The 144179-nt window shown below is 39.1% G+C and overlaps 1 protein-coding gene across 1 annotated transcript; it reads left to right on the top strand.

Annotated features, from left to right (window-relative positions):
* Positions 1-27065: 27065 nt before the first annotated feature.
* CDH2 (cadherin 2) lies at positions 27066-143527 on the top strand. The gene is made up of 16 exons (XM_064706018.1): positions 27066-27661; positions 39623-39734; positions 105162-105388; positions 107216-107362; positions 108447-108602; positions 109964-110108; positions 111164-111336; positions 116232-116369; positions 116731-116916; positions 118826-119082; positions 120427-120569; positions 121752-121985; positions 122304-122537; positions 123769-123908; positions 134804-134968; positions 142028-143527. Exons 1-16 carry the CDS (start codon positions 27587-27589, stop codon positions 142232-142234), a joined length of 2739 nt encoding a protein of 912 aa, XP_064562088.1. The 5' UTR covers positions 27066-27586; the 3' UTR covers positions 142235-143527.
* Positions 143528-144179: the final 652 nt, after the last annotated feature.

Below are 144179 nucleotides of genomic sequence, written 5' to 3'. Positions count from 1 at the left end.
TCCCTGCCCAGGGCAGGGAGGGTGGAACTGGGTGATCTTTCTGGTTGGTTCCAACACAAACCAATCTATGGTTCTATGGAAAAAATTGTTCTGCTTCAACAAGAGGAAATGAAATGAAAAGACCAATGTTTTAGCCTGCACCAATTGCTCCCTGACACAGATAAGACTCACCCAAATAAGCTGCTGATTTCTCCCACACTTTCAAAGGCAAAATGTCTTAATGAAAATGCCAGTGAAGACCAAGCCTGTATCATTTCCCATCCAATTCATCACCATCACAGAATGGTGCCTAATGGATACAGAAGGGGTAAGCGGGTAGAACTCTGTATTTTAAGATGCATTTTGAATATCACTTGTCATTATAAAAGTTGAAACATTTGTAGTAAACATTTCTTCATATTTATCTGGAGATCTAGATGAAAGAGAAGGAAACATAATCAGGACACAGGACATCTCAATGTTCACAGAATCAAGGAATCCAGCTATGGCAATCTGACCCAGGGATGTGAAAGCATGAGGTTAGAAGAGAAATTAGACCAGTATTTCTGTGATGCACTATAAAACGTCTAACATTAACAATTTCAATACACTTCTTGAAATGAAAAAGTTTAGATTCAGAATTCAGACAAAAACACTTTCCTCACTGTGAATAACAGTGATATCAGTGTAAAGATGCCATATGTTCTTACACCAGAAATGCCTCAGAGACTATCATAATTTTCAAAAATTCTTCCTAATAGACCATTAGAGCAACAACAGCTTACCTCAGCTAAGTACAAACTTGTCTGCTTCTTTTTACAAGGGAAACAATATGTTTCTCAGAAAACATTATGCTGTTAGTATAGCTTCCCTGAAGACATTCTGAGGGTCACCATGAAGGATATTATATTGATACAACTGTCTTTGTAAATGTTTTTGAATCTCTAAGTGTCCCAGGCAAATTCAATATTTGATTAAGAGAGAGATACTCAGTTATTTGCAACGTTTACTACTGCCTGAGTAAAACAAAATGCCACAACAATATTGCTGCAAGTACTGGAGGACTGCAGAAATACCTTCCAAGGACACAAGAAAGATCAGCGGTCCTCAGAGAAGCTACAGACATAGTTCTCATTTTACCATCTATTTTTCAAAAATTTCTCACACTTTTACTGCTGAAATTAGAAAAAAAGAGGCTGTTTCTTGTAAACAGAAACAGTTTTTCTGATTTAAAAGGATATCTTTCACTTTGGTTTGGACATTCTCATTAACACATTTTGCATTGCTATTTTTTATTTATGTTTTAAAATAAAATGTTTAAGGCAAAACAAAATAAACATTTACCAAATATTAAAATATTTTAACAGTCATCAAATAAAATAACAAGTCAATTTCAGCAGAACTTTCTTTTAGCCATTGTCAAAAAAGCATTTTCCAGCAAAATTTGACAAGCATTCTCAACTTGTCTCCATTGCTGCTTTCTGAGCTAGCGTCACTGTGAACACCAATTCACACATTATCAGATATTATGAAACCAGAGATGCCCAAAATATCAAGAGAGATTTGGTCAGTCTCCCTTACTCTTCAGCTGGCAGCAGAGGGAATCCAGCCACGACGCATTTGGGATAACAATAGATTTTCTGCTGTGCCAAAGCCCTGGAGATCTTGCTGACCGCTGCTGTCGCTCCTGCTGCTGAGCGGGCGCCAGTGGGAGGCCAGGGGTGAAGGACACAGCTTGTCCCTCATCCATCGCAGCAATGAGCCTCCCTCCCCGTGGCCACCCTTTGTCCCATCTCTGCCCATCCCAGGGACAGGAGAGGACGTTGGCCTGGCCCCATTTTCCCCTCTGGTAGCATAACTCTGTTTTTGCTATGCAGCTGAGAAGCTGCGAGCTGGCGCTGAGCCAGGTGTGCTGTATTGCTATGCTTTGGAGGTTTTCACAAGGATGAAAGAAAGCATTTAGGGAGGTTCCAGAAACGATGCTGATGGCTGCCATGCTAATGCTTGTAATGAATTCTAAATTGGTAATGGGACCACTTATGGATAACTAAAGGCTTATTCACTCCTCTGGATATCTGATTTTTTTTTTCCTTTACTACTCTTTGCTGGATTTAGTGCCACTATTCACTTGGCACTTTCTCTTCTCCATTTATTTCCAGTTCTTTTACTTTTCTACTGTAATTTCTCATGCTGTGCTATTCCTCTAAAATTATAATCTGTCAGGCTCTGCACTTATTCTAGTGGCCTTACTGCAGCAAATCTATGCCCTACTAATCTCTAGGTACTATTGCTAGTTCTCTTTTCCCATATGGGACTCACTCAAGTTACATGATTTTGAAAAAATGCAATATAGATAATAACATTTCTAGGACAACAAAATTTCATTTTTTCCCACTGAAAAAAAAAAAAAAAGCAAACTTCATTCATACCACCTAGGGATGGGTGATATAATGACAAGAGGTAAAATAATAGGTTGTACAATAACAAAGGATTGCATTAATGGGCAGCAATCATAACTGACACAGACCTGTAGTTTCTGGCTGATGCAGTTTTAAATGATGTTAGTGTTGATTGTGGTGTGTCTTTTTGCCTTAGGAGATATGTGTTAAGTATAAAGGTTTGCAGTTAAAATTCTGTGAGGCGCAAGACTCCTCTGGAACATCTATCATGTCAGCAGAACTGCTAAAGTGTAACTCTGGTCAAAAAAAAATGACACTATAAAAATTACATCTATCATGTACCCTATTTATTTTCCCTTGGTGATTTCCAGATTATATCTGCTCAGTTTAAAAATAAAAGAGACTTTTTAAAACTTCCTTTTTATCCAGCCGTCTATGTTGCCTGTTCAGCTTCTGCCTAAAAAAACTGAAACCATGTTCCTTCTATCCCATACGTCATTTTCCATCCACTCACAAAAAAAGTTCTCCAGCTAAAATACACGTTATGTTTACACAGATATGAAATGAATCAGAACAAACCATATATCACTCACCTTTCAGATTAAAGCAAAACCTGGGGGTTTTTTTCCAACCAGTAAGCCACAAACATGTATAGATGACACGGAGTGATCAAACTTGTCATTTTCACAACAGCAAACTGTAGACTGTTTCACACTAAATATATACCTAACTCATGCTACACATTTATGCCTCTCCCTATATATACAGACACATGGGTATGTGTTATGTATGTATGCATGTAATATACACCTGTGTATTTCTACACATACATACTTGGATATGCTTTCAAGCATTTTCCTAATCATAGGCTGTATGATGCTATTCTATATCTCTAAAATACTTGTGCTGATACCTCCCTAAAATGTCCTTCTACAGGAAAATTTGGGAAAAGGACAGTACCAGCCTTTACCAGCACCAAATGACTGCAGCCCTGCACTACTTCATGTGTGTTGAAAAGGATTAGGATTATTTGTATAATTTCCTACCCCTTTCCTATGTCTCCTATTTACTGACTTATATTTCATTAACTCTCTGTTTTGATGTGCTGAATTGTGTCAAACAGTGCATCTTTTCTACTTACAAGAGATAATACAGTTACCTAGTCCTTCTTATCTCTCTATAGAATATGAATAATCATGTTATAAAAGGTGTTATACCACCAAATGGATTTGGCTAGTTAGCAGGTATTTTTTCCCATGGCAAAGGAATATTATTTGAAAAACAGAATAAAATAAACAAAAGACTACTATAAAGAATGCTGCATTTCAAATACCTGGATTATGAAGAAAACAAGAAATGCAGGGTAAAAGATGGTATTTCAAGAAAAAAAGTAACTCTACTTCGTCTTCAGCATTAATGGCTAGAATGGCAATCAAATTATCTCATTTCATGAATGAAGTATAGCCAAATGCAGGCAAATATAACCAAAGCAAGGCAAAGGTCCTGCAGGTAAACAGAATATAAGTTGTGGAGAGTGCTTCGCCATGCTTAAGTTCATTTTGGCCAAAAATAGGTGTGAGCAGTTGGTCAACCTGACTCAGTTTTGGAGGAGTACTTTGCTTGTACCAGATTTCTCCAAACTTTATTTGTGAAATGTCTTTTCTATCAATACTATTTAATGATGAAAATGTGGTGGTGGTTCATCCCTCCATCACAACCTAGAGGAAAATGACCCCATCATCCATTGTCTTGTCTCATCACAACATTATTGCAGGAAGTTATCTGGCTAGGAAATTATCAATCCAAAGAAAATAATAATAGTAATAGTAATAGTAATAGTAATAGTAATAGTAATAGTAATAGTAATAGTAATAGTAATAGTAATAAATCTTAAGCACATGTTCTCAATAATGTAACCTACCATATGCACATTCAATCTATTTTTCACTCCTTGTGCTGGGTTACAGTCTTTGTTTTCCAGACAAGATTTGGGGTGGAGCCAAGGCAACTAAAAAACACCTAAAGCTCTCAAATAATGACTAATGGTGGTAGTATTATTCTTCAGACACAAGGGCAGTTTTATGACAGAGGTAAAGCTTGTCTGTGCAGGAGACACAACTCTTTAGGGGTGCCTGCAGGACTATCAATTAAGCTACCACATGAAATAATGGCCTTTACAAATCTTGCCACTTTCTTCTACAATTGCATGTGATCAATGTTAATCATTTCATTTAATGTAGTGCTGGAAGGTGAAGGGGAGAACAGGAGCTGAGATAGAATTTAAACCTCAATTTGTCTATATCAGTGGTTGGCTTACAATATGGTCTTAATGTATTTGTGTCAGTTAATAAATTTCTATAAAAATTTACAATAAAATTGAGTTAACGTTGACGGCATATATCTGAAATCTATACTAGGACATATTCTTACACTGTTAAAAATTAAAGCTGTATAGGAAATACTTTAATCATCATGAAAAAGGTCAAGATTTTATAATCTCTTCCCACACCAAATCAAGAAAAAAATTAAGATCTCAAGAATATTCAGTACAATCCAGCTCAATTTAAACAATTAATCCAACAGTGCAATAAATTTCAACAATGAACTTATTTAAAAGGTTTAAGTGAAACATTCAATTGAAAAATTATTGACTCATGAAATTATTGATTCTATTGTTTTATAGACAGAGCTTTGTTTTGCAATTTTTAAACTGTCAATTTCTTGCCAAAACAGAATCTTCCATAGGAAGTGGTTCTGCTCAAAAATCATGCTCAACAAAGACCTCTATGTTTTTCTGCCCAAAATTATCATACACAATATAGTCAAAATAGAGCTTAGAAGTTAGACATGTACAAAAATAAAAAATGCTAAACATTAGTTCTAAAACCCAAACATCAGCTATAGACAACAGAGGAACCAAATCAACTAATTACTGGTCTACATTGTCCAGTGAAATCACGAAATAACCTGAAGTCATGACTGATGCATTCATCTGGCTCTTCACCTTCAGTGGAATATTTATTAAAAGAAATTACTCCCCAGAATACATGCCTTTTTCTTCCTCTATCTGGTGAAACAGGAGCCCATGTGGCTGAAGTGTCCATGCTAGATTTCCTCACCACTCTGTACCCTTTCGGCATATCCCCAGTACTTGCTCTCTTCTGCCATAAATACTCACTCATAGCTCTTCGCAGCACTCCCTGTTTAAATGAACACTTGCACTGCCACTCTTCCATATCCTGCATTTTTTACCTCTGCTATTGTTTGAAATATCAATAAAAACACAGAGCTGAAACTTCCTTTCATTAAAAGCAGGTGCCTTTTCCTAGGGAAAAAAAGAATTATTCCCTTTCAAAATGGCTGCTGCTTCCCACTGCCTCCAGCAATACTAAGACATGTATAAAGACAGAGGCTTCCTACCCTGAAAGACGAAAGGGTTTTTGGAATGATGTTCATAAAAAGGAATTAGATGTAGAAATGTGTATCTGCTCAGATAAGTGCAGTCATAGATTTATCCTGGCTATACTCCAAGCTAGAGAGTTGTGCGTGTGCTTTGGCTTGGCAGCTAGAGAGGCAAATTAGAAGAGTGTTAATACACTCTGCTTTTCAGCTTTCTGCTCCAGGTACAGCTCTAGACCAGGCTGACTCATATTTGGGAAACTCAGGAAGAAAGATGAGAGAATAGTAGGAATACCTGGTACAATTGACCCTCAGCTATGAACAAAAAGATGTCAAGAAACAAATTTTAGAATTAAAAAAGTCCCTGATCTGGTTGGAAATTGATGGCAAACCTCACTGAAATGCACTTATTCATAAGCAGCAGCATATTAGCATTCATAAGTAGTATCACGTTAATATTCATAAACAGTATCATGTCATCTTAAAGTAATTAAAGGAATTTAAGTGGTGAAATTCTTAGAGTTTTAACATGATAGCTGTTAGACAACTTAATGATAGCAAGAACTGTGGCCCAGCTTTGATTGTCAAGTTGTGAGACAGTGAAGATCTCACTGCACGTGCAAGTGGACCATTGGTGGGACGCGACTTCAGAGGCGACAAGCAGCACCTCAGAGTGACCAGTCCTCTTAGTAACCTCCAAGTATACCCCACAGAGACCCATCTAACATCTGCCTTACCTGGGTGGCCCCTAGCTTGATCATCCTCTCCTCTTCCAGTCCTTAATATGAGACATAGAGATATGTGAGACCTCAGATCACTATTCCTCACCTATTCCTTGCACATCTTCTTTTCCTCTGCTACATTAGTTTCCATGGACATAGAGAATAATCAGCAACTCTTTGCATATTTAAAGTTTGTAATCATCTCCTTCCCCTGTCTCTTTTCCTTACGGAAAATATCTCATGATGCAGTCTTGCCCGGAACTTCAGGTGTTTCAAAATCTGGATTACATTCATTCTTCTGCTTTTACACCCAGAACTGAACTCAGTCCACTATCTAATACCCTATTTTCATTAAAAATACAGCAATTTTCCTGCACACCAAGTATGTAAAGCAAGATTTCAGTTCTTCCCCCCCACCTTTTTTTTTCTTCCTTTGCATAATACATGTAGATTTCATGGTGTTTAAAAAGAAAAGGACTAATTATGTGCAATGGAACTCCAAATACAAATTTCCCTGATTTAAAACTCAGACTTGCATTCTCTAGGAGGGATGTCCTCCTATGTTGTTGCTAGTTGGGATGCTAAACCTACCTCCTACTTTTAAGATTAAGAGGCAGCCAAAGGTACACCCACTACCTGGATGGAACAGTATGATGAGCAGCTGTAAGCATTGCTCAGTTTAATCCTCTTGACCTAAGGCTGTCACTATATCACTGCAGTTACACCTAGCTAAATAAAGCACATTGCAGATTCGTTTATTTTTCCCAGACCAGAACTGGGTGCAAGTTGGTTTACCAAGCATTGAAAGTAAAGACTAAGAGGTAATTAAGAGGAAATGTGGGGATATGCCTAACCTTTTATCTTTTTCCTGCTTTTCTGTGTTCTGTGAATGAATGCATGAATGCATGAATGCATGAATGAATGAATGAATGAATGCCTGCAGTTGAGTAATTTTTACCAAGTGTGCTGATCATAGGCTCTTTGACAGGAAAGATTTTGCTTTTACTGTGTATAAGTAGATCCATAATGCCAACACTGTTGAGAATACAGAGTTATGGGACTCCAAGGCTTCATCTTCTGTGATGGGTGAGGGAAAACAAGCCTGTCACTTAATGGATATCCTAACAGGATCTAAAGCACAGTTTGTCATGCAACCATACCAACACACTCGGATTTGCTGTGCCAGACACTTAAAAGAAACCTGATTTAGTTTGTACATAGTCCATAAATACCAGATTTCGCAGGAAATTCACAAACACTTTTCTGAGAGCTACTTGCCAGTGTGGTTTTGAATAATACAAACAACTCAGGTTAAGCACATCAGATGCAAAAGCCTTCTTGGTAGAGGGATAACGGTGTGATTTGAGAGCAGTCTCAGTGCTGTTTCAGAGCTGTATGCATTATGCAGCATCACTGGGTGGGCCACAGAAGCAGATCAGCTGCTAGAGGCACCATGCTCCCCTCTCTGGCTAACACACACAACTGAGATTGTTCAATCCAAGAAACTGAGCCCTTCCATCCTCTCAGCAACCTTCCCTAGAGATTGTACATCTTATATTTCCCACTGACAACAGATTACGTAACTCCTCAAGTCCCCTTCCTTCATGAAATATTAGAACTTTTCAGGGCATGACAACCTATAAATGCATCATTAGAAAGAAAAATAAGATAGAAAGAAAAAGTATTATGCACACCTACCTGATCTCCAAACCCTAACAGTTTTGGTTTTACAGTTTTCTTTTCCCAGAAAAACACAAAATTCAGTTTTTACAGTTGCTTCTGTGGGTGGAAGGATGCAAAAACATGAGTAAAACTGGCTTTCTAACAAATGTTCTTGAGATTGGGTGTACTTTAATCTCTTTTAGGAGTTAGAAATTCTCTTAAATTTTACTTTGTTGTTGAGCAATTCAAGTTTTCTTCAGTACAAGATGAAATGATATTAAAGTCTAAAAGCAAAAGCAATGTACAGAAAAAATAGACTTTAGAGCTGAGTCTCCCTGCCTCAGCCATCTTGAATGTTGTTTGACTTTTTAATGTATTAAATCTTAAATGGCTGTTATTACTAGTAGCATTATGAACATGACAACTTGTCTGTACTGCAGTTTCATTAGTAGAAAATGTGAAGATGGTTTTGGCAATGGTCGAGCAGCATATGACTGGACAGCCAGTACAGAGAAGTCTATGAGATATTGGCAGCAGCCAGAACAGCAAAATGGCCACTGAAGCATCCAGTGATAAAAAATGTCTAAGCAAATAGATCTTCCAGGAATCAATGATCACTAAGTTCAGGCATTAAAAAATCAACAATTCAAGAAAAATGTCTGGATTTCATATTTTTCAAAGGAAATCTTATTGCTGCTCTGTATAGAAATTAATTTCTGCATTGAAAAACATGACTTGTGAAACTTGAAGAGAGAGGACTTCTGATCACATTATGGACCATGTGACAATATAGTGGAAGTAGAAAGGAGAATAATTTTGCTGTTCATCCTGCCTCAAGTTTAGAAGGAAAGAGTATCTACTTTTGATCCAATTGTTTGCTGTTTACAACTAATATTTTTTGTAAAGTTGTACTGCATAGCAGAAAACTAGAAGAGATGTGAGACTGTGTGCTTGTGCAGAGGCAATATCAGCTCATTTTTTAAAGACAAATCCTGTGACTGAATTACCTTCACAACTTTAAAAAGTAACACAAACTGGCAGGAGTTTCTAGACTCTACATCTCTCTCCTTCAGACCATGCTTTCCACGCCATAGCTCCAGCTCAAGCATTTACATTTGCTGCATGCATGCCGACAAAATCCCTGACAAGTCTGGTGATGAGATGGGAAGAATGATTCAAAGGGAGATTTCAGTGTTTTGAAGGTGCTAGTATTTACTGTTAGCTCCTCAATTAGAAGAAGACATATTTCAGTCAAATTGTGAAAATCAATTTAATTGTTTTGTCATTATAAAATTTGTTTCTCCTCTATGATAGAAACCTGTCCATTATTTCAATCCTGTGAACAAAGGGAAACAGGAATTTTAAAATCTTTTACACTTGCATTAAATAGCAGGTATGTGGAGTGAAGATGGAAGAGATACTGAAGATCTAACAGGCTCACATGTAACTTAAAGAGCTGAGATTAAAGTGGTCTATTTAACATAAATTTTACAACAAAGTAATACAAAATTGTAGCAAAGGTTTTCAAGATTCTTTATGAGTGTTCTTCTGTATTTATTCACTTAGCCACCAAAAGATTTTTATACAGATTTATATGTAAGTTATTTTTTTAAATAAAAAATTTTATGGCAGTTCCAAGTTGTCTGGTTTTATTTAAACCTCATCAGAGTGTTCCAAAAATAACTGTAATGTAAGTACTTATCAGAACTCCAACAACATAAGTCAACATTTATTTCAAGTATTATGTAATGGTGGACTGCTGGAAAGACCTGTCTTAAATCTTATTATTACTCTAACTTTTCTAAAATTTGGGATTTATGAAATTTGAGAATACACAGGACATCATCTACTCGATTTACAGAGTCTCCTTTTCTTGGTTGTCTTAACAGGTTCATTCAACCATAACATCTCCTGTAGTATCAGTCTTAACTGGTCAAATCTTATCAGGCCAGAGATACTCTTGAAAATAGAATCAATACAGTCCCTGCTCACCATCCTTCTTGAAGATGAAGAATAACTTCCTACCTTCACTCCCCCTGTGCAGTATAAAGATTCTTCTTTATTTACACAGTGCTCAGAACAAAAAGGCTCTAAACTCAGCAAGAGCCTGGTAAGCGTGCCAGTAATAAAAGAATGTCAAAAGGCATTTTGGAAAGTTCATTATTAAGCTGCGCTTATGTTCCACCTTCCAGGGAAATTTTGTATAGCCTTTAATAACTTTTGGATATAAAGAAGAGCGGGTGGAGGGGAAATCAGACCACAATTTTATTTGTTGTTTTATCTAACACTGAGTTATTTTGGTTTAAGTATCTTGAGATTTCACTGCATTACGAATACAGTATAGGAAATAGAGAAAGATGGAGAAAAAACTGCAGAGAAGAAAACGATGAGAGAGAGTGAACACAGAATATTTACTGAACATGAGATTTTTTTTCTATTAAATTGTGACCATCTTTCAGACTTGAATCAGACCAAAGAACTAATTTTGCTGCAAACACATAGATACACAGACAGCATAAAGTGAGGCGATGGCTTCTTTCCTTGAAGTATGCTCAGACTAAATAAAGTTCAGTTTGGTAACACTAGAACAGTACAAGAAAGCTTATACTTTTCCCTTGAAGAATTAAGCGGTTCAAAAAAACACTCCAGGAGGCCTAAAAAGACCCCCATGTCTACATACTAAAATAAAAATCTCCATTAATGTTTTCATTTCTATTTCTTAATCTAAGAGGCAAGGTTGGAGGAAAGGCTGGAGGCTACAACATTATGTCTCATTCAGGTTTACAGCATCTACAACAAGAAGATACCATCTTTGGAAATGCACAAAAAAAGAGATAGGTTTTTCCCTGGTTTCTTTTTTTTAACCTGTTAATTAAAATGTGTCCCAGTTTGAGACAAATATGGGAGGAAACTGATTTTTTTTTCTCTCAGAATGAGATTGCAGATTTGCATCACTGCAAATTATTGTTTGAATGTGAATAAGTCCTCTTGAAAAAACCCCAACATTTTAGCTAAGCAGCTTGTTCAGTTTTGGTCCACACCTTGCTTGTAACACTACTTAACCTTGGTTTTAATGCAAAGCTAGAATATATTGCCTACTTTTATCAAAAGCCAAAAATAACACAGCACTCTGTATTTTTCTGTGCAAATATTGTTAAAGCTGGGGGATGAAGGGAAATAAAACTGACCTGAGCAGAATGAAAAATTGTGCTGCAATTAAAAAGACTCTGCTGTGGCAGAGAGAGAAAATAAGAAAAGGAAAAAATACAGCCGCATGTAAGAAATAAACAGCAATTAGTGAATGAGACTATTGCTGCTTAAAATTGGTATTTAAAACTTGGAAGAAGATCAAGCAACTTTCTTGTAGCATTCCTACATTAACATGTACAATGAAACTTCATATCAGCAAATTGCAGCATAAAGACGTTAACGTGTTATGCTACCATAAAATAGCCTGAAAAAGTCTTAGAGGGGAAAAGAAAGGAATCTGGGGGAGAAAGGTTTCTACAGTTACACAAAATTATTTATTTTGTCTCATGTGTATTTGGCAATGAAGATTTAAAACTTAACAATTAAAAGGACTGCTAGTATTGCAGCTAATGTTCTAAGCAGAGGTATTTATATTACTTAGGTTTCTTCTTAATAATGTTAGAACTCTGTTATTACACAGAAAGAGACAGACAAATCCTGTAGAATAACAATATGTTTGCTTAAAGAGTGTATTTTTGGTAAAACAAGAATGCTCCTCTAAGTGTACTTTATTGACTTTTAAAATGTTCAAAGTGCTCTCTGTTTTGGAGGTAGAAGTTATATTAATATTAATCTAAAATCTTCCTAATATTTCTTTTGCTTAAAACAACAAAAGTTGGAAGAGTTCAGTTACTGTAATGCATAATAATACACCTGTCTTCAAAACATCTTTCAAAAATGTTATTCTTTGAGCTGGCAAAGCCCCCAGTCTCTCTGGAAATTGTTTCAAACCCCATCCTATGTGAAGGCCTGCTTTAGCTGACATTTATGTGATTTCCTTCATGGACATTGCAGGGAGGTCACAGATCAAAATCCAAGTGTTTGTTTTTCATTCCTAATAGCAGAAAGATTTTAAACATGAAGCAATCACTCTCTTCTTCAAGAAAGGTAAATTATCTCTTCCCTTAGCACAGTCAGATCCTGGAGACTTGCCACTTCAATTCTCTGAGATTTTATAACCCACACTACAATATTCAAATAAAATTTTATTGTATTGTGAAAAGGGGAGGGAAGAAGAAAAACTGTGTTAGCACTGATTGAAGTTGAAACTTCAATCTGTGAAGGTCAGGGAATTCAAAATAGCTTCTTATATTATCTTAATCCAGCTTCAGTGTGTGAACATGTAAAAGTTTATTTTAAGACATCGGTGTGCTCATGGAACAAAATACCATTTTAAATAGTCGGAAAATAAACTAATTTCAAGGTGATCAGGATTTCACTTTAAAAAAAAAGTGTAAAATGTGATTGATTTTTCCTTATAGATCATTATGGTAAAGCTGTGGGTTCCTTGCCCATGTTGCTTGGCAGGCAAAGTTGGTGGTGCCCAAAATAACTGACTCAGGAAATATTAAACTTGTTATCAAAGGTATTAACAGTATGAGTTCCAGTAAAGCCTGGAAGCCAAGATTGTGAAATCCAGACAACTTATTTAAAATGCACCCTTTTCAACTGTCAGCCATCAATTTAAAAGGCAGCTAAACTGTCTATTAAGTCATCAAAGCAAATCAAATGCCTACTGTCTTAGCATTTCCAGTGTTTTCCCTAAAATTAAACTTTTGTACGTTCTTTAAAGACAACAGTAATCATGTCATTGCTTTTGGACATAATGTCCAAAGCTGAGCATGTTTTAAAAATTAATCCTATTATTCTGTCAGACATCTCTCTCCTTTCATCAGTTGAAATAATAGCCTCCCGTAGAGAGTCAAATCTTTTTTTTTTTATCATTTCAGTGCTAGCTACAATTAACTTTGTTATTTTAAAGAACTTACCCTCTTACTGAAGAGACCTAAAGAAAAAAAGTCTTCAGTTAAAAGGACACCTACTGTCAGCATTGTTAGTCTTTTATGAAAATTGCCTCATGTTGTGCCTTTTCAATTTAATTTTTTTTTTTGTGAATACAGTATGTAATTCATACACACACATGTGAGTGACTGGATTGCTGAATAATAAATATTAGACTTTATTTTCTGCTGTAAACAAATTGATTGCCTATAGCAACATGTCGCTTCTAGACTGATTAAGAAAAAAATAACTACAGGAGTCTTTAACACAGAAACTTCAACACCAGCCAGCTGTCCAAGTCTAATCACCTTGGCTGCATTTGTTTAATAATGTAGGAGAGAGTTCCTCATGCTCCATTTGCTCAGAATGTAAGAGATACTTTCAATGGAGTTGAATGAAAATTAGGCTGAATTTAAGGAATTAGGATAAATCCTGGCCATAGAGGATTAAGGCAAGTGACGGAGCATCTAAAGGGCAACTAAAGTGCAGTACAGCAGAGGGCATGCTGTTCATTCCCTGCAGCTGGGGCCAGAGAAATGGCAGATCCTCAGGTTGTGACCAGTTTAAGAAAGAAATTTAACAGAAGTCCAGGACCCACTCCTAGCAGTAAATGTTATTTGAGCTTCACCAAGGAGAAGCAGAGTTCAAATATGAACCATTCGAACATAAGCTCTAAATATCCACCTCTCCTTTTTTTTTTTTTTTTTTTTTTTTTTTTTTTTTTTTTTTTGTGTGGTGACCTGTGGATTTTATTAGTCAGTTCATCCTAAGAGCAGACTTCTTCAGTGAGTCAAAGAAACTGCTATCTCGGTGCCTAATTTCCAGGGCATTTAAAATTTCTGATTTTTTTTCTCTATACAATGCCTGATTTAGCACGCAAGGAAACTTAAAGCTTTTATAATAGAGTATTACCAATTGAAAAAATTTGGTCATAAAGGTAACAATGTAATGGAGGTGCAGATTCTCTTATCCAAGCCTGAGACTTTCCCAGCTTCATGGTTATTAATTTTTATGGTGATTACAGAAGTAGTTTTGTTATTTCCATGTTTGAACTGTTGGCAAGACACTTAAAAAGACATTGCTTAATGCCTTTAGTATAACACAAATAATTTTTTTTTTTTTGCTTTTTGTGAATTTATTTTAAGATTTATTTGCTCTATAAGGACTAATATCTTCATCTCTTTTCCATGCACTTCTCCACCAATAAAGGGTAACAGAACTGATTGTTACATGGTTAGAGATCTATAAAACTATTATGGTTGTGTAGATAGATGACTGTATTGGCTGGCCAGAGTTCTATTTCTGATTCTTCTATCCAACACAAACAGAGAGTAAATGGGTTTGGTTTCTTTTTTTTTTAAGTGAGCTCTTTTTTGGGGAGGGGAGGGGAGGGGGGAAAGAAATGTTTGGTTTTGGTCTTTTTTTGTTTTATTTTGGATTTAGATGAATCATTACCTGGGTGGAGTGCCTCGGTTATAATATTATTATTTCATTTCTGTTTGGTTTGAAACAAACAAAATCCTTCATTTCCTTCATTGATATCATATTCAATATTTTGAATTAGCTGTTTTCTTCAAGCCCAGCATGACATCAAGAAAATGAATGCTGTCCTTCAGTTGACACTGGCAATATTTAAATTTTTTGCTAGGATTGTGCAAAGCATTCTTAAATTGTATTGGCACCATACTTCATCATGACTTCATATAGCTAGGATAATGTACATTATTTTGCACTAAACACTGACATAATTCTAGTCAATGGGATTTTGCCTTGTAACAGTACTTAATTGGTGTAAAACCACACTGACTCCAACTGCTTAAATGGTCTCACTAAGTGGCATTGAGGTTAATTTTAATCTTGATTCTGTACTTCTGTGGTTTATGGGGCTGTGCCCAGTTTTTAGAAAAGAATGAGCCAGGAGAGAGCCACAGCAGTCAATAAAATAAACTTTCTCAGTACTACAATAACACTTCCTAGTACAGGTCTTAGCAAACTATAGTGGATAAAAATCATCTGAAGAAATGCTTCACATACACCTTTCTGAGGCTGCACCTGCAATTGACCATACACAGGATGGTCAATTAAAAACCATAAATCAGTTTCAGCACAGAAATTTAGCAATATCCAACCCAAGTGGGTCTGGGTCACTTTAGGCACCAACTTAGAGTAGTCTCACTGTAATGAGACTATTTAATGTTAACATTTTTTTCAAATGTGCCCTGTAGCCTGAGGAAATGCACAATGGTACGATGTTCCACCACATACCTCTATCCTGCATGTTTGGGTTCTCAGTGCAGGATAGTCCCTGAAGAAAAGAATTTCAAACTTTGATTCAAACTTAGACTCTCCCTGTTTTTTAGATACCCATTAGTTTTGCCATTTCTGCTTTTGAATTGCTTTCAGGACACTTGACAAAATCTTGAATAATGCTATGAATATAAATCTTATTTATACAAATAAGCTGTGCCTTTGCAACAAGAATTTTATAGCACGTGGATACCACTGTGAAGTATTGTGTACCTTCAGATGTCATGGTCATCTGGCTCATGGAAGAGGAGCAACAGGCTCCCTATGAATTGCATTGTATAGTTGCATTCCCAATACCATTATGACTTGTAGAGGGATGTACATGACTAACCTTTACAAGGTTTCAAGCCTTCATCTTTCAAAATCTTCATATACAGGACAAGTATTTTTTCATGTTGCCACAGGGCCTCATCAGTTATTAAGGAAGGTCCCCTAAATTAATGTGGAAACATCAACATAGCCAGGAACTGGGGGTCATCTTCAACAGTGTTCAAAGGAAAATCTATTCTTTGGATAATGTAGATATTAATGTTGCTGAGAATTCACACCTCACTAGGGAATATCTGATTTATTTTCAGTTCCCCAGCATATGGTGCTTTCTCTGTGTTCCACAGACAGCAAAAAATAATAGTTTGGCTTAATTTTGCTCAGTTTAAAATTGGAAAATGTTTTTGGCCCACTTATGGTTAAATGCTGTATTTTTCCCAAGGATATGTGGAAAGAACTGTTTTATTCAGAAGGAAGGAAAGGAGGATTAAATGATTGCTGTGGGAAGGTCCTATAGCCAATGTCTGAAAAGGTTCTCCCACTAGTGACAGCAGTAAAGCTTGGGGACATCCTGCCCAACCTTTGCTGAAGAATTCCATTGGGATAATTTTCCATTAGTTTTATTTATTTTGACCTTTCCTGACTCTTTTTATCCAGTTTGATCCTTTGGTCCTAGCGTAGGAATCTATTTGCTTGTCAGTTTTCTCTTTATGGCTTTCTTAGAGCAAATATAATAATCTCCCAAACAGATCTTTTCTTCTTTCTTTTCCTGTGGAGATGTTTACCTCCCAATGGAGAAAAGGTACCCCCCCTTTATGGAAGCAGCAGCATGAAAGAAACATCCCAGGAACTTGGAGACCCCTCTCCATAATATCAGTGCCAACAACATAAAGCAATCCTTTTCCCACTTTCCCCTCAGTTTTTGGGGAGCCATTCCCGGCTATTCTTCTACCTTAGCCTTTCATTTGACATCCCTTGAGAGGCTGAACTATGTTGGAAATCATTTTCTTCTTCCTAAACCTTCTGTGACAGCAGCCAGTTGTTCAACCAGGGATGTGTTAGGCTGGGGGCTAGGCAAAAAAAAACCCAGAAAAAACAGCCCTTAATCTGAGGGTTGCTACTACCCTTAAATCTTGTTTTACTTTTAGGATGTTATCCAGAGATAAGACTTTCCTGACAGATAGAAGGATCTTACTCAAAACAGACAATGGATAAACTGGAAAGATGAACAAGGGTGCTCGGTATCATGATCTTTTCCTCACCTTACTCTCAACCATAGATACACTTTAGATGCTAGGAAGAGTAAAGGTAAATGCCAAATATCTGAACAAGCACAGGAGATTTTTTTCTTCATTGGAGTCTTTGCCTTTAGTTTTCAGTTCTTTTATATTATACCTGCAAATTATTAGCAAATACACTGTAAAATTAATAGCATTTTGCAATATCTGTATGAGGCCAAGCAATTTTCAATGTCCTATATGTCTGAATTTTCTCTGTAATGTGATTTTGGCTGTTTATGTTATGGAGCAGACCACCTTGAGTGCCACCATGAAGCACACACAGGACAAGCAGGAGATCAGGCCCCACCTGAGTTCATGAAAGTCAGGTGCTGCTTGACTGGCCTGATCTCCTGTTATGACAGAGTGACCCACTTAGTGGATGAGTAAAAGGCTGTAGATGTTGTCTACCTTGACTTTAGAAAAGCCTCTTATACTGATTACCACAATATTCTCCCGGAGAAACTGCCTGCTCAGGGGCAGTTTTCACTGGGTAAAAACCCAAGAATTGTCCAGACAGCCAGGCCCAGGGAGTGGTAGTGAATGGAGTTACATCCAGCTGGCTGCTGGACTCAGAGTTGGGGCCAGTCCTGCTTAATATCTTTATTGGGACTGAGTGAATCCTCAGACTTAAACAATTCCATGATTCTATTAAAATACTGTCTCCAGCAGCAAAAGTATTGCCAGAGTTTTGTTTCCCTAGCACTCCTCGAGAAGAGCCAGTACTGTGAGCAGAGGTGTTGAGTCATTATATGGATGTGTATGGACAGTGGGAAAAAGCCACTGAAGGAATTAATCATTTCCAAAAGTTCTATGTTGCTCCAGTCCAGGCTGAGGTTTATGGTGTTTACACAGTGCCCTAACTCTAGGGAAGTAACAGCACTGAGAAGGAACACATGTAAAGCAAACTAATATGCATAAACAAATCTCCAAACCAACCCAAGGCCTGTAATTTTATGCATACAATGCAAAGTTACAGCCAAGGATCATATCAATTGTGGTTTTGATGGATAACGAAACAGCACATAATTCTTTGGTTTGACACAACTAAGATCCAGGCTCCTCACAACTGTGGTACATTCATCATCATAAGTCCTCTTCTGTTTTTCTCATCCTTCAGTTCTTTTGTTGCAATTTCTTAGCCATTGACACAAGGACTCATATTTGGAGGGATTTCGTCACTAGTTCTGAATGCCTTGTATATGTTTACAATTTACTGACTCATCTCCAGGTGGGATTAGACACTCTTCACTTCAGAACCTTAAGATATGTTCAAGCAGAATCAAAAGGGACATGGCTGCTTTAATGGATATGGAAACTCAACATTATTTATCAGCACTCCTGGCTTCCCAAGGATATTTATTTGCAAAGGCAATCTGGTGATGACTCCAAATCAGTGTCAGGAGAGAGTACGGAGAGATATAAAGTGATGAGCGTGGGATGGAAGTGGAAGACTGCCAGGAGTGGAACTGCAAAGAATGTATTTACAAAAGCTTCAGTGCAAAGGAAAATGAGGGTTCCTCCTGGCCCAAGAGCAAATGCTGAAGGGAGTGTTTCTCAGCAAAGGATATTATTCTGGGAAACTGGTTCTGATGGGAGGTCATCTGGTAACCAAACCAATGGTGTGATGCAAGGGTTAATATGAGCACTGTATCTGCTAACATGGGAGCACTGAGTAGGAGTCTGGTACATGTATTACTTCTGTTTTTCAAATTACTACAGCTGGTGGTAAAATACAGCATGCAGTTCTAGTACCAGCATTTCAAGCAGCATGTTAAAAATTAGAGGGTCAGGGGAGAACTGGAACATTTATCAAATTATTGGGAACTATGTATTTAATGAAATACTCAAAGACTTTGATTTAGTTAGCTTAATGAGGAAAAGCTTCATCTTATCAAAGGTAACTGGTCTGTTCCAATACAGTGAAAAGACACATGAAAAAGTTAACTCTCTCAGTGCTAAAAAAAGTACCAAGAGTGAATGCCGAGAAATTACCCGAGTTAGATAAACATAGCTTACTCATTACTTCCCTGGAAGGGCTTAAGGCCAGGTTGGATGGAGCTCTGAGCAATCTGGTCTAGTGAAAGGCATTCCTCACCACTACAATGATGTTGAAACTAGATGACCTTTAATGTCCCTTCCAACCTAAACCATTCTATGATTCTATGACATTAATCTGCAACATTTTTAAAGAGAGAGGTAACAATCCACTTAGTACAGGTAACATCAGCAATTTTTAAATGAAAATGGGAATTTTTTTGTAGAAAATAATAAATGTCTAATTAGGCAGTAACTTCTGCTTTGTTTCCAAAGTAACAATTTTAAGGCAAATCACTAGCATGCATAAAGAATGCCTGACAACAAATCCTGTGACAACAAATACTGAAAATAAATGCATTTTCAGTATTTATTTTTCTCCAAAAACTATTCTTGGCTATGCAACAGCCGTGGTACAACGTAGCTACCATGGCAGTAGTACAAAGCTCAGTGCTGGATGCAAAATCCTTCTGCAAATCAAAGTGAACACTTGGGTGTTTAGTCCGTGCTGAGCTCCCTGCTGTTGCCTGCAGCTCGGGAACTGTGAGCAGACGAGGTTGCAGCAGCAGCTCATAGTGCACCCTTCTCCACAGTGGTTCAAAGAAAGGCCTAGGTGGAAAAAACGGCTGTCCCTGACTTGTGAAGTAAGACTTCTCACAGAAGAACCGCATTTCACTAGGAAAATATAACTAGTAAGACTTGCCACTCTAAATCAAGCTTCTGTGTCTGCCTCAAAAACATCCCCTTGCTCTGCACAAGTTCTTGGCCTTATTAGGAAAACTACTAGGTTATATTTTTAAGCCTGTGCTTTGATGAAGTCAAAATAAATTATTAAAATGGCCCTTTCTGACTTCAGAAAATATATAAAAAATGAATATTATCCATTAGAAGCAGAGAAAAAGAGATTTTATTTTAAAGACAAAGAACTAAAGTCATAGATTTTTTTTATTAGCTAGTTGTTTTCAGAATCTGCACGTGTACTGAACTGTAATCTTTAACACAAAAAATAAATTAGGGCTACAGTTAAAAAAAAAAATCAGTTCTTAACTTCAACTCCTCAATACTTTCTTTAAGATTCTGGGAAAAAAATCTGGACCAACTTTCAAAGTTGACAAGCCCTCAGGAACTCACTCTGATCCTGAGGTGAGAAGCAGCAGAGGGGCGTTTATAAGCAGGAAGAACACGGATTTAGGATTTTGACAAAGGAGCTGTGTCCCATCTTGCCATGACAGTTGTTAACACCTCAATCCGAACAACCCTCTCACTCTGCAGCCTCAGAGTCACCATTTCTAACCAGAGTCACACATTTTCTAACCCAGTGCCTGGCAGCTACCGGGGGCACCGCTCAGCTCTGCAGCTCGTGTCGCTGTTGGAGCATCTGAACCAAGGTGAAGAGGGGGACAAGCACATGTTCCCCTCAGCTCTGAGGATGGAGACCTCTTGGGAAGAGACAAAGTGGGCAGCTGTCAACAGTAGCAAACCACAGTGCCACAGGAAAAAGCCCCTTTTTTTTTGTCTTTTGGTGTTGTTTTGTTTTGTTTGAAGTCGCAGACACAGTTGTGCCTGCAGAGATGAGACTTTTCACAGGACATATCTGTCACTCTGAGGACAAAAACCCAAGTCTCCAAGCTGCCAGGGGTCTAATGTAACCAAGGGAGAATATTCTTCCCCTATGAATAAATATTTAGAGACTTCCTAAAGTTCAGATTAATGATCCAGTCTTGTAAATTCAGATAGCATTTGGGGATGATTTAGGCTTGCATTGCTACAAAGTATATAGAAGATCTGCAAAATTTCATTTTAAAGATGAAAGCCATTTTTGAGTCTTACTAATGTAAAATGATTCAAAAAGTAGGAGGAATTTTTAAAAAAAAAATCAGATTTTTCTGCAAGTATGTAAAATATTTCTCCATGGCTACTTCACTGCATGTCTAACTTTAACTTGGACTGAATTTTTGCAGACAAATTGTAAATGCTCTTAATAAGAGAACTACTATTATTAATATACTGGTCAATAAAACAATTTTTCAGATGCTTGAATCCACAATTCCCTGACCTTCTAACTGTTCTAAACTTTTTAATCCTTCTGCAATTTTTGAGAACATTGTCTGAAAGGGAAGCAACAAATTCATGAACATAGACAGCACCTACTCTCTCTCCCATGCTTAATCCAACAGGAAGTATTGTTGGATTAATCCAACAGGAATTTCAGAGCATCTCTTCCATATCCAAAATAAGGGACACTGACTTATTCTATGAAGATGGCTTGTTTACAGAATTTTTGCAAAACAGCAGTTGTTGGGGGAATAGGAGGTGTATTGGATGCAGATGGGTATGTCAGGGGATATGGCTGTGAAACTCTTCTGAACTGTAACAACATAATTTTCAGATCTGTAAAAATGCCAGATTTTGGCCAGCTTTAACAGCAATTGAAAAAGGCACAACCTCGGTGTAAGGAATCATGTTCCTCCCAAAAGTTAAGCTCTCTGCTTCAGAGCCTGGAGTAAAATACCTGAAATGGCAGCAAGAATTTTTCAACAAAAATAAAATTACATAGTTTCCCTGATCTCATTCTTCTAAAAGGACAAAGAATTTTTCTTAAGTTTTCAAAAAGCACTTGGCTTGAAGCAGAGAATTAAAACTTATTAACTAAAGGAAACAATACAGTAAATGAAAATAAGGTTTGGTGGAAAATATTAGACATATCTAAATATAGGTTCTATTTAATAATGAAAGTGACAATACACATGACAGCTCTTACAATTTTAGTAAAGCAAATTATTAAAATTTCATTAAATTAAATTATTATCTGTCTATGCTGGTTTACTACAAACAACTAGGGTTACATTTTCTTAATTTTTATTACCAAGAAGTCAGGAACAGTAAGATTTATCTTTTGGAAATTTCTTTGTTTGTTTTTGTAGGTGTCACATACCTCTTCATAGAAGTCAACAGCTTCATTCACACCAGTGAATTAAGGTTATGGCTAAAGAGGGAGTCTGGGACTCTGCAGACTGCATAAATCAGAAAAAAGTCAAGACTTCTGATTCCAAGACAGTAAAATTAATACTTTGTATTGTTGGAAAGCAAACCAAGAAAAAGTAAATACTTCAAATCATAAATAATTTTTAAAGTATTTACTGAAGCCAGCTTTTTAAGAAGCAAGTTCAGCTCTTCCTACTGGCCTGATCAATATGAAGCAGCTCTGTGAAACTCTAAAACTTTCTTTTGTAGAGATTAGAAATCATCATATGCCCTTGTTAGAAGTCATCATCCTTTCAGTCGATCATCAGTTACAGGTCGATCATCCTTTCTCACACCATATGATTAAAGCCTTGTTCTGGAAAAGATTTTTTTTCTTTTTTTTTTTTAAGATATCCCACTGAATAGAGATGCTATGCTGATCCAAAGGTTTCTATCTTGATTTTCAATAGAAACTCTCCATGCCAAACAGCTTGAAGGCAGTGGGCAGTGATGCTGAATGAGATTTCTGAAAGAATGAAGCACAAGCAATCAGCTTGAATATGTTGATCCAAGACCTTCACACTAAGGGTATAAACATGAAGCCAATTACACAATATGCAAATATATTGTGTCACATCTGGATTACATATGCTCAGTTTCTTCTCTGTAGAGAAATCCTTTACAAAATTCATTAGCAATTAACAGAAGTGGTGACAGATACAATTTCGCTACCAGAAAAAAGAAAATCTCTTTCTACAAATAATATATATATATATGCATATGCATGTGTATGTGTATACACACACACTCACTTATGTATATCTCAATAAAAGGCAATTAATGCTGCTGAGGCTTGCTAAAGCAGAAGCAGATCTGCTGTATGCTACATTTCTATCCTAACCCAGCTGATTTTCAAATGTGAGCATAACAGTACACGAATGCTGCAGCTGTAGTCACCTTTACCTTGATTTAAGAAAAAACTGGAAAAAAATATGTAGAGCTATGCATCTTAAGTAATGATAGGGCCAAAAAAGCCCACCAGGAAAAACTGTTTAAGTTCTGTAAGGAATTAGAAGATACAGTCAAATAAATATTATTTACTTACGGCTAAGACCACCTTTTCCCCCTTCTTTCTGAGAGTATGTCCCTAAATAAAATGATAATTAGAACTTTTTGGGGGTTTAATTCACATAGGTGATCAACATGAAAAAGCATATTAAAAAACCTGAACACTCAGACCAAATAATTCATAGCCATACTTATTTTACTGAAGTTAGAGAAAGACAGCAGCACTAACAATAGCATTTAAATTATTCTAATTTTTAAAATATTTAAGCTATTTTAGTTTCTGTGCCACTCAGTTTTTCTTACCCACTTGATGCTATCTATATAAAACTTCATTCTTCATGGCCATACATGATTATTTACTTCCTAAAGCAATAAATCATTTTCATGTGGTGCCAACAACTAACAGTCTTACTATTCAGAAAAATCTCCCTCCCCTTAGGAATTTCACATGTGTGAAGTTGCTACAGAGAATATACAAATATGCTTTTTCTCCCATTGCCTGTCACAGACTACTCAAAATAAATCTGGAGTCTTAGGATGACAACAGAATCCAAGTTTAAAACCACTGTTTTAAAAACTTGAATTTTTGTTAGTACTTCTTTCTTTTCTGTTAGGAGAATTTATCTGGATTAGCTGATGGTGTATGCAGCCTTTGTGTCACAGTAAAAAACATTCACTGCACTTTCCACCATTGTGATAAAACTCATTAATAAGTATTGGACGTCCTCAGACCCATTAATTGTGTGATTTATTTTGGGGTGGTTTTTTTTAGACAAATAAAAGTATTTCTTCATATGCCATAAAGAATACAAGAAAAGTGGACAAAAACTAACATGCCTTTAATACTTTTGCTCAATGCATTTACACTTCCATCTTGGAAGTACTTAGACACAGGAACAGGAGTTTGCATGTGTGCAGTGTAACTCACTAAAATCACATGCATAAATGTCAGATAAGGGCTTAAACTGTCAGTAAAGTACTTAATTTGCATAATTTGAATTGAGGAGAGAAGTAGTAGTGGCAATACCTGGCAGATTAAATATAATAACTGATCCACAAGGGAAAGGGTCTCCTTTTCCAAAATATTTGAAGCCATGAGCAATCTAGTAGGCTCCAAATTGAAAGCATTCATTTTTTTACAGAATTTTTATAAACCTTAGGAATGAAAATTAATTTGGACAAGTTGAAAGAGAAATTCAACTCCATGACTAACATGGGAATTACCCTAATCCTCTCTTCAACTCAATCATGGAATTTTAACAAGTTTTTCTGGAAGCCCTTGAGATCTCCTAGCTTGGACATTAACTCGTGTCCACTATTTTCATACTAGTTAAAACATATAAATACAATCTGAGGCTGAATTAGGAGATCAACTCTTTGAGTTCTAAATCACTTGTTTGAATCTTAGCCAGAAATTGCCAGCTGGCTGGCTTTTGCATGATATACATGAAAAAAGTTGACAATCTCAGCAGCAGTACGAACTCTGAATTTCCAGCTATGGCTACTTAATGCTAGATTATTTCTGTGTGAAAAAAAAGGTATTCTCTTGGGTTTATGCCACAGATTAAGGATTCCCTGAGGAGTCATTCATGTTTGGAGGCAACACACAAGTTTCTCCTCTGCTCTGCTCTCCCAAACACATGCCTCTCACCATAAAGGGATGTGGTGCAGAGATTGTACCTCAAAAGGTACTACCCACCCCTTTTCTCTTACCTCTTTATCACAATACCCAGAAGTAGGGAACTGTGAGGTTTTAAGTAAATGAGGGAAGCCCACTGCTTTATTCAAACTTGTTCAAGGCTAGAAGATTCAGTAAAATGATGTTGGTGAGAGCAATTTTTCTGCCAGTCTTATTAATCCTGCCAAGTAAATTTAAAGGCAGCAGTAGAACCATAAGCAGCATTAGCCAGAGCTCAGATCTGGTAACTTTCCAGATATGCTGCAGAGCCTTTAGTTTTTCAGGCCTTTAGGGATGGATGGGTTGAAGGATGTGAGGGGGCAGGCTCATTTAGGTGACAGGTAATTATTCTCATCGGACAGCTGGTTTATGGAGTAGTTTATAATGTGTGCTTTGCATTCTGTAAAACACTTGTAAAAGTGAATAAATGCTCAAATACAGCCATTAGAAAATGCTAATATTTTGCCTACTTATCAGAAAATACAAACAGGAATCCGTTACCCAGGGAAAGTTACTGTCTCATAAGCAAATCCAAGCATTTCTCCTTAGAATTGCTAAAAGACCGAACACATGCTCCGTCAGGTGCAAAACCGGGAAACTCGTCCTTGTTACAGGATATAAACATCAGCTGTGCCCTTCTTGCTTACTTTCCCTCAGGCTTTGGCTAAATTTTAATCCAGAAACTCATGACCAGCCGTAGTTCCCTCCTCTCATCGTTCTTCACAACTCCTGGGATCACTGCAATTGCACGGGCTACAACTTTAAAGAGGCCGCGGGGAGGGAGGGAGGGAGGGAGGCGGCGGCGGGGGGGGGTGGCTGCTTTGCTAGCTGAGGCCGCCTCTGCTCGGCCGAGTCTCGCTTGGTGTCTCAGCCTTGCAGGTGGCGTCTGGCTCGGCCGGTGCCCGGGCTCGGCTCTGCCCCGCGGAGGCGGCGGGCGGCGCGGCTCCGGCTCCGGCTGCGGGCACGGGCGGGCGGCAGCGCATCTCCGCCGCGGCTCCGGGGCCTGCTCTCCCTCCGCCTCTGCCCTGCCTTGGGTGCGCAGCTGCATCGTAGCTCGCCAGTGACCGCTACTTTCAATTCCCGGGCTAATGAAATCAGCATCGTAAAAGCACGTACTTACCCCGCCTTTCCCCGACAAAAACACAAAGGCAAATCCGCTGTTTCCTTTCAAAACATTGAGCATGACGGTTTGCGTTATTTTCTAAAGGAGGGGGGGGGGTGTTGGGAAGAGTGTTTTTCTTGCAAGTTCGGGTGTAAAGATGCTTTAAAATTAATAATGCACCATTTTGAATGAACGCTTCATGAGATTGCCTAGGGGCCATACGAATACCTACGAATCCTCCCCTTACTATGTCCCAGGATCAAAGCTCTGATGCATCGACACAAAATAACTTTGCCGACTGTGGGCGAGCGAAAATCCATGCCAGCTCGGCAAATGACCCAGCACTTGGTACTTGCTTCTGTAACTGTTCGCTCAGCAGCACTCCCCAGCTCCGTTCCGCATGCTGATATTTCTGGACCGGCGGACTGCGGACCCAACCAAGCTCTGGAAAACATTAGCTAATAAAATTCAGCAGGTAGTTTAGAAAAAGAAATATGGAATGAGGGGGACGGAAGGTGGCTAAAGGAAAAAAAAAGAAAAAAAAGAAAAACAAAGGAATAAAAAAGAAGAAAGCTAAGCAGTAACAGCTGAGCGGAACTTGCCGAGCTGCCAAGCACCGGGCAGGGCCGTCCCACGGCCCCCGGGCTGGGCACCAGCGGCGCCCCCGCAGCTTCTCGCTGCACCGACTGTGCCCTACCGGGCACGGCGGGGACGGGTTTTTCCTTCCCCAGAAAGTTCTCGCCCCCCAAAACCATTGCAGTACACCAAGTGTGTGGGTTGGAATTTATTTCTTTCCACCGCTCTGTAGCTGTTGGCGTTGCGGGGTCATCGGGCGCTGCCGCCTGCCCCGCTGCCCCCAGCGCCCGCTCTCCGGGGACCGAGGAGGGGCAGCACCATTCGCAGGCACAGCAGCGAATTTCCCCGGCGCTCACTGTGCCGTGCCGTTCCCATTGGCCGTGCGGCCGGCAGGGAGCGACGGGAGGCGGAGAGGGAGCTGCCAGCAGCAGACAGGCAGGCAGGCACCGGGCGAGCGCGTAGACAGGCGCACGGCAGGCAGAGGCTGCTGGGGTATTGTTATCATTGTGCTTCGGCGGAGAGCTTTGCCTGCAGGGGGAGGGGTGGAGGGAGGAGAAGAAAGAGGGAGAGAGAAAGTGCGGGGCGAGCATGCAGCAGGGCTGGGGCCGGCGAAGCGGCGGAGCTGGCGTGCCTGGGCTGAGGCGCTGAGAGGAGCCGCCTGCCCGAGCTCGCTGGGGGGCACCGGCGGGAGGAGCGAGGCGGGCACGATCCAGGCGTGGGGAAGGCTGCCAGCCGAAGGGAGCCGCCGCCGCACCGGCCTCGCAGCAGCAGCAGCGACTACTTCTTTCTTATCTCCCAGCCTTTGTTTGCCCATCCTCCTCCTCCTCTTCCCTGCCCACCCTCTGCACCGCGGAGGGGGCTCGGCCGAGAGACAAGCAGGCTGACCCAGAGCTGAGTTTCACCCATCCTCCGCCCCCCGCGCTCTCTCTCTCCGCTGCATCTCTGCCCATGAGCTAGAGCGGCAGCCGGCTCCGGCAGGCGGGGGCAGACGCCGACCGCAGCTCCCGGCAGCTGCCGCTGCCCGACCCTCCCCGCCGCTCCCTACGTCCCGCTCCGCGGGCTCCAGCCGCGCTCCGGAACTGCTGGGGGCCGCCCTGCCGCCGCCCCTCCTCGCCTCCATGTGCCGGGTAGCGGGAGCGCCGCCGCGGATCCTGCCGCCGCTGGCGCTGATGCTGCTGGCGGCCCTGCAGCAGGTAAGCACCGGCGGGGAGCGGGCCGGGCTGCGGCTCTTTGTTCCCCCGCGGGCGGCTATGCCCGGGGAAGGCGGGAGAGCCGGGGGGAGAAAGGGGGGGTGGGGTAGAGCAGGCAGGCTATGCTTCGTGGTGAGGGTCTCGGGGAGGGTGTAGGGGAAAGCGGCCCCGCTGCTAGGGTGCCCCGGGGTGGCTCGTGGCCGCTGGTGCAGAGCCACCTGCTCGGGGCAGCTCCGCCACCGGGCTCCGCGCCGCGGGGAGGGGGGGAGAGAGAGAGAGAGGGGAGCCCCTGCCCGGGGCCGGCTGAGAGGGAGAGGCTGGTCCCGAGACGCGGAAGGTGATGGGGGCACTGATCTCCCCTCATTCTCGGGAGAGCAGGTGCCGCGGGACGGGACGGGACGGGGGGGGGGGGAGCCGGCTGGTACCCGTGCGCCTCGCAGCACCACGGGAGCGCGGCCCCGCCGCGGGCGCGGGGAACAAACTACCGGAGTAGGGTACGGAGCGAATATTCCCCCCTCCGTCCCGCGTGATGAAGGGCGGGCTGTGGTGCCAGAGAGATGCGGGGCAGAGAACAACCCCCGCATCTTGGCTACTCCCAGCTCCCTCGCCCGCTAATCCTTTCTCCGGGAAGAATTTAATCAGCCTCCGCCTGGGCGCTGGGCTTCCCCACCCCCTGCCGCTAACGGGAATTTCCACTGGGACGGGCTCGGGCCCCGAAGTGTTTAATTTATTATTATGAAAGTCCTGCTGCTGCCTCCCCCCGGCGGCCTTGCCGGGCGCTCCGGGCGGCTCACTGACGGGATCCCGGGCAGGTGGTCGCGGGGCAGCGCCGGCATCGCTAGCCGCGGTGCGCTCCTTGTGCGCTGCAGAAAGTGGGGGTCTGGGGCGAGATGGGAGTCACCGGGATGGTGTGGGGAGGACGGGGAGACGAAAAAATGGATCCCGTTGGTGCAGCAAGGGCAGTGCCCGCGGGGTTATGGTTGGGGTCCCCTCCGGGCGGCGAGGAGTGTGCGGAGCGGCAGCGGAGCTGGGGCACCCGGTGGGTTCCCCCTTCGTTTTGTGCTCGCTGAGCTCGTATCCGGCGCGGCGCCGGGGGTGGAGAGGGCTGTAAGTCCCAGGGACAGATGGCGCAGATCATCGCCTCTTAATGGTATTTACGATTGGGGCATTTCTGTCGGGCCGCGGAGCGGGTTGAGGCGAGGCCGGGGTGCCGGGGCGGGCAGGGCGCCCTCAGCGGCTGGCGCAGGGCAGGGGGGGCGGCAGGCGCAGCCACTGTCCATGGTGCGGCCCCGCTGCCTCCGCCGCACCCGGGCGGGAGGAGCCCGCCCGGCCTCCCGGCTCCTCTCCGCTTCTCCGTCTCTCTGACGCTCCTGTCCCTTCACGGGGTCCCCGGGCACTTGAGTCCTTCACGCAGGTTCTGAGAGGCTCTCAGGGGCTGACGACTTGCGCCCGGCGAGCGAGGTGCTGAAACGCCGCTCCACGGCAGCCGGGCATTTTCCCTTGAGCCCTAGGAGGACGCGCAGGGTGGCTGGCGCGACACCGGAGCGTCCGGCTGAGCATGAGCGGCTGCGTGTGATAGCAGACACCCTGCTCAGAAACTTGTGTGTGCCACTCACCGGCTGTTGTTGTGTTGGGTTGGTTTTTTCGTGTGTTTTTTTAAGTCCTTATGTGCTGTTTACTGTATGTGCTTTCAGTTCTGTTTAGTCTTCCTATCTCAATAAATCTTTAAAGCACAAAATCTGCAGTAAGCTTTTATTGCATCTTCTTTTTTTTTTTTTTTTCTCCTTACCCAAGGCAGGTTTGAAATTGAAGCACAGGCTATGAATTAAGGACAGGAACTAGCCGTGTTGCTTTTACATATCACTCAGTGTCACTGGCACGTTATGGTTGGGGAATCCAATTTCCCCCTTGTTTGGGTATCCATTAAATCAGGTTAGGGTTGATTTTTAATAGCGTGTAACAAAATTGGAACTTGAGTATGAAATCAGATTTACAGACCTCTATCTGTACCACACTTTTATTTTAAGAGCTCTTTTTTTCCACTCCCTTTTCCCATCATGCATACTGCAAGAACCTGCACCAGCTAGGTGCATTGCTAACTTTTTCCCCTGTTGTCACACCTCCTACTTTTGGTTTGTAGGAGGTTATTTGTATCAGGTTCTTCTGAAATGTTGAACCTTTTCACTCAGTTTTTCCTCTCTGCAACACGGCATCTGTCTGCCTTTATTTTCTAGAGTATTAATCAGTTTGTTAGTGGTATAGAAAAGCTGTCATTATGGAATTACTTGAAAAATTGTAACTGGAAACAGATTTTAAGGGCAGATCTGTGGATGTTGTTCGTGTACCGGAAATACAGCTTGAGAGTTTTGGCAGTGTGTAACATGCGCAAGAAAGAGGGGAATGAAAACTGCACTCTGTTTTGCTGGTTAGTATATCAGTATGAGTTTGGGAGTATTACATGAAAAAAATCCTGACAGAAGATAGGATGAAAGGAGTGAATCTTGTTTTTCTGACTAAATCAACAATTCCAATCCAATGAAGGAATGGGAAAGCCAGTAGGAGTTTACTATTAGAAATAAACTGGAACACAAATTAGAAATAAAGTGCTCAAAAAGGAAATACATTTCTTTAAATATAAGCTGATTGAATCACTACGTGGATGTTGTCTGTTTCTAAATCAAAAGCAAGTAAACAATAAAGCAGTTTTTGGAGGCTTTTCAGCTTAGGTGACTGGTTTGAATTCGAATTATGATGACAGGGGACATAAGTTATTACCCTCTGCAGGCAATTCTGGTCTTATTCCAGGTCTTAGCGAATGTATCCAGGTGATAAAGCTACTACCCTAAATGACACACTTGTTAAGCTGCCTCAGCTGAGAATCCAGCAATGGCATTTCTTGCCAGCTCTACCCCTGTAGTAATTACCCCCAGCAGCAGTGGTCTCTGGCAGAATTGGGGTGAGGAATATTAATGTAGTTTTGTGTAGAAACAAGCAAGATCCCCTATTGGGGGTAAATCTTCTGTGTCTCGCAATACACCTGTGTCTTAGACTTACTTTTTTTTATCTGTATAAGCATGAGTTTTACAGTGTCTCTGATAAATTACGCCATTAACAGACACCAACACCATTCAAACTACACTGAATGTAGTGAATTGAAGGCATTTTGTGACACATTCATAAGCCCCTGACCAGAGCAGTTATGTGGGGTATCTCAAGCTTTTTCAGTGAAGATCTTTGTGGTCTGGTTTTGTTTTGTCTTCAAAGATTCCATTGGAAAAGTTAAATGTGGCAGGGTATTGCAGCAGAGAGCTCTCCAATCCTTGTCTGTCTTGTCTGAGTGATAGTAATAACACTGACACATCCTCAAAATTCAGATAATTGCAGAGCTGAATTTCCTTAGATATTAAACTGAATATATTATTTAAATATATTTTGTTAAAATACTTTTTAAAAAAAACCTCTTTTTTACATCTATTATAGGACAGATGAGGTTGTGTAATTCAGTGAGTTTTTTGAATTTAAGTCATTGGTTGACAGAACAGTAGATAATCAGAATTTTTTAATAAACAAAATTATCTGGACAGATATTCTAGCAAGCTCAGAAATAAATACTCTACTTATGTACCAGAGGGCATATATTCTTATCCTGTCGATCTATGTATTTTTAATAAATGTGTGTTTTCTAAAGAGCCTTTGTCATGGTTTGACACTGGCACAATGCCAGTGCCCCCATGAGAATACCCTCTCCCTGGTGTCTGCTGTGAGATGTGACCAGGAATAAGCAAAGCAGGCTCTTACTTAGGAATAAAGAAAACTTTATTAACTAAACTACAGGGGAAAGGAAAAAAAAACCACACACACAAGGAAAATTAAAACTTCACAAAAACATTTTCCTCCTCCCCCCACCAAATTCCAATACAATACATCTCCCAAATCACCAACTCTGCGGTCCAGCACCACCCTTTAGAATACTCAATCCTCAGTTCATCAAGAGGAGGAGGAGTCCTTCTTTGTGCCATGGGCTTCTTGTCACACGTGGCACCGCCCGGAGGTCATTTGCCAACGTGACATCTTCCTTCCATGCCCAGTGCTCTCACCACTGCACATGGACCAGAGCTCCTTCCAGGGTTCCTCTTAAGGATGCCTTGTCTCCTTCCAAAAAGGCACAGTCTCAACTTTGGGACATCTGTTCCCACCATGGGGGGGGGGCATTTTGCACCCCCTGGGGCCGAGGGGTACCCACACTGAACCCGCCTGGTTCTGAGGCATTGCCCCCCCTGGAAGCAGTCTTTGTATCACAAGGAAACAGTCCATGGCTGTACAAAGAAAAAAAAGAGTCTAGCAAAAAATGCCACTCCATCTTCTCCATTCTTCCAACATCTCTCCCTCTCTGCCCAGACCTTCATCACTCTTCTAGGAAGGGTTAATGTTCTGTGAAGTTTTCATTGTCCACAAAGGGGTCAAAAGCCTCCCACAAGTGACTGGACACATCTCTGCCTCCTCCCCCCCTTTCCTTCTTCTCAGCCGTGCTGCCTGCTGCCACACATGTTCATCAAGTTTCAAGGTAACTCCCAGGCTTGGCTCTGTCTCCCAGAAGGTGGGGGGAATACCTGTCAGTAGTTCTTCCATGTTTCCACCCTTGGGCCCCTCAGGGTCAGGCCCACCTCTCCCAGGCCGCGTGGCTTTCCTCTCCCCCTGCCCAGCCAGCAGCTCGGCCAGGGGAGGAATCGAAGGAGAACCTTCCAGGGGGGAGCCCTTCTTTTAACCCTGTGTGTTCTCAGAGGCAGATCCAAATCTCAGTGGCCAAACCAGGTCAGGTGCCAACATTAAAATCTGAGTACCCATTGGTTTGACAACAACCTCCCAGAAAACCTGTTTCCTGTTAAACCGCCACAGCCTTCTACTGCTCTCTCTCTTCCAGGGTAGTACTGCTGCCTAGGCATGCAGCTCAGTGTGCTGGAAAGATGAATGTATAGTTTTGATACCAGCTTTTAAAATATTTACCAAAATTATCATATTTTTGAGCTACATCTAGTCAAGAGTGTGTCATTCAAAAACTTCCTGTTATTTTCCTTTCTGTTTCTAGAAGTTGAAGGACCTCCCAGAAACATCATTGGACAAACCCTGTCATGTTCCATCTTACTTGGTTTCATTGATGCTTTTATATCAATAATGTATTTTATTACTTCTTTTAATAACTGAGCACTAGCACATGACAGTTTAGTTGTGACAGAACTTCATGTTTATATTTAAAAATAGCTTGAGGAAGCTGTGAGTAAAGTTATTTTTACTCAATACAGACAGTATTGTGTAAGGGACTTGTCATGTGGTGAGGAAGCGGAATTTCTGAATGGCTTTTCCTGCTTAACAAAATCATTTACCAGTTAAACTCTGTTTTTCATTGGTTTTGTAAGTGTTTTTTTAGGTTAAAAAAGTTCAGAAAGCTTGCAATAGTTTCAGTAGTTAGCAGCATTCCCATTAGAATGAGAGCGTAACTTACTTCAAACAACGTACACACACAAAGCACAAGTCTGTTCCCAAAGGCTGTGCAATCTCTAATGTTCCCTGGATTTTTTTATTTTAAATTCTTGTTATAAAGGGTAGGAGAGGACCCATAGTGGCCTTATGGAGTTGCCAGTGTGCTTCCATTAACCCAGTAGCACCAGTTGTGTGTAAGGTTCAGTGAGACAGATTACAGAATAAGCTGATGATCCGATAAGGATCATCGAGTCCAGCTCCTGGCCATGCACAGCGCCATCCCCAAGAGTCTCACCATGTGCCTGAGAGCATTGTCCAAGCTATGGATGAAGAATAATGAAGGCAAAAAGAATACTTGACATTCTTTGCAGGAGTAGTGGTAAAGGACTTCTCACCTGCCACAGACTGAGACTCTCTCGTTGGCCAACGGTGGCATACAGTGAGGTGAATCCTGAGAGGAAAGAAACATGAACATTATTGCAGGATGAGTTCAAGGAAGATCTGTATTTTCCTCAAGTGCATTTGTAGTTTGTGAGTGAGCTGAGAGGGACCTTTTTCACCTGGGTGGTGAACCATGTGCTGTTCACCTTGAGAGGTATATAATCCAAGTGTGCATGATTCATCATTTGATTTGATCCTGCACTTCTTGCTGAAAGATCATGGAGGCTCTGTCTGAATAAAGAAGGGAAATTAGGCTTTCTATTTTTAAATGACTTATGAAAACAGATACAGTATCAGCAGCTTCCAAGATGGAAGGTGATTCGCTGCCAAATCTTTTCAGCATTTTACTTAAAGTATTTGGTTTTAGTCAGTATTCGTATATTTAATTAAATACCATGTTTCCAAAATGTGTGTTTATCCTCTCCTCTAGGCACTCCTTGACATATTTAAAAAATATATTTTTTACCAAGACTCCTCTAGGGACTCTCCCATTCCTTATAATTAGCATATAATTATCACCCAGCAGCTGAAGACATAGTTAAAATTTTGTGATCCCCCCAAAGAGGCATTTCAAGGCCTCCCCCAAAGGTCAGAAAAATGCAGCATCCTCTTGTATAGAATAGCAGCAGTTTTATGGGATGAAATGTTCAGTGTGAGCAATACAATGGCTATTACCAAATCAGGGAGATGTCATTTCTTGTAGAGAAAGTAGAATGTGTGGTCAAATACCAGATAAAATTTTTTAAAGTTATTATTAAAACAATTATTAAAACTTAGACATACATAAATTTTAAGATATCCTTCTCTGAGCTGTGGCTTGCCTGAGGAACCCTGTGTTTTGGAAGATGCAGCCACTCCCATGTTCTCCTAGTTGAGGGAGGGGGAAAATCCAAACTTGGATCATGGGTTTGAGCTATGCGGGGTGTACTAAATAATTGTCTTAATTTTTAGTAGAGCAAATGAATATTGTCTCATTTGGGGTTAACAGGATAGGCTGTGAACATGGTTTGTAAAACTGAGGGATGAACAGGTGCAGAGCAGGGCTTGGTGGTGCTGGTGGATGAGAGGCTGGACATGACCAGGGAGGGAGACTTTTTACAGGATAAGTATGATAAGTAGGAATGGCACAAACTGAAAAACAGTAGGTTGAGATCAGTTACTCTTCCCTGGGAGGGTGGTAAGGCAGTGGAGCCAGTTGCCCAGAGAAGCTGTAGATGCCCCATCCCTGGAAGTGTTCAAGGCCAGGTTGGGTGGGGCTTTGAGCAAGTCCTGCTGGTTTAGTGGAAGGTGTCCCTGCCCATTGGCAGGAAAGGTGGAAATGGATGACTTATGCAGCCCCTTCCAACTCGAGGTGTTGTATGATTCTATGACCCTTTGGTGGTTGAAGCCAAGTTACTTTAAGCCAGATAGTAGCATTCAAGTTGTGTATTCTCTTAATTTGAGAAGGTGCTTGAGAGCTCTAAGTGTTGGTTTAAGAAATTGGATTTTCTGATCTAAAATTTTGTGGTTCACAGAGTAGAGCACTGATTAAAAGTGAAGATGGTGTAACGAAAGCCCTTTCTGCTGTAACTGAATGACCTCTGGGAGGATGTGGCCTGGCACCCACTTTGGAAGCTTTTGGCTTCCAGAACAATTTGAATGAAAGGCACTTTTCTTTCTCTCTAGTTGTACTCTATGGTTGAAAACAAATTGTACTTGACTACTTTTGCTGAAGTACTGAGTACTGTGAGAGTATAAACTGTTGGCAGCTTTGTTTGCAGCGAAGTTGGGGATTTGAGAGAGCTGCTGAGCATTTTGAATTCTAGTATCTAAAGCTTTTCAGAGATGTTTCTATCATCCAGGGTATTTTTCTTTTGCCTTATGACGGTAAATAGAAACTAGTTACTAAATAATACCACCTCGTACAGTGTATTCCATTGTGTCAGATAATGTCTATACACAAAACTAAAAATGGACAGAACAATCTCTAATTTTTAGAGTTCTCTAAAACCTAAGTTGCAGGTGAGTATTGGGTATCATCCTGGCTTTTAAATTAATGAAGAAACACCCAGTCTTAAAACAGTCACAAATGTTTCTGGGATCAGTCCTTAAGTTGAATATTACTGTGGTAGTTGTAAATTAATATTGGTTATTAAGGAGGAAGAGCTCAAATACCCCATTCTTGCTTCATCATACATATAATTATGTCAGACATTGTTTTGAACTTCACACAATAATGTCCTGTGAATTGGCTAGACTTGGCAATTGGTAACTGTACTGTGTTCAGTTATACTGTGTAGTATGATATTTTCTTTGATACATACCCCGCTTGGTTTCTCATTTTACTACCTAGGCTTCTTTTCCTATGGGACTAAGTTACAATATAAAAGAAAGCAATCTTCCAAAAACAACTTGTTTTGCATTTTGTTAAAATTGTTGTTAAGAAATCTTGTGAAGTAGTATGTGTAGATGCAAAGTAGAAGAGACTTGCATATTTCAGATTGATAGCTACTACTGAACTGCAGTATGGCATATGCAGAGGAGGTGGTGAGATCACGTTTTGAAGTACATGTTTCTTTAAATGGATATTTCCAGATATTTTGAATTTTAAACGTGTCTACTTTTTAAAAACAATGGAAATTGGTTATGAGTCCAGATCTGTCAGTACTAGTGAAGAAATTCTGCCTGGCTCAATGCTTATTTCAGTTAGAAACTTTTCAAAACTTTGAGGCCTGTTTTGTTGGAAGACTTTTACTGGTGTTATTACGAAAAAGATGTAAATGCAAATCCCTTAGAATTATATTGAAATTTTAAACAGGTTGCTAATGGTATTTTTAGTTTCAGGTTTTTTTGGTGGGTTGTTTTATTTTTATTTTTTTTAATCTAGCTAGAATACAGCTTTGGAATTAAACCACAGCTTTCATATCTAGGGATGAAACTAAAGTAACAGAGGAGCAGGACGTCAAAACTGCAGGCTTAACTGCCTAACTATATCAAAATGGTGAATTCTTTTAATTGATTGAATAACAGTTTTGACAGAAGACTTCTAATTTACATCATGTTGCTTCATAATTGCCGTTTTCCTGTTGCATTTATATTTGAGATCTACAGTACTGAGTTTATATGCATGATTTGATACCATGTGTGACTATCTCTCTAGCATCTGGAGATGGTAAAGCTTATCACTCATTTAGCAGTTAAAAATGGCTAAACAAGTCATAAAGGATGAGGAAAGCAGAACATGTTTTAGAAGTAATTTTATTTTGCTATCACAAAGTCTGGTAGTGCTTGAGAGGAGACTTTTCCAAGTGCTGAGCTTGTTTAAAACTCTGTGACTCCACTGAGCAGGTTTGATGTGGGTACAAGCTCAGGTAATTGCTTTCTGTCTTAAAAAGATCAGGTTTTTAGAGGAGTGTCTTTCTGCAGATGAATATACAAGTAATATTATCTTAAATTTGAAAGTGTCTTGGGAATTGTACTAATCACACAAAATCCTGTAAATTATAATAGTGTGTCCCATAATCTTCACTAGCTTTCGCCTTTTGCCCCAGATAAGGGGATAAAAATATTTCAGCATCCTTCTTTTCTTAGAGTTAAAATGGTTTAAGTCTTGCAGTACTCTCAGGCTGAACTTAATGTGACCCAGTGTGTCTGAAGTTGCAACTTCTACTTAATTCAGAATGCTTAACACAGGGCGATTAAGAATTGCTGAAAATTCGAATTCTTCCTTCCCTTGTGTTTTTGTTCTGAAACAATCTTTACAAAGGGCTGTTTTTGGAGGGCAGAGTACAGTCTTTTGTTTCTGGATAAAATTGATGGCTGCAAATGAAAGAATAAAGAAGGCTCTCTATTCATGTTCCCCAGCCTTTGTTTCAGTGGGCATTGTTTCAGTTTATAAGAGCTGTTTAGTGCATATAGATTACTGGAAAGGCTGAAAGATTCCCAAACACATCAGTGCAGTCATGTTAAAAATCCTGCTATCTCCTCAGCTGCCCAGCCAGTAGGTCTTGGTTTCAAAGATACCATGGAAGACTTTATTTCCTTTTCCACCACATTACTTTGAAGTTACCTTTTCTGCAGTAGTTTAAATGAGTCTTACTATTTTCTTTCATTCAATGGAAACCTTATCAAACCTGTGATTTGAGTTCTAAAGCTGAGGAAACTGACTGATTAAAATTTTAGTTATTTTTGATTTGCCATCTTTTTATCTTAAAAACTCAATATATAAATATATGACTGTTGGCACATAGCTACAGTTCTTGGTTCCAGTTTTGTAGGGAACATAGTTCCATGGTAGCTAAATTCTTGCTTTATTTGCTTTCTCTTTAGGGTCTCCATATAAACATAATAAACTACTTAAGCAGTTGTACACAGGTGAGATACCCATGTAGATCTTAAATCACAACAGTTTAAGTTAATCTGAAACTTGATAATTACAAGTTCTGTTACTGAGGGCATACCAGGATAGTGCATTAACTTGCAAGTTAGTAAATAGTAAATTTTTTTTTGCTTTTGTAATGTCAGTGTTGAGCTACACAGTTGGTGTAAATGCAATGTAATGAGTTACAGATGCCTCCTTGTATTAGTGATAAAACTGTTCCAACAGGGCTTGACATGCTGAGTTTGGCCATGTTTGTCAGTGGAGAGATTACACTTCCACCTAGTCCCTTTTCCCTGAGGAAGCCCTTGTTGTTTGAGTTGCTTCTGTCCCACCTCTGCTTTAATGCTCTCTTTCCCTGAGGTTAGTAGGGTGAATGGGTGGAACACCATTGTCTCCTCTTTCTCCCTCTTTTATTTTTTCCTTTAGGGCTTTCTTAGCAAGATGCAGGGATGCTTAAGTGGCCTTGAGTCAGTCTGCTTGATGGAAGCCCATCTGGAAAGCAAACAGGAAAATCTAATTTAAGTCTTGATCAGATTTAAGTATGATATAATCACACAGTTGCTTGTTCTGTCCAAGGCCATATATACTACATCTGGGCATGCATGTGGATAGGCCTTTGTTTGGCATTTAGAGGTGTTTGAGGTTGTGTGGGAGCTGTCACTATTTCTTGGCTATGTCTCAGCCCAGGCTGCAGTGGGAGTTGACCTCTCTGCTGTGTACAGTGTGAAAAGGGGTTTGCCAATGTACAGTCATGTAGGCACATGTAAAGTGGGCCATTGTCTTTTGCAGTACTAAAATGAGACAAAACCAATCCACTGAAAAGAAATCTTAATCCTTTGCCACAGAAAATGTTTGGTTTTGGTTTTGGTTTTTTTTCCGAATAGGCAACAAGCTTTCCTGGAAAATAGCTTTGCTACCAGAACTATTTAACATGGAACATGGAAAACTACAGTACAAACAAGTTTCCAAATGCTGTATTATATTTCTTAATGGAAAGGCATTTATGAAGCTCTTTTAAGAATGTGATTTGAGGGTAAACTTTTTTAATAAGTGAGAGAACAAACAGTTTCAGTGGCTCAGCTCTTCCATTGTGCAAATTTAATGAGCTGCGCTCCTTTTAACTTAATGTCCCTTTGAAATAGGAGTTGCATTGGAAACATTTGGCTTTATATGGTATCTGTTTGAACACTAACACAAATGTAAGTTCTGTTAAGTTATTGCAAATGTAACATTTTGTCCGAGTTTACTTGTTCTGGTGCAGTCTCACGTAGAAATATTCTATATAAACCATTTTACACCAGTGGTTGAAGTGATCCCTTCCAAGCAATCTGGCCGTGAAAAAGTTGAGATGTGTTTTGTGCAACATTTATTTCCAGAGGAAGGAATGTTTTTGTTCCCTTTATGATTCCCCTTCAGTCTAGATGTCTGGTTTAGTGGAAATGTTCAGTTGTCAGAAGAGTCAAGATGGTGTATTATTTAGATCTTACCAGACAAATGGGATTTGTTCCTTCCATTCCAGTTATCAGAAAGATTAACCCTTTGCCCTCGCAGTCCTAATTGCAGTCGTTCAGAAACAAAGATTCTGCTTGTACAAGACAGCAGCAAAGTGCAATGTGTGCCGACTGGAATGTTTCTCTAGTGAGTGTGGGTTGCAAGTATTACATACATTTTGTCTTGTGTTTCAGGCACCGATAAAAGCAACCTGTGAAGATTTGTCATGCAAGACTGGATTTCCTGAAGATGTTCACAGTGCAGTAGTCTCAAGGAGTGTACATGGAGGACAGCCTCTTCTCAATGGTACTGTTAGAAAACATATTTTGAACTTTTTTGTTTCTTCTAGTTGTAGCCATAAGTCACTCTGGAGCATTTTCATCCTTAAACTCTTTCAGGAGAGAACATCAGCTGCTCTGTGATTATTTCTTGGTCACTATCATAGGACTTGGAAAATCAGTTGGCATTAGGGGAAGCACATGCACCTGTGACTGTAATTTGAGAACACTGAGTGTTGCAATACTTCCCATTATTATCCTCTAATTCTTGGCACAGCATTCCCAGTGATGTTTCTTACTACCACTGACAGTGTGTGTGCCATTAGTCTGTACTTACAGCCCATGTATGTATGAGGAGGTAAAGAAAACTTCCTTTTTGCTTCACCTCTCGTAGAAGAACTGCACTTTCACCCAGTGCTGGTGCTCATGTTAGTGCAGAGATAGTTCCCTTACTGCTTTTCCGAGGCAGTCTGAGAGAGACGGCAATAGGAGGCGAGCAGTGGGCTGGGCAGCAGCACGAGAGAGCAGTTGGTTGTCTGTGAGCCCCTGGTCAGCGACCGCAGCGCTGCAGGCTCCGTGAGTGTGCCAGGAGAGGCAGGGCCGTGCCAGGGCTGTCTCAGGGACAGTGCACACTGCTCTCTCACCCTGGCACCTACCTGCATCCAAATGGCACCGTGCCCAGGCTGGGGATGGCCTGCTCCGTGAGCACGAGCCCTTTCCTCCGCCAGGGATGCCCTGCAGTCAGTACACCTGCCCAGGTTTGTCCAGGCTGGGAATTCAGTTCACTGTTCTTTTTGTGTCTCTATTTTGCAGGGATAGAGTGGGACAAAGAGGCAGATGCTCTGAATGCTTCCTAGATTTCCCAGCCAGTTAAGTTTCAGTATACAAGCTTGCAGAAGTACAGCGTTTTTAAAAAATTTGCATTAATTTGTCTGTTTTCTGAACCGCTAACATAATTTTTAAAATCTAATTTGGAAATTGTGGAACTAAGAACTCAATTTTAGACAGTTTCAAATACAGCTTAAATAAGGACTAATTTAATTTAATTTGTTGTTTCTTTAACATATAATTTTGGCTACACAGTTCAAGATATTTAAATGAAAAAAATTCTAATGAATCTGCAAAACAAATGAAATAAAAGCTGTAGTGTTGATTTTACATGCTTGTATGTAGCAGTCTCTCGTTAATTATATTTTACAGACCTGTTTTGTGCTTTCTTAGAAGTATAATGGAAACTTGAATGCAGGATGAATTGATTAGCTTTAGTGTATTTAAACTTGAGTTATTAAAGCTTTCTCTATTCAGTTTCAAGAAAGTATATTCTACCAGCACAGACTTTTCTTTTATTAAAAGATGGCTTAGAAATTTATGTATTGAAGTAAATGTTCTGCCAATTGAGAAAATAATAAAGAGGAAAGAGAATATTCCTCACTTTTCCACCAAATGGGAGTTAATAGATGGCTCTCCTGTATACTCCTGTAATAGACATCAGCATGAGAATTCCTTGGTATGTGATGAGCACAGGCAGAGTGCAGAAATGCGCATGCAGAGCACAGCAGCCAAATGCTTTCCAAAGGTGCCGCCTTGAAATACCAAATCTTTGTTACAGGTTGACTGTCATACCATCAGTTCCTCTTGAAATGGAGATCACACAAGTTTTGAGATCTGCCCTGTCCTGTGGAAGTTCTCTTTCTCTCTATGGAATCAAGGCTGTTTATGCAGTTTTTCCCTCTTCCCACCAGTTAGGAGCCACAGTAGACTGGGCACTAATTGTCTGTTGTCGTTGCTCATGCAAACCTGATGATAATGTCTGATCAGCTTTAACTGAGTCTGAACTAGTAACATAGGATGACAAACTGACTTCCTGTCTCATTATTCATCCCAGTCCCACAATCCCTTCCCTTGCTTCTCAGAAGTGAGTGAAGCATGACTGTTGGTTTGTCCTTGAATGGTATTAAAATGCAAAACGTTTTAGGGAAGTAAGAATTGGAAACACTGTATGAGGCAAATGGTATGTATCACATCATATCAGCTGGTTGAAAAATGACCTGGGGGAGTCTTTTTCCTACTACCGTTTCCTCAACTGAATTACTGCAGTGGTTAATTCTTTTGAAAATTTTGACATGCTTAAAAGCATATAATTTGCTGGTTACACATAAACATACAGTCCATCATTGCATAGCTTTGACTTAAATTTAATTACACTGTCATTTTGAAATACTATTGTTGTCAAAAGCCTATTTTCTGGTTATTAAACTAGATTCAGATGATGCTGGAAGTTAAGTATAGTTTCATGACATTTGCTTCGTAGGGGTAATCATGTGCCTGATTCTGATCTCGGCCGCCTTGCCTATCTAAATGCATGGAATTATTTAAGTTGGAAAAGACCTCTAAAACCATAAAGCCAATCCATTAATTCAGCACTGCCAAGTTTACCACTAAACCACGTCCCTAAGCACTACATCTGCATGTCCTTTAAATACCTCCTGAGATGGTGACTCCAGCAATTTCCTGGGCAGCCTGTTCCAATGCTTGCTGAACTTTTTGCTGAAGAAATTCTTTCTAATATCCAATCTAAACCTTCCCTATGGATGGTGATGCCAGTTTCCTTTGTCCTATTACTTGTTTCTGGAAGAGGTGACCAACCCCCACCTCATTACAACCTGCTTTCAAGTAGTTGTAGAGAGCAATAAGGTCATACAACTGGCCTTGGCTCACTGATCCTCTATATTACCTTCCTGCCCTCCAGCAGATCAGCATTCCTGCCCAGCTGAGGTGCACTTAATCCCCTCATCCCCATCTTCACTACAGATATTGAACAGTACTGGCCCCAGCAGTGAGCCCTGGGGAGCACCACTGGAGGCCAGCTGCCAGCTAGATATAACTCCATTCACCACCATTCCCTGGACCTGGCTGTCTGGACAATTTTTGGGTTCTTATCCAGTGAGCACTGCACCTATCCAAGCTTTGAGCAGGCAGTTTCTCCAGGAGAATACTGTGGTAATCAGTGTCAGAGGGTTTTCTGAAGTGTCAGTGGACAACATGCATCGTTCCACTCATCCACTAAGTGGGTCACTCTGTCATAACAGGAGATCAGGCCAGTCAAGCAGCTTGTCACCTGGCTTTCATGAACTCAGGCTGGCTGGGCCTGATCTCCTGGTTGTCCTATGTGTGCTGCACGGTAGCACTCAAGGTGATGTGCTCCATGTCCTTCCCCCAGCCCCTAAGTCAGGCTGGCAGTCTTGTAGCTCTGCAGATCCTCCTTCCAGCTTCTTGTAGTGCATCCAATTTACTCACCTCTGGTCGACTGTGACTTCTCTGGTCATCCAGGACTGCTGATAAATGATGGAAAGTGGCTTGCTGAGCACTTCTGCCAGGTCCTTCAGTACCTTCGTGTGGATCCCATCTGTCTCCATAGACTTGTGTGTGTCTAGGTGATGCAGCAAGTCACTGAGAATTTCTCCTTGTGCTATGGAGGCTTTACTCTGGTCCCTGTTGCAGTCTTCTAGCTCAGGGGTGGGGTACCCAGATAACAATTGTTGACTGGACCACGGCAAAGAAGGCACCAAGTACCTCAACCTTTTCCTCATCCTTTGTCCCTATTTTTCTACTCATATTTGATAAAAGATGGAGGTTCTTCTTAGCCCTCCTTTTTCCTAGAAATATTGCTTTTAAAAATTGTCTTTTTATAGTAATCTGTCATCAGATTATGTTCTGTTTGAGTTTTGGGGCTTCTAATTTTCTCCCTGTATAACCTTGCAATATCCTTGTAGATACTTATACTAGTTTCTGTAAGTTTGAGATGAAGGCTTTCATTTCCTTTGGTTTTGTGCATTGATACCACCAGCACAGAGGCTTTATGGACATCTCAGATATCTACAGAGTAATTTGACCCTAACTTGATGCTTTCTTGACAACTTGCTTCTTAAAATACTGCCCAAAAAAATTACCATATGTTTATCACCTGTCTTGTTTATTTGCTTTTGTTTAGTACATTGGAGGACAGGCTTCTCTTAAACTCTTTGGCTTCTGTTTAATTAAAACTAAATAAAATTAGAATTATCATATGACTTGTTGGTCCCTGCATTCAATTTGTTACAGTAGCATAGGATATCTGGATTTTTAAAACTCTTATTATAAGAAATTTTCTTGCGCTGCACTGTCCTGTTTGTTTTTTGAAGACTTTTTTTTCACCCTGTATTCAGATGGTACTTGTTTTTGATGGAGGATTGAATTTGTTCCCATTGCATTTAAGAATAATTCATAATGGCTTTGTTAATTCATATGGCTAGGACACTATGACAGCATCTACTGATTTTTTTTCCTTTTTTGCATGAGGGCATGAGAGGCAACTACACATTCAGTTCTTGTGCAGGTGTTCAGTTGTCCCAGTACGTGACAAATTGGTGGAGCAATATATATTCAGAAAAACTTAAATTGGAAAAGGGAAAAAATGCTCCACATTTATTAATGGGGGGAGTGGTTGGGAAGAGAAAGAGAGCTGCCCTTGTTGCCCTTGGTTTCAGGATGAGGAAATGGAGAAGATGATTCTAGTTGAGAGGTCACAGGAGTTGGAAACTTCTCCTTTTGTAGGCTGTGACTGAGCTGTGTAGGAGGTGACCTGCGCCATATAGGCTGTCCCCTATTGCCTCCTTCTGGCTTAGTGTCACCAGTGCCCCCTGGTCCTGTGTTCCCCTGGAACAGACTTCCCTGGTCATACCCTTGGAGACTCTTGGAAGCTGATACTTTACAATTTGTCTTGTATAATGTCTGGCAAATCTGACTTCAAGACACAATATGCTCAGGTCACTAGATACATTTAAGATAAGTCCTATAGGCCTAATATTAAATTTATTTACTATGTTTGACATGTCGTTTCACTTGGTACCAGTAGGTTCATTGAAATTACAGTGGTTTTTACCGAGGAACTAGGTGACCTCAGAACTACTGCCTTAATTTCTGTAAAGGGAGAAAAAAAATAATACTTTCAGAAGCAAAATTAAGAGAAACTTCATTCACTGCTAAAAATTGTCTTAGTAATAAATCCATGGAATTACTTGAGCCCCCAGCTCTTTTAAAATGTAATATACTTTGAAATTTTTTAGGACTTAAATCCTCCAACATTTAAAAAAGAAAATAAGTAATATGCAAATAACTCTCCAGTCATCAGCTAATAGAAGTAGATACCTAACCCAAATTGAGGGCACAGTACTTAGGACTGGTTTCTGTAAATAAAATGTGATTACTGTTTGGAGAGCCATAAATAAGATGTAGTGTTAGGAGAAGAAGAGGTTAAGTCAAGAGGGACTTCCGTTTAATATATTAAATGCCCTTGCTTGAACTGGTTTTATCATATTTTTTAGTTCATCTAGGGAAAAGTACTTGTGGCAGTTTGATATGTCCAGCATGTTTATCTAATCTTTGTTCTATATCCTGCAAATTTTAAGATACAAATAAAGCGTTTTCAGCTAAAATCATTCACCTCAAAAGGTTACTTGAATGTTTTGCAGAATCATTTCCTAGAGATTCTTATGGTGATAATTATTGTAGCAGTTTCTTATCTCCCAGAGATGTTATTTTAACATTGTCTGTCCTGTTACTAAATGCATGGTTTTAGTTGTCTGCTAAGAAAATTCATTCCTAAACCATTAATTCGAATGCTGTGTAGCTATAAAATATTTCTGAGGTCTTTGTGCTGCACAATGATAAAGAAAAAAAAAAGTGTTTTGGTGTTGATCACAGAGATAAGCAGTGATTATTGATGATTAACACTGCAGTTTCATTTAAGCCACAGTAAGCATCAGCTCTGCCAAAAAAGGCACTCTCATGCCTTCCCTCCTCTTTGAGCCTGGTACCAAGCACTCATGAAACCATCAAGTGAATGGGGTTAGCCAATCTATCTGGGGTAAACTTTCACTCCCACTCCTTTGGACTTTTTTTCTGAGTGACCTTGTAGGTTTAAACAGAGCCATGGTATCTCTGCTGCCTTTTCTCTTCTAGCAATCAAATGCTTAGAAAATAGTGTTTGTTTTGATGCTTTCAAACTGAGTGACAAAACTTGGTTTTTGCATTCCCACAGACTTATACTGTAGATTAACATTGAAAATACCTATTGGTCTCAACCCAGGAACGTGGTGTTGTTGGGAGTGTGGCCTCAGGCATGGCCTGGTGTTATCATTTCTTCATGATGTAGTGGAGGGCTACATGGATTCTGTCTGTCCCAGGTGAAGCTGCTTGGCTTTTTGCTAGTGTTGTTTTATTATTCTACATATACAGATGTCTACCATCAGCTAAGAATAAAATTCCTTTTTAAAAAGTCATAATGCTTAAAACTGAAGACGGCAGCACATCTTTTAAGGTGGATTAACTGTAGAGCCAAGGAAAGTGTTCTTAGAAGAATTACATTTTCCAAGAGAGAAATTAGTCTTTACCCAGGAAAAAGATTTTGGCCTTTTTTTTTGTCTTCTATTAAAAAAAATGAAAATAGTAACCACTTTGTTTGAAGTCTCCTTGCCTTAAGCAAAAAGATAAGTTGACAAGTTCCTTCCAGGCAGACAGCCAAACAATCTCAGATAGATGGGGTCTCTCTATGAGCTGCCGGCAAGCTGGGGAAAAATTGTTTCAATTCTTCCCAAATGTATTGTTTTCTGAAATTCTTTTCCTGTACTCTTCACCCTGCCTCCTCTTGCAAAAAAAAAGAAAAAAGAAAGGAAGAAAAAAGCCACTACAGCCTACCATCCCCTTCTAGTTACTCTTTTAAGCCTTAGTGGGAGTGATTTTTTTTTTCCAGAATCTTCTGTTGTTAAGATATTTTTTCCCCCTGAGTTATGCTTAAGATTTAGTAGGTTTAGTTTTGCCCTCTTCTTTGAGAAGCAGAGTAAATTCTATTGCTGTTACTCGGTGATGCTGTGCCTTGTTGTTTTATTGTATGTTACAGTTGCATTCCAGTTCTTGGTTTCTTGCCTTTTTAATCCTTTTCATCTTCTTTTCTCAAGCAGTTTTCCTGTTTGTACTCTTTCCATACCCCACAGCATCCTAAATTCTCCAGTGTCAGTTTGGAGCTTGCTGTCCTGGATTGGAAGAGCTGCTTTTGTTTGCTTTCACTACGCTAGCGCAGTACCTGTTTTGTGATACCAGTTGTCTGTTCATGTACCAACCTCTTAATCTATTCTTAGATACATGTCCCCTGAAAATTATAGCTCTCTTTTGCTGGAGCAAGAGACTGCTTTTCTTGAGATGTCATTTCCCTATTCCCTGTTACCAACTACTTAAGTGTGGATTATATTTTAGAGTATATATAGCATATATTCACCTTACTGAACAGGGGTAATATATTATTTGAATGGTGACTCCTTTTTGCTTTTTTTGTCGTGACTTATATGTGATATCTGATTTTAATTTTGAGTATTAAACTACTGACCATAAGTTGCTATCATCTCAATTCAAACTTGTATGTTGAATGTTACATACATATAAATGGAGAATAGCATAAATAATGAAATGCAGTGATGTTGTGAATGTGTGCAAAGGACTAACATTTCAGAAACATAATTCTGTTATCCCTTGGTGGACTGTAAAGCTCTTGTGGAATTGTATGTAGTATGTGAATCAATTTGTATTTCCAGTATCAAAGAATGTATAACTTAAGTTCTAGGTAAGAAGGAATTCTAAAAAAATCTAATCAAAATGTACTAAACAAAATTTTTACTTTTCATGGATTATTTTTAATACAGGCTGAGAATACAGTTTATAGTAAAATCTTAAATAAACTACTCTGTCCAGTTTTTCCATAGAAGAAACAGGATTCTCCCTTATTTCCTGGAAAAGGAGCACTGCTTCTGTTTCTCATGTAGAGTCTTATAACTCCATCTTGATAAAGAGAAAAATACACCTACAGAGAAATGATAGAAATCTTGAATGGTTCCTGTGTTCTGAGATCTGTAAATTACTATCTTAGTTAATTAGTCCAGTTCAGATAGTAATTTCTGTCTGTAGTCCATTTACTTGGAATGCACTGAATTAATTAGTACTTATTCCCTTTTCCTATATTCAGCTGGTTACTTGCGAGGGTCTCAAATGTAGTGTTCTTTCTGTGTGCAGAAATCTGAATTACAGCAGCAGAATTGGTAGCTGCCTCAGTAAGCTCTGAGCATGGCTCAATGAAGGATGGCAAAGGGGATGTTTCTTTCTGCCCTCTGAAGCTGGCTCTAGCATTATAGTCTTTCTAACGCCATTTAGTGTAGCCTTAGTTCAATTCTAAGCTATACCATCTGGCTTTGATTCCCAGGGGGCCATTATTTTTCCTGGAATCATTGTAGTTAGAGTATTCTTCAAAGCTGACCAGTGCTCTAGGGAAGGCTGGAAGGAATGGTGGCTGCAAAGCTGTGCAGAAAATCTCCCCATCAGGCAAACGTGCCCCTGGGTGTGGGTGATTTATTTAGTTACAGAAGAAGGTTGCTGTTGCATTCAAGAGCTGCATGGAAAAAAATGTTTCTGTGTGGTACATAAGTATATGGAATATATGGAACAGAATCTCAGGTGAAGCGTTCTGTGTTAGCATACATAATGTGAGAAAATGGTATTTATAATTAGGAATTCAAATTGTCGCTTAGGACTACAGTACATCTTCTGCTGACTTGTCATTTGTCTAACAACCCGGAAGACAAATTTATGAGAGCATCCTACTGAACTGATATTGCAGGAAATATCCTTTATTGCAAAACATATTACCATACTAAATACAGATAAACTCTTCTAGTATTTAAACACTTAAAGACCATATTAAATCAAATACTACTGCCTTGAAGACTTGGATGTCAGTCAGCAAATCCCAAGTACAGTTTGAACTGCTCTGATTTAGGTTGAATGCAGTGAGGCAGATTTTATTGCTTGGGACATTCAATGTGAAGGCATTTTTTTATCCTGGAAATAATAACTTTTGGAAGAGTTTACTTCCAGGCTTTCACAACATGTCCTAGGCATCAGAGCCAGCCTTGCTAAACTCAGGAGAAAGGAGGAGCAGAAGGAAGGTGCAAAAAAACAGGGTCAGATTTTAGATGGAAAGGAAATTTGCTGGACTTGCTATTATCTTCTAATTAGACTGTAGAAGGAGCAACTGGCCTTTGGTACCCTGTAAATCTTTCCAATTTAACACAGCACAGATGGTTTTCTGCTCGTTTCCATATGCCCTCACTGGTTGATGTGCCTCCAGAGGGTGGGGAAAATAATGTTGGGGGATAAATGGAGTGAAACACTGGAGTCCAAAATAGAGCTGAGGCTGGGGAAAGGATGGAGGCAGAAGAGTCCAGGTGATGAAGGATAGTGAATGGAGGGTGGAGTTATGAACCCTGGTGGTGTTCAAGGGGGAAGGGAAAGCAGAGGTTGTCCACAGGCCTAGAAAGAGCAGAGAAGCTTTGCATTAGTTGGAAGAGGAGGCAGAAGCAACCCAAGGTAAAAAGGAAAATATCTTGGAATACTTTCAGATTTCCCCAGGGCATCCAGTTTGAGCTAGCCATGGACATCCAATACCCACCCTAAAGGAAATGCTGAGGGCCCAGTAGAGCGCACCAGTATGAAATAAGTGAGCCCATGCTTTTCTAGGAGAAGCTTTTCTAGGAGAAACCACCAGGCCTTCTTTACATCAGAATGACAGCACAGTGTCCCACATCTTCCTTTTTTTTTTTTTTTGCAATTTAAGCTAAAAAACGTAATTATTTGAGTATTCAGCCAAGATCAGAACATGCACAAGGAAGAGCCTTTTGAAGATAAACTGATCTTATAGCCAAGACATGAGGTTAGCTAGAGTACCTACAGCTGTACATCATGACTTGTCCACTGTGAAGTGGTGTTAAAACCCACTGCTGCTTTTGTTACAGATGATTGGTACCACCAATATTTTTTTTCATTTTTTCTCACCTTGTATGTATATATGTGCAATTTAAGTGCATATGAAAACACCAGCCTTAATTAATGCTAGGAGGGGATATATCCAAAATGTAAATCTTTCCTATCGTTGCAAATGCATTACAGTGATGTGGCTGCAGGATGAGTGAGTTTGATCAGCAAGATAATGCATCACAAAACTGTTCCTCCTTTTTGTGGGCTCATTCACTTCTGGGTCAGGTTAGTTGTTGATTTGCTGGGATCTGCTGTGGAAAAGGAGATAAATTAATGAGAAAAGAGGTGTGTCAGTGGTGATGAGATAAAAGGAGGTCATAACTGAATTAAACTCGCTCTGTTAGAGTCTCTGGTAGGTTTTTTTCCACCCTCTTTTCTCTCTGCAGTGCTTTTTTCCTGCTGTTTTTATATATTCCAGGATTGGGCAGCTGAGGATCAGTGCCCTGCCATCCCTTGCCCTTGATGGCTGCTGCATCCCAGTGCTTCCCAGGCGCAGCAGTGAATTGTGCCTCGGTTCTTAGCTGGGTTGCAGATGACAGCGAGCAATCCCATTAACCTGCCAGCCTGGCTGCAGATAATCCCAGAGAACCAGGGCACCCAGTGCTGCCCACCCACGGCTGCCATCCCTCACCCTGCTGGCTGCAGTCCTGCCTGCCTGTGGCCACTGATGCTCTAGGCAGAGGAGCAGCGCAGCACGGCTCAGGTGCATCTCCTCCTCCTCCTCCTCCTCCTCCTCCTCTGAGCTGACTGCAGAGCTCAGAAACTGGCCCATTTAGATTTATTTTTTTCCTTCTTTTTTGCCGTCTGCTGTGTTTTGGCAGACCTGTGAGCAGTGGCAAATATTATGATTGTGTCTGCTTGCCTGCAGCTCCTTTTTGTGCACTGTGCTGCCTTTTAAGAAGTAGATTTTGTTTGGTTTTGAAAGTTAATGGCATATGCCTCTCAGGTTGTAGAGAGAAGAAATTATTTAAGGCCCTCTGTGAGTTCCAGTTTAACATTCTCTTAAATAGGGAAGTCAGAATCCCTAAAAGCACAATTTATAACATAAAAGCTATCAAAATAGCAGTGCAATCTGTTAAAGTGTTTAAAAATTTGATTCGCTGCAGTTTAAAATGTGAAATAAATGTACACTAATTGTTTTGAATGGAGATGAAGATGGTGTTTGAAGCCAGTCTTTAAAGGAATTAGTGAGATAGCACCGCAGTTAATGGTGGAGCACTATTTTCCTGTAATGGGCTAAGCAATGTTCTCTAATTAGCTTGTAAATTGACATTCAAATACAAGTAAACTGGCAATCAAATACAAGCAAAACATCTATCTAAGTAGACTTTGACGTCTGCATTTAGCATACCTGTATCAAAATCATGTGTGGGTAAAGGGTAAACTCTTGGTTGTTTTCAGCATGGAGCTTTTATTAATGGTGGCTCACTGGTTACAGTAGGTAATTTTTTTAATTTAAGCACATGGAAAGAGGAAAAAGAAGTTCCCTTTTTTTTCCCGACAAGTGAATGGCTCTTAAACATTAGTAACATAATACTAAGTGTGGATGAGCTTTTTTCCTGTCTTCATTTCTTCTGGCTTTTGTCAGCTAGTTGTGCACATAAAATTTGATACATAGCTGAATCAGTGGCAGTCACTCTGTTGAGTTTTCCTGGATTTGGGATCATATTTATGTTCATTATTAAAATTATTGCTATATGGTATCGCCATTTCATTTTCAAGCCTTGTGGCAGAAAGTGGATGCATAAACTATTAGTGGTGTTTATGTTGTAAGGTTTTCAGTGGTATGTAGTACAGGGTCTTAAACTTGAATGTCTGGCACAAGTAGGTTTCTACAAAGGAGAATCATAGAATGGTTTGGGTTGGAAGGTACTTAAACACCGTCTAGTCCCAATCCCCCTGTCATGGGCAGGGACACCTTCCACTGGACTGGGTAGCTCAGAGCAGCATCCAACCCGGCTTTGAGCACTCCCAGGAGTGGGACGCCCGTAACTTCTCTGGGCAACCCATTCCATTGCCTCACTGCCCTCAGGGTAAATTATTTCTTCCTAGCCATACAAAAAAACTGGTGCATAAGAATTCTTGCTGGAAAAGGTAAACAAAAATCACACATTGAAAATTCTGTTTTCAGGGTCTTTTTAATGTCTATATTTTCTACTCTGTAAAATATCTCTACTCACTGATACCTCACACACTGATACCTTGCTAACTACCTTTTGCAAGAATATTATTTACTGACAGAAGTGTGAACTGTATCAGTGGGTCAAGTATGTGGCTTTATCAACCACCAATACTCCATCCATCAGCTGTTATGGTGTTTGTTTGGCATCATCTTTTATGCTAAAAGTTCTTTGGAATGTACTTCCCTAAATCAAATTCTTGTCACTGTGCATTCATTAAATCCAATTAATGTTTGCATAGATTTAGCTTTCAGTGCTGATTATTGTCTGAATTCTTCAAGGGGGAGAAACTCAAACAAAACCAAAACAAAAACCCCCCTTTGTGTGAAGTGTTTTCTGTAAAGCACTAAGTATGCATTTTTTACCGTAGAAATAATACATCAGTGAAAGTCTTGGCTTTCCAATTCAGTATGTGCTTTTCTGTTCAAATAACCCTAATTTTTGCTTTGCTGTGCTTTAGTGCATGTATGTGCTTTTATAAAAAATTGATCAGCTTGGTTCTCAGGGGATGGTTAATGGTGGAGTGTAGGTCCCTCAGAGGTCACAGGTTCAGATCAGTCTGTCATCTGCATCCAGTAGCCAGTGACTTATAACTGCTTGGTAAGTTATGCAAAAGGAGCTTTGGTTGATGTGGTTTCTTCTGAAGGAGTCTCTGTTGAAAAGGTACTGATTACACAAGAGCAGAAATACTGCTGAAATTAGTGGAAACTGGGTCAGCACATGTAGGCAGGGAGTGCTCATGTGTATGAAGGTAGCTGGAGAAGGTCAATATCACAGTGCTTTCCTGACTGGGAGAGAGAAGCACTGGAACAGATGGGAATTTTAACCTCTGGAAATGCATTTATGCAGAGCTGTGATATGTTAGGGCAGTAGCTTTAACAGCTTGGGGCAAATAGCACATTTAGTGTTTTAGGTACTGCAGGTGTTTTTGCCTATGTGTAATTGATTCAGTATGTTTACCAGGACTGGAATGAAGTCTGTATCACACTGAAACTTCAAATACAAATTAACAGCAAAAGAAATCCCTCTCATCCTTATCCTGTGTGTCACTACCTGCACTTCTGACCGTGCCATGTCTCATTTAATTAGAATCTTCGTGTTGTGCCTGTGTGTCAGTTAATTATTTAAGAATGATATGTGTCATGATTTATAAAAATGGATCTTTTTTCCTCAGAGAAAGTGATTATATCAGTTATTACAGCTGCAAATGATCTGGAAGTTATTTCCTCCTTCCAGTTTTTGAAACAAAGTATGTAATTTACAGATGCATGCCAAAAAGCCAACATAGTGTGGCTAAAATGGAAGATTTTTGTTAGCCTTCAGTGAGTTTGCTGTTTAAAGGGAGCAAAGCCTACAAAAGCGCAGGTGCACCTGGCTTTAGGAAGCAATTTTGCAAGAGACATCCCAGCAGAACATGGCTGTTCCAGTCTGCTGGGCAGGTTATGGTGCACTGATGAAGCCTGGCTTAAGGTGGCCACTGTCCCAGTGTCTGTAGGTTTTATATTGCAGCTGATTTAAACCAAAATAAAAGTTATTGAATCCTAACAGTATTGAGTTGTGTGTTCCTCACAAAACCCAACGATAGTATACAAGGATTCTTAATTTTTTAAGCCCCATCTATCATGCAGGACATAGATAAAAATCTGAAAAAACTGTCTCCAAACATTTGTTCCTATAAATGACTATCCACTTTGAAAAGGTACCTAAAGTTTTTGTAGGGTAACCAAATAATGTATTGGAAATGGCTGCTTTTAAAGACTGCTTGCTGTCTGCTCAAAGATGATAGTGTGACTTCTGTTGCAAACAATTTAAAAATTGTGACTGTGAGCCTAGTAGATGAGCAAAGTCTGAAGGGCTATATATGTGTGTTCTAGTAGCAATAACTTCTTATAAAGTATTTACACTTTGTAGAAGGGGTAGAAATAGATAAATCGTTTGGTAAGCTGTTACATCAGTGTTTTAATAATGTCTGTCAACCATGTATATTTATGATGCAGAGAATTTTCCAAATAATGGGCAGTGTCAAAATGTCACTGCAGGTCAAAACACAGGTTTTTTGTTTGTAGATCTTTGTTTTTATTTGGTGTTAGAGTTCTAAAGTCTCTGTATTATTATTTTAGTAAGAATCTTGCTGTCTTACATTTTAAAATTTCTGCAAGCCATGTACAGGTCTGCATGCACAGGATAATTAAGTTCTGAGTGTACCATCCCATGAACTGAGAGAGAAGAAGGTCACCTTTATGCCACAAATGCAAACTGTGTCAATAGCATTGCTCATTTTGTGTCACATACTTTATGTTTAATTTGCTAATTTTGCTCAAAATTTTTTTAAAATATTTTATTATATAATGATTGTTTTATTAACAAAATGGTAATATTGGACAAGTCTTTAGAAAGACCTGGAGATGCCAGGGAGACAGTGGGGTCTGTAATACTCAATATGGGAGAGACAGATGGTTTTAGGTTGTTTCAGAATGTGCCCAGTTACTTCCGATAATGTGATTGGGGGATTAATTTATGCAGTCTATTTGCTGCTTTTCTGAATGCATGTGGATGAACATGGTATATCTCATCTTTTTAACTGATGCTCCTACTAAACATTCAAAATACATTTTCTTCAATATAGCAAATATTTTATTCTGTAAAAATTTTCTTGCTACAGGCTGCAGAATTTTTAGTGGTTCTGTGACTTGAACCATCAGGTGCTCAGAGCCCTCTGAGGTGGATGTTGCAGGTTCCAGGCACTATCCGTGGCTCTTAAAAAAAAGTTAAATCTCTGTGATTGAAAGACTTAAAGAGTGCCGTCATGGGGGATATTGAAAATGGCTGGGAAGATTAGAAGGCCAATTTGGAAGACTGATAGCTCCAAGTTCCCTCATTTCAAGAGTAACAGTTCCCCTTATTTCGAGGGTGTAAGAATTGCAGAGCAGCATCAGCAGCTCCCAAATAGAGAAGCATATCTTGGTAGTGAGAGACAAACATAAAACAGATGCACATTAAAATAGGATTTGCTGATAACTGTCCTGCTTGTGGATAACAGTCCCACTGTGGTAACAGTGCTTACTCTGGGAGAGTGTCTCACTCTGCCAGACCCAAATGCATTGGGAAATTCCATGCAGAAGCATTTGCATTGCTGTGGATGAGGTGGCTAAATTAAAGTTTGGTCTCTGTTTTTGGTTCTGTACAAGGTAGTAGGACCAAAGAGGGATGGGCTGAAAGAGGTGTTTTGAGGAGGGATCTGAATGGTACAACTTTCCTGATATGAGTCACACCCAGTGCACATCTTCCCTGGTGACAGTGGAGCTCAGGCAGATGTTGTTTCTCAAGTATAAGGTGTAAATCCTGTTTTGGAACAAAGTGATCTAAATTACCATGGGACATGGCAGTCCCACATCTCTTCCTAGCCCTCCCCAGAGGTCCAGGTGCATGTTTTGTCCTAGTTAGAGTGGTCCTGCAGTCTCAGTATGCATCAATGCATTGGTCTGATCACGTGGCAGGCTTTCACTGAAGTGACAGAGAAGCGATATTCCTGTGGATCAGCAGGATGAATGAACTTGTCCCACAGCTGCACTGCAATGGCTTTTGGGAGAAGAGGGATATGGGACCATGGGCTGCAAGACCACATCTTCTAGCAGCATCTTGTGCCTAAATCATTTTAATTGTCGTGCCAGAAGTGCATCCTAGCTGTGTTTGTAAATATTGCTCATTTTTTACTGAGATCTTCATCTCTCACTGGCCAGCCATACTGCTTTGCTGTCCTTTTAAATCTGCAGAACCAGGGTGGTTGATTTGAGCATCTAATATGTAAATCAGATGACCTTTTCACTGTGATTACTTTTTTTTTTATGAATGTATAAATCATGGATATTTTCACCATTAGTTCAAGCCCTTCTGTGAAATATGAGAACGATGTGCAGCATTTTAATCTTCAGTCTGTCCGGTCTCTCTCCCTGCCTTCCCACACCTCCACACTAACAATCCAGCATTAAACCCCTAAGTAAGTGGCAGTGTCTTCAGACAAGAAGAGTCACAGGCTTATTGCAAAGAGAAAATGAAGCAAACAGAGCTGACTACCGTAGCTGTAAGTCATTTTTGCATGCAATACCTGTTGAGCTCTCTTTTGTCACCTGGGGTGGTGTAAAACATGACAGTCTACCAGGGCTGCTTCAGGGGCTTCAGTGGCCTTCTGGGTTCCTCAGACTCTTCCATGTGTAGAGATTTGAGGGCTGTCTCTGCTGGAGTCTCCTGCTGTACCAGAGGATGCTGGTGCCTCGGTGTAGGCGTGCTGGCTCTCTGCTGGAGGCTGCCATGCTGCTGCAGGGCTGGTGACGCGGGCTGCCTGTCTGCGCTCTGCCTCTCAGAGCCTCCCGTGAGTTATCGTCAATAAAGATGTGCTGACACCAGGGCAGCAGCAGCAGCAGAACTCGAGCAGCACAAGGATGTGCGTGGTGGCCTTCTGTCAGGCCTTGCTTGTCACTGTCCTTAGCGAAGTCAAGGTCTGGGGTTGGAAGTATTTTGTGCTGGGAAGGCAAAAGAGCCCCAGGGCTCTTGGTCACATAGACCTTTGAAGCTGTCCTCTGGAAATGGTCTGCAGTGCTTCCTGCAGTGAATTCCTTTGGTAGCCAGGCTTGCTGCCCATCTGCTAAGGCTGCAGTCTTGTTCCACGTGTATGTACTGTGGCCCATGGGGTTAAAAATAGACACATTCTCTATGACTTGTAATAATCAGTTTGATTAAGTTTGGTATGAAAACAACAGGAATGTTTTCTTTTAAGCTGAAGGCTGTGACTGGTTTTGGACAACACTTCTAAAGCTTCCCATTAAGGGAGGTAAAAAGCAAACCCAGCAGCCTTGTAAGCTATCTACTATGAAGTTCTTTAAATAGCACAATCTATCTTTCCTCTTAAATTAGTGGTCAGCTTAAAAGTAATTCATCAAAACCAGTGGATTTACATAAGTATGTGGTATAAGACAAATGAAAACTAGGTCTGGAGTTTCTGAGAATACTTGAAATTCAAGGCAAATCTGGCTAGTCTAAAATCAACCACAAACTTCGTAAGCTTCTAGTATTTAGGGGTTTGGGCTTTTTGTTGTTGTTTTTTTTTTTTTTATTTTGGAATAACTCAGCTGGAAAAGGGAAATTCTGTAGATCTGCTATGGATCTTGCATTCTAGAAAAGATTTGCAAGGTTTTTTTATGTATCTTTAGTGAATGTTACAGGGAATGACAAGGATGCTGGCTCTCTGTTCAGGGATGAATAGGCGTAAAGGTGTATCTCAAGATTGTTGTGTGTGATGAAGAAAATGTATTGGAAGGCATCAATGTGTTTCTTAAAATAAAGATTTTTTGATACCTGATTTTGTTATAATCTGACCCAGTGGTCAGGAATCTTTTGGTTTTACTTAAAACTTACACGTTTTCCCATAAAGTTGTTTAGTTAGTTAGTTGTTAGTACCTTTTTAATTAGAATATTGACTTGCAGTTGCATAATCTGAGCATCCAGAGTTCTATTAGTATTTCCTACTGGTTTACATGGATTATTTTTTTATTTGCCCTTGACTTGCAATGAGCCTATGAGCTACAAGCTATCTGTGTGCCCATGGGCAGATCCTGATTCTAAAAGTAAAAACTGACAGCTGTGGCCAGAGGGGGCTTTTCAATGCAATACAATGTGGCTTTGCCAATAATTTTAAATTTTCTAAGCAGAAAAATTAAAATTATTTAAGGGGGGATCAAAAATTTAATTTAGACATTTCTTTTTTATTATTTCTTGTACATCTGAACTATTTTGTGCTCTTATGAGAACATTGTGAAAATAAATCTCCAGTATTTAGACAGATGTAGTATAGAACAACTTCCTCATCTGAATTCAATGACTGCCTGCCTTGCATGGGTGAATACTTGTCATAGTGCAAAACTTTAGAAGTAGACTGTAATACTGAAAAAATAGAGCAATTTTAAGGAGTATTAGGAACTTGGAAATGTTCAGCTTTTCTGAAATGCTGTGCAAGGTACTTAATATGAATATTACATTTTAAAAGAAGCAATTTTAATACTCTTGCAGCAGTGCACATATTAAGCAGAGATCAATAAATAGCTTGTGATAGTTAATGTGCATATCAGTTTTACTGAAAGTATTCTGTGTGAGGAAGGAGGAGATCACAAGAAGATAGAAAATTATTTGATTAATTTCATTATGGGCTTTTATTTTATTCCAAGTTACAAATTTAGGAAATCTGTGACATGATAAAACATGGAAATCTGTAGTTCCTGCATACTTGCCATTAAGATTGGTAATAGATGTTATTTATGTAATTTTCTTGTACATCTGTCAAACTTCAGTAGGCGTGAAAACAAGGGGCATCTGTTATTCTTAAATGGTAAATGCAGTACCTCAATAGTAATTAAATTATATAGGCTCAGACTCTCATTAGGTGAATTGTTTTTTTCTCCTTTACATTATGGAAGCAGCAGAAAACAGTGAAATTTAATCATTTACTGTCAATACAAAAGCTGTGTTCAAAGCTTGAAGTTCATTTTGCTTTCTAGAAACTGGTGGTTAATACCAGAGATGAATTGTGCCCTGCAGTGCTGGACAACGTCTTGTGAGCTGATTCAAGTATAGGAACTGCCTGGAACTACAGGGAACATCACACTTTTTTTGGGAATCCTTTCACTTTGCAGTTTCTGAAGCTGTAGGGAGCAAGAGCCCACATCCTGTCATGTGTCACCAGAAATGCCAAAGGTTTATAGCTGATTTGGAGGTAAAGGACTTGCCTGTAGGAGAGTTTGGATGGAAGACTGCACTGTCCAAAAGGGTCTGTCCCTTTTCTCAGCCACCCTGCTCCCTTGGAGAATTTACTGAGTGCTTTCTCCATCTCCATCTGTCCTTATGCTGAAGTCTCTCTAAATTTCTAAAGCCGTAGTTTTGGGTATTTGGAAGCACTTTTAAAGCGGTATGACATTGACTTAAGCAGGAGGCACAACCTTGGAGGAACAGGTTTTTAGAGCAGGACGCCAAGAGTGGTTTAAAAAATGCAGGGCAGTGTTCATAGTTCAGAGCAATTAAGTATGAAAACTTCCCAGTAAAAATGTTGAGATTGGAATGGGCTTTTCAATAATGCAATAATTCTGTCATCTACTAAAGCCTTTGATTAAAAAAAAAAAAAAAAAAAACATAGCCAAGCAAAAATACTCCCTGGTTTTATGTAATGTGTTCTGCAGCCTTTGTCTTTTGTTTCATGCTGTTTGAAAGCCTGGTAAGCAATACCAGTTATTGACACCTAGTCCAGTTTTTCATCTCCCATTGTGGTCCTTTGGTTCTAAAAGGATGTCATCATTGCATACAGAGGAAGAATAGCACATGGGTTATAAATTATCTACCTAAAGTGAGTGTAAGGCTAGTTGGAGTACACCAGGTTGCCTTTACTGAGATATTTTCTCCTTAAATCTCATAGGTCATCACTGTTTGTCATACGGCTTGGCTTTGCATCACTGGTCAAGGTAGCTCCTGTCCTGTGAGTCTGAAGGGCTGATCTAGAAACCTTTTGTGTATTGTGGGAAAACTTTGGGGTCAGACAGCTCTGAATGGAACCACATGTACGAGGGAGGCCTTGCTTCCCACCCATGGGCATGGTGGCATTTCTGTGCCACAGGGGAGGGAGGACACTGGGCTTGCTGAGGCACAGTGTACCACCAGTACCAAGCAAGGATAATCTCTGTCCAAGGAGATCAGAGCTGTGCTCCACCCTTGCAGTGGGAATGAAGGCACAATAGCAATCTTCAAAGTCTTGGGAGACTTGGGATGCATTTTTTAAAAGTGCGTTTTAAAAAAGAATAAAAAGTAAATATTAAAGATGATCTCTATATTTAAGAAGGGTCTAGTTATAGGATAAGCTTCCAGAGAGCATCTGAAGTAGAACAGCCTTTAAAGAAAAATAAGTCTTTTCAAAGAGCAACTCTCTGTTTCACCCAGAAGAGACAGTGTAAAGAACTCTCACAATAAAGTTTTCTTACATATTTGAGTGAAATAGTCTTTTATAAAAATAAGTGAGAAAGATGGGGAAATCCTCCTCTCCTTAGCAGAGGCTGGAGTTGAAATACTCATTGAAGACAGATTTTGGTAACTGCTAATCTTTTGCTGGCAGTATTTTCATCGTGGGGAAAGCTGAGGATGGTGGTTTAACCTTTTACTTTCTTCTTCCTCTTCTTTTCTTCCCCTCTATTTTTTTCAGCCTTTATTAATCTAGTGCTAGATTTTGGAGAATGAAGATTTTTGTTGCTACCAGGTACTGTCTGTTCTGTGATTCCATTCTTACATTTTTGTCTTTATTTTCTGCAACTTTAAAAAAATAATCTAATGAGTGAGTTCAGAGAGAGAGCAGAACTTGCACATGCATCAAACGTCTCTTTGAATGCCACAGATACCGAGGCTATTTTGGGCAAATGAGTTAAGAGGTGTGGCAGTGAGCTGATGGCCCTTATCTCTGGCTCAGCTCCGTGTCAGATGTGATGGGACCTGGGCGTGCAGAATGTGTGCTGCGTTCCCAGATGCTGCCCTGCCACAGCTGCAGGGAGGTCAGATGCTGGAGGCTCCTCTGGTCATCTCCAGGCAGCTCCCAGGATGGTAATAGCAGAAAGTGTCTGTGGTTTATTTTGGTCCAGTGACTTTGTCTCTGGCCACAAAGCAGAGATAGGAAAATCAAAGAGCTGCATGCCTCCAGGAGCCTGTAGTGGGTGTGATTTAAGTTATCTGCAGGGCACATAGTGTTCCATAAACTTTCATCATATGGATTCTGGCTGTACTTTCTGCTAGATCTAAAATTAGTTGGTAGTCATTATTGCTTCATGCATTAAGTGAAGATGTAAAAGTGAAATTTTCAGCAAAAATTAAGACATTAAGGGAAACAAGCAGTGCAGATTTAAATGCTGAATACTTCTAATAGCAGTGAGTAGCAAAGCATGTTTCTGTGGGCATCCTTTACACCTAAAAGAGTCGAAGAATTGGGGTCAAATCCTGCCATGCTGGATGAACTTAGTTATTTCTCCACTGCCAGAGTCTGTAAGATAGAACAATAAAACATGCAAAGGTGACACAAAAATACTCTTAAAAGAAATTTAAAAACCTTAATTAAAAATCATAGCAGTGTGAGTAAAAGTCTAATGTTTTCTATTTGTTTGTCCATCTTTGTAAAATAATGTAAAATGATCCTTTGACTAGTAAATTAACACATCTCTTTAATATCTCTAAAGAAAATATTTAGGGGAAGGAGAATATTACACTGAGGGTACAGCACCCTTAAGTTGTTACTTTTTATGTACTAAAACTAGAAATTGTGAGAATTCTGGCAGTGGGGTTGAACTTTGACAACAGAAATTTTTTGTGACTGTTGAGGGTTTTTTGTCTTCTATGGATCCAGGTTGCTGTTTGAATATATTTCCTGGAAAGGTGGGGTGGATGGCCTTAGAGTGTTGTTTCTTATACCAGCTGAACAGTGCTAATTCTCTAGAGCCTTCTTTGATGTTCCATCCCCTAAAAGAAGGCAATGCTCTCCATTTCTCATTGCTAGACCTGTGAACCATTGGCAAGTATGGTTCAGAGGTCTCACACAGAGTTAATACATGAGGCAGTTAATGTTCATTGCATTAAAGCAAAATTGGTCTTCTATCAACTTTTACGCTCCCCAAGAGCAAAGAGGCTTGAGTTGGCACGCTTACTTTGCCATCGGAAGTCTAAACAGGGATGTGGTCAAGAAGGAAGGTTGAGGGGAACATGTCAAGGATTTAAAGTTCTTTCATATTTTTCCAGACAGAATTTAGTTAGGAGGGATCTTTGTGGCGATGCTTTTTTTGTTTGCAAAGCTCTCTGACAATGACAAGCCCTGGGTAGTGCAGGCTGTCATTTTTGCTGTCCGTGGTCTAACCATTGCACAGTATGCATATTTTGTGATGTCTATAATCTTCTGACAGGCCAGAGCTGTTGAAATGCCATGTAAAGTTCATTCCATCCTTTTTACTAGTTAGCTGAATTTTCTTCAGAAAGATGGTTTTGCTTCGTGGCATACCTTGGAAGACATTCTCTGCTGTTTTCTGTAAGAACTAATGACAGTGTTACAAAAATAGCCCCAAACTTTTGTGTCATTTTGCTCCACTCTTCATTTGTTTTCAGAGTGGTTGCACGTAGGCTTGAACTACTTACAGAGTAGTTTCACGTAGAATTGACCTTTTTGGCTTAAGTTTGCTCCATGCAACAAGAGGCTCTGGAGTTACTTGAAGGGCTCTCAAATCTCTCTTCCCTATACTTCCACTATATCCATACCTCACTGAAAGCAGGACCCAGCCCTACCCCTCTGCACGTTTTCATCCTGCTTTCCTAAATGCAGACCCCAGCACTGCTTTTGCCTCAGTTCCTGCTGTTGTCCTCTTCGGTATCCCCGACCTGCTGAGCCAGAAAGGCCTCATCTTTCAAGTGTGTACCTCAAATGCACCTTTGCTTCAGCTTTGTCAAACAGGTTTGAGCAGGTTGCCAATGTCACACAGCAGCTGCCAACCTCCTTGTGCATATGCTCAAGTGGTGGCACATCCAGAAGGTGGCAAACTGAATGCTACCATTTATTGCTAGTTTATGCCAAAAAAATTGCAGGTGTAAGGTATGTATTTGAGTGCTGTTTCTTTTGACTAGATCGCTGAGCAGATAGACCTTTCTGTTCTTGCAGAGTCTTCCCATGTTTTGAGCCCTGTGAGCTGTGTAATACTGGGAGTTGGGATATCAAACCCATGTGAGCTTTGTGTGCTGAGAACTGGTCATCTCATAAGGGCAGCAGAGCTGCGATTGGTTTAAGTTCTTCCTCAAGACTTATATGTAAATGCTCTGTTGAATACTAAAATTATTCTTAACAAGACCTGATGTGCATTTGTGAGAGTGTAATGAAAGACCAGAAGTTCAGGAATTACATAGCAGAGAGGCACAAATGGTTCTGCAGGGATAATGAGAAGTTATGCCACAGTTTTCTCCTGCTCTCTTGGGATGTGGTGGAAGACCAAAGTTAACTCATTTTCTCATAAACCCTGTAATTTATCAAGTTACTTAGATGTTTGTGGTTTTCCTTTGTAGGATGCCATTCCATGAGATGGCAGTGCTCAAATGGCTGTGCTCATTCTTAAAGTGAGATTACAGGGTGGGGAGAAGTGGCATCAGTTTAAAAACAGAGAGGGAAATTCTGTCCCCGCTTTTAACTTTGCAACAGTGATAAAGCTAACTAGACTGAAGTCAGCCTACATTTTAAGCTGGTGACATGGTGTGGGAGGACACTCTTGACTGGTTGATTATATGCCAAAGATATCCAGCATGACCAAGATAATACAAGTTTTGAAAAGTTTTTAGATAAATGCTTAAATTCTTAACAGAACAAACAAAGCACAAAAGTCCAGTCACCTTTGTGCTCAATGCAAACCTGATTTTTTAGAAAATCTGGGTTTGGATTTGCTGTTGAAATCTCTCCTAATGGGAGCCCACCTGGATGCCCTGGCACTGGCAGAGCCCCAGGCACGAGCAGTTGAATTTCAGCTGCTGCTGTTGCAGCAGCTGGACCTGTTTAGCTTAATACCCTGCCTCTGACTTGCTTCAAAAAAAAAAAAGAAAAAGAAAAAGAAGAAAAAAAATCCGCTCAGACTTCAATTAGGAAAATAGTTCATGAGCTCATATGTTAGGAATGAATAAATGTCCAGAAGAAGTTTATACTTACAGATGTTTTGAGTGTCAGTAGCTTGCAGGGCTGCTTGCCAGGAAGGGACTTCTTGGTCAAATGCCAAAACTAAAGTGTTAGAAAATGAGTCGGTTTATCTCTTCACCATTTGTCATGCTCATTGGACATATATAGGATTATTTTTATTAATTAATTGTCTAGCAAGACCCCTCTCCTCTCATATTTTTTAATTCCCAAACACCCTGACCCCTTCCCATCAGCTGTGGGCTGTTGTTTTGTTTGTGGACTGAAACAGTGCTAGAGAATTTTGAAATAGCTTCAATTAAAAAAAAAAATCTGGATAATTGCATTTAATTAAAAGCAGAATAATATGTATTCTTTAAACAAGAAGTTCTTTCAATATAAATCTTGTCAGTAACTACAGAAATGATAATGAAGGAAAACTACTATAGCTACAGAATTTGTTAAATTTGTCTTGGTCTTCTTTCTACTTTGCAAGCTAACCAGCCAAAATGCACGGAAAATTTTTTACTTAACCTTTTCACCAAAGTATTGCCTCAGAATGAGACATCTATAAACAGAAATGCTGACCTTTGTGCAAGTGGGCTAAAGACATAGGTTATATGCCATTTTGGAAACATGCATTGATCATATATATAATTATCTGTGGTATGTTTTTCATTTCAAGAATTAGAAATTTACAAACAAGCACAATTTCTAATACAATAAGATAATTTTCATAAAACTAATTTCTAATTGATGACAAAAAAATATTCTTGGTGAGTTTCTTTTACAAACTATTTTTCACAGCTATATTAACTTTAGAAAAGATAGAATGTTGAATTTCTTTAATGGTTTGTGTTTACAAAACCATTGTTTTCACAAGCTGTTGGCTTTCATTTTTTTTTTTAATTAAACTTTATTAGGATTCCATGGTGGTCATTTTGGCACCAAATCATGCTTTCCTCATCTACATCAGCTATTTGGACATAGGTTAAAACTTCTTGGTGTCCATGACATTTTGAGAGGTTAATTGTTGTAAGGCAGTGCCTTAGTATCCATAAAGGAGGTGGCCAAGATGCCATGCTGTGTGGCATTGCAATAACTTTCTTTTTTTTTTTTTTAATCAAAAAGCATCCTTGAAATGCATAATGTTAGCAAGGATCTGTTTGCCTGAAGACCCTTCCTCCACACTTTCTTCCCTTTTCTGTTCCGAATCAGATAATCTCATTTCTGATGCTGCTCAGAGTTCCAGAACATAAATCTTAGTAGACTAAATGTTCAGCTGCATCTAATGACTTCTGTGTACTTTTGAACTGACTGCATAAATTATATAGTAGAAGATTTATGCACAAAATATACAAATACTGAGTAGCAGTAAATGAGGTTTGTGGATGAAATTCACTCCATGCAGATGGCCCATTTAAGATGCTTCTACTTGACAACCTCTGCCAGAGGTATGTTTATGGGAGGAGGGAGGGTAGTAAAGGATGAAATGTAATTTGGGCACTGTCTAAAAGGACAGTAAGTAAGCATCTTACTTGACAGCCTGTCTAGGATTTGTGGATCAGATAACCTGGGTGCATATCTTTCTCCTAGTTTTGCATTTGTACTGGAGGCTGCAAATAAACATTACTTAATAGAAGGAAAAGTAAAATAATGTGAGTTTTGTTTGAGAACTTGGTTGTTAAAGGGGCCATTAGTTGTCCTGAGGGGTGATCACAAGGTACTGAGTGCCATCCCTCAAATAGGGTAAAATTAAGTGTTATCTGGTGTGTGGAGCCAAGGGATGCTATATTGAGTAAAGACTTAAAGTTAGACTTCAAGAAAGCAAGTTTAAATTCTGTGAACTGTAACTAAATTAAGGGAAAAATCAGAGTGGATGGTCAGAGCAGGATGATGGCAGGGCTGGGGGGGGGCAGCTCTTTGGGGCAGCACCCTGTGGTAAAACTGGCAGGCAAAAATGATTACATTACTTGTTTAAATAAAATTGACCTTAGAAATAATTTCTTTTTATTGAGAAAAAAATCACCATATAAATCTGACATTATTTGAGCCCTGATTTCTATTTACAGCTATTAAGAGATAACTATCACATTTAGAGGAAATTAATGATGTTTTCTCCTTCTAGACATAATTACTGTAAGCAGCAAACATCAAAGGTCAGTGTTACCAGAGCATTCTTTAGGATATTTAAACAAGCCATTATTGGTTAGGAGGCTATATACTGCGTTGAAAGCTGTGGTATATGTGGGATTGAGACAGAGAAATTAGAAAAAGTCAACAGAGGATGCTCCATTCTGATGTCACCCTAAAGTCAATGACTGTGTGCATGTATTCTGTAAAGCATGTCTGTAAAAATGGCTTTGTGCTTCCTGGTGTATTGTTCAGCAGTGAGATGTGCATCAAATATGCTTACTGTGCAAGTTTAATTATGTTCCCTCTAACTGCTAGTCTTGCATTTTCAGTCTGGAACCTAAGTTTAAAGTGCATTTTGCTTTATCATCTTCAATATTAAATGTTGTGTGGATTCATCTAAGCCTTTATTTTTGCAGCTCTAGTCCTGGCAGGTTTGCCCAGTGGAGCTGTTGAGGCCATACTGGAAAAGATGTGCTGTGTACTTATAAATAAAAGAAACTGTTTTTTCTTGGTACTTATGTGAGCCATGCCATCACCATCCAAAAATAATTTTGCTTAGCATTCCCACAGGTGTATTGGCTTCTTGCATTTGGCTCGCAGTTTGCAATCAATGCAAAATTTGTTCAAGAAAGGTTTTTTTAAGCTAGGATGCTATAATACCATTCTTCACCTTTCCTTTTGTATACACAAAGGTGTCTTCTTCATCCTTATGAAGTGTGTATCCAACAACGCATTTGTATGTTTGTTGTTTGGGGCTGTTTTGTTGTTTTATTTGGGTTTTTTTTCCTGGGTGATTAGGTAACTTCTCTTATTTTTAATAGATTTATTTTTGTATCTCCCTCTCTAGTTTAGAGAAGCTGAGAATCCCTTTCAAAGACTAGATGTAAATTTGCACTCCCAGAGTGTTGATGTTGCTAACCTTGAACCTTAGCAGATACCTCATCCTTGATCCTGTGGAGCTTTCATGAGCGAAACATAGCCAAAAACCTGATCTTTTTCTTTCCCCCTGATAGTTTTTTGAAACCGATGCTAGTTAGAAAGCTGATCTGAGGAAATTCCTGCATAGTAGGAGTACAGGAACTTCTGGGATTTAAGCCTTTCTGTCGTTGCTCTATCCTACACTTGTTTGGCACATGCCTGAATACGCAGGTTCAGCAGCCTTGCTGTTTTGTCTCTGCCCTGTTCAGCGGAATCTCTGGAAAGTGATTCATAAAACATTTTTATGGATACTTTTCAGATGATGATGTAACTCTTATTCACCACTTACAAAAAACAAAAAATGATTATAGTCTTATCCCTCTCACATATTTGTCTGTGGTTAGGTGTTTTTTCATCCCCAGAGAATGTCAGAGTATTGCCTCCAGATTCTTCTGGGGAAGTAGGTGGGGTGTTTGCTGTTTTTTCCATGGGTTTATTGTGTGTTTTTTATTCAGGAGTTTGGGCTTTTTAATGTTTTAGAAGGATTTTCTAAAGGATTTCTTACTTTGCTATTATTGATTCTACTAAAAAAAAAATTGAAAAGAAATCACCTCTTGTGTGGCTAATGTGCTGGTTCAAGACAAAATTTAGGAGTAAACGCCTGACAACACCCCTGGACTGCCAGTGATAAGGCTTTCTAAATCCATGTTTTATAATTCCTGCCCTACCATCAAAGCCCATGTGGAAAAGCACCAAGATTGCAGAGAAGAAAACAAATCTGCAGGTGAACATCTCAGACTGGCTTCTGTCATGTAGGTTGCAAAGAGCCAAGAGCTGTTCCAACATGAAAGGCTGGTTTTTTTCTGGAAGTGGTGCGATGTTTAGGAAGCTGCCAGAGTCAGGGGAAGTGTTACTCTTTCAAACATAACTGCATGTTAAGTGATTCTTATTAAAGACTCTTGCTGATATTGTGCTTCCATTGTTCCTATCTTCACAGGCTGGTGCACTCTTGGCACCCTCACGGGTCATGCAGCCTTACAGAATTCCTCATCCTCCTCCGCATTATGTGTCCTTCAAATACTTTGCAGGGGATATCATCATGCCTCCCTCAGTTGTTGCTTCACTGAGATACGTGATCCATTATGTTCAGCTCTTTAATCATCCAGTATTAGTTGCTCTTGCCAGGCTGCTGCTGCTGTTAGTTGTTGAACTTCCTTTTGGTTTGTCTTTATCCTTCTCTTTTTTAGACTTGGAGAGACAACAGATTTGGATTACTGTTAGGGAGGATAATAAAATATGGCTAATAATCCCTAATTTTCCTACCTCCAGTCTTTCTGAATGATGTGGCTGTATGTTATTTTTTCTTATTTTATGTCATTAGAAGAGGAAAGTCATCTTTAGTATTGCATTGACTTAAAAAGTAGCGCCTGCATCCTTTGGCTGCAGTAAATGTAAGGTTTTGTTTGGTTGTTTTTTTCTTTTGATGGAGAGGAAATTGATGTAAAGAAACATAGCAACTTAGCCATTAGTCCAGTTATCAGAGAGGTGGTAGATTTGTAGTCCTTTTGTAGCTCTATTTTCTTGACCTGGTAACCAATAGTAATTTTGTATGTTTGAAAGGTGTTTTTAAAACAAAGTTCAAGGAGCAGTTGACAGACAGAATGAAAGAAAGAAGTTTTTACAAATATGTAAATAATGACAACTCATATTTCATTGAGAACTGGTAAAATTTGTACACCAAGTTATAGAAGAAATATATGTGATTTACTGCCAGACATTTTATGTCAGACAATTAAAATTATTTAGGAAAGCTGGGTATCTGATACAGAATTGGAAAGCAGATCAGTCTGGGGAATTGTCCCATCTGGCAGATGTCTGCAAGAAATCACTGCAAGCAAGGATAATTTATTTTTCTTCTTTCCCCCAAATTATATATGCTATTCCAAATTTAACAGCAGCCCTCTAAGAAATATGTGGTTTGAGTTTCATTGTTCCCACTGTGAGTGCCTGTAAGCACCATTGAGGAAAGACAGATTTCCAGACTGAAGCAAATAAAAGGATTATTGCCCTCCAGAATTGTTATTTGATAGGTTAAATCTCACAGTCCCAGGTTTGGTTTTTTTCTGGTTGAGCAGAGTTATTGAGCAGCCACGACTTCCTTGTTTCTACAGCCAGATGCCTTTTATCAATTCTATATCTCAGTTGCAATGAGGATAGCTATTAAATTACTGTGATTTTTGCTTCTTGTTTTTATGTTTTGAGAGGTCTCCTGTAGATGTGTTAAGAAGCTGTCTTACCAGGAAACTGAAGGTTGTTGGAGAGGTACGTGTCCAGTGGAAAATGTTTTCGGCCTCCTCATAAAGGGGAACAAAAAATCCAACAGCTGCTTGATTTTGTGTGTCCCTGATTCTTTTCAGATATCTTCATGCCCATTTTTTCCCTCCTCTGAAAACTGACTTTTGGACTGTGAAGGAGAAAAAAACAAGTAAAAAAAAAAAAGTTGTCATTGTGTGTCTTCTTTTTGAATTTTTAGCTTCCTTTCTGGAATTAGTGCCCCTTCAAAATCCTGTGTTTCCTTTTTTGTGACTTGCAGTTAGAATATGGGAACATATAATCACTGACTGGTAGTTTGCCCTCTTACCAGCTTCAGTGAGTGAAGTAATACTTTACAACCCTGTTGGAAGTACAATTCTAAATGTTTTCTTCATCTTTAAAGATTTATTGCGGTGAGTTTTTTTAATGTAAATCACCAGATACCACAGTTTATCCAAAACATTTTTCCCTATGCTTGAAACAGACTTGATAAGATCTTAGATGCTGGATATTTATTTATTTATTACTGAAAAAATGCTGTTTAACAAAGACTATTCAGAATAGCAAAGGTTTTTTTGCAAGCATACCCATTTTCTTTGCATGGGAAATAATTTTTTATGCACAGTTTATTTGCCATGTTCTGGCTTTCTACAGCATGATTATTTCCTCTTTTAAGTCATTAATATCGTATTGTATCTACTGTCACCTGGAGAGTAGAACAGTCCCTTATAGTAAAATGATAACTGGTGAGATTTAAAACTATGTCATCTATAAATCTTGGCATGTTTATAATTTTTCGTATCTTGAAGAATCAATGCTTAGAGAAGTAATTTATATTACATGAGGCAAAAAAAAACCAACCCTGGTAAGTGTGGACCATGTGAATGAGAATAGTTCCTCTGGAAGTTTAAGTTCAATATTTCCAAGACAAGAGTTTTTCTTAATTATTTTTTAGCAAGCATGGGCACATCCCACTAGCTCTGCACAGAGGGGAGAGAACTGAAGAACTACAAAAATAAAAACCTTCAGCAAAGTTTGGAGTAGTTTCTGTGTTACAAAGACTAAATTCCATTAAACACAACTGGCCCACCCTATAGTGAGACAGTCGCTTACCTAATGTAATAAAGACTCTGTTATGCTTTAAAAAAACCCTAATCAAATAATACTTAAGCTAGAGAAGAACCTTCCTGGGATACTACTTTTTTTTTTTTTTTTCCTATAAAACAGCAGTGCACTTTTAGAATTAGTTTATTGTGTTCTGTTCTTGTTCCCATGCTGGCGGAAGTCATGCTTAATTTTGGCCAAAATGAAATACTGCCTTTATTTGTCTGCATGTTTTTTCTTCTGAAATGAGCACCAGAGAGAGCCATGTATTATGCAGTATATTTCTCTGCCTCAGTCATAAACACAATGCTTCTTGCCCTCACAGTCTCTTCAGGACATACCGGCGCTGTACTTGGTCACATGAGGAATTTTAGCTGGTTTTGGAGCTATGGGACACTTTAATTGTGACCCCAGATTTATACTGTGCTCTGCAGTACTGTGGAAACATTACTCAATTGAGTCCTGTACTCATCAAATGTGTACTGTGATGTGAAGTCTGCTCTGGAGGCAACAACACACTCCCTTTCTGAAAAGAGGTTTTGCATGTCTCTGTTAGTATAATTATCCAGAAATTTCACAAAGGAACAAAAAAGTCTGTGTTTCAGCATGTCCCAAAGTGTTGAAAAAATGTATTTTTAAATGTGTTTAGTGTTACGTTTCAGATTTTTCCAATTTTAAGTTGGGATCTCTTAGAAAGCAGAGAAGATTGGATGTTTCAGTGGTCAACAATATCTCCCTAATAAATGCCTGGATGAGCACCCTAAAAGCAGTTTTTGGGTTTGATACTGGCAAAAATGTTCGTATTTATTTAATTCTTATTTTAATATTATCATGATGGTAAACTTCTTTGCAAAAACTTTATTACAATTCAACTATGATTGAAAGGAGAGGTAATGTTTAAAAGATGGATCTGGTATCCAGCTGTTGAATCTTGGCTCTTAGTATGACTGTAAACACCTGCATGACACCTCTTGCTCTTTACAGGAAAAGTACATCTTTCCCTTTTCTCAGACATGGAAAAATGCATATTATGTAAAGATAAACTAATACCACAAAAAAAAAAAAAGGCAAAATGGCCCCACTGATGCCTTTGTAAAACACTTAATTTGATCTATTTGTAATTCATTTTGTTTCCTAAAGAGAAGCCTTATAAAGCAAAGACTTAAGGATGTGGAAAACAACACTGATTTTAAATTGAAACTCCTGTCCTCATGTAATGCTGTGGTAGCACACATTTTGCTCTGCTGTAAAATGCTGCATCCATTATTTTGTGAGTTTGGCTTTGGTGCAGCTGCATTGGGGAGCAAATGCAAAAGAAAGGAATCTGACTGAGCAATTAAAAAGACCCTTTTGTAGAGATGAGGCCTAAAACTAGTTCTCTCCAGCCTGAATTTTTGTTGCTGTTATTGTTCCTGTTGGTCATTTGCTAAGTATAGGAACAAAAGGGTTTTTATATTTGAGGTAAGAATAGAGTTTCTAACAAGGTGGAGTAACTGAGAATTAAGAACTTGGTGTTTGGAAGAGCCAGCAGAAGGACTTCCCATTTGAAGACATCTGTAAACAAAACAAAACACACTATTTTTTTAACAGTGTTCCATCCATTTTTATCCCTGTTTCAAAATAAAATTTTCCACAGATTTGCAAGCTCTGCTTTGCTAGTCTGTTAAATAGTAGACTACATTGCTACATAAATAAAGAGACTTGAGATTTAAATTGCAGAAATGAATCCTGTGTGGCATGTTTGTCTACCATTAAAATTTTATTCATCACCACTCTTAAATTTTAGGAGTAGATTCTTCTTATACACAGTTGAACTTTTAGCTACATGAGTATGCAGGCTTTTATATTCAGTTGTCATAGTGAAGGAAAGGTAAGATTCTCACTGGTCTAGTACAGCATGCATTGAAACAATCTGAGTTTAGCACAGTAATGCCATCCATTGACACGCTGTCAGTCTGTCAGGGTTTTCTTCATAATTCAGTTTACTTATATGAATAATGCATAAAAACCTTGAATTATAGAGCAGAAAATAATGTGGATGAAATAAATTTTAAATCAAATTTGTAATTACTAAAGTTCTTTGCAAATATTGAAGTAGTAAATTATGTGTAGCTTTGTTGGTCAAACTTATTTTTTATTTCAGGTATAGAGTCATGCAATCTGTCATGCACCTTCCACTGTGCTTTTTTGTAGAAATACTGTGTATACTATTTCAAAAATATCTCTTCCGGACAACAGTGCACTGGGAATTTCTGAGAAAACATGGTACACTTTAGCCTGAACCTTGTGCTGTTAGCAAGCAGAGTGGTGTCATCAGCAAATTTCCATTTCTGGGCTATAGCTGTGTGCTCATTTTGGGGGAAAACAATTCTGGAAACAATATTTCATGTTTGGTGTATGTTTTTATCAGCAGTTTCCCTCCCCCTTGTCTTTTTATCTGCCCTGTGTACTTCTCCAGTAAAAATGCATTTTACATGCAAATGATAAAGGTTGATGGTAATCAACCTTTGCAAATCCATTTGACTCAGTTTGAAAGGAGCAGAACTGGAATGATTGGGAAAAGAGGAGTGGGATCCTTGACAAACTCATGATACGTATTTCTTGATATGTTGTCTTTTTTTTCTATATTTATGTATAAAGAAAAATAATGTGGGGAAAAGGAAAACTTCATCTCTTACTTTTGGTGGTTAAAGAGACTGCAGTAGTTTTACTAAGATACTCATGGTTGATAAATCATACCTTTAATTGATTGGAAACTTGTATTGCTTCTGAATGCAATTGTACTTACTAACTTAGCTCATTACTAGTATTTCTTCAATAAAGATCAGTTTTAATATATTGGGATATGCTTAAATTGTTTTCTATATATGTTAAATTTCTTTGAAAAGTACATTTCGTAAGCCATTAACATGGAAGAATAGAATAGAACATTAACAAAATGAATGTTTGACAAGCATGATTCTTTAAATGTACATTGTTTTTTCATTTCACATGGCTGTAAAATTAAAAGTGCTCTTAATGTTCAGTTTTAATAAATGGTGCTTTTATCCAATTGAAAAATAATCACCTTTTCTTTCTCTTAAGTAAATTAAATATTTTTACCAAGTAACTAGATTATTAACTTAATGTACCTCAGTTATTTTGACTGACATGAGAAGAAAAAACCTGTGTAGGTTTTGCTTAATATATTCAATCTGTTAAAACTAAAAAACCCTAAAATTTTATGCAGTAAATCATAATTGCATTAATTTTATAGTATAAAGACTATGAGCTTGGGATTTTGTCTTACTAGCACAAGTTTGTGCAAAAAGAGTGATGTAGAGGGACTGGGGAGGTAAGTCAGAACAGCTGAAAACTAAATGCCATGCCAGTTTAAGCTGTTGTTCATGACATTTTTAGAGAGGCTGAGTTTGAAGTTAGTGGCACCAGTATATATGGAAGTGTATATACTTCCATATATAAGGGTAAGGTGACAATACTGACACAAAAGTTAATCTGTGAAAGTTTTCGTACAAACTGGATTTCAATATTAGTAACTTTAGTCCACGATTTTGTTTTCACTACTTCACACTTCAGGTGAACTACTGATAAAAATGTGTAGGTAGGTTTAAAACTATTTATGTATCACTTGACATCACTTGAACATTAAAGATTCTTATCTTAAAGTTAGTCTGGAAAAAAGTTTTTAAATCTAATGTTACAACAAGCATATAGAATTGTTTTAATACAGAGATAATTCTCAATCTTTATTGTACCTAGTAGCCCACAAAAGAGTCTGTATTTGTAATTTTCTGTAAAACTAAGCAGGAAGGCCCAAGACTATGAAGTAGAATAGAGACAACTTCTTTCATGGATCCATTTGTAATTGAGTGGATGTGCAAGTGTAAGCGTCCTTTTGACCACACTTCCAAAGTTATGGTGTCTCATATGGACTTGGAAGAACAAAGTTGTGTGAGACTGTAGGTTGTTGATCTACCTCCTTCTTAGGTTGTTTTCTTGTCTCCTATGCTCCTTCTTAGGTTGTTTTCTTGTCTTTCAGCTGTAGTAACAAATCAGTATTTGCATACTCTGTGCATGGTCATCACTGTCCATATAACTTCTAAAACATGATGGTGAAAATATGATAGAAGAACTTGCCTTGTCTTTTGAGATGGTTGCCTTGTCTTTTTGAAATGTTGGTATCTTTATACATTTTGGTTTTTTGTGTTATTATGGTTCAGTTCACTGGATCGACAGCACTTGCTGCTTTCATGGAGTGAGCAGCTCAGTTTCTTATGTTATCGTGCATGCTTTTGTTCCTACATAGTTGGTTTCTTTGATAGCCTTGGTTTACCTCATGACATCTTGGTGGTTCATCTTGGATGAGCAGCAGAACTGCTTTATCATGCTGTTCTTTGGGCAGATGTGCAGCTCTTTGTGCGCCTGCCTTCCAACTTTCATCGCGCCTTTTGTCCCTGTGGCGTGGAAATTGATCCCTCCTAAAGGGCGCTGTCAGATTCAGTCAGGGAGAAAAGGATACCCTCCCAAAGCTGGAGGGGAAAATCAGCGGGTCCCTAAGGATAAGCCTGTTTCAGCATGGCTGCATAGCTGAAATATTGAAGCTGGTGGCTCTGTGTGTGCCATCTTAAGAATTTGTCAGTGTGAATAACCCCCGACCCTCCGACTGTATGCAGAGCAAGGCCTGAATAACAGCTTTGTGCTGCAGGAACTTAACACACGGAGCAGGACTAAAAGCAGGGTTTCATTGATTATTTCGGACATTTAACATTCAAGTCTCGTAAAAGAAAGAAGCTCGTTATGACTCAGTTCCGTTAATTAGACGTAAATTACTGTCTTCAGTGCCTTAACACAAGGGAAGGTAAGGGGGAGTTCTGCAGGACCAGAGGATGCAGAAATTGCAATTAGATGGGGGCTTGGACTGGGAAAGGGTGGTTGAGCACAAGCTCCCATTGAGCTCAGGGGCTCACGCTGAACAGTGTGTGCAAGGACTGAAGTCAGAATAATCACTTTTTAGCCTCCTCCCAGATTTGTTGTGTTTCATTCCAGGATGACTGGTGTGGCTGACTCTGAATGATGTGATGAACAGATGTAGTTCATCTAGTAAAGGTTTTATCTTCTGTGGAAAGCTTTAAGCAATCTCCGTTTTAAAAAGGCGATTAGCCTTTAATTCTTAAAAGTTCAAAGGGACATCCAAAGTATTCCCTGACTTCTCATGGTCCTGGGCATAGCCATGGACTTCACATAGTATTTATCATCTCTTTATTGTGGACAGGCTAAAAATATTATGCCTATTACATATTGTCTAGCGTACTCTGTCCCAGAAATTTTGTGTTTGAAGCAGAATTGTAGAAGCATTAAGGAGATAAATGAATTTACATGTGTCTCTGTTCAAGAAGAGGTAATAATTTGTTTTGAAGCTAATAATTCTTAAATTAGATTTGGTGAGTTTTATTCCATTGCTTGCAAAATGAACCATTTGAAAAATGTATTACTTAGAAGATGATTTATTCCACTAAAAGGGATTTCTAAAAAACATATTGCAGTTGGTTGATTCAAATTCAGAGATGAAAGGATTGTTTTCCATAGTGTTAACATGGAACTGTTTATTGTCCACTCTTATAGTAAATAGCAATAGCCACATTCTTTCCTCTTCACTATGGTTTTGTCCAGTGGTAGCATTAAAAAAGCATCTGACTCAACAGTAGTTATAGTTTTGTTCCCCTCTCTAGAGTTAAATTCAGAAGTAACATATTAACATAACATCCACAATAGAGTAGCCGACTTTTTGACAGACTGATAGAAATAGAAGTACTTAAGCATAATTTCATTTCTCTTTCAATGTTAGTAGCTAATGAGGAAAAGTTAGCAGTAGGGTCTTAATGACAGGGCAGGCTCACCGCTGTAAGATTAACAGAGTGAATAATTTTTTGTTCCTGCATTGTTATCTGTCCAACTGTTCCATGAATACCTTTTAGAGCTGAGCAGTAAATCTGCCTGTAACTTTTACGCTGTTTCTCTAAGAACAGTTTTCTGTTCTTGTGATAATAATGCTGGTAAGTAACCAGGCTGGTTATGTGTAGAGAAGCTGGGATTTGTGGTCTTGCCTCCTGATGATTAGGCTTTCTTTGTTCCTCAGAAAGCCATTGAAGTATTAATAAAGGCTAAAAACAGCAGGTTGCTCAGCACCAGTCAGAAGCCAACACAGCAAGGAGCAAGGGGCAGGCAGGGGGAGGACACAGATGGATTTGTATGTAGATAACAAAATGTAATTTCAGGCCTTTCTGGGATAGAAAATAGTACAGAGTTTAAAACCTATAATGAAATGGTCAGTTTAGGCAACTGACACCTAGTGTATTACAGAATACATTGGAAGAGTTTGCAAGTTGGAATATCACACGTTGAAATGCAGGAAACACAAATGTTGCATTTCTGTAAAGGCTGTTGGTAAAGAAAAACTATGACCCACTCCACTCCCCGTAATTCTTTTTGAGTTTGTTTTTAACTGGTACTCATTTTCTGACCCTTGAACTACCTTTGAAGTAACAAGCTAAAAAAGGCAAACAGTTCCACAAACATTAATATTCCAGAGGCCAGTGTGACTCTCAGGCCCATACTTATCTGCAGGCGTATTTGCTTCTGTGAGTGCTCATAGTGACTCTTACAGCTATGCTGTTGTAGACTTCTAAAACCTAAACTTGTGAGGTGTCCTAGAAAAGCAAACAAAGTGTTTTCTTTGAACAAAGTGAATTGTTTTGTTCTTATCTAAAACTCTTTGGCTTGTAAATCCCATTTTAGCCTTTTCAGTTACTTCAGCAAGTTGATAGGGAGAAACATTGTGTTCTTCACTATGCAATCTTACTCATTAACTGTGGTCACTGTAAATCATTGTCAGAGTGACAATCTGTTAGTGACGGGACGGAAGATACCATGTTCGCCCATGCAGCTGGAAGGGCTTAACTGTTACCACTGAAGGTCATTTCAGAATGCACAAGGAATAGAGGGTATTTATTTTAGACAATTTTTGCATGACCAGTGTTAAATGTGTCATGTATTCAGATTGTAAGAATGCTGTCTACAGATAAGAACCACTTTATTTTTCTCACTGCAATACTGCCAGCTGAAAATAGCCTTATAGATGTTTTTGATGTGATTCTTGTATGAGGCAGGATAGAATTTCATGCTGATTCTTTCTGCTCAGTCAGTTTACCATTCAGACCATTTAGTGAAATGCTTAATAAACCAACTCTTATAAACTATATAAATAATTAGAGAACCAAATCCCCTAGCAGACGACTAGTAGTCTTGCTGGAATAACCTATATGTCCTTCATGTCCTACCTTCTGCATCATCTGATTTTAGTACAGTGAAATACATAAACTTAGTTGAAGTCTTGCATAAGCTTAGTTAAAGACTGTAGTTATGAGATTTCTCTCTGCCAGCCTGGTATTCCTGTGTCCTGGTACTTGTTTTTCTCCTTCCTGTTAGTAAGTAAAATAATGACTTCCGAAGAGGTTGAATCAAATAATTAAAAACATTATTAGATTAAGTGAATTTTATAAAGAAATCTTGTATGTTAAAGACTTTTTTCCTAGTCTCAAAGCAGAAATATCAGGGACACTTCTCTCATACATGTTTGGATGGACCACCTTCCAAGCAATAGATCTTCTGCAGTTAGATATTCTTCTAGAGTGTGTGTGATTTCTTCCACCAGCTTCTCTGAAGGGCTCAGCTTCCAGATAATTTTGCTCCCTTGGGTCTGTGTGCTCACCTTACCTCAAATCTCAGAAATTTTTAAAGATAATAAATCCTCATTCTCTAAAGAAAGCAATGTCTTTATTTAAGACTATGAGTGCAAGATGATGTCTTTTTGTTAGCTAGTACTGAGCAGCTGGTACTTTTTAGCCTCAAGTGGTGCCAGAGGAGGTTTTAATTGGATTTTTAAAAAAAATTCTTTGCTGAAATTGTTGTCAAGCATTGGAACAGGCTGCCCAGGGTAGTGGTTGAGTCACCATCCCTGGAGGTGTTTAAAAGACATGTAGATACAGCACCTAGGGACATGGTTTAGTGGTGCATTTGACAGTGTCATGTTAATGGTTGGACTCAATGATCCGAAAGGTCTTTTCTAAACTAAACAATTCTTTGATTTTAAACTTGGATGTGTCCTGACTGGGGAGTGCCTTGTTACAGTTGCTTAAATTCACAGAATTTTTTTTTGGCCACTTGGACATTTTAAGAGAAACTGTGTGCTTTCAGTGGAAAAAAAAATCCAAGCAGCCTTATTGGCATCTCTTCCCTGTTGACTTCCTTTTGTAATCACTAGTCCCTTTTTTCTGTAAACATACGAATTAGAAACTTCACACCATCTTCTAACTGATGTTTGTTCACTGTGCTTTAGTCTTAATAGCTTCCCTGCCACTGCAGCACTGTGAGGTTGTACCAAGAGAGAAGCAGAGCCTCCATGAAGTGCAGCCAGTGCTCCTTGGGGAGGTGTGTGCAGTGTTAGTGACACAATGTCCAGTCCTTAAATTTCAGACTTATATTTGAAAGGTGTATCTTGCACAAGTTGTGGGAAGCAGAGGAGAAGGTAATCATCAGTCTGTGTCTATTTGAGCATCTTCACATTTGGGTGTGGGTTTGTTGGGTGATTTGTTGGGACAGCAGCAGGAGCTGGTGGCACAGTTTGCTGACAGCTGCTGAGAGCCAGTCAGGGAGCGCAGTCAAATAGCAAAGCAGCATCCCTGTGTATGCAGTGAAACTAAATGCATCACAGGCTAATGACAAGAGGAAGCTTACGTTTTTTATCTGATTCATTATTCTAAGAATTGCATTGTAATCTCTTCTTTCCAGTGTTAGTTCCTGTCTGCTTCCATCTGGCACATCTTTTCATATTAGGTCTTGCACCCTTGTTTTTCAGTCTTCCACTGTTATTTCTATTGCTGTTTCATACTTGGCTCATCACAGTTTTCTTCAATGGCCTATTAAAGCTTCCCTCTGGATTCTTCCTGCTCTGTTGGGCACTGCTGAACAATTTATGGGAAGCTTCTTGTTTGTGCCTGCCAACTGCAACGCAAACTGGAGAAGGCATTGATTGCTCCTCGTCAAGTGGCCGTGCTAATTGTGACCCACCCTGGCTGTGTCATCAGGGCTGTTCCACATCCAGGGTAGAGCCTTTGCCAGGCCAGCTGGTATCCATTCGAGGTCAGGTCTGGTGTCTGAGTCCCCAAGGGGCAAGTACACAAATATCTATTTATAGGTCAGTGAAAAGATTATATCAGATCAGAGACTTTTGAAAGACTGGTCACCCTCAGATGCTAATTCTCATCTAGACTATTTACCTGTAGGCAGTCTCAGCCTCAGAACTGTAAACAAATATTTCAGTAATTTTTCCCTCTGGATATATTTATTTATAAACCACTTCTGATATGTTCTGACACTCCATCTCTCCTTTTCAGAAACACTGCCTAAAAACAGGCCCTTGTTTTAGTCCTGTTAATCTTATTTAGAACAAATCTGTTTTAGTATAGCATATTAAATTTTTATCAAAAAAACCCCAAACAACAAACAACCACAAGTGCAACCAAAACAAGCATTCTTCCTCTTTGTAGATGTGTGGCTGTTCTTTGACTTTGTGGAAATACTTGTATAGGTGGATTAGACATTTTTAAAAAATAGACAGTATTGGTGAGGTATGGAGTTTTCTTGTCTCTTCAAGTGATACCATTTATCATCAGCAGTGAGTATGTTTACTGGGTAGATGACGCCAAAATACTTTTATCATTTGAATATACCCTGCAAAAACTTAATTTAAGGGATTTTCACAAGTCTCTCTTTGTTCAGTGCAAGGTCTCCAGAAGTATCAGGAGAAGGTGATGTAAGCTGGGAAAGGAGCCCACTCCAAATGTACATCTAGAACCACTTGATCTTTGATCTTTGTTTGCTGGTGGTTTGCACGTAGCCCAGGGCAAATCTTTTGACTTTGTATGTGCGCCTTTCTTTGGCTCCAAAATAAGAATACTTGCCCAGCTGAGAATAACATTGGAAAGATTTTAAAACAAAAAAGGCTTTGTCTGCCACAAGTCTCGTGTCCTTTTTAGAAATGACACGAGTTGGCCAAATGAAAGATACTTCTTCATCTAAAACTTATCATTCATTGTTAATCCTCTAGTCTGTGTTGTCTGGGCTCTGGCTGCTCCAGTGAAGGGGGAGTTATTTTTAGATGGCAGGTTTCCCAGTTTGTCTTAACCCTTTAGCAAAGCAATTTGTCTTTCAGTTGAGTACAGAAAGTGTCCAGATTTTGAGACACATTTGAATTTGCTACAGTTGCAAGAAAGAAATTCCATCATCTTCAGCTAGTTGTTCTTCTCTTTAAAATGTTTACATTTATTTGATAAATTGAGTAGAAAATGGGGTAAAAACATGCCAGATAATTTCTGGAAGTTGCTTCTGAGGATCCCCTGAAGACAAACCATTATATGAATACCACATCAGCAGCATCCCCATGTCAAGGACTTAAACTCACAGTTAACTTAGGGCAGAGATAAATAGCACTCAGTGTCCTAAGGCATTGTTATGAATCCATATATATTTAATAGTATGTGTGTGTAGGGCATCCATGTGTGTATAAACAATACAAATGTCCTATGATACAGGAAAACCTGTTAGTTTACATTCTGAATACATTCTGCATTTTTCTGTATCCCCTAACAATAATCAGTCTTGTTAAGGGTAAGCTGAAATTCCGAAAATACACTAGCTGATGGTTCTTTTTACAATATATGTGAGGTTCTCTTGTGTATGTAGTCCTTGTCTTTGGATAAAGTCCAAAGAAAACATTTGTAATGCAGCAAGTTAATACAGAAAGTGTCAATTATCTGTCTCTTATTTTTCTGTTCTCAAAATGGAAATTGAACTTGTAATACCAATTACAAATATAGTCTTTGAAAAATCAAAGTTGTTAATGCAGTGTTATTAGCAGATTTTGACTCTCTATCTAAGAATTTCTAAGGCTGGAATGTGACCACTTTTGAATAAGTGTAGCAATAACCTTTATATTTTGAAGTCTTGGATGTTGAAATAATTCCCAGCCATCAGAAAATTGAATGATTTTCCTATGAGAACTGAAGTGGTTCTGAGTCTCTTGAATAACTTCACAGGCAACTAAATCTCTCCTTTGAAGTGTATTTAGTTGTGATTTCACCTGAAAAGGAACTTTTCAGGCTTTGTGTTATGAATGTTGCATTTAGAGGGAGGGAGAAACATTTAATTGTTAATGTATAGTTTATTTGACATCACTGAGTTTAAGCGCTGATTTACCCCCAACTTCATGAGTTATACACACCTATAATTTGGAATCAGATTGGAAGACTGTTGATTATAGAACTGGAATTCCTATTGCTTCTGCTTAGCAATCTGTTAGGCACACAGTCAGCATCCGTAATATTTATTATACACCAGGATTCCCATTTTGTTTTTTTCCTCCCCATACATATTTGCTATATGCTGGAGCTTTGCCCCTCTGTTCCTTTCTGTACAGTAAGACGTCTGTGAGTATCAGTGGGAGTAGAACCCAGCTGGCAGTATATAATTCTAGTGAACTTCTCTCTGCTTTGGTGACACAATCCCACAGCAGGAATACAGGCTTGTTTTGCATTTCTTTCTGCATCTGCACAATAGAGAAGGGATTTAGCTGAAGAAAAGAGGGAAGGGATATAATGCACAGATTTTAAAAAGTAAGGGGAAAATGAGCTAGAGGAAGTAATGTTCAAGTATAGTATTAAGAGCCTACTCTGATGGGTTTGAAGTGATTTTCCTCCTTTAGAAGCAGATGACTAAATAAAACAATCAGTCATAGATACCTTCTTAAGTGTCTCCTACCAAATTTTTTATCCTGCCAGTCTCCACCATAGGAATAGCATGGATGTAAATACCAGCTAGAGCTATGAAAGTGGTGTTAGCAGCAGGAGTGTAAAACCTCAGTTTTTCAGCTGCTGTGAAAATATACTGAGATGTGTATATGAACTGTCCAGGACTGCATCTCCACAGGATTTATACATATGTCCAGTTCAAAGCATATGAGTATTTGTAATAATACAAATTATTTTAGTGGTTCAGGCTTTCTTTTCCAGTCAGGCAAGTCCTACAGCTGCCCTCATGCTGTTTTGTATTGGCTAAGGCTGCAAAATATGTTTTTTGATTGTGTAGTATAATATTTTGTGTGTTTACATTACAAATGTCATTCTTCCGTGATCATGCTTTGTTCCTGTAATTCTGACTTTATCTGTTACAATGAAGGTTTGGCTTTAGAAAATTGGAAACAGACTTGTGGTTATAATTGTATCCATAAACCATACAGCCTTTAGTGCTCAAGTCTAAATAAAGAACAGAATTCTCATAAAACAGAGTAATGGAAGAAAGTAGCTTCTGCTGTGAAAAAATTAGAAAACCTGTTCTACTTAGTAATAAAAGTTTCAGTATGTTAGTTTGCAAGTATTTATTGTGGTCATTGATCTTGTGAAAACTTGATCTATTGGCTGATTATTGCAAATACAGAAAACATACAGAGATTTATTGTCCAAATGTGAATAGGTTCACAGAGTTTCACAGTCTTTTATGACAGAAAAAAGGAAGAAAATATTCTAGGTTCTGGTTTTACAGCTGTGTTCCTTCTTGTTGCTTTTTGGTTTTGTTGTGTCAGGACATAATAGGCAGGTCAGTGATAACTCTGAAATTCAGTGGTCTTTGTACATAAACTACATAAAGCCCTGCCCTTAAAAAAGTCCTGGTAAACTGAACTGCAGTGATTTTGAGCTGGGGAAGAAAGGAATGTGCTTTGAAGAACAAACTTCTAATTTACTGTTTCCCAGATTTGTTATGGTGAAATAATTTTAGTAAACATCCAGTATGGCATGTCCATAATGGTACAATTCAGCTATCAGTAAAAGCATATTATCTATTCAATTTCACTTGCCTGTAAATAAATATGGTAGATCTTAATTACAGTTTGCCTGAAAAATAGAATTAGAACTTGTAATTTTTTATTTCTTTTTTGGTCTGGGAGTCAAGAGGAGATTTTTTTTTTTGTGGTTTTGAGGTTTTTGACTAGGCTCTAGGGAAAAAATTCTTCTAGCTAGAAATTTCCTTACCACAAACATATATTGTGGTCATTGCCTAACTGTTTTACTAAATGCCCATGGATTCGTCGTGTAAAAACATCTTGTGCCCCAGTGCCAGGCAGCATACAGAATGAGGTAGGCTGCAGATAGGCATCCAACCTGAAAAGTGATTTTGGTGCAAAAGCATACACCAGTGCCTTCTTTGTTCATCCTCTGGTTGTTTTTCCTGCCTGTTAGAATGTGTCTCTAGTGTGACGTCACAAAATGGATATTGGATATATGGTCGTTCATTAATCTCATGCAATATTTCACTTACTTTAAAAATAGAAGTAGGTGGAGAAAGGATATTGTGTTTTGAGTTCTGCTTTGCTCATCATCATCAAAATCTCATGGTTGGTGTTTTTTTAGCCTAGTCCTTATTGTTGGCATCAATGTCTGAGATGATGATAGTGCAGCTTGACTTTTTAGTTCCTACAAACTTCACAGAAGAAGACATGATTCCATAAGTGCAAAATTAATCTGTATCATATTGGAGGACCTCTCTGTGGCAGGAAGGGTTTTAATTTTACTAACTGAGTAAAATTAATTTTTCCTCACAAATCATACTGAATTGTACTGTCACAGATGCTTCAGGTACATGAAGTAGCTGCACCAAGGAACAGGCTCTCCAGATGAGAGGTGTTCTGTCTTGATGTTTGTCCTGGTCTGGATATGCCCTAGCTATGTAATGCCTGAAATGAGATTCAAAAATCCATATTGTGGTATTATAAATAGTTTGATTTTCAGCAGTCCCAAAAAACCACAGCTGCTGTCAGCAGTTCAGTTAATTCAATGCACTGTTTTGCATTTAGTGACAAAACAAATGAGCCAGAATTAACGGAGTTGGTTGTTTTAGCACTACTTCATTTCATAGGCACCTGTGATGTGGAAATACACCAGTAGCAATTGCTCCCATCAGGTTGAGTGTCTTTTGCATCATTTGACCTAGGTTTTCTGCTGTTGTCAGTCAGACATACGAGAGGGTAGCAATTATCTACTACAGATACACAGTTTTACATAAAGACATTGAGAGAACCTCTAAGATGGTGGTGGTGCTGATTATGTCAATATTCCTTTGTCAGGTGCCTATTTCCTATCTATTTTATAGCTCTTCTGAAGAGACTGGAAAGGCAAAGAGTTATCACTTATCTGGGTAGCCTCACTGCTTCCCTCCTCTTCAATCCTCCATGCAGACAGTAGAGAGGAGCAGCATGAAAGAAGAGGAGGTTATGATGTGGAAAACTACCAATTTTTTCCTGCTTCACCCATCCTGCTGTCAGAACGAAATGCTGATAAATCATGCACAATTTTCAGTGTACTCACAGAATTTGAAAGTGGGCATATAAAACTCAGCAGGCTATGAAATCAGGAAATTTATAAACTTTGATGCAAGCAGGTGGCCTGTGGAAGGGTGAAACCTTCCATCTCTTCTTGGGAGAAGGAGTTACAGCCCCTGCACTCTATTTGCAGGTAAGAAGTCAGTATCATCCTTGTCCTGCAGGAGCGTAAGATGTGTAGAGAGGGAGGCAGACCCCTGGCAGCAAATATTGCACTATCAGCTAAATAGTCACACTCTCCAGCTAGACCTCAATGATACAGAGCTTAATTCAAGGCTTGATAGATGCCTGTGGCTCTCTACCTAAAGCCAGTATTTACTATTATTGTCATGGCATCCTCTAATGTAGTCTAAATTGCATTATCAGTGAAAAGTATTACAAATTCAGAAGATTCTTGTACATGATGAACAGAATTCACTGTACATACTACAGTGCAATATACTGACCAAGTGCTACCTTCTTACAAAGCTAGAATCTGACAGTCTAGTATGGGAGTTACATTTCAGCCTTACAAGATTTATTCAGTAATTGGATAAGAAGCATTCACTGCTCATGGTCTCTTTAAAAAATAAACTTCTGTCAAAATTCTTTCCCATGCTTACCTCAGTTACACTGAGATAGAACTTGGAGTTTTCACAGTTACAGCCTAAATGTCACTAGCCATTTCTCTCCTGGTTACCTCAAGGTACTTTGCTGGATTTCTGCTTCAAAGTTTGGAAGGAACCTAGCAGAAGAGCACTTGAATAATTGGAGAGAGCCCCCAGAGCAGCTCCAGGGCCCTTGCACAAGCCAGGAGAGACTGCTTGCTTTAGTTCTGCTAAAGACCCTTAGGTGGAAGGGTTTGATGCTTGTGCAGGGCTAAACCTTCAAAGTGAGCAAATGTGAGTCTCATTTGCTAGAGTTTCCATGTGGAAGGCTCCTGTTTCCTGGGATAAAGGGTACTCTGAGGCTGCATGAAACTCCTAAGCAAGTGCAGATTTCGACCTCAATAAACTGGTCCTGCTGCCAGCATTCCCCGCATACCCATCCCAGGGAGGCCCTCCTCCGTAACTCCACATGAAAGAGAGCAGACTAAAAGCCTTAGAAAGTGCATCCAGCTTTTTGTTTCCTTTGTCTTCAATACAGTGTGTTCTGGTGTCTCCAAGACAACCATGTCTAAAAGGCTGACTGCATCTTTCACTGCTGCTCTATAGCGAGCTTGCCGAGATCAGCTGTGAGGGCCAGCCTCCAGCCAGTTTTTATCCATGTGTTTTCTGGGTAGTGCCTAAGTTACTTTATGTGCTTGCTTTGGTTTCAGTTTTAGTGCAAGAATTAAGCTCTGGTTTATCACATACTGATTTTAAAGGTACTGTTGTGGGGTTGTCCCAGCTCATGTTTCTTTGAATAGTTGTAAGGAGCAGCTAGGATGTTCCCAGTAAGGCATGCAACAATGCTGGCTTTCTTTGCATTTCGGGTCCATTCTGCATCTGATAATAGATGCCTTCCTGCCACTGAATAGAGATGTACCGAGTCTTGCGTTCTGCCGGCTCTTTTGTTGCCCATGTGTGCCGCTTTCTTGAATGATTACTGGTTTCAAATTTAAGTTGAGAGAGTCAAAATACCTGGTTTTCTGATTTCTGTTTAGTTGTCTTGTCAGTTTGCAGATTTGCAAACCCGCACCCTTGTGGGGAGGAGGTGAGTGCTTGCTCATGGTATGTGTTCTCTGAGCAACATCATCACAATCCTTTCCCAGTGTTCAGCTGCCCCAGATCTGTGGCCTCTGTGTCCCTTTCTGTGTAATGTACTTCTCTGCCACTTGCTTAGTGAAAACTGGTTAATGGAATACGGTTCCATGAGGTCAGGGGCTTTGGGAATTACCATTGTTCAGTTTCCTTACAGTTATCTAGGAGAAGCGGAATCCAAGGCATGTTTCTTCCAGCTGAAGTGAAGAGTAGTTACAGATAATGTAATTATTTGTGGTTTACAGCTGCCACAGTCAAGAACACCTCCCCTTCCCTGCCATGGGCTTTGTCAAGGTAGTTAGCATGGTTAAGCATATGCTTAACTCTTAGAGCAGCCAACTGTTGCTGTCACCTTCCAGAATGTCTGAGACCCACATGCTTAGACAAAAGAAAAAGAAATAAAATTCTCTGATAGCAAATTCCAGCCTGAGTAGTGACAATTCTGTTTTCTTGGCAGCCTCAATGTACTGTAAAAAATATATAGATAATGTACTGTAAAAATATGGAGATAAAAATCTAGATAGATAGCATGTATATATAATGGGAAATCTTTAAATGGATGCATCATCTTTAATAGTGTTTGTTGCAGGCTATTATTTATTTGTATGTCTGAATCCAGTATCTTAGAGATAAAATAGATTTCTGCAAGCACTGTATTGGTGTACTTGAAAAGGATAACCAAAGACTTGACTGTAGACAGTAAGAAAAGACTGTATGAATAAGACAGCATTGGTGGAGGTATAGTCTGAAATTGAATGAGAGCAAGCTGTGGTGCCTGTGACCAGGGCCGTGACCAGGGCCGTGTCTAACTTGGCAGAAGCATTCTCCCTTGCCTGCATGCAGTTGGTGAGACCAGTCATGTGTCCCCCTCAGCACTGTGTGGAGAAACATTTCCCCGGGTTTTTTACCAGGTCTCAGCAGAGCAGTTATATTGAGAGGCGAGAGGATATTGTATAAAGGAGGAGGAGACTGGGATGCTCTTCATGCTTTGGCAACCTTGATTGCCACACACACACAGCCTCCTCCTCCCCTTTTTCTGTTAGTCGTCAGAAATTTTAGGAAAAGCCACAGGAGCAAATCCTCCATTGGGTGGTAAAATTCCAGACATTAGAAAATGTGTTAGAGCTACTTTTCATTTCCCTAGGATGCAGTCTTGCAGTTCTTCTGCAGACCAAACCCCGCCAAATCAATACCAATGTGGTACAGAGAGTTTTCTAGGATCTACTTGTTTACCTTTAGCACTTTGCAAGTACAGTGACTACTCTGGAAAAGCTGGCCTTTGGTTGTTGAGATTTTATTTATTTATTTATTTATTATCAATTTGAGATGCATGTTCAGAAAGGTTTTTTGTTCAACTTTCATATGAAATCACAAGTGAAGATTCATGCATTTTTCTGTAGCAGTCTGTTCAATTTTTCCTTTCTTGCCCCATTCAAAGCAAGAATAAATCATACCAAGATTGCTTAATGCTTTCAACCTTTGAGGTGGTTTTTTTGTTGTTGTTGTTTTGATTTGTGTGGGGGTTTTTCTTGTTTTTGGAGGTTTTTTTCAAAACAGCATGAAATTACATTTCCAGTAGACACCGTTAAGAGTTCTAACTGAGCAGTAGAGTATATAATACCTAAAAATTGGAGAGGGTGGGAGGACATGTGACTTTTAAAATATTTTTGTGGAGACTTAAATTTTATAAAAACTTGCAAGAACTTAAGGTTGGTATGATTGGTCTTACTAGATTAAGAGGCTGTGGCTGGTTGGTTCAGGCTTCTCAGGTCTTGCTTGAATTCACTGAATTCACATTCAGTAATAATGTGGCTGCCATCCTTTAGTTGTTCAGTTGCACCATAAATAATTTGTTTCATGCATGTGTAATGTTTTCAGTAAATTCACTGATGTGGGTGGGCATTGAGTTATGTAATAATGAAGAACTTGAAACTATAATTAGTTTTAATCTATTGTGCTATCAAAATACTCTGTAAGTCAACTCACTTTCCTCTGAGTTACTGTTCCAAGTTGCATTTAATAATCACAATTCATAATCTGTTAAATTTTTGATCATTTCAGTGTTTCATGTTTAATGTTTTCATTTGAAAGGTGGATTGTTTCTCTCTAAGTGGATCGGTATTAGCTGAAGTCACCTTCTTCTATGAATGTAATAATTTACAATTGACTTCAGTTTTAGCAGTTTTGACAAAAAAATGCACCTTTTCCTAGATAAAGTTTGGGGGGGAAGATAACTGATTATTTCAGGTTAGTATGAAATTATTCCCTGTTGTCACCAGCTGTGTTATAATCTCTTATTTTACATGTACTAATGGTACAGCATAAGCCACACAATGGCCCACAAATAAACTTCACAAATCATGCTTCTATTTTTATCATCAGTAATGCCTGTAGTGGGCTCTGTCATTTAACTTCTGCCTTGTTGTAAATAAAACTATTTTTCAGCCATATATTGCTTCCTTAAACTTGCCATGAAAATCTTTAGCCTGAGAGAGATTTTTCTCATGAGGAATCTCTGTGGCATTGTGGTTTGCTGTGAAGGCAAGGGCAGATTCTTGCTCCATTTGTAAACCTTTGCCAGAACAGCTTGCTAAGTGGTTTTGGAGGAATTTGTTTGCCTGCTTTCTGTTTGCTTTTGAACTGGCTTGCTTAGCACTCTTGCTGGAAGTGTTATGTGGAATAATTGGAGAGGGAGGAAAGAGAGAAAAAAAAATAAAGTGCCGCATGAAGCACAGAATTTGGTCAACTTGATAAAGAAACAGACCTAAGACTGCCGGTTTCCCTGGACACCCATCAAGTACAAACATTTTTGTAGCTTTCACTGCCCAGGGCAAGCTGGAAGAATTGCCACCCCTCCTACTCAAAAGCCACTTGCGCAGTAAACAGAATAGTCACTAAACAATTTGCTGCCCGTAATATTTTGGTGCCCTGCGTGACCCCGTGTCCCGCCTGCGTGGCACAGCTGTGCCTGCAGCAGCGTCACTGCGGAACTCAGGGCTCTGCAGCGTTTGGGTGGCGTGTGGCATCACATTCCTGAGCTCCATGATTGTGGGTCACAGCGTAAATTCCTCATCCGAGCAGAGGCTGAGATGCCTTCTCTAAATGGGAAGACAGAGGTTTGTATCAATCACAGGAGGAGCAGAAACTGCTTGTGTGTGTAGGCTCAGGTGGTGCTTTCAGTGTGAAACAGCCCGGCTCAGCTGTACCACCAGAAGCAGTGGATCCGCCTCACCTCTTACCTCCACCTCCATCTGCAGGGAAACTCCTCCTGTTTGGCCAGGGAGTGATGTTCCTTGGGGTTACCCAGCAAAGCAGCATTCACAGGGGCAGGGATAAGCTCATTCCCTGCCTCCTTTACTGGATGGTTTTATTTACCTTAGATCATGTTTCATAGTAGCTGCATATGAAGCCCTTAAAAAGTTTGGGTGTTTTTTATTTTAATGTATTACATATTGTAAGAAAAGGAAATAGTCCTTTACTATATACCATTATTATATGTGCATGATGTTTATGAGCAGATGAGAAGTGCAGATTTGGTCCAGTAAATGTAGTAAAGTACTATATCAGGAAACCTAAATACACCTTTTAAAAACTTGTTAAATTTAATTTTGGGAAACAGTGATAATTAAAAACACAGCATTAAGCAGTATCAAAATTGTGTTTAGTTCTGATGAGCCATTTGTCTAATTCAAAGTTATAAATATGTTTGTTGACCAGGCCTTCTAAATGTTTTTCAGACTCAGATGAAAAATGGAAAGGACAAAGCCAGCTTTTTTTACCTAATAAGAGAACTCTCAAATCTCAGCCTTTTGCAGGTTGACCACAGTGAAGAAAAGTATCAAATATTAGCAAATATTTAAAAAATAAAATGTGCTGCATGACTGAGAAGGCATTCTTATGAAAAGATGCACCATGTCCATTTTTATCTAGGGAAATTAGATATCTTTTTTGATCTTAAACATCTAGTTTTTCCTTCAGATAAATGAAAATCAAAAGCTTACCTGTGCTTTTGACCTGATGAAACTACAAAGAAGGAACGTTTCTCTTTGACAAGAGAGGAAACATTGACACAGATCATATTAATTTTTTTTTTTCTAAATAAAACAACAGAGATTTCATTACGTAGTTTAAGTGGTGACAGATCTTCAGGAGAGTGTTTTGAGAGTAATGTTGTGTTCCCTCATGCATTTTTTAATTACTTCAGTATGACTTTTAAATATTTTTTTACAGACCTTGGTGCTGATTTCTGATTCCTTTGTGGAAGGTTTCTGAACTTAGATCTTGCCTGCTTTTTAGAATTAATTTAATACTATTTACTGATTTTTTTTTGTAAACACAGCATGAATTTTGTTTGTTCTTCATCCATCATTAGATAACAGCATTTCTAGTTTTGATGGGGAGAATGCATTTGATCGAATAGTGGAAAGAAGTGATGTGTCCAATGTTGTTGTCCCGTAAAATACTTTGAGTTAAGTTTTCTCAGGTGAGGAAGATGTTTTTGTCTAAGACATTTCTGTTTGTCTTGGCTCTGCCACCCTGCATCAAGATTTTGGGAAGACCATTGAGTCTTCTACCTTTAGAGACTTTTCCTATTCTCTTTCCGTCTTCCCCATTTGGGAGAATGATAGAACAAACACCTACATGTCAGTAGTACTGCCCTGAAAAACATGGACACATTTTATGGCAAACACCTCTCAAAGACATGTAGTTGAAAAATGTAAAGGCAGAGAATAGGGTTGTGTCATGTGTAAGAAGGTAGGCTGAGAAAAGAATGGTGGAGTCAAGCTGTATTAAGGATATTGATTAATACCATAACAAGTTGACATTGCAATACTTGGTGAAAGTGCAGAAATCTGCTGGATCTGGAGGTAAACTACTGTAAAACCAGAGTTGTGTAGCGTAGAGAGACATGAGTCAGTTGAATGTGATTTGAAGACAGAACTGAATGCAATTACTGATTTTTATCATGGGGGCTTGTTGAGAGTAGCACAGATAAATCACAGCTCAACGACTAAAATTTCACATCTCAGGTTCTGTTACCTTGGTCCTCAAAGAAAAATTTGAATTGTATATTGGAGACATATAGCAATAAAAGAATTAAGGTAAAACCATGTAGATTGGTTATACCATTTGTTTTGAAAATCTGTAAGTTATGACTATAATGTACAAAATGCCAACAGATGTACATTAAAAATGACATCTCTGCATTTATAAAACAAAAAAAATCCGTACTGTAGTGAACTGTATAAATTTTTAACTTCTCTTAAGGAACAGCAGCCATGTTGTGTGCTTATGAACCAGAAATCTGATTAATTTTCCCCAAATGCCTTTCCCCATACCCAGGGTACCGTATGTATTTCATTTGTGGCATCATGTGTATGTTCCTTGATATTGTTTTGATTTATGACACTACTAAGCATGAATCTGTTAAGAACTTCACATCAATGTTATTATTTTATGACATCATAGTATGTTGCTTTTTGTAATGTCCTTAAGTTATGTACACAGTACCACAAGGATTATTGAAAAATGGACTGGACCTCAAAATGAAGTTCAATTTTCAGTGGCTCTTTGCTTTCCCTTGGCAGCATATCAAAGCAAAGTAATAACATTTCAGTGCCAGTATTTTAAAATGTAGCTCAGATGTTTATTGTAAGGTCAGATCTGTTCCGTTTCACTTGCTGCTTCCTCCTGCTGTGGGAGAGGCTGCTTTTAGTTTGCAGAAATCCATTTCTCATGGGAAGGTGAGCTTTAGATACCATGATCTTGAGCCCTGAGAGGCAAATCAAAATAGCACATCACTCATTTATTGCAGGCATTGCCTAACTTAATAAGAGTTGTTCTGGACTCCAAGTGCTCAGCTGAGATGGGCAGATCAAATTGATTGTATTGCTTGCTAAGCTGTCTGATTACCTCATCAGAGTGTTGCACCAGCCATGTAGAATCTCTCCACTGGCAGGAAGGTCTTCAGTGCAAAGGCTCTGAGCAACCTGTCCAGACTAAGCTGAAAATGTGGTTCCACGTGTTCTGGGTGGTGTCTTTTGGACAACTACTGAGCCTGTGTTTTCAGGCTCTCAGGATGTGTTCCTTGGGAGCCTCCTCCTGAGGGTAACTGAATTCCTCACCTTTACTATAAAATGGGGTAGGGTGATGTGAACATGGATCTATGTTCCAGTTACAATGTGCACCTTTTAATAGAAAATACAAACTAGCGGAGAATACCTGCTAAAATTTCTTGAAATTAATAGAATGCATTTAGCTTTGGGGGCTATTTTTTGTTATTTTCAAAGTGAGCATGTGCGAGGGGATGGTTTGTTTTGTAGCTTTTTGTGATAGATTAGTTTGTGGTTTTCAGGGTGGGTTTTTGTTTTAGTGGGGTTTTTTTTTACTTTTTTTTTTAACTTCCTAGAGCACAGCCCCAGATCTTAGTGAAATAGATCCTAAATATCGCTGCAGAGACTCCAGTCCTTGCCTATGGATGCAGACTGGCCACACCTGCATGCAGATGACTGTCAGTTCCCTAAGACAGAGGTGAGAGGAGAGAGCAGTTTTTCATCTGCTACTCACGAACTTCAGACTCCCAACATCTGATGACAGGTTGCTATTTCATGCTCTGCAGTTTTGTTTCAACAGAAACTCAGTATGCTGTTCCACTGAGTGACTTTGTGTTCTCCCTGTTGGTGACACTATTGCATTTATGGACCAAAAGCATATTCACGTGCACACAAAGACACATCTGGAGTGTAGTATTAGAGAGGAACTGTGCATCATGCACCGAGAAAGAAAAGAATTTTGCCGTGAGTAACTTTAACAGTCTTTCAGATAGATCATGAATCTGCTTGTATTAGCCATCAAAGCACAGCATTTCAGTGATTTTTGCACAAGATGTTCATGGTAATGCTTATCCTAAGGAGAACTGCTCTGGTTCAGCAGTCATTACTGTAGAACACACTGGATAGTATTTTCTGAAGTATACAGCAAGCATAGCATGGTTTTCTTTATTCCCTTCGCAAACTGGCATTGTTTTTTGGGAAGAGGAAGTGAAAAGAGATGCTTGTTCTCATGACTGAATGCCACAGGTGTCTTTTTGAGGAATTCAAACATTTGAGGAAAATTGAGAAGAATACAGATGGCAGTTGAAATAGCCATTGAAATGTTAAAATGTTTATTACAATGGGGCTTTTCCATTCAGATTCCTTTTGGAAATGAATATTTAGTATTCTGGTAAGCAAAGCAAGAAGTGCCTTCTATTGGAATAACACAGTGCTTGGGTTTCTAAAGGAAGATTTAGTTCTATTTTTGTGATGGATTGAGTCTGCAAGTTGCTGAGTGTTTTCATTGCTCAGGTGTTTGTACTATGTTTGATTCATGTAAATGTTAGAAGTTATCCAATTTTCACCTTGTACCCAGGACTCCCAGACAGGGAGCAGTCCTGTTATACCAGTTGCTGTAGAAATAATCCCCAGACACTTGGGATGCAGTCTGGGCATTTGGAGGTTGTTGCTGTGTAATCTTTGCTAAGAAACTTAGAATGTTGTGACTAATAATTGAAAAATTAAGACTGCATAGAGTGCAACTGCTCAGTGCTTCTCAGCAAAATAGTCTTGACTGAGACAGTAATAGGTTAATTGCCACATCCAGAAATGAATCCTAATGATTCCCTCTAGGAGCCATTATCACATGTGGGGTTTTCATTGAGATATTTATAACTGTAATCTTTGATATCAAAGCTCATGTAACTGTTCAATCCAGCAAAGGGGTTCAGAAAGGTAATACCCTGCTCTCATCCTTCGGCTTTGCTAAAAGTAGAATTTTCAGTTCTAGTTCAATCAGTCAAGCCCCTGCTATTTTCAGGCATTATTCCAATCTAACACAATTTGAATGTCAAGTGTCTTGTGTTTTGTGCTCACAAGGCCCACAGGAAAGTATAGACACACCAAAAAAAAAAAGAAAGAAAAAAGCTGCATTTATCATAGGAAGAGTATCTTCAAATATATCAGAAGATCCACTCTTTTTCTTCTCTGTTCTTCTGTGACTAGACTGAATCATGATTGTAAAACAAGAGTCTGTTCAGCCAGGTCTGTCTCTTCTCTTTCCACCTGGAATAAATTGCATAAATTTGCACAGCATTGCTTTGGCAAAGAATCTTGAAGTATGTCTTAATTTTGCAGTACGGAAAGTTCCCTCTTGAATGAAGTCTGTCTGTATTTCTCTCATTTGTCTGCAAATTGTATGCAAGGATTTATTTTCTTTTTGCCCTTCCTGTATTAATCCTGGTACCATGTTGTGCTGCTGTCATGCTTGTCTGCATTTTGCTAAGAAAATGTTTTTTAAATTTTTTTTTTCCTGGTGTAACGCTTCTTTTATCTCTGTCAATTCTATTACTGTCAGTCTGAATTTGAGGGGATTATCTGAGCCTCGTAATTTTGTAATGCCTAGACAAGATATTCAAAAAACAGTAAAAGATCTTGAAGGAAAGTAGCATCACATAAATTTTGACTTACACTGTGTCACACGTACACAAGCAACCTCATGTTGGTCATTCTAATGAGTTTGCATTGTATGGTGTAGTCAAACATGAAGCAACAGTGCTACTTCTTCTTGCAGCCATTGTTTGTCTAATTTACCTACATCAGGTGGGCCTTACATGAAACAAAAAAATAATTTAAAAAGACTCAAGTCTGAGGTCCTCACTCTGCAGCATAGACAGAAAAAGTCAAAGTTTCTCCTCCTCTTTCGTTTTTCCTTTTGATACTTGGTGACTTTGCAAGGATGGGTAGTTTTCATCTCATTGAGAATCTTGTTTAGGTGGTCAACCAAGATGATAAAAATAATTAATTGTTTGAGAGTATTCACCAAGTGCCAGTTGCTAGAAAGTATTCCAGCACTGGACTTTTTTCTGATCATTGGACTCATTTTAGCTCTTGAGGAAAAAATTCATAATGTTTGTACTAATTACTGTTTGCTCCCTTTCATGGACTGATGACAACATTAAGATTTCCCTATGATGTTGCAGTGTTTTAAGTGAGCTTCCATAGTCAGCAGTGTCAAGTAATTTCCTACATATTTCTAATTGAATCTAATTCTAATACTAGTGATTCTTCATTTATTTTTAAGGCATCTGCACAGATATATTGGATTGAGGGGGAATGTGAGGCATATTCAGAGAGATGCTATAACAAGATCTGTGAACAACCTAAATAATAATCTTAAAATATGTGAAATCAGGCATCTTCTTGATAGTTCCCTTGATATTTCCCCCTCTTTAATGGTAATCAGTTAATTAGCATGTCACCTTAGCTATTTTAAATGTTGAAAGCAGCACACAGAGGGAGTGAATACCCATTTAGGGGTTACTTTCACCCACAGGTACTCCCTCATAATATGATAGATGCTGACATCTTATTGCAAAAGTTCCATAGCTTCTTGGTGAGTTCTCATAGGCAGCTCATAACAGCATTGACTCCTCCTTCTTCGCAGCACAGCCAAAAAAACTCCCAACTCTCTCCTCACCCAGCTAACCCACTCTTTGATAGCACTCATCCTCATTGGACACAGCTGTGGCCTGTTAAGGGCAGCCTAATCTTTGGTGATTAGTGCAGCTGCAACTCCTCAGGTGTGAGATTACCTTCTGCACTATCTTTATTTTCTTACATTCTATCCCTCCACAGATGGACATGCAACTTTTTGAGTCCTCTGCTCTGTTATGGGCAGCACTACTGTGGCCTGGCTGGGAAATACTCTGTTCTAGCCTGCACCAGTCACCAAAAGCTTTTTCTGAATTTTAATGTCAGATATCTCTGTTTAAGAAAATTAATGATGAAAACCTGAGGTCTGACTAGATACTATTAAGCCAACTAGTTTTCTGCCTGAGGCCTACTGGACATGATCCAGTGATACTATAATCCATGGGATTTATGGTTTTTATTGCTATCTAACCACATCAGTGTAAATACTGCTGGGCTGTGTCTGCTGTCTCTTCCACCCCCTTTGGCAACTGGCAGGTTTCTTCCTCTTGTTTAATACAAAAGCACAGTGTTCAAGCAGGGTATTTTTTCAGCATTATCCATTTGCTAAGGAAATGAGCATCCCTGTGTTACAGGGGGGTTCTGCTTTGAGATCAGGCATGCACAGCAAAATGCAGACAAGCTCTTTGCTGTGGGGATGCTGCTGCAGTTGTGTCCATGTCCTGTGGCTGGAAGGTTCTCCAGGTTCCCCCCAGAGGATAACAGCTTTCATCTTTTAGCAAAGAAGCAGTGCACAGAGCTGTCACAGTAACTAGAGTATGACTAAGGACCTTGTAAAAGCCATAAAAAATAATTGCAGCTTTGGAAAATTAGACCATAGTATGCCCAGAGGAGTGACATGTGGGAGAGTGACAAAAGCCACCAGTGTTGGGCAGACCAGACAGAGGAAGGAAGGAAGCAGAGGAAAATCTGTATTGGTGTTTGTGGAGGGTCATTGCATTCAAATGTGTGCTGGTTTGTGAAGCTGAAAGGAGGGTTTAGGGAGGGTCGTCCCCTTTCCCCTTGAAGCATCCATAGCTGCATGGGTGGGACTGCCAGATGTGATCTCTAGAAACAGGTGGTATCCTGGGGTGTGCAGCAGAATACAAAATGGTAAGCGTTCCCACATCTGCTTCAAGACTTGTTTTTTTAATGGATTGTTGAGAGGAGTGCTGCCAGTTTGTCAGTGCTGGGAATTTTTGTTTGATGCAATGCAATTCAAGTACAACACTCACTTCTGCCTGAGCAGTCCTGTAATTTAATTAGAAAAAATCCCTAATTTTATTTTGTTGTATTTCTTTTCACAGTATTGTATTTCTTTTCACAGTAAGAAGTGACACATTGTCTAAAAGTGATATATGCTTCTCTCCTATGTTCTGTTGTTGTTCCTAAACCCCTTTTAGTGCGGGGGCTTAAGCCACTGTTCAAAGCTGCTGACTGATTAAATTTATAAAATAGATCATCAGCTCATTTGTAAGTAGGCACCCATTTGATATTTCAGCAAGTTCTGGCTTTTTACAGAAACTGTGGGTGCCTGGATATTTAGTTTGTTAGTTAATTTGTTTATTTTTGTAAAGACAGCCTCCCATGATCTTTCTGCCTAGGTGTGCTCCAAGCCTGAGCTGCAGCCTGAAATTAGCAATGCTCTGATGCCTCAGCACCTCTGTTAGGGGCACAGGTGAAAGAGGGGACAGGAAAAATGGGAGCATCAGGGAATAAAGTAAGGTTCTTTAAACTGGAAAACAGAACACCTGGAAAGGCAGGGAGAAGGAACAATGAAGAAGAAAGAGAGGAGAGCTAGGGAAAAAAAAAACCCTGAAACCTGAAGCCTAAAAGGACTTCAGGCCAAGAACAGTTAGCATAGAGAACATACAAAAGCATCTATTCTCTGTTCTTACTTTCCTTATTGCTAGTGAGAGAAAAGGGGAAAAAAAAGAGCTAACTTTTTTGGCATTTTCTAAAGATAGAATAAAAGGAAAAGCAGCTTATCCAGTTTTTTACTAGATATTTAAGTCATTACTGTAGCACAAAAACTGCCCTTTAATTGCTGCACTGTAATTGTAGGTATTTGTTTCTTGCGCTGCTTAAGGTCACATAAAAACGAATAGAGGTAAAAATAGGTTTGTGTTAAGTGCCTCAATTTTGAAACCATTTTCTGCTAGCTATCTGCAGAGACAGTACTTTCCCTTTAGTCTCCTGGTTTGACTGTTCTGTAGATACATTTTTTAATTACCAAATTGGATTTTAGCAGGTGTAGTCGGTTGATGCATTATGGGTATAAGAGATTAGTGTTTAATCCTTCTTTTTATTACTGTGTAGAATGGTTTGCTTGGGAAAGTATTAAAGGTGCATTGCATACTCCAGAGTACAGAAATGACATTTATTACTGAGTTTTCTTTCAGCTAGCATCATTTAGAAAAAAGCTGGTGCACAACTCTGCAGGGGCCTATAGGCTCATCTATAGTGAAACTGCCGTAATACAGAATGGAAGAAAATGGAAAGAAACCTTTTTGTGTTTTAAAACAAAAGCAGTTGTTGAAATACAAGTACTTTCCTTCTTGAAGATGATTATTCTCTTTTTCTACATTTTACTTTTTCTAAAATAAAGACAAAAGGGATGTGAAAAGCACAGATCTTTGTGCCAGTGAGTGGTAGAGGCAAAGACTGAAAAGGGTCAGTGAATCAGATATAATTTGGACTCTGTTTGAGATACCAGTCCTGTGTTTTGCTGATGGCTGGTATTCCTGTACTGAAAAGCTGCAGAGGATTTCTATCGAATAGAAAGAACATTATCCCCATTTTCATTCTGGCATGCCTGTTACGACTTTGTTCTGTAAACAAAGAGGATTATGGGAACTGGAAACTCGATGGCATTTTATTAAAGAACTGTGTGAGTCTTTCCCTGTGAATGCAAGAATTAGGCAGTCTGGTGATAGCTACCTGTGAAAGAAAATAGTTTGAAAATAGACCTTAATGTTTGAATTATTAGGGCTTATAAGGAGGCATTAGGGTTCATAAGGCCTCATGAATGTAGGAAGGAGCTTTAATATTTCCCAGTTGTACCTTACAACCAAAAGACTTTAAAAGAAAAACTTCCACAGTAATTGTACAAATTAGGAATGAAAAAGAATATGTTGCAGAAATAGGGAGAGGGAGATTTATGTCCAGTGTTCTGTCATGTAGACTGCCAGATTGCTTTGGAAGTATGTTATTTTAGGAAACTTACATATTTATCTATTTAGAACTAGCAGTCTCAGGACTGGGGCAGGAGAGAGAATTGCACTGAGTCATAGTTGTGGTAACCAGTACAAATTACTTTTACCGGCATGACATACAACTTTTATAAAAAATTAGGGTTTTTGAACAGTAGACTACTTAACATACTGTTTCTCCAGAGTAAAGTCATATATCAGTACTAGGTTTTACCTAATGCTTGCTGCAGATCACTCAAACTGCTTTCAATTAATGAAAAAAGTGTACAGTATGAATTAAACCTAATTCTTGCAAATCACCTTTCCTTTTAATTATTGTTTTCCTAACTTAATAATCAATTAGCAAACAGTTCAGTGTGGAAAAGTGGGAAGTTGAGCTGCTATTAGTCAAATCATGAAACAACTAAGGTTGGTAAATAGCTTGAATGCATACATCCTGTTTCACCTCAGTTGAAACCACCTGATTTGACATTTGTTCACTGCTTGAGAGCCTCATAACCAGACTTGCCTATGGAACCAGACTGTAGAGATGTTGAAGACAAGTGTAAATAGGATTTAGAAGCAAATGGGCTGTATTTGGCCCTCAGTAAGTGGCAAAACTCCAGTTGGGCTTGCATGACCTGCTGAAGCAGCCCTCTACTCCAGGTGGGCTGGGGTGGCAGAACACAGGGCTCAGCACAAGGCACAGGTCTTCAAAAGCAATTATTGAATTAGCAGGCTTTGGTAAGTAGCTGTCTTTTGACAGCCAGCTTTCTTTTCAAGTGTCACAGCTCGGTTACTCCAGCAAGGCTCAAAATGAGTGGTGCTTTGAGATTGTTGGATGGTCTGGAGTATGGGATAAACTACAGGTCATAAATGTAAAAGCAGAGAAGAAAAAGGGATTAGGAAAAAAGACTAGAAGAAATTTAGAAACAATGCTGGTGTATGGAAATATCTCTAAAGGATATAATGACAAATGGAATTACAATACAGGTAGGGAAATGCCATTGCCTAAAATAACCTGATTATATTTCATCTTTATTTTGACTCAGTAATTTCCGTAGCTAATACTCTCAGTTTGCAGATGCAAACAACATTTTTCTGGCTGATGTAGACAACCCATATATCAGAAAATCAGATATTAAATAATGTTTAATAAGATTTCAAGATGGTTTCAGGAAGTTCTAAAACCAGACTAAATTTAAGGGTGGTGATGGAAAAGGCAAGTTAGAATGTATTTTAGTTCTTTGTGATTATAACAGTTTGCCAGGATGTCAAAAACCCAGTTCTTTTGAAGGTCATCTATAATTATAGTAAAGGATGTCTCATGGGCATTACACATGCCACTCCAACAAGCCATGAACTGAAATATGAGCATGTGCACTGTGCCAGTAGGACTAACAGATCATCTTACAGATACAGAAGTAACCAGTATGAATAAATTACTAATTTATAAAGTGTGGGGGGGGGGCATTATATGGGGTTTCTCTTGTAGTTTTCTCCTGCTACTCTCTCTGAGAAGTAAAGACTTGTTTAATACACAGTGTTCTTGGAGAGTGTTCAGATATTTAATATGCAGATGGCTAGACAGTTCAAGCAGAATTTTTCCATATAGTTTCTCCATCTGTCAAAGGTAAAAGTGGTATCTAGTAGGTAGTTGTACCTAAGATACTTTCTTATTCTGTTTATTTTGTCTGTTGCAAAAACGATCCCAAGTGGATTAAATAGCTATAGGTTTTCTGTTTTATGATGCACGCTCTTAACTGTATAGCTGAAGTACGTGTTATTAGCACTTGGCATTTGTTGCAACTTTCCATGAGGTCTGCTAAATGAGCCTTTGCCTTGAGGTTGCTGCTTCGGCATTCAGAAGAGCATTCAAGAGGAGTAGCATTCCAACAAATTTACAGAAGGAAACACACTAACGTGCTTGTATGCATGTGGATGTTATGTGGATGTGAATTGAATTGTTTTCTAAGTGCAGAAAATCCAGATGGCAAACTCAGTCTCACGATCAAAATGAGTAATGAAAATTTTGTATTAATATTCTATGTTGCACATGAATATATATGTTCATGAAATATTGTACAGTGGGCTATATTATGAACAGCAGTTTTTTTGCTCAGTCCTTGTTTGGATCAAGCAATTCTGATATTATTTTCCTAGGACAAAAAGAGCAGAAGCCGGTTGGCAAAGAGTGCAAACCAACATGAGCAGCTGTATTTTATAGATACTATGAATCATTCATCTCATTAGACCTGAGCAGGAGTGGTGGTGATCTCTAGTGCACTTTAAATGAATTTGCATGTCTGCTTCTTAACGTTTTGTACACTACACCTGTATGCACATGTTGTAATTACTTCCATGAAAGAGTGTTAAACTGAAAGCTTCCTTTAATATCATGGAGCTATAGACTTTCATTTTACAATGTTGTAGTCTCAGAGGTCCTCTTCTATTCTTTACTTAATAGAATATACTTGCCTTGTTTTTAAGACAAGAAAAGACTCAAATTAGGAAATTAATGGTCTTTTGTCTTAGGGTATAATATTTAATAATAGTCATAAGCTAATACTAAATACAATTTTTCTTCTGTTTAAAGACCCTACATTTGTAAACCCTTGTGCAAAACCCTATTGTGAGCCTGAGAACTGAGTGCATTTACTCCCATGTTGCATATTAGCACTTTTATATGACCAAAAGTATTCTCTAAAATTGAAACAGTTATCTGTGAGTTTGATTGAATACTTCCCAGGGCTTTCAAATAATATAATTCTAAAAAGCAAATACTTTCAGAACATGCACAGGATACTCAAAAATCCATGAGTTATTTTTACAGATTATGTTACTCTTATCTGATCATTTATGCAGAGTGTTATGAAAAAGCAATAAAATCAGATACTTGATTACTCTTTCTATTGCATATTAAGTAACTAAGATTCTACAGATGATATCTAGTTAATCTTTTTTTTAAGTGGAAAAAAAATCTGATTGATCTGTCAACATAAAGTGATTTGTGGAAAGTATGCCTCCCTTTCCTGTGGTTTTTAGGAAAGAACATGGTTGCATAAGCAGTCATTATTCACAGTAAAACAAAAAAAATATTTCCTGTAGCATTTTTGCAAAAAAAAAAAAAAAAAGTCTTTGCCTGAAAACCTACTGTCAGAAATCACTCTTTGTTCATACTAGTTGAACACTGAAAAATGAAGCAAAGTGATCTAAATCGAATTTACAAGACTGATAGCCATGTGTTTGGGGGGAGAGTAGCTACTGCACAACCTGTATTCTGTCAAGGGAATTTAATTATAGATGGTTATACTTGACTATAATTCGTTAATGTGTGCTCCTTGCAAAGGGAGAATAATTCTCACATTGACAATTTTATATGTTTTTACCAGGATACTGTCAGAGGAAGGGATTTTCATTGAATTTCATAATACAGTCGCCTGGGGGAAGAATATCAATGAAGTGGCTAGCAGGGTGGTTTTTTTGTTTTATTTTTGTGCTGCTGGAGTCTGTATGTAAGGAGATGGGGGAAAAGAAATCTTCTTTTTTATGAATTTGAATATCTAAAATAAGAATATATTCTGTTACTGTGCAATAGTTAGGAAATATTTTTGTAAAATATTGTTGTGGTATCTTGGTCTTTCAGACCATAATGACTAATATTCGTTTTAGCTTTCACTTTTTTGAGAAACAGTAATGATCAAAGTTTAGATTAATCTTCATTCTCTTTCCCATTCTTGTGCTTTTCAGAAGTAAGTCTGAGACGAACCAGAGATAGAGCTGGCTCTAGAACTGTTTGTCCTTTTGGTCAAGACATGTTTTTGGAAAGCAGATTTTGAGAGCAGCTGTAGCTGAGATGAGATGAGAGATTAGCAGAGGCACAGAGTTTTGGGTTATGTTGCTGGCTGGTGGTTTTTTGGTTTTTTCTTTTACTTATGTGAACTGTTTCTGGGAGGTTTGTTTGGGAACAGTGGTGGCATTTTAAGGATGCCCAGCTTCCTCCATGCTTGGGGTCTGTACTTTTGCCTCTGTAACCAAGTACAAATAGCACTGTTTAATAGTCCATGTTAAATGTAGTGACTTTGGAGTAAACTGTTCTTGGACATCTTTTTATTTCTGTGCTGGGCAAGAATTACAGAATTAGGACGGTGATAATTTCTACATACTGGAGTAGTTGCTTTAAGTATTAGCTTTATATTCTTGGCTTAGAGTCATGCATGTTCTCATTTGGCTGCAGCATTTCAACCTCGTGTTGCAGTGAGCTGACTCAAGCTGCAAGGCCCATGTTGGAAAAATCGGGGGTCAATGGGATGGTTAACATCTGGGAACTGGAACTTCGTCCTGCCAGTGTTCTCCTCCCTTGTTACCTGCAAAACAGAGGATCTGACATCTCCAAATTCTGCAGATCTGTAGCCTGTAGATTATAGGGAAGGAAGTCATTGTACCTGATAAAGCAGGTAGGATGGACTTGAGGATCCATAGGAATTCTTAAATATATGAAAGCTTACACTAGAGGCTGAGTATTTACTGGAGTTTTAGAAAACCACTCTCTTGGCTTATCAGGAGGACCAGAGGCAACCTCTCCAAGGAGGATCACAGGAGCAGCCCTGCTGGTGAGGCTTCAGCCTTTTACCCAGGGAGATTTGTTCTTTCAGGATCAGTGCTTTGTGGACATGGCATGCTCTTCTCCCCAAGGGGAGGCTGTCTTTTCACAGGAAAGGACCTTCAAACTCATGGATCTCTCTGGAAAGAGCAGTATCCCTGCTCAGTTCAGCAAGATTACAGTTAAGAAGGTTGATGCTGCATCATTTATTTAGAGTAGTGCTGTGCTTTGTCTCCTTTTTTATCTGATGGACTCTTATAAAATACTCTTTGGACTCTTTAAAAATACTCTAAATGGACTCTTTTCTGTCAGGAGAGGGCAAATGGGGGATTTTGGATAACTGGAAGAGTGCCATAAGGAAAGAAATTTAGTCTGTCATCCGAACATCAGCCTGGTCCTTGAAGTTCAAATACAAAAAAGTATGATTCTTCTTAGTACCTTCCTGAAAACAGTGCATTACAGAAGAAAGCATATGATGCATGACATTTAGTAGTGATTTTTCTTGAGAGGGACCTTTAGGTTTTGAAGCTAAATAGTTTTTGCATGGTTTAGCACAATATAAAAAGTGCAATAACTGAAATGAGGCATAAAGCCTCATTTCATCTTCATCTTCACTATGTGGATTTCAGCACAACCTTCATAATGGTATTTTGCACTTCTATTGCCCATGCAATCAAAATATTTCATAATGCTTTGGAAACATTAAAGAGTGATCATTGGTTATAAAAGCACACTTTCATTTTTTTGTTTACTATTATTTGCAGTAACCCAGAAGATAACTGATGGTGAAAAGAATTGGGTAGAGAAGGCAGTAACTTGTTAGCAGTTCTGTTTTGTGGACAACACATCATTATCTTTACATTTGATTTTACTGACTTATTGTTCCAGTGTGTGTCTTTCAGACACAACAAAAGGAAGGAGAGAGGAGGGAATTCAACAAGAATAGGTAATCCCTGAGTAGAAAAAGGGACATGTGTGGTACAGAACATAGCTTTAACAAAAAAAACAAAAACAACCCAAAACCCCAAACAAGCAAACACAAAAACCCAAACCAAAAGAAAATCTCAAGGTCGTTAACTTATGTTTTCTCTGTGAGGCATTTACTGACTCCTCCATCTTGTCAATGAGGGACATGGAAACTCAGTCCCAGAGCTCATAAGAAATCTTCCTGAGATGGCACAGCTGAATCACAGGCTGATGTGGGTGCATAATTTAATATTTTTAAAATATTTCAGGGTTTCTGCCTTACCACCACTGGCAGAGAGAGCGTGCTGCAAACACAGTTGTGTTTGCAGTTATGGTTACAGTGTAATGAAATTTTTTGAGCATTTTAATGGATGAGCATGGATCTTTGGGAAGCTTGAGATGCAAACCCAACTAGCAACTGACTGAAGTGTACCATAGGACATGGAAGGAGTTGGTTTTCTTGCTGGTGGTGAGGTAAATTTGTAGGCAGGAGGCTGTTCCTGTCTAGGGTTAAAATCTCAGCCTAGCAGTCCACAGAAGAATATCATTGTTATGGACTGACTGGTGAAGTACAAGTTCTGCCTTGTAACTGCATGTGATAGTAGCAGCAACAAGCATCTCTGCTTTTGAGTTTGTTCTTCGTGCATTTGGTGTCACAGTAAGTTCAAGTGGGCCGCATTTTAATTTTTTTTTTTTGTGTGTGTCATTTTATGTCTGTTTTACAGTGAGGTTTCGAAGCTGTGATGGAAACAAAAAAATACACTTTGGTAGCAGTGAGCCAGAAGATTTCAGAGTAGGTGAGGATGGTGTGGTCTATGCAGAGCGAAGCTTTCAGCTTTCAGCGGAGCCCACGGAGTTTGTCGTGTCTGCTCAAGACAAAGAAACCCAGCAAGAATGGCAAATGAGGGTGAAGCTAACCCCTGAACCAGCCTCCACAGGGGCTTCAGAAAAGGTAAAACAAGAGCTCAATGCAGCCTGTATAAATGTATCTCCACAAAGAGGCATCAAAATAGGGGTTTAAATTTGCCCGTCATGCACCTCTCCATGAACCAGCTTATTAATGGACACCTAGTGCACGCAAAGCTGGAGCTTTAGAAGGAACTTTGATAATCTTTTATTCTGTAGTTTTGCTAAGGCATGAAAAGGCATGCCTATTTAACTCTATCGGATTCTTTGTGTTTGAGCTTTTTGTTTGTATGGCTTGAGATTTATACCTGAATTTAAGTCTCACACAGCCATTTCTTTATTTTAAATTGCTTGAAAGTATTATAGTATTTATTCAAGCAGTTAAATATAACTGCAAAATAAACAAATCTGTGATAGAATGCATCAGTCACATTTATTAGATGGGAACTGTAGATTTACAGCAGTAAGTAGGAAAGCACTTCTGGCAGGGAATATTGGCTTTGTCTTGTCCCGTCATAATCAAATTGGAGACTGTAAATTATTCATGATTCCAGCACTCCTTGGTAAGGAAGATAGTCTCCCTCTGCTGGAAGCTGCCATAGGATAAACCATGTACTGTAACAAAAATCAGACCTAGCAATGTGCAATTAGCAACGTATTTACTTTAGAAAAGCATATTAGGTTGTTTACCTTTTTCTGTCATATGACCTGTTGCCTGCTGTTTCTTGCCTTCTCCTTAGTGAAGGAGAAGTGCTTAGTTTACAGATAAAGAACAAAATTTATTCATAGATTAACGTACCTATAATAGGTACACATTTAAGATTTAAGCATCATGTTAAAAGTAGGTAATGTGGTTATGCAATACATTTTTCCTGAGAACACACTGGAGACCACTGCTGTATAATCCTCATTTGTTTGCTTACTTGGTGATTGTGTTAAATTTGCTAAGGCATGATTTTAACAATGGAAATACTGTCATTTTGTTCATGGAAGCACTGTAAAAGAGCAGATGCTTAGATGTGCTAGTGCATGCCCTGTTTATTCCACACACACTATTCCGGTGTCCTTACCATCAACAGAATGTAGAGGAGTAGAATCTGGCCTTCATTTGGTGTCTGTTCATACTCTTCAATGTAGTTGCCTAGATTAAAATAAAGTTCTTCTTTTAAAAGATTTGGAAGATGTTTTTGTCACCCTGTTCCCAACCTTAAGCAAGCTAGCTGTGTGTGCTGTCATCCAAAGGATGAAATGACTGCAGATATAGAAGGGAATAGGAAGGGAATGTTGACACCCAGCAGAGATTAATGCCCAGTGTGTAAAGTGGGTCATCTACTGCATCCATCATGGCTGACATAGGTTTAAAATAATTACAGCATTAATTCTATGGGATTTAATAGGGTCATAAATATTTGAGACATTCCTTACCAGTATGTATTAAACTTCTCTTGGAACTCAAATTGCATTATAGCACACCCAGATCTAAATTTAGAGTGCAGTAGCACATTACCTGAACTGAAGCTCTAGCTAATGAGAAATACATAAAGGCATACTATTAAATTCTGCAAAATATTAACTACTTCTCAGAAAGTGTCAGATAGTTTACACAGTAGTGCCATGTTATAAATGGTTTATAATTCCCTTTCTCTTCCTAGTTAAATAAGGGGAAAAAGGGGTTCTTAAAGTTTGGCAGTGAAATTGTAAATGATATTGGTTATTTTCAAACTGCACTGTGAATGCAAATAAAACAGTTCGATGAACACAGAGAAAGGACAGTCTTTCAGTCAATTATGTAATTGTACCTGAGTTACTTTATAATGTCTGCTAGTAATTCTCCTTCTAACATGTGCTTAATTTTATCTTGTACCTGGGAAAGGACCAAAGGAAAATTGAAGAAATCATATTTCCATGGCAACAATACAAGCACAGCAGCCCTCTGAAGAGGCAGAAGAGAGACTGGGTTATTCCTCCAATCAACCTACCAGAAAATTCCAAAGGACCTTTTCCTCAGGAATTAGTTAGGGTAAGGAAGTTAATAGAAGTGTGGTTTCAGTATCCCTCAGAGAGCTCTTGAAGAGGTTTTGTGTAAATGATGTCTTGTTCATCATCCAGACATTTATCAGAGTCTTTTGGGTTGGTTTCTTGTTGCTGCCTCTGCATTGCATGCTGGGATGCATCTAATTTCCTGGCGTTTAACTTGTTCCTATGCATCTCTACTGGTGGAAGATGACACCTTGTTTTGGGTGGTAAGTGTGTTAAGGGGTATCTCTGCTGGTTCGTGAGTTTTCCAGTCTCCTGTACTAGAGTTCTCTGCCTGGGAAATGGTGTGGGAGTGAGCAGGAAGCAGAGTGCAGCAGGAGACCAAAGGAAATTGTATCTGATGGGGTGAGGACAGCAGCTCTTCCACAGGATTCTGCTGCCCAGAAGTGGCCACTGCAAGGAGCCACAGCAGGATCCAGCCTCCTCTGGGCTGGCTTCCAACCACAGTACTGGCTGGTCATGATCAATTTGTTGGAACTTGGCAGAACATTAGCCCAAGTTGATAGGACACAGCTTCACTCTGTTCTGTTTTATGTGTGCGCTGGTGATTCAGCTGCTCCTCACAGATGCACTGCCCTTCAATTGTTTCCTTGGAATATGAAACAAGTTCGATGTTTAAGCAAAAACAGCAAGTTTCTAAAGAGCTGGCTTGTCATGGAAGAGAGCATGTAGCTTTGAGCTGAGAAGGTGTAGGAGAAAAGTGAAAACAAAAACCAGGCTTTTAATTTCACGTGTAATTTTATGATACTAAATGTTTTCTCTAAGATCTAAACAATTCTGCTTAAAGTATTTGCTTGTTTTTGTTTAACGCAAATAATTTTTATTTTGAGGGATAAACAGGGATAATTTTACATTTCTGAATATCCTTTGACCACTTTTTAACGAAGAGTGCTGTTAAGAACTTCAGACTTTACACCAACTCCATACCATTTCCAGAACGATTATTCTTGCAAGTACATCTTAAGGAGCAAGGAGAAGATAAATAGAGCTGCTGCTTGTCTCAGCAGCAGTCCCATCCTGAGCTTGTTTGTAGCTAATGTAAACTTTATCTTTTTTTTGACACACAGATCAGGTCTGATCGTGATAAAAGCCTTTCTCTGCGGTACAGTGTGACTGGCCCAGGAGCTGACCAGCCTCCCACAGGCATCTTCATCATCAACCCCATCTCAGGACAGCTGTCTGTCACAAAGCCTTTAGACCGGGAGCAGATTGCTTCTTTTCATGTAAGAGTTTAATTTACCACAAATCAGATTATTAAATTGAAGATGAACATCTGCTTCAAACATGACTTGAGCAGCCAGCATTTAGTTTTGTATGAGATATGATTTGAGGAGTTTGTAGCAGATTTGTATTTATTGTACTTAATAAGGCTAACTCTTACTATATTTAAGCAGCTTAAATACATTAACATACGTAAACAGTGATTAAATGTATTTAGGTAAAGTAATTTTAAAATATGGAAATATGGGTACTGTGGCTTATATTTCAAGTACAGGCCATTGATCACAGTCTCCACTGAACTGTATACTTTCCAGAAGTTTATTTTTAATTCAGCAACTTAAATTAGGATGTGACTGCTATTGGAATTGCAGCAGCAGCTGTGATTTGAGAAATGGATGGGAAGAATAACATACCAATTTTTATTTTAGGGCCAAATCTAAGCATTTTAATAGAATTGTAAATTAGGCCTGTCAGCTTATGAAAATGATATTCTTTGCTCTAAAGAAATTGAAAAAGTAGACCACAGATTCCAGTACCAGTGGAAAAGGAAAGTTGCAAGGAGGATGGGGAGTGCAGGCTGTGACCTAAAGTTTCCTGTGCTTTTGGGAAGCCATGCTGAAATCACCCAGCTCCTGGAGAGAGTTTTCCAGCATGTTGGGGATTAAAACACTCCTTACCTTGTGTTCTGGGGAGATCTTTGGGTGCTGCTCCTAAACAGAGGACACAGCAGGAAGCATCTGGGGGGGAGGTGTGGGTGAAAGGCTCTCAAACAACAGCTCTAGCATCCATAAGATTTTAACTGAGAATTTGACATTGGCAATTCAGGGTTTACTGACTTAGGAATATGAGTCATTACCAGAGTGGTGAGTCAATAATGCCATCTTGCTGCTTTCTAGTAGCTTTGTAGCCATAAGATACGTATGTGTATGTATATACATGATGGGCATCAGCAGGACTGCTATAGGAGAAAGTTGCTCCTTTCCCTAGCAATGGCCATGCTCTGGTCTAAATACACAGATTTACATTTAAATCTCCACCTTTTTAGGGAATGTTTTCTAATAGCCATTATTAAAACCAGAATTCTATATGACAGTAGGCACTAGTAGTGATCAAAATTACACGATCTAAAATAATTTTCATCAAATCAAAGAAGGAAGTCTGCAACTTAGAATAGTTTGGAAGTCTGAACATCAGTTCCATTAGCAGCTTGGAAATTTAAAAGGTCGATATGAGGGAGCAGTGGCAGATAAGAAAATACACTGGGCTAAAAATGTCTGGCCTGAAATTTCCTGTCACTATTATTATATCTATTTGCACCTGTATGTTGTGAAAAATTTTAATACTTTTAATGATATTTTTGCAGCTGAGAGCACATGCAGTGGATGTAAATGGAAACCAGGTGGAAAATCCTATTGACATTGTTATTAATGTCATTGACATGAATGACAATAGACCTGAATTCTTACACCAGGTTTGGAACGGGACAGTCCCTGAAGGATCAAAGCCAGGTAAGATACGGGCTTTTGGGAGGCAGAGGTATTATTTCGAAGTATCATGCTTACAGTGTCATTTTGAAGGTGTGATGAAGGGAGTGCCTTCAGACCTTGTAATACTTTGAAAGGTGTCTTGAGTGTGATGAGCAAAATCTCAGATCCTCTGTCTCCTTATTTCACCCTATTTTTAATGCACTTTTTAGCATGTGGGGATTCATTTCCAAAAGGCAAAATTGCTATGTGCATGAACTAAAACCAGGAGAGGCTTTAAGTATATGACTTCTGGTTTATGGTTTTCAAAATCCTAATTATAACATCACAGTTCTTACATTTATTTTTATGATGGACATTGATGTTCATTTAGCTGACAGGTCAGGGTATAAGAGACTTCTGGAATGTCACTAGATACAGTTCTAGTTCTGATTCCCAGAGGCTTTGCAAATACTGGGATTTGAAATCAGTGTCATTTGAATTCTTGAGAAAACCTAAGTGTTGTTCAGATCTCATTAAAATTCTAATCAGCTCAGACTAAAGTTTGCACTATGGCTGAAACCACTTCCTTAATTTGTCAGAAGTGCAAAATGAAAGGTTAGCACCAGAAATGTGTTTTCTAACTTTGCAGTGTTTACTTGGCATTTGAGATCTATCTCAAAGACTTTTGAAAGAGTATTATTTATATTGATTTTCCGTCACTATCGGTATGTTCACCAATTCTGAACAATAAGTATATTTCCTTTGGCCCAATTAATAACATAAGTATCTAAACATGAAATGTTCTTTTGTTACAGAAATGTTATTTGTGGCAGAACTGTAGAGTTTCATTGTTTATGTAGCTTCTTCAGTTATAAGCAAATCTAGTCTTTTATAAACATAGAGTATTTTTATCTCCTGTTATGTATTTTAATTACTCTGTTGGTGAGTCTTGATTTTAGCCAGTTTGTTTTAAGTAAAGAAAGAATGTGCAGATTTTACCAAAAGAAACATGTGCTTTGACCACTGCTTGTAAAGTGATCTTGTATAATCTGAGTATAAACTGTTTATATAATATCAATTATTTATCCTGCTGCTAGGGACCTACGTGATGACTGTTACTGCCATCGATGCTGATGATCCCAACGCCCAGAACGGGATGCTGAGATACAGAATCTTGTCCCAGGCCCCGAGCAGCCCCTCTCCAAACATGTTTACAATCAACAACGAAACTGGTGACATTATCACTGTTGCAGCTGGGCTTGACAGAGAGGTAAGGCAGATGTTAATCCTGTGGGCTGGGTTGAACTTAATATTGCAAAGATTATGGCTGACGGTGGTGGGTGGATGAGAGGGTGAGTGAGGAGCTGGACGTGAGCTGACAATGCGCACCTGCAGGCTGTCATACCCAGGGCTGCAGCAGAAGCAGCATGGCCAGCAGGTCAAGGGCAATAATCTCCTCCTCTGTTCTGCTCCTCTGAGACCCCACCTGGAGTGCTGCATCCAGATCTGGGGTTCTCAGCACAGGAAATAAGTGAACCTGCCTGGAGCAAGTCCAGAGGAGGGATATAAAGATCATCAGATCATAAGAGAGGTTGGAGCACCTCTTTTATGTAGATAGGCTGAGAGAGCTGGGGCTGTTTAGCCTGGAGAATAGAAGGCTTTGGGGAGACCTTATTGCTTCCTTCCAGAACCCAAATGGGGCCTAGAGGAGAGCCTGGAGAGGGGTTTTTAGTAAGGGCGTATAGAGATAGGACGAAGGGGGGTGACTATAAACTGAAAGCAGGTGCATTTAGGTCAGATAAAAGGAAGAAATTCTTTACTGTGAGGGTGGTAAGATGAAGGAACAAGTTGCCCAGAGAAGTTGTGTATTCCCCATTCCTGGAAGTATTCAAGGCCAGGTTGGATGGCATTCTGAGCAACCTGGTGTAGTTGGAGATGTCCCTACCCAGGGCTGGTTGTCTGCAACTATATGATCTTTAAGGTCACTTCTAGTCCATACAATTTCATGATGCTGTGATATATTTCTCCCCCTCCTCAGTCTTATCTTACTCCCGTTCACCCTGTTGACACCAATTGTTTTCCTAGTCTCAGAGTACAAAAGCTCAGAGGAGAGAAAATTACATTAGAGATGAAACTTGGACCTCTTTGTTCCATACATGTAGTTACTCTTGGCTCTCTGGGGTCATGGAAAGGATCTTATCCGATAAGCCTGTTTGCTCTTAAGAAACAGATACATCTAACAGATACACACTAAGGCAGAGCAATGCAATAATAATAGTAGCAAAAAGAAATAATCTGCAAGGTGCATCCTGTCTAGACAGTTCTTCACTGTGCCCACCACTGGAGAAGGAGCGTGCCAGATCCTCTGCTCTGATTCACCCATCTGTGAGGTTGGGAATAAAAATATTTCCCTCCCAACTCCAAATCTGTCACACTAACTGTGCTTTTAAACCACTTGAAAACTTCACAAGAGATAAGCGTTATTTTATAAACAAGCTATAAAATCCTAACAAACCTCTTCTGAATACATCTTGTTTCAACTTCTGTATTACTAACCTCATTTTAGCTCATTAAATCCGAAGTACTGGGTTTGCTGTTCATCTTTTAGCTGCTTGTTTATAGTTATTTAAAATGGAGAATAAAAATGCTTTCTAAAGTTCTGTGTTTGCTGTTAATATTCTGATGCATTTCAGTTTGAAAGGGGCAATCAGAAGATTTGAAAAGCTAAACAGACTGTTAGATATTGCAATTAATTTTTGAGGTTTTATTAACATTCATTCTATTTAAGTTAGTTTTGAAGAGAAGGGATTTGAGCAAAGGAAAACCCTGAACTTTACAGTATTGCCCTATTAAATTAAAAGAATGATGGGCAGCTTTGCCCTTGTTTTTAAAATCCCCTGGTCATCTTTGACAGATGAACTTTCAGAAGGACATAGCGATAATTCTTGAGGTTTTATCACTTGGTGACTAGCTATACTGGAGGGATTTAACTCGGAAGAAACCAGCTGCCTGTGGAGCTTAGAGCCTCACATTAACAGTTGGAAAAGCCTTGTCATTCACCATCAGTTTTCCTGATGGATCACTCTGCTGACACCCAGATGGGTATATATAAACATTTCTTGAACATGTTGGATATTAATGATTAACGTTAAATCATTCAAATATTAAATTAGACTAATATGAAATAAAATGGTTTCCTTCCCAAGCTTTGCTTCCTCCATTTCCTGAGTCATTTTGTGGAAGTCAATTAAATTAAAATGACTGGGAGTCTAGAGAGCCAAAGCTGAATCACCTTCTGACAGTGGGCCGGGGAGTGCCTTGTTGTCCTTGTACCCCAGCTGCTCTGCCCACTTCTGCCTTTCCACTCTTTTCTATAAGTCTTGTCTCTCCTGATAAAGCTCTAATTAAAATCATAAACTGCTAGGCAGAATTTTAAATTCTTAAATAATGTGGCACATTTTTTATGGGAGCATAAGTGTTGTAGGCATTAAAAAAAAAAAAAAAGTGGTTCCTCTGATAGCATTCCTCATCTGCTGGTATTTTAGATTAACATGCGCAATGCATTATCTATGCTAACATGCACAGGAGGAGATTTGCTTAGGTAAGGAAACTCAGCTTAAGGCAGAAGAAATCTTTCATTTGTTATCTCAAAAGATGCTGTTTCATGAGATCCAGCTGCTCTTATTTCTTCCGTTATTGCTGTGGAATTCACTTCAGCATTAAAACATCTGCCTTGCTGCTGGAGGTGCTGAAGAAGGCAGGCAGGGTACTTGAATTTATACACTGACATTCCTGCCTCACGTGAGGTTAATTCAGTGAAGGGCTCTTTTATTTGGCCTGTGTTGAAGTGGAAAGATGTGAACTGATGAGGTCTGCGTTCTTTCTTGGAGCTGCCAGTTTGCTTTTAGATGTGTTGCTGCTAAGTCTCTGTGCAGGCTGCTGACACATGCTCCATGGCTTATTCCTGGCTGCTTCTCAAGCCACAGTAAAAAGAGACCACCTCCCCCAATTTCCCCATGCCTGGAAAGTTGTGTGCTTGTTGATTTCTGAAATTTCCTTCTCAGCAGTTGATCTGCTTTATGTGACTGCTGGGAAGAGGGGAAAAAAACCCAAGGAGGCAAACGAAAACACTGATTTGCTGTCTTTTGGGGCACTTTCTGGGGAAGTTTTTAGTGTGCTGGTTCTGTTGGAATTAAGTAAGATGACTATAAGGAAGCTGAGTCTCTTTGTAATAATAATGGAGTTTTCCTTAATGAAATTTTGCTTCTTGGGATCAATGTATTAAGACCCAGATGAATCAGAAGCACCTGCTGTTTCAATAACATAGAATCATATGGCAGTGAGATTTGCTTCAATACTGCTTTAGATTTTATTGCTTCACAGTAAGTAAAGTATGATTTTTTTTTTCTTGGATGAAAGTGGTAAAAGCATTTCTTTGATTCCCTCATGACTTCTACTCTTATTGGTGTCATGAAGGAAATCTTTAAGATGTTTAAAGCCTATTGAAGGTCAGTTTGCAAGTATATTTTCCAAGTCAGAATTCCTGTACATCTATGTATATATATTTATGCATTATTAAACCTGTATACTGCACTTCTGTAGACTTAATACTAACTACTCTTGCTTTTTTAAGGAATTGTGGGATGCATATGTAGCAATTCACATTTGGGGTGTCTTGTAAGGGTTCCTGTGTGAAAGAGGGCATGAGCATAAACAGTTATCTTCAGTGGGAGATAAAGATCCATAGAGCTTATTTTTAAAACTTTCTATTCCATGACTCATTGTTGCTGCTTGGAAATGTGCAAACCGTTAAACCTCTCATGTCTGTCTTACTGTCTGGCCAAAGTTTGAAAGAAAGCTAAATACTACCAGTAGAATTGCCTGCCCTTGCTTATTTTTTTGTATCAATACCTGTAATTCCTTTTCATAAATGATGTGATTGTAAGGGTGTCCTGCTCAGGGTCAGGAGTTAGACTCTCTGATCCTGATAGGTCCGTTCCAACTCAGCATGTTTCATGATTCTATAAATTGTTTCCATGAGAAGTAATCTGTCATATACCCCACTCTTTAGACAGTGGAAGAAAATAGTGTACCAAGTGGAAAAAAAAAGCCCAAAACATAAAAATAGGCTCTTTTTGAATTATTTTTATTTTGCCAAAAGGTTTTCACCAGTAATAGCAAACTGTTTGTGAAAGCGCTGTTTCAAAGTAATAGCAGCTCCTTGTGTTTGTGTCCTTTCTTTTGGGAAGAACTGGATAGTAACACTTCCCTGCAAGGAAGGACAATGAGCTGGAAGAATGAAAGAGCATGCGCAATATTTGAAAGCAATGACTTAAAATAAACTAATAAACTTTTCAGCAACTTTATACAGAAAACATCTTTATGTTTTGTTTTTTTTTTTTTTTAATAGAACCTTGTCTAAGTTGTTTTAAGCAGCTCACCAGGCTGAGGTCAGGTCTCCACCAGGCACTTTGGGAGCTTAGGGACCCTGCTGGCCCCGCTCCAGCTGTGAGGGGGAGCGAGTGCCCGGCTCAAGGGCCGTTAGCAGCAGTGGGGGGAGAGGGGCCCATGGCTGCCATACTCAGCCAGGGTGTTTAACATTTATGGAAATAGCCCATTTGTTGCTTCCCTCCCCCTTTCTCCAGTGCCCTTACTCGTCTCTGTTGGCCTCGACGTCTTTGGTTTCCATAGAGATCACAAGAAGTTGCTGCAGCAGTTTTATACTCAGGCTTGGCTGAAACAAAACCTTGGCACTTGTGGCCGTTTGGCCGACAAACCTACCTTGGCTCAGCGCTCTCAAATGCTTTTGAGGACTTTCCCTGTTTTAGTATAAAATGCACTCTGGCTCTCTTTGCGCCGTTTGAAAAGCATTGTTAAACCTGTGATCATGCATTAACTGTCTAAAGTGGTTTGATTTATTAGAGTCGGAAGCAGTCAGCCTGTCCTAACCTTGATGGTCTTTCAAGCAGTAGTTCAATATAAGCAACCTGCTGCTGTATCCCTGTGGCACAAACTTTGCTTGCTCCTGTCATTTTGGGTGATGCTAACTAGAATAAACAATGTGATAGGCTCCGTTGCTTAGCAGAGTGCAATTTTTGGGAACACCTGCTGTCCTATGGTAATGTTAGTTTTGTCTAAAACTTATGTTGTCATTTTGTGTTTTAGAAAGTACAACAATATACATTAATAATTCAAGCTACGGACATGGAAGGAAACCCAACATATGGTCTTTCAAACACAGCAACTGCTGTCATCGCTGTGACAGATGTCAATGACAATCCTCCAGAGTTCACTGCCATGACTGTAAGTACAGGATAGGAGTTACTGAAGGATGTGCATATTTATAACCCTTCTATGTTTCTCTCATTATATTCACAGACAGTAAATATTTATTACTAATTAAATACCATACTGACAGGCAGAATCAAAATATGTGCAGAATATATATCCCTTACATGCTGTGTTCTGCTTTTGACCAAAAGGCAAAAGCTGACAAGGGAATCAAGCCATTGGTTCTCTGGGTGGCCTCAGGTAAACTTCTTTAGATAAATTATCAGACCTCCAGTGAAAAGAGGTGGGCTGCCCCACTTTGATGAGTGTTCAGCCTGGTGTGGCCGGTGCATGCTCCCCCAGCTGAGGTGGAGTGTTTCCATGGTTTCTGCAGTTCTACGGGGAGGTGCCGGAGAACAGGGTGGATGTGATCGTGGCGAACCTGACGGTGACAGATAAGGACCAGCCGCACACGCCGGCCTGGAACGCCATGTACCGCATGACCGGGGGGGACCCCACCGGCCGCTTCACCATCCTCACCGACCCCAACAGCAACGACGGGCTGGTCACTGTCGTAAAGGTAAGGCCTGCCTGCCTTTCAGAGACTTCAGCAGCGATGGGGGAGGTGGGAGAACACCAAAGTGTGGGAAATGTGAATTCCTGAGGCCAGCATGAATCTGGAATTAAATGGATGCTCGCCTTCTTTTGGAATCAGGTCTGTCTCTTCAGTTGTTACCTTGCTTATGCTATCAATAGTATTCCTCCTGCTCAGTTTTAAAAATCAGGCTAGGCTATTAGAAGTTACAAATCTTGAATCTTTATTTGCTAAAAGTTAGAAATTACTCTGTGGAAAAGTGTCTGCTTAGTATTTTTTGCTAGTCTAAACAACTTCCTACCTCCTCAATTAGTAGTCATGCGTGTCGTCTGCACATTTTATGTCAAGATGTTCCATTAAGGAAGAGATACAGGCAGTCAAAGCACAATCAGAGAGGAAAAAATAATAGGTGGGAGGGTACTTCTACAAGAGACATTTAAAGACTGGCTATTTTTAAAACCTCATTTAAATACCTTTTATGGAATAACCTGTCTATCTTCATTCTCTAGCCAACACAGCTCTGTGTTGAGGGATGACTTATTTCAAGTGATAATAACAATGTGATTCTATAATTAAACCTGCCAGGCAGTAGCCACCTTTCCTCATGACCCACTGATTAAATGTCTCATCTCTGAGTTGGCCTGCTCTGGTTTTGGCTGATCCATTTCAAAGTCAAATCTGCAATGCCAGTAATCCCATTTGGAAATTAAAAAATTCACTTTTCTTTTTCTTTTTTTTTTTTGTTCTGTTTTGTTTGATTTCGTTTTGTTTCATTTTATTTAATTTCATTTTGTTTTATTTTAATCTTCCCAGTATTTAGGTGACAAAAAGATCCAACCTGCATGCAGCATTAATAGTAATTCACAGTGGGTTTTTTTTAAGAACTGTCTCTGGTTTATAACTGCTCTTCCCCAGAGGTACCAATTGTTGCATTGCAGTCTTCCAGGAAGAATTATGTGAGTGTCTGTGCTTTTTAGCACTCCTTTAAGTGCCCAGACATGGGAAGAGTTGGAAACCTGCCTACAGTTTTTATTGGCAGTGCAATGACTTGATCTGTCAACCTGTAATGAAGATTAGATTGTCTCTTGTCACTTCCTTCATACTGTCACATGCCAACTGCCCCAGTAAGGTACAGGGTTTTCTTCCAATCTGGGATCTGTGTGAGTAGTACAGTGCATAGTACAAAGGGAAATCCTGTCTCCAGGAATGCCTCAACCCTGTGCAGCATGACAGAGGAACTTTAGATTCACACTGTTTTTATTTCTTCTTAAGTTGGAATTCTGGCTCAGTGAGGAACTCTCCAAACAGAAGGTTGTCTTCACTGGGAAGATGGAAGCAGTAGGTATATCAGAAACCAGGCTGACTGGGATAACCAAGAGTCTTTCTAGTGGGATGTTGAGGACATGAGAATCTCTGATCCATGGGAATAGCTATAGTCATGAGCTTGTTTGAAGGAAACTTCCATCCTTCCTTCTAACAGAAAGAGGCAGCTTTCTGTCCCCAGGAGATATCATCAGGAGGCACATGTGAGTGCTGGCACAAAGCTGGGAGCTTCTTCATCATTTTGTGATTAAACTATTCGTTTCTTCATTTGTCTCTAATGGCAGTACCAGAGTAGGTTAAATCCCAGAATGATTTCTAAAGGTTTCTAGCTCTTCTGACTTCAAAACTGCTGCTGCTGTGTGCAGAACTGAAACCGCCACATGCTGCTAAGCAAAACCCCCAGCTCGTGGGCTTGTGTTGAGGTGATGGTATTGTGCTCTCTTCAGACTCTGCTCATTTTTCAGAAAAGTACAAGTAATCTTCAAAAATGTGCTTTAAATTTAAAATGTTACTGTGTGTCCATTGCTACTGTGAGTGAACATTAACACTTCCTGCTCTTTGCTCTTCCCAGCCGATTGACTTCGAGACCAACAGGATGTTTGTACTTACCGTAGCTGCGGAAAATCAAGTGCCTTTGGCTAAGGGGATTCAGCATCCTCCTCAGTCAACAGCAACTGTGTCCATTACGGTCATTGATGTGAATGAGCCCCCATATTTTGTTCCAAACCCCAAGCTCGTGCGTCAGGAAGAAGGGCTGATGGCTGGGAGCATGTTGACAACTTTTACTGCTCAGGACCCGGATCGTTACATGCAGCAAACCTCCCTAAGGTCTCTATAAGCACTTTGCAATGTCTGTGTTATGGAATGGGTAGGGTGCAAAGAGGTGACTTGTGAAATGACTGAATATACTCTAGCACACAGCTACCCAACATGTTGTATGAGTTTTGTGCTCAAAAATCCCTCTCTCCAAAGGGATTTTTGGCTGTAGAGAAGGTGAACTGACCAGTTGTGTAAACTGGGTCATTTCCTCATCCTAAGTCCCATTCCACCAAGATAGAATGCAGCTACGCATCTGTGGTAAAAAGTATATGTTCTATCCCAGCAAATTGAGTCAGGGCAGACACGTGCTTCTGTGAACTAAGATCATTTGCAATTAAAATTCACCAGTAATTTTCACATGGCAACAAAATCGGATTGTTGATGAAATCTGAAGGGTTTTCTTTTCATTTTATCTCCAGTAATGCAAAGTGGGGGTGTGGTCTGTCTGTGAATTCTTGTATGGACAGCTATGATCATAATTTGATCATAATTTTTCTTATGCCTAAAACTTTTCTACACGAGCGTACCTCATGTAAGAAATGGGCATTATTTGCAAAGCTAAGGCTGTGACCACCCATGGGTCAGGACTCACTTGTTCCAGCTTTTTTTTTTTTTAGCTCATGTAGAAGAAACTCCAGAACTTATGTTCTGTCTTTCCTTCCAAAATCAAGATGATTGCAATTTTATATTCTCTTGATTTTTGGTTAGCTGTCTGTAATACTTTGCTCATTTCTGGACATAACCATCATAGAAATGACAGTATGAGGACTTCAACATTAAGAGAGCTTGCACCTGATTAATGTCAAAGACAAAATTTATCAGATAGAAGAATGGTTTTGAAAGACACTTCTCTTTCAAATTAAGATGAAAAACATGCAGTAAAACCAGGGCATCTGAAAATGAAGTAATACTGAAGTGCTAGAACAATATGAGTTAGTGCAACTAACACTATCCATTTTTACTTCTCTCCTGCTCTCAGCACTCTGACAATATGAAAATTAGTATGAATAGCTCTGTAGGTGTAGAAAAACCAAGTAGGATCCTGACTGAATATTTTAATTGAGTCTGAGTATTAATGTTATATAGTTTATGGTAATTATATGATTTCCTCCAGTTACATGATAACTTATAGGGCAAGGCACTTGAAGAATTGAAATGCAGGACTGGTTTTAATATGTATTTCCAAGAAATTTATTGTCAGTGCTTGATAAATGGAAATTTATTATGGAAAATAAAATACTATCTTCAAATTCCAAAAACATGTTCAGAATACAAATTAAAGTACTAATACTGTCTTTGTTGTCAGTATTTATGTTGGTAGATAAATAACGTAACTTATGATTAAATACACAGGTACTCAAAACTTTCAGATCCTGCAAACTGGCTGAAAATTGACCCTGTTAATGGACAAATAACTACTACAGCTGTTTTGGACAGGGAGTCAATATATGTGCAAAACAATATGTATAATGCGACATTTCTTGCTTCTGATAATGGTATGTATCAATATTGTGCATTTTTTTCAAAAAGCTTTTCATCATTGTGATTGAATGGCATTCAGTTTTAATGGGGCAGAAAACAGGATATGCTTAGAATACATCCCGTTGGAAATCTGTATTACTATCAGACCATGTATAATTTCCCAGCTACTTGGGAAATGGCTGAAGAATAATTCTCTGAGTTTATAGAGAAACACTGTCTTGGTTACATTAGTTGAGTTGACAGCAAATTGAAAAAGCCCTGCATGGGAGTGTGGTAGGTTGAGTGAATGCACAGCATGAGTGGGCTTTATGGGGAGTAATGTGTCATTGGAGGGGCTTTGTATTTTCCCACATTCAGGCTGCAGCAGTGCAGAGGGAAGAGTATCTTTTTGTTGTCAGTTTGTTAATGACAATTAACACTGCTCAGAAATGAGTCCTTTGATTTCAGCTGGAGGGCTGTACTGTTCATAGCTGATAGCAGGAAGATGGACAGGCACGGTTAGGGACATTCTCACATTATAAGGGAAAACTGAAACCCTGTGGCTATTTGCCCTGGAAAATACACATGGTAAAAATTTCTGAACTGGAAGCTTTATCAACTGTTTCTGTACTTTGGCTCTGTTCTGGAGAAAAGACATAAATGGAACTGGAAGATTATCGGAGGTGGAATGAGAACCATTGCTAGCTATACTGAAAAATTCAGTGCCAAATGATCAGTGTGTGATTCCAGCAAGATTTATAGAAGCATCACATATTCGATATGGATGGCAGGAATGTCCAGAAATAGCATGATGAAACTCAGTATTAGAAAGAATTTAAATAGCACAGAAATGGTAAAGAGTGATCTTAAGCCTTCAAAGTTAGGAAATAATTTTTCCAGAGGACAAAACATCCCAATTTTGCGCCTTCTTTGAAGCCTTTGATGTGGACCATCTCTGGAGATTTACTGTCTGTCTGGTCAGTGAAGTGGGTGAGTCTGTGATCTATGGATCTGCAGTTATTTGCTGAATTTTGCTGAGTAGGGCCATTTTTCTGAGTGCAGACTACATAAGAATTATTGTGTTAGCAGGGCCAGTGTTAGATTGGTTTTGTATAAGAATCCCAAAACTGAGGCAAACATGTAAGTGTGTTGCTACAGCTTCGTTTAAATAGCTTTGCAACTGGAAACAGGCTTAATGCTATTTTGTTTTCTTTTAGGAATACCCCCAATGAGTGGAACTGGCACACTTCAGATATACCTGCTGGACATCAATGATAATGCCCCCCAAGTGCATCCAAAAGAAGCCACAACTTGTGAAACACTGCAGCCTAATGCTATTAACATCACTGCTGTAGACCCTGACATAGATCCGAATGCAGGCCCGTTTGCCTTTGAGCTGCCTGACACACCTGCTAGTATTAAGAGGAATTGGACCATTGTTCGAATTAGTGGTAATTAACATTGTGGAAATCTTCATAGTTCTAAAGAAACTTCTACAAATATCTTCTCTGTGGTATTATTTTACAACGTACATGAGTTTGGTTGATATGAACAAGAAATCACCTTAGTTTAAGTTCCCAGAGGAAAAGAAATTTTAAGAAAGAAAAGATGGTCACAGCAGTCAGGAAGTCTGTTACCCTGAGTATCACATAGCAGTTTGAGTAAGAAGTTAACACTGAGCTGAAACATGAGCTATTTTTGCCAATACTATTTTAATCCCATGTGAGCAATATATTACTTTTTAACCAGCACCTTATTTTCACACACAGGCGATCACGCCCAGCTCTCCTTAAGAATCCGGTTCCTGGAGGCCGGCATCTACGACGTGCCCATAGTAATTACAGATTCTGGAAATCCACATGCATCCAGCACTTCCTTGCTGAAGGTGAAGGTTTGCCAGTGTGACTTAAATGGAGACTGCACAGATGTTGACCGGATTGTTGGTGCTGGGCTGGGCACTGGTGCCATCATTGCAATTCTGCTTTGTATCATCATCTTGCTCAGTGAGTAGATAGCTCTCTTATTTTTAACTCCTTTACTCTTGTTTTGCAAGTACAATATTACTTATTTTAGTATCAGGTACCTTGACAAACACAGGGGAGTTATTAAAGGCTTAGATCCAGGAATTGTTGCTGCATGTTTCTGTGTTTTGGACAAGTATGAAAACTTCCTGATAGTACAGGATTTAGAGTTGGACGGAGTACAGCTAGCACCTGTTTGGCACTCAAAGCCCTGCATTGGGTTTGTGGAAGAGATTTTCCATGGATACTCATGGACACTTGTGGTGTTACATCACTGAGTGGCCAGGTTGAAGATGTGATTAGTCCCCAGGCTTCTAATCTGTCTTGTGCTGCCAGTACTGTACAATTTGGTGCCATCCATAGCGGGTAAAAATGCTTTTAAGGAGTGCTGTGATGTTAGTTACTACTGCTGTGCTTCAGATTAATGCAAGTAGGAATTACTGTTGGAAAGTAATGCATCAGAGCCCTTTGTGTAAGGCCTGACGAGAAAGGCAGGTGTTGCAATGATGTGTATGTTTAAATACTGCATAAAGCTGTACTAGTATTTTATTTTGTGTGAGTAAGGGAAGTGACTAAAAATCATGAGTGTCTGTCCAGTGTAGTAAATTAGATAATTAGATTAGCTAGCTCTCCTACACATTATAGTTAACTGATTGCCTATTGTGGTGGAACACAAGGGAGAGATTAGCCTGGTCATAGTACACTATGCACCCATCTAGAACATAGAAAATTATGGAAAGGAGTAATTAAAAAAAAAGAGAGCCTGGATAAGCACATGATTCTACACAAGCACGTAGTGCATTTATTTTCTTGATAGAATAAATTTTTAAAATGCTAGGTATGAAACTAACAGAGCCTTATTGAAGGAAAGATTTCTTTCTGAATATAGTGGTTTATGAAGCACAGTCTTTCTTAATTCTTTTCATGGGAAGTTTATTTTGCAGATGTGGAATGGATTTGTTACTTACAACTTTGAATATGTGATTGATTGATTTCTAAACCGAATTGTCTATAGTGGTCTGAGCTGAATCATCTCTTACTTAAGCTGCCTTCTGTCAAATTATTAATTTTAAAAACCTCCAGAACAGTCAAATCCAACTTCATTGCTTTTTTTGTTTTCTTCTTTTAAATCTTCACATTAAATTCCTACAGTTTTTATGGCTGTAGTTCAGAACTAAGGTGTGGTTTTATCTCTTCCATTTTTGCATTACAGTTTTAGTTTTAATGTTTGTGGTATGGATGAAACGCCGTGATAAAGAGCGTCAGGCAAAGCAGCTCTTGATTGATCCTGAAGATGATGTGAGAGACAACATTCTGAAATACGATGAAGAAGGGGGTGGAGAAGAAGATCAGGTGAGGAAAGGTTAATGGGTTTTATGTGTAGATTTACACTTCTCTCTGCACTTTGTTTTGTTTACATTGAAACACTCCAGTAGGTAGCTAATTTTTACATTAAGTACTGAAGGCAATAACTTTAAATAAAACATTGCTTTATCTTTTTTTTTTTTTTTTTGGCATTACAGATATACCAATTGCTTGCCATTAGGATAAGATGTAAAAGCAGTATCTTGTCCTCTTGCGGTAGAAGCCTTCTGACCAGATTCCAGCTAAGGCTGTTATATTTAAATGAAAGTTAACATTTACTGTCATTGCTGTCTGTAAACTTTCCTCGCTCCCTGTCTGGGAACTTGTACAGCAACACGAGTGCAGGGTGCCTAATATCATCTAAACCAAATACAACCCTTTCTTGGTGGTGGGTGAATGCCTTTCTAGATAAATAGTAATGTTGGCTATTGACAGATTTGCCACCACTGGGATTTCAGGCTTGGAAAGCATTTAGGTTTCAAGTAGCTGTCAGGGCACATCTGTGTTTATTCAAATGCTTTCCCAGGCAGGTGCCATGTGCATTTACTCTCATGTCACCTCTGGTTGAACCACTGCTGATATGTCAGAGGGCTAGGAGTGATGTGTATATGCTAAGAATAGTGTCTTTTCCCCCCTCTCTCTCCAAGTTAGTGGATTTTCAAGCAGTGTGATTTCCTTCCTTTAGAGGACGTTTATTAAGTGCGTTATGAACATGACAAACAGCAGATTTATGCACATTATCAATGGTAGAAGTGAGTGTAGTAATTACAAAGAGAACAGTGCATATAATAGAGTCTAAGAAATTTTCCAGTTAAAAGCCTTGAAAAATTAAGTGCAATTCTTCCACACATCCCCAGTCTCAGTCATCTGGCACTTGAGTTATCTGAAAAGTGTCTCCCTTCACTGCTACAGACTTATATAGTTTCCTTCTGCTCATTTGTTTGTTTATCTGAAATTTGTGTTCCCCTTAGTAATTTCCATGCTTCCTGCATTTCCCCAAGTACTGTTCCTACTTCCTGGCTTTTCTGCATAATGTTCTTCTTAGGCAGTTTTCAAAGGAAACTTCAGTTTATGCAGTTTTGGAAAAATGCTTACGTTAAATAAAGTGAAAACAGCCCTTTGAGTCTATGCATGTATTCCAGATATTTGTACATAGTTTCAGTACAAGAACTGCATCCTGTTCATGCATCTGTTGTTGTACAGAAAAGTTGCAGTCTTAAAAGAAAATTAGGAAACCTCAGTCCTGTGAGAAGTAATTTTTCAGTTCACATATTCCCAGCTCCTGTTCATCCCGAATTCTCTGGGGGATCTGTTCAGCAATTGTCATGGATCTTTGATTTTTAATTACTGTCCACACAACCCTCAGGACAGAAGTGAGTTAGGTTCACTGAGTATGGTGCATTGGGAAGCCATAGGTGATGGTAGGGTAGCTTTGGGTGGGATTGTGCTGCAGATCAGAAACATTAACCACAGTAACCGTGTACAATGAGAGCAAAACAGGAATGGTTCTGAAGTCTCTCCTCTGCCCTTGTTGTGCTGTGCTCCTATCCATGTGGCAGTGCTGTCTTTGTGAGAGGTGCAGTCAGGGTGGCGTGGCAGGAGGGAGCGAGACATCCCGTGAGTGCCGGAAGCGTCCGTAATCGCAGCGAATGAGCGTGCTGCGCGCAGAGAAAGGAGAGCTGCCAGCGGGTGTACTGGCAGGAAAACAGTGAGGAATGTGAAATTAGGACTGTTTCCTCTCACAGTGGACATCGAAAGCATCTAAACCTAGAGAATTTTAAGGGCTTTACAAAAGATTGAATGATGTTTAGTCACAAACCCCCTTCTTACTTTCTAAAGATGAATTTTAAAGCCACTACTGCGATTTAGTTATCTTCACTGCAGCCACTTTGTTCAGATACATAGGTCCCCTTTTTGATCCATTGACAATAGGCCAGTCTCTGGGGGTCTAAAACACACTTGTACATTCCAAATGTAGAAAACATGTCCAGAAAAGAACAGCTTGTACAAAGTGTAACAAGCTTTTGTGACCATTTCTAGTGTAGCCAGTTTTATACCCCTGGTGGCAAAGTGGGGGTAGGTTCTCCCATAGCTTAAAAGCTAGGAAGTTGTTCCTATGCTGAATGGATGAAGAGAGAGCACAAACTTCATATCTTTTTTTCTTGTCTGCAATGGACAATGTAAATATGTTCTGTCTTGCTTTTCAGGGAGATTATTTGACTTTATTTTGGTCAGACATTTTTTAAAATCTAAATTCTTCCTGTGCTTAACTAGATGGTAATAATTCTTAGATTTGTTTTTTCTTGTTTCCCTCCTGCCCCCCCTCATCTTCTGTGCCCAGAGGAAAGAGGGAGAATGATATTTCATGGGGGTTTATTTGGTTTTGCACACATTTATGTGAGATTTCAGAACTTAGAATGCAGAGCTTTTTGAATGTCCCCAACAAGTTCCCTGCAAGCAGTAATCTCATTTTTGCAAACCATGGCTTAGCAAAATACTGCATAAGCAAAGCAGTATTTGCTTATGTGTATATGCTTTGTGGGCAAAAGATACTGGCTAGGAAGATCTTTGTGTTTTTGTCAATGTTAATGAAAGTATTCACGTTTCAAAGTGAGTGTTCTGAAAAAGTATGGGAGTAACATCAAAAATGTATTTTCAGAATGAGGCTTCACAGGGTAAAACTGCACTGTTCTATTAAAATCAAGAAAAATTGCTTTGTGTCAATCTTGGATCCGTAAGTCATCAGCAAATTACAGGAAAGTGTTCTGCGTCAATATTAACTTTTTTTATGGTGCATCATACCTAAAATCCTGAGGACTGATTAAACAAGCAGCTTCAATAGAAGGCAGTACACAAGGTGACTCAAACAGAGAGCCATCCTGCCCAGGGTGCATCTCATGTGGTGAAATAAAAGGGAATTTTAAAGCCTCATGTGCATCTCAGTGAAAACAGTATTTTAAAAGCTTCAGACATTTTCATAAAAAGTAAAGTTACTTTTATTGATAGCCAGCAAATTACTTTTTGAAATCACATGCTTCTCTAGAAGGACAGCTTGAATATTTACCCTGTGTGGCCTGATATTTCCCAGATGTTTAGGTTATTTGAAGATGAGACTGTTAGGGCTTGAAGGTAAGTGATAGAACTTAGGTCTCTCTGTATCCTGAAACAAATTAAATTTTGGAGGTTTTTTATCTTAAAATACTTATTTATTTGAGAGGTTTAATTTATTTGTATTGAAACTATGCAAGTTGGGGTTCTTAGCTGTTATGGCAGACCCAGAAACTCCTAAAACACGTTCAGCAGGTTCCTTTCAAACTCTCTGTACATTCTATCAGAGTGATGTCTCCGGTAAGAAATTACATGAGTTCAAATTGCAGCTAATTCCTCTGAGTCACAGCAACTGCCAGAAACAAGTTGGAATTCCTTTCATTTTGTTGGTGTCTTTGGGTTTTTTTTCTCCTGTGCCAGCAATTCCAAGGAATTATGAAGTGAAATCTGTAATAAAAGAGCAGTTTAGTCCTTCGTGAAGGTCTTCTGTTAATCCCATCTGAGGCCATCTTGGCCTGCTTTGTTCAGTCTGACAGACTGAATGCTTGTCAAGAAAATTGAGGATCTTGAATGATTCATAGTTGTCTTCTACCCTGGCATGATGTACACAGAGTCGTGTGATCTCCACAGCAGCTGAGAAAAATGCTATTAATTCTGTAAGCCAGAAAAGCTTTTGATCTGTGGGTCATAACTGAAGTCAGCCTGCTCGCCTCCAAAGAGCATTGTCAACACTGGAAGTGTTTTGGACTTTTTTCACCTAGAAAAAACAGGCTGAAAAACAGGCTCCAAAATGTTTACAGCACTCCTGTTGTTCCAGGCAGCAACTATCTGGGTTTTCTGAACAATGAATGTACCAGCAGAAGTTGGGGATAAGGGAAGAATGAGAAAAAGCAGAATTATTCCAGATAGAAAGCTTTGGATTCTTCTCAGGATTCTGTTTACTATTTTCTACTTTCAACAGTTGAGCTACCTGACTTAGAGGAGATGGGCCATGAGAGGGTTTGAGTCAGCATCATTCTGCAGAAGTCAATATGACTGGTTTGGGAAGGGGAAAAGTGTTGGGGATGGGGGTTTTTTTGGTGTTGGTTTGTTTGTTTTGGTTTGGTTTGGTTTTGCTTTGTTTTGTTTGTTAAACCCTGGTATTTTGTTTTGTTTTTCCTAAAATTATATCTGAATCTTAAACTCCTGCGGATGGGGGACAGTATAGTTTGTTACATTCTGAAACAGAAAGTTCAAATTAGGAAACTGGAGTGAGTGCCTCTCTTGACTATTAATGAACCTCATGATCCGTAGCTTGTCGTTGTTCAGCAAATGGGGAGGTGTGAGGTGCAAATGGTGAATATTTTTTCCTGATACAATGTGCTCTAAACTTGTAACACCAGTCTCAGTTCCAGAGAACCCAAACCTGCTGCTGAATGAGTGTTGGAGCACTTAGCATGTGTTTGCAGCGTAGTTGCAGACACACAGCCCATCACACAGCCCATCACAACCCATAACCATCACTAACTCATTTTTGTCACATATCTCAGGCCATTTGTGTGACTTACATCAAGGTGGTGGGTGCTTGACTGGGATATGTGCAGCATATGTCAGCCTGATAACTGTGATACTTTTTTTTTTTTTTAATCTAATTGCTATTGTAATATATCTCATTGCACAAGATGATTCTCTCCTTTGAGTTCATTTCTATAATGTTTTCTGAATTTTAGCAATACTTGCTCATGCAGGTAGTCCTGCTGAAGCAAGTTGTCTGAGCAAGTGGGTGGTATGCTTTTAAAGTATTGCAGATGAGCTGTTTTGAACATGTAGGATAATCTAGCCCTCAGATCTTTTCAGCACTAGAATTTCAATGCAGTGATTTTACTATTATTCTAAGTCGTTTACTGCTGAGGAGTCGTCATTGTCCTTCCTACATCAGTTTTTTTTACATTAATCAATAGCTTGCTTTTTTGTCATATTTTTTACATATTTACATAGAGAAAGTCGTAGCATTTAACGCTGTTAATCGCATTAAAAAGAAAAGATGAATGGTTTATTGTATGTGTGCAGGATCTAAATTCTGAACAGAAATTGTTCTTTTATGAAAGGGTAGCTGTGTCCCTTTCATAAATGTGTGAGCATTTATGTGTCATAGATAAAAGCAAAATTAGGTAATCCTTCTGAATTTTTGTGTCTGGGTTTTGGGGTTCCTTTTCATATTGTCATAACTTTCTGTATGCCCGCATTTTGAGATAACATTAGTCTTCTATGCTTGGTCTTTTTACCTTGTAAACATGATAATGGTCCTTACCTACTCCATGAACTTTATAAATCCATGTGATTCGATTTTCTTTTTCACCACCCTGAGTGTTAATGAGATCATTTACTCTCAGTTTTTAACCTTCATTTTGCATTGCATTAAGAATAGAACGTTTTATGTTCTGAAATTTCAAACATAATGAATGAAATAAAGGTTGCTATGATATTCCCCATGAATATACAATACTATAATTAAAAGGTAGTTATTTCAGGGATTGTGTTTGCTTACTAAGACATTAGCTTCACTTTTTTGAATAAGTGACTCATACAGTGCTCCTTTGGAGGAATTACTGTCATTCCTTGGTGAATCTTTATCTCGTGATGTGAAAAGTAGTATTTTCATAATTCCATTACAAAATTGTTTTGTTTTATTTTATCATATCTAGAACCTCTGCCTGTTACTGCATTGTATCTGCAGCTGGAGCTTCACTTTCACCTTTCTTATTATGAAAAAGATAAGCTAGCTTCTTTGATATCTTAAAAATTATTAACTTGTAGTACTCCAGATGCATCTATAATAAAAACAAATGGGAAAATCAGTATGGCAGAAAGTAATCTAAAAGCAAGTGACAAAGAGCAACTGTTGGTGTAGGCATTTTAACTATCCTCCCACCTGCAGCCTACATCTAATCAGTTCTCTATCTTTGCTTTTTTTGAAGTCTCATAGTTTCAGGAAATGTAAGATTTAGGGGAGGTTGTAGTATTTTGCAGAAGTCAAGCAATATTTTATGTGAAAATTTCTGATAGCCTTTTAGGATGATTTTGGTGGGTTTGGGGGTAGAATATATAGCAGGATTGGTTTTCATTTATTTTTTTTTTTTCTTTTTTTTTTCTTCAAGATTTCAGTGGGAACATGCAGGAGTAAAATATTTCTTTCCTTACTTCCCCATCTCATTTCTCTATCGGAGTAGATAGTAATTGCCTCTGGGACAAAAAGGCAAAGCAGAACACGTGTTTTATCCACAGGTATTTCAGAGTCATTATTAGTTCTGTTCTCTTCAGAAAATAAAAAAAACTGAGTTTATACTAATGCTCCATCCTCTAAAAGGGGCAGGTAAAATTCAAATTTCTGCTACTCTTGCTTTATATGCACCTAAACCACTGCAGCTGATTGTGTTCAGTGAAAGACACTTACAGGTCTCACCATCAAATTAAGTCAAAGTGATCTGGTGACAGTTAGGTTTATTATTTCTTGTATGGGGATAGAGCTGAACTTCCATATTTCTTTGCAAAGGGTGCATCCCTTGAAAATGAGAAACAGGTTTAGTGGTTTTATTACATTATTCATGTGTCCAGTCCTGTGTTGGTGGCTAGGCAAAGCTTTCCTTCTGCAGAAGGTGAAAACCCAAGTCACCCCTAGAAGTGTATCACACACAGTCTCATGACCAGCCAGGAAATAAACCAAGAGCTCCGAGACAGCAGAGAAGCCAGAGTCATAAATCATTAATTAATGTCAGTCACATTCCAGGCACTAGGCTGTGGTAGTGGAGAGCTCAATTCAGATATAATGTATTAAAATATTTTCTGAGTGTTCCTTTCTCAAAAATGTCCGTCCTGTCTCTGCATAGCATTTTATAGTTTTAGTTCATTGTCGTTTCATTCTGTTGTTTGCAGTTCTGCATCATAATGTTCCAGGATACATTCATATAAGGCAGTTACCAGTGACTGTAAACATTTTTTACTTTTAGGGTTTTTTTCCAAGAACTTAAGTAAATCTTCTAATTTAGAACAACTAATGAGGATGACAAAAATAAAAGATGTTTAAAACATCTCCTGCCGTAACCAGTCACTGCTCTATGAGGGATTATTACTCAGGCGCTGTTCAGTGAATAGCTGCCTTGCCCAAGAGGAAGTTGTTTAAGGAGGAGATTTTTGAAGGCTGCATTATCCTGTGTTTCAGTGGTTACTGGGGAATGTAAAATGGCCTTTCTTCTATTCTGGATGTTTCTTCTATTCAAGTGGAGGTACTTGAACTGTGCTTTGGCGCATACTGTGTGGATGTTCTTCAAGAAGTGCTTTGAGGGGTTTTAGAACCTTCTGCATACACTTCTGGTAATTCATAAGGCTTGGTTACCTGATTTTGACATTTAGCATTTTTCACTGGGATTGCATGTTTCAGGAATATAAGGTTTGAACTAGTAATGGTTGAAGTCTTTTCTTAAAGCTGTTAGAACTTAGTGAAGAGCTAATAATGTCAATATTGCAATCAAGTTGGAGGGGAGAAAGGGTAGTGGGGTTTGAGGGGAGAGGTGGGCGGTGAGATGGACTAATTTCACAAGATGAAACTTCTGATAAAATGTCCTTCTGACACTTTAAAGTTGTCATCTCTAACCACCAGTTATCAAAAAGGCAACCAAAGTGTCTCCAGTGATAACAGATCCCTTCATAAACAAGCAGAAAAAAAATCATTCAGCTTGCTTCACTTACATCCCTGTTATAGAATGTGAGGTTTCTGTTTCCCTGTTGACTGTGGATTTGGACTATCAGACTAGTTCTGGTTTCCAAAGGCCTGAGTTTTTTTAGATGCAAAATGGGAGCAAACTAACATATGTTAGCAGTATTGCAATTGAGAAAAACGAATTAGATTCTCTCTTTCATCAACAATTTTAGGTTTGTCCAGAAGTTTGACAGGGAGAAAACTTGAACGAAACATCTGTTTCAGTCTGCTAAAGTCTAAACTGAAGGAAGGGATTTTTTTCTAGAATTGCTGGAGTTAGGACTAACCAGCCCTAACTAAATAAATACTCTGACAAAAATTTGCAGCCATATGAATTAGATTCTCACAACTTTGACTGAAGTACATTTCCAATGGAGGGCCAAGACTTTTTCCCCAGTGAATTGCCAGTAATCCATAAGGAGATTTTAACTATCAGAAAGTTATATGGGAAAAGGCTGGAGCAAAACCAAAGCACTGTAGAATTGTGGTCCTGAAATTAAGAGTTAAAATGATGACCCAGAATGCTGATCAAAGCTGTCTGTCCCAGCCTATCCCACCATGTTTTGTTCTCTCTTTGATGTGCCAGTTTTCCATTTAGCTGTCATTTCTACAGTTAACTATCTTAACAAACTCTGTTTGAGGCTAACCTTTGAGTCTATTCAGGAGCTTTAGGTAGTGTGTGAAAAGCTTTCCTGTCTGTGAAAGCAGCACTGAGTGAAGAGATGGGACCTCAGCACCTCTAAACAGCTTATGACCTGGCATTTTAAAGCATTTTTTCATCTTCTATGTTGCAATAATTGAGTAGAGTTACTTTAGACAGAATGTTGAAGCAGCTGGGGTGGTTTTGTGGTGCCTGGCACTCAGTGGGTTTGGGGAGGTGGTGGATGGGCTGGCCATTCCCCACTGGTGTGCAGCTAGTACTGGTTTTATGATAGGAGGGTTTGAGAGTCCAAGGTAGTATATACAGTGGATCTTCTTTGCACATCCGGACACTATTAGACCTGCAAGATAAATTTTCTCTGATAGAAGGCAAAATGACAGTGTCATAAATTACCCTAGAAAAGAAAACCAAAGTGGGATTCCACATAAGGACACGTTCTGCACTGCTGTTACCTCACAGATGGCTATCTTTGCTGACTTTCTAGCTATTAGAGTCTGCATATGTCTCAAACTACTAGATACATTCAAAAGGATGCCTTAGATGTGGACATAATAGACTGACAAGCTTGATTTATATTTCTGTATTAGCACTAACCAGTAAAAGAATTGTATACAAATGTGTGTGGGTGAGGAAAAAAATTGTACAGTTGAAATGAATAGAGATGCTCTTCTGGTTTTAATACATTGTTATTTAACTATACCAGTTTGAATTCCTCCACAATGAAATGCTTAGATTTAAAAAAATAGATATATATTTCATTTCTCCCTGTTGATGTTTTTCACCTTTATCTTTTGGGTGAGTATGAAAAGCACTTGTGTTACATATTTATAAATTCTAAAAAGTACATTCTTCTCTGTTTGATAGGATTTTCTGATAGCATGTCTCTAAACTATTTTGATTTATTTTACGTAATAAAAAGAGAAAGGATAAAAAGTTCTGTTCTGTTTACTTTTCTCTGATTCATACTGCTTCTTGGAGATCACTTATTATTCTGTTTGGTACATGAAGTACCGAAGGGTAGGAGTTAAAGCTCTGCCCCAAGGAACTTGTAATCTAATTAAAGCATATGAAACTGCATTCTCAGATCTCAGTGGAGCTGTTCCACCTTTTTTGACTATATATTTGTGTGCAGTCATCTGAGAACCCAAGTAACAAATCAGAAGGTGTAGTGGATTTGATAATCAGTTGCAGTTCTCCCCACAAACTACCATCGCTGCTGTCAAAAAGAATTCTTCTCCTCTTGAAAAGTCTGGGTTTGGGTCACAGGAGGTCACAGTCTCAGAAAGGATCTACATCCTGTGAGATAACAGCAGCAGTAAAAGCTTGCACTCCTTCCCTTAGGAGCCAGTAAGGATCTAATGAAAAATAGTCTGAGCAGACAACTTCCAGCAAGTTGAGATTATAAATAAGATTCTTACCAGAACAGCACTGTTGAAAAATTGATATTTTTGATGGGTAGAGTAGCCTATTTAGGATGTTTATAACTGCTTGGATTATTTGTGGGGCAGAGTATCTGGCATACAGCAGAGTTGGCATGAGCCCCCATCTGCTGGTAGTTCTTGAATGGCTTTTGTTTAAGCCTTGATGTGCAGTTCTTTGTTGTGCATTCTCACCAATGCCCTGTGTGAAGGCATCAGAGAGCATGACTTTCTTCTAGACATGGCAACAGTGAGGAGAATGGTAATGATGAAATGCATCTCACTGTGCAGAGAGAATTCAGGAATATCTGTTGAATGCATAAACACTGATCTAATTAAATTTTTCACATACATACATGCTGCTTATTGGAATTCATACTGCTGTGCTAACTTCATCAGTCTGCCAGAGTTTGAAACTGCAGCATCAAGTACTTAATGAACAGATTCATGAGTAATCTCTAGAAAGTGCTTAGAATTAAGGCCAAATCTGAGGAGCTTTGTACTTCTTATGATATTTTTCACCCTTTGGCTTTCATATTATGGGAGCCACATAAAATCAGCAAGGAGTCTTAAATTCATTCTTTGAAGGTATTAGAAAATACTGCAGAACACTGTGCTTGCTTTTTTCTCAGAATGTATGGCATTTTTTTTCTTAGAAAAATAAGAGTTGGATTTGGCATCTTTGCTCTGTGCTGTAAATCATCATTACTAGCTAAAGTGTTTAGTCCCTTAATAGTACTACTCAAATCCCTGCTTCTCAAGGGAAAACTTATGAGAAGCTCTACAAATCTGATGGAATAGAATCAAACCAGGAGATTCAGGGAGTATAAATCAAATAACATCCTGTTGGTATGCAAATAGCAGTGTTATTGACTTATCCTCAGTAAGCACTACAGTCCTGAAAACAGGACTTCTGGTGAAATGATACTTTGCATTTTCCTTTTTTTCCTTCTCATGTTTCCCCCTGACAGATACTGTTTGAAATTCTGCTAACGTTCTGTGTCTGTTTCATATTTTTCAGGATTATGACTTGAGCCAGCTCCAGCAGCCTGACACTCTGGAACCAGATGCCATCAAACCTGTTGGAATCAGACGTCTTGATGAAAGGCCAATCCATGCAGAACCTCAGTATCCAGTCAGATCAGCTGCTCCTCATCCTGGGGACATTGGGGACTTCATTAATGAGGTAAAGAAGCGAAGAAAGGTTTCCTCCTAAGATCTGATAAGCTTTTATATTTTGTTTATTCTACTCCACATGAGTAGCTGTTACATTAGAACATAATAACTTTTTAAAATTTCCTCAGACAATTAAAATTGTCTCACTAGACAGAAGTAAATACAGTCTTCTAAAGTACAGACAAATTTAATTAACTCATTCAAACAGAAAGGCAAGATATATCAATTAACTTCTGTGCATCCATATTAATTACATTCATAGTACGTTATCAGCAGCAACCACAATATCTCCAAGCAGGATTATGCAATGAGTTGCAAGTAATAAACAGAATAACAAAATTGTATGTAGCCTAAACTCATTTATTAATTCACAGTAATTTAATAATGGAAAAAGTTCATTTTCATTCTCCTCATACATTACCCTTTGAGTGCAGATAATAGTGGAAATTCAGTACCTTCAATAAGACCAAAAGAATTCTGTCAAATACGATTAGTGAGCAGGGCAGCTAAATTAAATGTTATGTAAGTGCATTTAATACTTGTCTTGTCATAGAGCTTTCAAAGATTTTGCATTATCTTTGATTCTTCAATCTAATAAATGTAATTGAGATTCAGACTATACCAGAGTACTGATAGCTCTGAAAGAAATTATCCTCATTATTTCTATCACTGGTCAGCCTTAAATCATTGGTGTTGTGGTACTTATGATAGAACGTGTTTCTTGTGTTTTCTGGTTATAGGGGAAAAAAAAAAAAGCTAACCCAGGATTTACTTCTATTTTTACTTTATTCTCTACTGAATTGTAGTAGTTAATTATTTGTCATATCTTCCTTGTCAGCTGGAGCTGGACACATACTGCAGGGTATTGCAGAACAGTTTCTGCAAACTGTTTATTCTTGTTTGCCTTGAAGAAAAGTCATGCTAATATACTAAAGTCTTTTGTGTTAGAAAGCTGCAGAAAATTGAATTTGCCCCTTTTAAGGTATACGGTGATACAATTGTCAAAAAACTTAGAGGGGAGTTGACTAGCAGAAAATGTACAAATATTCTTGTAAGACATTTTATTTTAAGAGACTCCAGTTTTTGCTTGCCTTACACTTCTAAATATTACATTATAATTGGCTTCTGGAAAATAGTGGAGACACGAGACAATAAAAGACCCGCATTGTTGACCAAGGCAGTGTACAAACAAGAACTTCCTTGTGCTTCTAAACAATCAGAATTTCCATCCTGTTCTCACACAGCTGTGGCCAGACAGTGCCCACCTGGCAGGCAGTAGTGAAGAACCCTGTTTTTTGTTGTTCTCAAAGCAGCCAGGAGGCTTTGTTATGGAGCAGAGGCAGGGAATGGGTCTGATTCTGCTGGAAGGCCAGAAAGGGGCCAGAGGTCGTCCAGCCTCTTAAGACTTTTTTTAATGACTTAGCAAGCTGTTCTTGCAATATTATTTTTCAGTAGGTTATCACTCTTGAAGATGATAGCATCAGTGTGTACACATGGGGCAGAAGAAACAGTGCGTGCTGTCTTGATTTAACCCCATAAGTTTGTAATGTGCTACAGACGAGCATAGAGTCATTTTCTTCCTGTTGTCTACTGTACTATATCAGTACCTCCCTTTATGCTTCCCCTTGCCATCCACCATAAAAGAAAGCTTCTCCCAGCTATTCATACACAGTAAAATAATGTCATTGATTAAGAAAATATGTGCAAATATATATGAAGTTAAAGAAAACACAGCAATTTTCTTGTCTGCAAGTTAGCTCAGAATTAATTATATCCTCTGATTGAAAGGAACTGTGTGAGGTAGTTTCTGTGCTTTAAGGATTATATATTTAGCTTGTCTTCTTCGTAAGGGGTTTTTTTTCTGAGGATTTTACAGAAATGTATTGTTTTACTGTGGGGCATTCCATCTAACCCTCTCTCTAGCAGGCAGTAGCCACCCAAAGATTGTCTATGCTCTGTTTTCCCAGAAGACTGAGCAGAATAGGCATTTTATTTCTCTAAAATAGTGTCAGCTTAATTTGTGTTTTCTGTTAAAAATTTCCCATGACAGATGTGATTCTAAATTGTCTGCTGGATGTGGGAGAAAATGGGTCTGTCTTTCACAGGAGTATTCCTATGGAGATTGTTACAGTTAAATTTCAAAATTATCAGTGTCTAGAGTATAAATTTTCAGGCTGCACAGGTTTTCAGATTCTCCAGAAAATTGCACCTGCAGTCCTGGTATGATTAAACTCAAGAAACTTGGTAAGTTTCTCTCAGTTTTACTTGAGGTAAATTGAAAAAATATCTTGAGTAAAGCCTGTACCAGATATTTCTTAAGGCAGTTCCTACAGGAGATAAGCTGAGCTGTGGAAACAACATAGCAAGATAAGAAAGAGCAAAGTTCATATCTCTCTGCATCCAACTTCAATATTATTAGACGTAATTCTTCCCTTGGGCATCTCTAACCCAAACCACCCACCAAACTAGCCCAGTCCCTAGCTGAGCAGGGAGAGGCTGGTTTTGAACTGTCAGCCCTTCAGTAGAAAATTCTGCATTAGCCCCTTGGTTTGAAAAGATGCAACACTTTAGAGATCAGTCGAATATTTTGGAGATGTGGGTCAGTATGGTCTTTTGGGATGCTGGTCCACATGTGGAAATTAATTTAATCTGTTGAATGCTCACCAGCACCTCAGACACACTGCTGAGATTAGCTTCTGAATTACTTTAGCTTTGGACAAAAAATTGATTTCAGATACTGGAGGGTTTAGCTCCCATTTCCAAGCAAGCCATGGGAGTTTTCTTCTTATTTTCCTTACAGAGTCATAGAAACAAAAAGCAAAAAAAATATCCAGTGGGTCATTTAGGTTTTTTCCTTTTAGCAGTACTCTGTTTCTTCTGGTATATTATTTTCTACCTGTCATTCCTTGTATTAAACCTACTTAACTCAATGAGACATACATAAGTAAGAGTGTTTTGTAGTGTTCTGGTGACTTCTCAGTTGAAAAAAAGTTAACTGCAATAAAAAGTCATGCATTTTTATAACACAAAGTTCAGATAACACGTACAAAGCTATGAACTGTTTAAAACAGGAAGGTTCCAGAGGTGTCTGATAGTTAAAATAGGTTTTGCAGGCATAAGCTAAATGACCTCAGGGACTTTCTTGTTTTGTCTGTTTCAATGGATAGATGAATCTGTAATTTAAGAGGGGAAGGGAAAAACCTTCTTTTCTTCCAGTCCAGTGTACAAACAAGTCAGTGAAATAAGTCATGTGTTATTAAGAATCCTCTGTAGACTTTGTTTTCCATTTTGAGCCTTTCAAAGCCTAACCTGCAGAGTGTGGAGCATAATTAACACTTAGAATAGTCAAGATTTGCAGGACAGTATAAAGTAGACCTGTTTGAAGTAGTTTTTTTAATCCTGTTTTCAAGACCCACCTATATTGTCCCTAGAAATCTCAGGAAAGTTATATTGTGGTGGAGAATTTGTAGCTATTTATATAGCTACACAGAATATATTTATAATCAATAGAGGACATTGCCTGAGGTAAACTAAATTTAAATTGCAAACTAAAGGTCTCATCCCATGGAGACATGGAGGACCCTCAATTCATTCTCAGTAAATGGTTATTGGTGCAGTGCACCTCCATGCGAAATGGACTCCCTTGATGGTTCCAGATATAAACCAATTTGTTTTTTGTATTTCCCTGAAGATCTCTGTTCTTCCTTTCCTTCTCATCAAAAGCCTGCTGAATCTGATTAGGTAGTAGGATTAATGAAAATAGAGGCATTAGTTAGTTCAAGATTTGAGAGGGTTACTTTCCTTTAACTTGAGAGAAATGCCTGTATTAAATGCCTGCCTGTATTAAGGCACGTTTACTGCTGTTCCTCAGCCAAGGCACTGTAATTTCCCCAGTTCTACCCCTTATCACCTCCTTAGTGAAAGCTCTACTATGTTTATGAAAGACTAAATAAGTGAGTCTGTCCAAGGTCTCAAGCTGGCCTCTCTGTTGCTGTGGCTCTTCTTTGACAGCTTGTTGTGCACTGGTGGTGTAGTACACGTAAAGAAATGTGACAATTCACTGTCCCAGCAGGTTCCCCTGCTCCTGAGGATGTGCCCCAGAAATTCTGTTGTTGAGTGAGCTTCTCACTCCAATGAAAACTTCACGTTTTCAGATCAGGAAACTGTAAACCGAGTAACTATAACAGCTCTATTGCTCTGAGGCTTTTGAACACATCTGGTAAAAACTGAGATCTCTTTTCAGAAGTGACTGACAACGAAGGCCTTAGCAACAAAATCAGTAGTAGCCACTCCTGGCTGCCATTTGTCATCCTTTTGGTTGTGCAGATGCAGCAGGCTGTGTATCCATACCACCTCCACCCACTGAGAGGGACAGCATAATAAAAAGAAAAAAGGTGGCAGTGCTGAAACCAAAGGGAGCTTCCAAGCTGATGGCACTGCCAGGGCTGTCTGGCATGCTGTAGAACCCAACAGCAAAGAGCAGCATTACACTGGGTATGCTCAAAGAGTCAGCTTAGCAGAGGGAAGGAGAAAACATTGTAGTACTTCTCTCTCATTTTAGTATGTAACTTGTGACACAAATATAGCAGAAATCTTGTCATTTGAAGAGTTAGACACTAAGTTCAGTCATTACGCTGTGAACCAGGAGATAGGTGAAAATGTCAGTGTAACTTGTGCTGTGCAGTTGAATCAATACTTCCAAAACATGACCCGTAGCTACGTTCTCTGAATGAAATGGATTACACTGCCAGCACAACCTTTGAGAAAGTGAATTTGTTAGTGAGATCCTATCTTGTAAGTCAGTAACTCAAAACCAGTTTCCTTTTCTGAAATGCTATCATGATAGCAGCAGCAAATTGAAAAAAAAATTACAACTTCCCCTTTGGAAAAACAGATGGAAAGAGGCTGCCTTCTGCCTTGTCATGGATGACTGATAGGTATCAGAATTTTTGCAGTGCTGTAGGAAAATGTTTTGTTTGCTGATTTTTTAAAATAAATTGGTATCCCATGGTTGGCTGCCTATTAGTAGGCAGAACTGCAGGGAAATAACATTTTGTCTCCAAACCAACTTTCTAAATGACTTTCACACATGGATAGCTGGCATTCGTACCTCAGCACTCCTTACCCTCAGCTGGCATTTATTCTCCTTCCCTGTCACCTGCGTTCCAAACACATGGGTGTCTGGCACCGCAAGCAGGGTTAAGGAAAGATCTGAATACCATGGGGCCAGTTACTGCCTAAGAAGTAAAGTTGTCTTAGTGCTTCAGCTGCAGAAAATAAGAGAAAGCCTTAGAACTTGCCCCTTGGAAGCTGGATAAGGGATGTCTTCCAACACTTGCTGTTGCCTTTTCAAAATCGCACATCATTTTTGCTTATTGTGGCCATCAGGTTTGAAAATGCCAGAGAGAGATAACAAGCATCACCAATTATTCTTATCTCATGATTCAAAATTACACTTTTAATGCAGGCTATTAATAACCTGTTTGATGTTGTTGTACCACATGAAATTATCATTTCAAGGCCAAAATTTGTTCTTGATTGGAGGTCATTGGGTTGATAAATATGTTGGGCTTTTCCACCACTGATTTTGAAATTATTTTAGGTACATTTTGCACAATTCTGAATTATTTAAATAGATAATAAAGAACCAGGATTCACTTCTGCCTTTTCAATGCCAAATGCTTTAATTAATGAGTTTAATATGTATATATTCCATAATATATATTTGTAGAAGAAAAATCAGCTTCTGGTTCCATTTTGTCATATTTGGACAGAACACAATTGAGAGTGAAATGTACTTTTCTAAAACCAGAATATATTAGATCATTTGAAGGAAGCTTACTCATTCCTTCAAATAAGTAGGAGTATAATAATGCCATTCTTTAAATAAATAAACATTAAAAATTAAAAGTAAAACCAGCACAAATATCACTGGTAAAAATTAATAGTGAGCAATTTAAAATCCTAGCGCAGCCTTATGGAATTCTGGAAGATACATTTTCCCCTGTCAGTGTCTGCCAGAGTAGATCCTATTCAAAATGGAAGATCTTGAAAAAAAGTGTTGTTAATCCCATGGAAGAAACTATGAGGTTAAAAAAATACAAATGATAAGAGAACTTTTTGGCTTCAGGCTTTTATATTCAGCTTGTAAATCTTCCCCAGATAAGCACAGAGAAATTGTCTCATATTCTAAAGTTAGTTACTCATATAAGCGCTTAGTTTGGACTTACGTAACAAAACAGAGAATGTAGAGGCTTTTCTCTGGAAGAAGTGTGGTTCTTTCCTGGCTTTTCCTCTTCAATTCGCCAGCATTTCCTCCAATTCATTTTGTGTTGCTTTTAATTTTGTCTATTCAACTCCATAGACTGAAAATGTAAAAATGCTGATGGCCCACTGTTCATAACTTCAGTACTTTGAAATGAGGAAACAAAAACAGTCATCATCTTGTATTCAGCTTTGATGTCACTGTGTGTATTTTCTGAAGAGCAGGTGGATTTCATGGGTGGATGTGGCAAAACATAAAAGGCTTAAGACAACGTACCATATATTTTTCTCACAGCAGCCTACAAGGGTACATGAGTTTACAGGACTAACTAAATATGGATTTTGGCAGATGCAGATGGACTGCAGGCCAGAAAAGTCAGTGGATATGCTATTGACCATGTGAGATGGCTGTTGAAGTGAATCTCTGCAAACATGCTTATTTCTCCTTCCTCATCTGTCTAACCATTCCCACATTGCCCATGGCACAGGTTGTGGGCTGTATATCTCTGAAACTGTTTATTTACTAGCTTCAGTCCCAGTGCCATGACTCTCTCTTAAGGTTTTGTTAGGGCTGTGATTGCCGCTACATTCAAAATCTCCAGTGCTGCAATGCTGGAAACCTGGTCATTCTAAAAGGAGTTACAAAAATGTAAATCCTGTTTTGCACTGAATGGCAGGAGAGGAAGAACTTTGTTTTCTCAAGTGGTGCTTTATAGATAACTGCACTGCAAATATACCGGATGTGCTTTTGTCTCGCTCTCAGATACAGAACTTTATCTTCTTTTTTCCCCTCTCCTTCTTGCAGGGACTTAAAGCAGCTGACAATGACCCTACAGCCCCACCGTATGACTCCCTCTTAGTCTTTGACTACGAAGGAAGCGGCTCCACTGCTGGATCCTTGAGCTCTCTTAACTCCTCAAGTAGTGGTGGTGAGCAAGACTATGACTACCTAAATGACTGGGGCCCACGTTTCAAGAAACTTGCTGACATGTATGGTGGAGGTGATGACTGAACTTCAAAGTGAACTTTGGTTTTGGACAAGTACAAACATTTCAACTGATATTCCCCAAAAGCATACAGAAGCTAGGCTTTAACTTTGTAGTCTACTAGCACAAGTGCTTGCTGAAGGCTTTGGCTTAGGCTGCAAACCAATTTGGGCTCCGTGGAATATCAGTGATCCAATGCTGTTTGGAAAAAAATATTGAGCTCAGTTACACTTGAATTTTACAGTACAGAAGCACTGGGATTTTATGTGCCTTTTTGTACCTTTTTCAGATCGGAATTAGTTTTATGTTTAAGGCTTTAATGGTACTGATTTGTGAAATGATGCATTAAAGAGACAAAATATGTTGGGGTGGGGAGGAGTAAGGTGAAACACAATATACTTCACAATGCTTTTGTTACATCGCATTGCTTTTATTAAAATAAGGAGATTAAAAATAAACAAAAAAATCCTCATGGAACAATTTTATTATCTGGGAGAGAGAACCATGAGGTGGAACAATGTACATTACTTCTAGTTTTAGATGTTAGGGGACTTTTTTCACTAAAATTCTAAAAATTATGCAGCTGGTTGCAAATAAAGGGAGTTTTCATATCACCAGTTTGTAGCAGAATTGATTTTTTTTTCCTTATGCTAGAATGTTAGACACATTTTGGTCTTAATCCATGTACACGTTTTGGTTTTTGTTGTTTTTTTTAATTTCTAGTATTTTTTTCCCACTTCACTGTAAAAAATGGTATGTGTACATAATGTTTTATTGGCATAGTCTGTGGAGAAGTGCAGAAACTTCAGAACACGTGTATGTATTATTTGGACTATGGATTCAGGTTTTTGCATGTTTATATCTTTCGTTTATGGATAAAGTATTTACAAAACAGGTTGCAAACAAGTGACATTGATTCAATTGTTGAACTGTAGTTAGAGTACTCAATATTTTTTTTATTTTTATTTTTATTATTTTTTTTTGGTTTGGGGAGGGAGAAAAGTTCTTAGCACAAAAAAGTTTTACATAATTTGTACCAAAAAAAGGGGGGGGGAGGGGAGTTGGCCTGATACTGGTGGCACGAGAAAATATACAGTATGTTTTCGGGGTGGGAGGGGGGGGAAGGAGCTTTCAAACTGGAGAGACTTCTGAGAACAGCTTTGCCTCTGTATTGTGTACCAGAATATGAATGATACACCTCTGACCCCAACGTTCTGAATAAAATGCTAATTTTGGATCTGGTGCTTGGTTTGGCATTTTTTCTTCCACCTGAGCAGCCCTGACTGCAGTAAATAAAAAGTACCCAAAATGTGTTTGAATTCTGTGAGAAGTTGTGTGTGCTTCTTTGGCATTTCCTACTGCCAGACTAAAAACAAGCTGCATGTAGAAGAAAGCCCAGCTCAAATTTGGAAGGCAAGTTCCCAGGTAAAAGCAAAGTGATCTGTGCTGGGATTTCTGAGAATTCACAATTTTCGGTTCCCCAGTGATGGCTAGCTCTTTGGTTTAATGTGCATTATCTAAATAAGAACTTGCATAATTTTTGGCTCATTTCTAGACTGACAGTTTAATGGATGTGTGATTATGCTGCAGGTTGCATAAATAAATTGCAGATTGTAGCAGTCCTCTGAGCCTGGACTTTCTTATGCTGAAGTGAAGACAAGCCCCTGGTAACCTGAGTGCACATCAAATCACATCCTTCAAGAAGGTGCTTACGTTCATGGAGCTCTATCAAAAAGCCCCATGAGGAGATTTGTCATTATTAAACATGTTTCTGACCTGTTACCATGATTTACTTGCAAACAAAGCAAGCATAGTAGGTACAGTTCTGTCTTTGTTCTCTTGCAGCAATCTGCTCAGGTTTAATGCCTACATTTACAGACATTAAGGACCCAATTGTGAATGGTGTGAGCCTCAAACAAAATGAAATGCTCTCAGTGGACAAGGAGGGGAACCAGGCTCTGGCAGCAAGTT

This window comes from Zonotrichia leucophrys, chromosome 2 (assembly GCF_028769735.1).
Source record: "Zonotrichia leucophrys gambelii isolate GWCS_2022_RI chromosome 2, RI_Zleu_2.0, whole genome shotgun sequence".
NCBI lineage: Eukaryota > Metazoa > Chordata > Aves > Passeriformes > Passerellidae > Zonotrichia > Zonotrichia leucophrys.
The sequence above is the reverse complement of the archived record's forward strand: the minus strand, read 5'-3'. Positions and strand labels throughout refer to the sequence as shown.

Bases quoted from the DNA above. Each gene is read 5' to 3' on its own strand.
- CDH2 (XM_064706018.1), top strand. From the start codon at position 27,587: ATGTGCCGGGTAGCGGGAGCGCCGCCGCGGATCCTGCCGCCGCTGGCG. The intron at 116,917-118,825 runs GTAAGGCCTGCC...TGCTCTTCCCAG, and splicing joins GGCTGGTCACTGTCGTAAAG to CCGATTGACTTCGAGACCAA. The intron at 122,538-123,768 runs GTGAGTAGATAG...TTTGCATTACAG, and splicing joins TTGTATCATCATCTTGCTCA to TTTTAGTTTTAATGTTTGTG.